Here is a 144,179-nt window from a genome sequence, read left to right as displayed (position 1 = left end):
TGCACATATGGTGTGCATTATAAAACGAAGAAGAAAGACAAGGTGGGGAGAGAGGTGTAGAAGACAGAAAGGGAAAAAGGTAAGAACAGAGGCAGACAGCATATGATTAATGAATTACAGTGCTACCCTAATATTCTCTCAGTTCATCACAATTGCGGTGTCTCCTAACCAGCCTTGGGCCCCCAGTTGGCCCAAAGGTTTTCTTAAGGGCGGGTGAGGAGGCGACGACGGGACTGACTTCCTCTCTCACATAAAAAACCTACCTGCAGACGAGTGACAGATGGATAGAGAGAGAGCATAATTAAGCCTTGTTTTTTTATTCTAACACGGTCAGTCATCATAATCATCAACAGGAGGTGAAATGCAAAACTGACCTTGGATCATTAACTCTGGGACTACTACATCTCTATCTGTATTTCAATGTAAAGCATCTCTTTAATAATACTTCCTGTTGACCCGACCAAGTGACCTCTCACCTATGATCATGCTGTGCCCTCTGTGTCAGCCAGTTCAGATGCGGGAGGGGTTCACCAAAACAGGTGATATAACCTAGAGGATTTAGGGAGAAGGGGGAGGGGGATGAAGTGAAGAAGAGAGACTGTTATTGTGTGTGTGTGGTCTCACCTGGTGTCGACACTAAGTGGTTACAGAGTACTTTATGCTGAAAAACAGACACATGAGCACAAACAGTAGAAGATAATGTCAATAGAAGATACTGTATGTGACGCAGACACCTATCGGAGTGTACCTGAAACATTTAAATATAGAGGGCTATGTGTCTCACCACTTGGTTATTGCAAGGCTAACCCYCAGGGAAATCATGACTTGGCAGCGACAGATAGCAACAGATAGTCCAGTGAAAATGGCTGTGTTTATGTGGTGTAAATCTGAAAATTAGCAGCTGACATTTTTTACAGTTTTWTAATTAATGCATGTGAGACAGGTTCCATGTACAACAAGACAGGCGGAGATGAAGAGAGAAAAAGAAGACAGAACAGTTTAATTACCTCTGGTTATGGACACTTTTGCCAGAAATAAAGCTTTCACAGCGTGTTCCTCGGACGGTGAACATCTGGCAATATCTACATTTTCGACCCCTTGATCAGCTTGCTCTCTGAAAGTAAAGAAAACAGCTTATTTTTTATAGATATGAAAACAATAACTGAGATCGTTCAATCTAAACCAGCCGATGTCATTTTCAGGATAGGTCAATACAGCCCAGTGCTGCTTACGCGAGATGCCATCATCACACAGTCCTTCTTCGTAGGTGTCCGCTATGACCTTCGTGTCGGGAAAAAGTTGCTTTCAGAGCAACTTTCAAACTAGCAATAACTTGCAGTAACAGAGAAAAATGGCTGAGAATTAAATGACGTGCCACAGAATGCTGCGGCAGCACGCAAGGTGTGCCACAGTATGACGCAACTTTGAAAGGAGGAACCACTGTACAGCCTATGCGCCGTGTCCATCTGGTCTGGGTAAACAAATTGGTGACGTTATGTATTCATCATCCATTTGTGTGTCAGGAGATAATGTAAATTATTAACTGGAATGAATCAATCAACATAATAGTGATGACAGATGACAGTTAATGTTTTATTAGGCCAACAGGTGCATAGGCCTGCATGATGCAAACATGCATAAAGCAGGCTCAGCCCTGTGAGTTCTATTGTCTATCAGTTGTTGTCTATGTGTCTTGGTAGAGGAAATCCCCCTCCTAATCTAGTCTAAATATAATTCATATGAACAAGTATAAGGTAGCAGCAGTTTGACAGGGTTTTCATCCCCCCCCCCAGAGCCAGGAGTTTTTTCCGTTTTTTTTTTCAAAACCATGTGACGGGATTTGGAAAAACTGGTCCCATCATACTCCATATGAAACCGTTTCACAACTGATCAATCACTGGGGGGGGGGGTTGCCCCAGCTACGATAGCGCACTTGTAATGGAATGTATACAACTAAGTCCCTTCCTGTTCCCTGATTAAGAGCTGAGGACCACTCCACTACCACTGTCAACTCTCTCCTGACAGGGAAGCCACGTCTCATGTGCCCTCTCATCCACTGGCACATTGAATGTTTCTTCTCCAAGCTCTGCGAGTACCCATATCAATTTTCTCTCATTACTGTATGTAGAGTCAATCAATGATTTTACTCCTTGCTTGAACTAATTCATTCTTAGCTCTTTGGTCTAACTGTGTAATGTATTGTGTTATTGTTTTTTGTCTTCCCAGTCAAATCTTGTCCTGCCCTCAGTGGAAGAGTTGAGCTCTTCTCCATCCCCATCCATCAATGATGCGCCTGTCCTGCACTCAAGCATCTGAACACCTCAACTCATGCCGCATACCCTCATTCAATCACTGCTGTGATCCTTTCCCAAATATGTGTACGTAGCCCTCTCATTCCCCATAATATTGTACAGTCTTTATTAAATGCTTTAGGTTAAAGTAATAATAAGTCATTGACACATTTTTAAACACGCTTTGTCATCTCCGTGCGTTTCCCGCCTATACCCTGGGTCTCCCATCCTCTTAATTTTCACCAGCCTCCACTGGATTCAGACGTATTCACTGCTGAACATAGCTATATAATTGTGTGATCTCGCTCTTCGTAGCCAATGTGAGTAAGACCTTTTAACAGGATAACATTCACATTCACATTCGCTGGATAATGGGCAGGTCTGTGTTACTGTCTGTAGGTTCTGCTGCTACGATTGGATAAAGCGCAATCAGTACAGCTGTTTCTATGTTCATGACAATTCTCTCTCAATTCTTCTCATCCTTAGTCACACTCCTCACACTTATGTATTGTGCCCCAGTGCACATAGTTATTGTAGAAATGTACAATATTTGTATTGCTCTCACCTATGCAGACCTAAAACTCATCAGTATTAACAATCAGATATGTGTTTTCATAGATACAAAGAGCGATTTTGGTGGTTCTTATCAACATTTCAGAAAAAGGCCTATTTAATTAAGTTTAATTCTATGTAGTAGCCTATTAAATTCTACTAGATGTCAGATATGAGCGGTAATTATCCCTGGAGTCTATTTGTACAGTCTATTTGTTGTTATTTCAACTTCAAAGTTTTATTGTCACAAGCACAAGTACAGTGAAATGCTTGACTTGCATGCTCTACCCAACAGTGCAGTAATCAATATCAAAATAACWAATAAAAAAATATATACAGGTCMTTCACAAAGTATTCATTCTTCTTGACTTATTCCACATTTGGTTATGTTACAGCCTTAATTCAAAATGGATTAAATATATTTTTGTTCTCACCCATCTACACACAGTACCTCATGATGACAAATATAAAACATGTTTTTAGATATTTTTGCAAAATTATTGAAAATGGAATACAGAAATAGCTCATTTACATAAGTATTCACACCACAGAGTCAATACATGTTAGAATCACCGTTTACAGTGGTGGGTCGTTCTGGGTAAGTCTGTAAGAGCTTTGCACACCTGGGTTGTACAATATTTGCCCATTATTATTTTCAAAATTCTTTAAGCTCTGTCAAATTGGTTGATGATCATTGCTAGACAACCATTTTCAAGACTTGCCATAGATTTTCAAGCAGATTTAAGTCAAAACTGTAACTTGGCCACTCAGGAACATTCAGACTTACAGTTTTAACTTAAATGTGCATGAAAATCAATGGCAAGACTCTAGAAATGATCAACAACCAATTAAACTCTAGTGTAGATTTGACCTTGTGTTTAAGGTTAGTTTCCCATTAAAAAAGTAAATTCATCTCCCAGTGTCTGGTGGAAAACCAAACTGAACAAGGTTTTCCTCTAGGATTTTGCCTATGCTTAACTCCATTCCATTTATTTTTTATCCTAAAAAACTCCCCAGTCCTTAACGATTATAAGCATACCCATAACATGATGCAGCCACTACTCTGCTTAAAAATATGGAGAGTGGTACTCAGTAATGTGTTGAATTGGATTTTCCCCAAACACAACAATGTGTATTCAAGACGAAAAGTTAATTGCTTTGCAAACATTTTTGCAGTATTACTTTAGTGCCTTGTTGCAAACAAGATGCATGTTTTGGAATATTTTCATTCTCTTCTCTATTTTCATCCGTCCTTACCTTCCTTACCTTGCCTACCCCGCCTGCTCGTGCATCGACTACCGGGGCCTCAACAACATCACATTGAAGAACCGCTACCACTCATCTCCTCGGCCTTCGAGCCGCTCCAGGGGGCCACCGTGTTCTCCAAGCTGGACCTACGGAATGCCTAACACCTGGTGCAGATACAGGAAGGGGACGAGTGGAAGACTGCCTTCAACATGGCCAGCKGTCACTACGAGTATCTGGTCATGCCATTTGGCCTTACCAACGCCCCAGCTGTGTTCCAGGCTCTGGTTAATGATGTTCTCCGTGACCTGTTGAACCAGTTCGTCTTCGTCTACTTCGACGACATCCTCGTCTTCTCCGCCCAAGAACACGTGCTCCACATCTGACAGATTCCCCAAAGCCTCCTGGAGAACCAGCTTTTTGTGAAAGCGGAAAAGTGTGAATTCCATCGCTCCACCATCCCCTTCCTGGGTTACATCATCACTGCATGGAGTGTACAGATGGATCCCGGGAAGGTGAGAGCGGTGGTGGATTGGCCCCAGCCTACGTCCAGGGTGCAGCTTCTCTCATACTGACCAGGATCCAAGAACATCAAGCCGGATGCGCTGTCACGCCGCTATAGCCCCACGGCTACACCCTCGCACCCCGAGACGATCCTTCCCAACTCGTGTCTGGCGACAGAACTTAGCTGGGAAGCAGGTCCGTGGGGTGCAGCATTCCCAACCGATCCCCGGAGRGGACCCAGATAACTGGATGTTTGTGCCTGACTCTGTCCACTCCTCGGTCCTGGAGTGGGCCCACTCCTCCAGGCTTGCCTGCCACCCAGGCTCCCGTYGAACCCTGGTCTTTGTGCGACAACGCTTTTGGTGGCCTACCATGGTCCCGGACGTCTCCGCGTTTGTCGCTGCCTGCACAGTCTCTGCGCAGAACAAGACACCTTGGCAAGCTCCGGCTGGTCTTCTTCAACCACTGCCTGTTCCTCACCGCCCCTGGTCTCACATATCCCTGGACTTCATCACGGTTCTTTCCCTGTCTGATGGCAACACCACCATTCTGACAGTAGTGGACCGGTTTTCCAAAGCCGCCCACTTCATTCCTCTCCCCAAGCTACCCTCTGCCAAAGAGACGGCCCAGCTCATGGTGCAGCATGTCTTCCAGATCCAGTGGACGTGGTCTCCAACCGGGGTCCTCAGTTCTCGTCCCGGTTCTGGAAGGCATTCTGCACRCTCATTGGGTCGTCGGTCAGCCTGTCCTCCGGGTTCCACCCCCAGTTCAATGACCAGTCGGAGTGAGCCAACCAAGAATTGGAAACGACTCTTTGCTGCCAATCCCACCACCTGGAGCCAGCAACTAGTGTGGGTCGAATACCCCCCAAAACACCCTTCCTTGCTCTGCCACGGGTCTCTCGCCCTTTGAGTGTTCCCTGGGCTATCAGCCCCCGCTCTTCCCTGAGCAAGAGGAAGAGGTGGGCATTCCTTCGGCCCAGATGTTTGTCCACCGTTGAGCCATGTTGTCGTAACTGTAAGAGAGCTCAGTCGGCCCTTCTCAAGACCACCTCCAGGTGTCAGATGTAAGCAATATGGCTACAATTCCACCAAGCTTATCAGAGTTTAAAAAAAAAAAAATAATACATTTGCTAAAATGTTAAAAAAAAAACGTTTGCTTTGTCATTAATGGGTATTGTGTGTAGATTGATGAGGGGGGAAATTATTTAATCCATTTTAGAGTAAGGCTGTAATGTAACAAAATGTGGAAAAAGTCAAGGGGTCTGAATACTTTCCGAATGCACTGTAAGTACAGTGGTGGAAAAAGTGCGCAATAATAATCTTTGAGTGAAAGTAAAAAGTAAATTCTATATATAAAATTCCTGATATTAAACAAACCAGACAGCACGATTTTAGACAAGGACACACTCCAACAATCGGACATAATTTACAAATGCATTATTTGATTAGTGAGTCCACCAGATCAGAAGCAGTGGGGAAGCCAATGCGTTGTATTGATCGGTGTGTGAATTGGACCATATTGCTGTCCTGCCTGAGCATTCTACATGTAACGACAACTTTTGGGTGTCATTCTTTAGGAATGTAGTGTTGTAAGTTGTCAACAATAGAAATAGTAAAGTACAGATACCCCCCAAAAAAMTACTGAAGTAGTACTTTAAAGTATTTTTTTATTAAGATCTTTACGCCACTGGCACAAATAGATTCATTAATAGCTATTAATAGATAACTTGATAGGTAATAGAATGAAGTTAGTAGTATGAGCTGTGTTGRCTGTGCATTTGGCCAATGACAGGTAATTCCACATTGAACACCACCCACTTGTGAAAATCGAAATACCAGAAATAATGTATATTTTTGTTTATATGCACAACTCAATAACAAAAAACAAGCCGTTTTCACGTTGCTTATTTTTTCCATTTCACTAGGAAGACAATTGACCAAAAAGTACACTGACCACGGTGGGTCATGTGGTTCATTCATTTTCTGTGTTAAAATGGTGCAATCATCAACGTGAAAACGGACCGCTTTATTTAATATTTATTTAAAGCGTAAAAATGGAAAATGGCTTGATTTTTGTTTTCTTGTTTTGCATATAAACAAAAAACAACTTGATATTTTTATTTTCACATGTGGGTGGGGTTAAATGTGGAATGCCTGTCATTGGAAAAATGCACAGCCATCATTTCCTGTCCCTTCAAGATAGGAGTTCACCCTTTTAACTTAATTCTATGCATCTMTTATCTATTAATTAATCTATTCATATCTATTAATGAATCTATTAATGCCAAGGTAAGGAGGAACAGGTTGGGAGAAACAATGCCTCCTGATAAAAACGTAGTATTCAATATCTGTAAATCTGACTAAATATTAGCACTTTACTCCAAATACTCATATACTTGTGGGCAATCATTTTCAGTCTGGATAACAACACAAAACAATGTATAAGGCTAAAGAAATGTATCGACCAATATTACCAACACAGTCACCACAGAACAAGCATTTTGCTACATTCACATTAACATCTGCTAACCATGTGTACGTGACCAATACAATTTGATTTGATTTGATTTGAACATGTCGGAGTGTAAGCATGGAGAAACAATTCCCAAAAGAAAACGAGACTCCTCGACTGACACAGACGATTTATGCTTTTCCACACCTGGAAGGGTAAGTGTAGAAGCCGACTTGCTAAAGTTGATAAATGATAAATGGGGCATACTTGAACTAGTCAGTAAAGACACAAAGGAGTTGAAGAAATGCCCCGAGATGAGTGACAAAAAAAGCCGTGACAATGGATAAACAAACAAGCTAAAACATACAGTCAAYACTATTGAAATGGACATTAAAGAACTTACAACAGAGAACATGCTTCTGAGAGATGCCTACTTGAAAAACAGACCAGATCTATGCGAGTAAATATGGTACTTACTGGTATTAGAAGAGAATGAGGGTGAAGATCCGGGAGTGTGGTGAAACATTTCCTGGTTAAAGCGCTAGAGATTCCAGTCAGCAAAATCAAACTCGAATGTGTACATCGTTTTGGACAGAAAGGACAGAGATATGAGCACACAATCGTTGCCAAAGGTGCATTCTTTCAGCATACAATAATGTTTCAAAGCCTGGGCCAAAGACTCGATTGGACGAAAATAGGCATGAATGATCAGTTCCCGAAGGAACTTSCAGAACGGAGCAAAGTTCTGTACCCACTCTTCAAAGTGAATAGACTAAAAGACTAAAAAAAAACTAAAACGGAAATGTGTAGCTCTCGTAGTTGATAAACTGTACATTGATAACCAACTGTTCCGAGACACCAAGACTACTTCATGGCTATTCAAAATATTACAAAGTTCCCATAGAGGAGTCGAAAAATGGAACACCCAATACTATCCCAATACTATCCAATACTATCCATCAGGGATTGTAATAAAAAACAGGAAAACGATAAATAAAATACACTATACTCTTCAAGATAGGGAAAGTTGTAAAATAATAAGTATTCAGCTTTCTATTTATAGTATTTATAAATAGATAAAAGACAGCATTAAAAGAAAGTACCTATAAGGAACTGGAACAGATCCGAGACCAGAGACCCACTAAGCAGCACCGCCCGCTCAAGTCTGAGCCTGCCTGGCAGGGTTGGTCCAACAAAGCCAGAGCCCCCGAGTGGGTGAGCATAATATACAAGGAATTTCTCAAAGCTGCTAATGAAAAACTTGACCACCTTATACCTAGCAGGTGGGAATTCTGGTGGAGATCCCCACCCAGGTTGGGGCAGCGCTGTCAACACTAGCTGCAATAACTCAGTGGGGAGGGGATCACACTTGGACAATCAGAGAAGAGGAAAATTATTGTGACCCTGGTGGCACAAAATAATAAAAAGGTCTGACTGCTCAGAGATGTTTGGGAATATGGTCACAACGGGGGACCAACTTGTGTGTGTTTCAACGGAAAGGGGCGAATCTGAGTTCCAGCAGCTAGGAMGTGACACTTGTTACGCAAATGTCCCGATTCCTGCTCAATTTTGATATCATTTTACTGCATCAGTTACTTGATGTGGAATAGAGTTCCATGTAGTCATGGATCTGTGTAGTACTGTGCACCTCCCATAGTCTGTTCTGGACTTGGGGACTGTGAAGAGTCCTCTGGTGGCATGTCTTGTGGGGTATGCGTGGGTGTCCGAGCTCGGTGCATTCAACCTCTCACAATTACAAGTAGTGATGAAGTCAATCTCTCCTCCACTTTGAGCCAGGAGAGATTGACATGCATATTAATMATGTTAGCTCTCTGTGTACATCCAAGGGCCAGCCGTGATGCCCTGTGCTGAGTCAATTGTAATTTTCGAGGTCCCTCTTTGTTGCACCTGACCACAYGACTGAACAGTAGTCCAGGTGTGACAAAACTAGGGCCTGTAGGACCTGCCTCATTTATGGACAGACTTCTCCCCATCGTAGCTACTGTTGTATCAATAGGTTTTGACTATGACAGTTTACAATCCAGGGTTACTCCAAGAAGTTTGGTCTCCTCAACTTGCTTAATTTCCACATTATTCATTACAATATTTAGTTGCTTTTAGTCTTAGAAATATTAAGGACTAACTGATTCCTTGCCACCCACTCTGAAACTAACTGCAGCTCTTTTGTAAGTGTTGCAGTCATTTCAGTCACTGTAGTAGCTGACGTGTATAGTGTTGAGTCACCCGTATACATAGACACTCTGGCTTTCCTCAAAGCCAGTGGCAATTCATGAGTAAAGATTTTGAAAAAAGTAAGGKGCCTAGACAACTGCYTTGGGGAATTAATGATTCTACCTGGATTATGTTGGAGAGGCTTCCATTAAAAAACACCCTCTGTGTTCTGTTAGAAAGGTAACTCTTTATCCACAATATAGCAGGGGGTGTAAAGCCATAACACATAYGTTTTTCCAGCAACAGACTGATCAATAATGTCAAAAGCCAAGCATCAGTCATTTGTGTAAGTGCTGTGCTTGTTGAATGTCCTTCTCTATAAGCATGCTGAAAGTTTGTTGTCAATTTATTCACTGTAAAAAAAAGCATTGTATCTGATCAAACACCATTTTTTCCAGAAGTTTACTAAGGGTTGGTAACAGGCTGATTGGTCGGCTATTTGAGCCAGTAAAGGGGGCTTTACTATTCTTAGGTAGCGGAATGACTTTTGCTTCCCTCCAGGCATGAGGGCACACACTTTCTAGTAGGCTTARATTGAAGATGTGGCAAATAGGAGTGGCAATATCATCTGCTATTATCCTCAGTCATTTTCCATCCAAGTTGTCAGACCCCGGTGCCTTGTCATTGTTGACAGACAACAATCATTTTTTCACCTCTTCCATATTAACTTTACAGAATTTAAAATTACAATGCTTGTCTATCATAATTTGGTCAGATATACTTGGATGTGTAGTGTCAGCATCTGTTGCTGGCCTAAGTTTGCTAATCAGTTGGTTTTGTGGMAATGTCAGTTGGTTTTGTGATGAATGAACCATCTGTTTCACTGAACGATGGAGCTGAGTTTGCCTTTTTTTCCCAGAATTTCATTTCACCCTCCAAACTTTTCACTATCATTATTTATTTCATTTATCTTTGTTTCACGGTGTAGTTTCTTCTTCTTTTTATTCAGTTTAGTCACAGGATTTCTCAATTTGCAGTAAATTTGACAATCGGTTGTGCAGCCAGACTTATTTGCCATGACTTTTGCCTCATCATGCCTCATACTTTTGCTTCAAATCCTCATCAATCCACGGGGATTTAACCATTTTTACTGTCATTTTCTTAAATGGTGCATGCTTATTAGCAATTGGAATAAGCAATTTCATAAATGTGTYAAGTGCAGTGTCTGTTTGCTACTCATTACACACCACGGACCAACAGATATTCTTTGCATCAATAACATAGGAATCACTRCAAAGCTTCTTGTATGACCTCTTATACACTATTTTAGGCCCAGCCTTTGGAACTTTGGTTTTCCTAGAWATGGCTACTATATTKTTATCACTACATCCAATGGACCTGAATACTGCTTTCAAGCTAATTTCTGCAGCATTAGTAAAGATGTGATCAACACTTGGTGGTCTATAGCAGCTTCCTACCAGAATATGCTTTAGGTGAGGTAGATTAATCTGTAACCATATTACTTCAACAGTATTTGACATGAGATCCTCTCTAATCTTTATAGGAATGTGGTTCTGAATAGAAACAGCAACACCTCCACCCTTGGCATTTCTGTCTTTTCTGTAAATGTTATAAACTTGTATTGCTACCACTGTATCATCAAAGGTATTATCTAAGTGAGTGTCAGAGATAGTCAGAACATGAATGTCATCTCTTATTAGCAAATTATTGATTTCATGAACCTTGTTTCTTAAGCTACATATATTAACGTGGGCTATTTTGAGCACTTTTCTTCTGGGATGCTTACTTGCTTTCATTGCTTTACTGGGAAGCTTAGCAGCAGAAGATGTCCTCATGTTCTGAATGCTTTTCCAACAGTCTTGAAGGACTTGCCACATATGATGAGCACTTGTTGGCTGCTTTTCCATCACTCTGCGGTCCAACTCATCCCAAACCATCACAATTGGGTTGAAGTCGGGTGATTGTTGAGGCCAGGTCATCTGATGCAGCACTCCATCACTCTCCTTCTTGTTCAAATAGCACTTACACAACCTGGAGGTGTGTTGGGTCATTGTCTTGTTGAAAACAAATGATAGTCCCACWAAGAGAAACCAGATGGGATGGAATATTGCTGCAGAATGCTGTGATAGCCATGCTGGTTAAGTGTGCCTTGAATYTTAAATAATCACAGACAGTGTCACCAGMAAAGCACCCCCACACAATCACACCTCCTCCTCCATGCTTCATGGTGGGAACCACACATGCAGAGATCATYCGTTCACCTACTCTGCGTCTCACAAAGACATGGMGGTTGGAAACAACAATTTCRAATTTGGGCTCATCAGACCAAAGGACAATTTTCACCTGTCTAATGTCCATTGCTCGTGTTTCTTGGCCCAAGCAAGTCTCTTCTTCTTATTGGTGTTTGCCTTTAGTAGTGTTTCTTTGCAGCAATTCAAAACATGAAGGGCTGATTCACGCAGTCTCCTCTGAACAGTTGATGTTGAAATGTGTCTGTAACTTGAACTCTGTGACGCATTTATTTTGGGCTGGCAATTTCTGAGGCTGTAACACTAATGAACTTATCCTATGTGCAGCAGAGGTAACTCTGGTGTCTCCATCCTTGATGGTTTTTGCAACTGCGCTTGATTGACTGACCTTCATGTCTTAAGGTGAATGGACTGTCGCTTCTCTTTGCTTATTTGAGTTGTTGTTGCCATAATATGGACTTGGTCTTTTACCAAATAGGGCTACTTCTGTATACCCCCCACCTTGTCACAACACACAACTGATTAGCTCAAACGCATTAAGAAGGAAAGAAATTCCACAAATTAACTTCTAACAAGGCACACCTGTTAATTGAAATGCATTCCAGGTGACTACCTCATGAAGTTCGCTGAGAGAATGCCAAGTGTGCAAAACTGTCATCAAGCAAATGTCTATTTTGAAAAAGCTCAATTGTAAATATATATGTGATTTGTTTAACACTTTTTTTTGTTATACATGAATCCATATGTGTTATTTCCTAGTTTGATGTCGTCAATATTATTTTACAATGTAGAAAATAGTCAAAATAAAGAAAAACCCTTGAATGAGAAGGTGTGTCCAAACGTTTGACTGGTACTGTAATATATTTTATTTTTATAATATTTCCTGTTGTTGCTCTGGCTCTATAATAATCACTTTGTTGCTGTACACATGCATCAGAATCCCACAGTTATTACCTTTCTAAGAGTACTAAGAAGGCATTGTAGGACTTGTAGTTTTGAAATCAACATGTATTAACGAAGGTAGTTTACAATTTGTGTCACTGACAAAAATGCCACCAGAGGGTGTTAGAGTTTAAAAGTTAAACCATTTTTTAAGGGAAATCACTATATTTACCTATCACAAGATGATATGATTGGGAGAAAATCTGAGCTGTCGGCCTAAATAGTTTATAGTGAATCCAAGGCTTTGTATCTATATGGTAAATTATGGCTGGTATTGGTTACAACCTGCTGCAATAGCAATGTTTCAGCTATATGAGGGGGGATAGTAGGCCAGGTTGAACAAGGCTATCTTAATGTGCACATTATGGAAGTTACGGTAAATATGAGTTATTTCATGGAGAAAGAACAGTTTCATGTGATTAAAATGACTGTGACTACAACCAGACAAAAATTTGACCAGAGTTCTAGTAGATTGATAATGACGACAACTATGAATCGATGAAATTACTCAAATGGGCTAAACTAAAAGTATTTAGACAAAAGACAATTTTTAAAAATCTGAAATAGCTTCCAAAATTAACATTGTTTAGGACATCACTTCCATTTCTGGAACCACCCAAGACACCCTATCAGGCTGATATTGAAGCACACAGTTCTGGTTCCAGCTCAGAGTATAGTTGTGCATAGCTGGAGACCTGCTGTAAAGTGAAAGGATATACTGTAGTGTAACGCTCGTCGTTGGAATGAGAAAGGAGGACCAAAGCGCAGCGTAGTAAGTGTTCATCATTAATTATTAAACAGAGAAACACGAAACAAAATAACAAAGGCGAACGCAACGAAACAGTTTGTAAGGTGACAGACACATAACAGAAAATAATCACCACAAAACCAAAAAGAAAAACAGGCTACCTAAATATGGCTCCAATCAGAGACAACGACTGACACCTGCCTCTGATTGGGACCATATCGAGCAAAACACGAGAAATGAGACAACCTAGACATACAACATAGAATGCCCACCCACATCACACCCTGACCAAACAAAACATAGAAACATACAAAGCAATCTATGGCCAGGGCGTGCCATGTAGCTTGGGGCATTTTTCTAGTCTAGCAATATATACTGTTGTTTTCGCTGTATACCATCTTTGAATAAGAAAACCAATGGTTAACTAAGTAGATATATCCATTAGCAGCTAACCATTTACAGTAACAGCACTCCCAGAGTCTTAAGGGCCCAGGGCTGGGTTTCTACTAAGCTAACAAATGGAATTGTTTTAAGATGTTCATACCAAGGATCATTTAGGTATTTGATTTGGAATTTTAGGACCACTGTAGGTATAAATATATATATTTTTGTATTATTTAATGCATTTTTGAATTTGACCTTAATGGTATTCGCCCATAGAAACGCACTGAAAAACATATTCATACATAGCAAAACAGATAGTCCAAAAATACATTGAATGGAATTAGGTTTTGAAGTGTCTGTCCTATATCTGAGAGAAATAAGAAAGCTCAGAATGTATTTTAAAAAATAAATATTTACCCATTTTTTACCTATTTTGGGGGGGCACTAAAGTACTACCATTCTTTCAATAATTTTTTTAACTGGTACCGGGTTACCTTCAGGTGAGTCTTGTGGGCGTCACAGAGAAAAACATGTACATGTTCATGAGAGGCTYAGCTTTCGATGGTGGGGGGTAATATTAGTTTGTAGACCAAACCGTTCGGACGATAAAGAAGTTTTCGTGAGAAGACCAATTTTCGGGATGTCTCCTGGTCTGACAAACACTGCTATAGCTCTGCCACATTCCACCCAGATGAGGAAGGCCGACCTTAGCGGACACGRCGGATTGAGATGCAGCGCGTCAATCGACTCTAAGGGGTTTATTAAGGACGCACTCCATACATTTTTGGTAGCTGGGATATACACTATATATACAAAAGTATGTGGACATACCTCACTAATGTTCTTGTGGCTGAATGGAAGCATCTCCCTGCAGCAATGTTCCAACATCTAGTGGAAAGCCTTCCCAGAAGAGTGGAGGCTGTTATAGCAGCAAAGAGGGGACCAACTCCATGTTAATGCCCAGGATTTTGTAATGGGATTTTCAATGAATAGGTGTCTACATACTTTTGGTCATGTAGTGTATCAGTTAGCAGCTAACCATTTACAGTAACAGCAGTTCAGTAATAAGTTAATAAAACCTGCCATTGTTGTAGCTAGCTTACATGACTAACCTTAACTCCAATGTAGAAATGGAGAAATATCACTTCATCTTGGCATTAAAGCAAGAATCCGTAGTTTAAACTATAACAAAGTGTTCACCTTGCCACTGTTTTTCTAAATAGGTGAGAGATAGGCCTGTCACATTCATAGGCAGACCTATGGATGCAAGGTCTGACCGTACATGTTATCAGAATTATAGTTTTAACCATGTTTTGAGTCTATATACAGTGTTGTTGTTTACATTTACAGTGTTTACAAACATTGGAGTAAAACTAAGTTCTGATGGGGTGCGACAGTTGAACTAAGCTCATAAGGCATAAATGTTATTCTTCAGGAATCAATGGGAATATATCATTCATTAGTCAAATTAAGGATTCTAGCATTTGTAGATGAATTAAAAGCTTGAATTGATAGATAATATACAGTTGAAGTCGGAGGTTTACATACACCTTAGCCAAATACATTTAAACTCAGTTTTTCACAATAACCTGACATTTAATCCAAGTAAAAATTCCCTGCCTTAGGTCAGTTAGGATCACCACTTTATTTTAAGAATGTGAAATGTCAGAATAATAGTAGAGAATGATTTATTTCAGCTTTTATTTATTTCATCACATTCCCAGTGGGTCAGAAGTTTGCATACACGCAATTAGTATTTGGTAGCATTGCCTTTAAATTGTTTTACTTGGGTCAAACGTTTTGGGTAGCCTTCCACAAGCTTCCCACAACAAGTTGGGTGAATTTTGGCCCATTCCTCCTAACAGCGCTGGTGTAACTGAGTCAGATTTGTAGGCCTCCTTGCTCGCACATGCTTTCTCAGTTCTGTCCAATCCAATACCTTGACTTTGTTGTCCTTAAGCCATTTTGCCACAACTTTGAAAATATGCTTGGGGTCATTGTTCATTTGGAAGACCCATTTGCGACCAAGCTTTAACTTCCTGACTGATGTCTTGAGATGTGGCTTCAATATATCCACATAGTTTTCCATCCTCATGATGCCATCTATTTTGTGAAGTGCACCAGTCCCTGCAGCAAAGCACCCCCACAACATGATGCTGCCACCCCTGTGCTTCACGGTTGGGATGGTATTCGGTTGGGATGGTATTCTTCTGCTTGCAAGCGTACCCGCTTTTTCCTCCAAACATAACGATGGTCATTATGCGAAACAGTTCTATTTTTGTTTCATCAGACCAGAGGACATTTTCTCCAAAAAGTACGATCTTTGTCCCCATTGTCAGTTGCAAACCGTAGTCTGGCTATTTATGGCGGTTTTTGGGCAGTGGCTTCTTCCTTGCTGAGCAGCCTTTCAGGTTATGTCGATATAGGACTCGTTTTACTGTGGATATAGATACTTTTGTACCTGTTTCCTCAGCAGCTTCACAAGGTCCTTTGCTGTTGTTATGGATTGAGTTGCACTTTTTCACCCCAAAGTACGTTCATTCTCTAGGAGACAGAACGCGTCTCCTTCCTGAGCGGTATGACGGCTGTGTGGTCCCATGGTGTTTCAACTTGCGTACTATTGTTTGTACAGATGAACGTGGTACCTTCAGGCGTTTGGAAATTGCTCCCGATGAATCAGACTTGTGGAGGTCTCCAATTCTTTTTCTGAGTCTTGGCTGGTTTCTTTTGATTTTCCCATGATGTCAAGCAAAGAGGCACTGAGTTTGAAGGTAGGCCTTGAAATATTCAACAAGGTACACCTCCAATTGACTTAAATGTCAATTAGCCTATCAGAAGCTTCTAAAGCCATGACATAATTTTCTGGAATTTTCAAAGCTGTTTAAAGGCACAGTCAACTTAGTATATGTAAACTTCTGACCCACTGGAATTGTGATACAGTGAATTATAAGTGAAATAATCTGTCTGTAAACAATTGTTGGAAAAATTACTTATGTCATGCACAAAGTAGATGTCCTAACTGACTTGCCAAAACTATAGTTTGTTAACAAGAAATGTGTGGAGTGGTTGAAAAAGGACTGTGAATGACTCCAACCTAAGTGTATGTAAACTTCCGACTTCAACTGTATTAATAGAGTGAAGTTAGATGGGTTAGAAGTTAGATGGGTGAACTATTTTAAATGGACAGGTAGTGTTGGCTGTGCATTTGACAAATGAAATGTATTCCGCATTTAACCATATGCAAAAACGAGAGAACAGAAAAAGTAGTTATTTTCTGTTTTTCAGTTTAAAGAAAATACAACAAAAACGTTTTGTTTTCTTGTTACATTTTTTTATAAAACGGTCCGTTTTCATATTGCCAATTGCTCCATTTAATTTGTTTTTGTAATTTAGCAGACGCACTTATCCAGAGCGACTTACAGTTAGTGCATTCTTCTTAAGATAGCTAGGTGGAACAACCACATATCAAGGCATAGTAAGTACACTTTTCCTCAATAAATTATTTATCAGCAAAGTTAGAGCAAAAAAGTGCAAGTGTTGGTTCATTAAAGTTTTTTGGGGGAGGGGGTGGTCGAGTGGAGGGGGGATTATTTAAGATACTCTTTAAAGAGGTAGGGTTTCAGGTGCTTTTGGAAGTTGGGCAGGGACTGTCCTAGCTTCAGGGGGAAGCTTGTTCCACCATTGGGGTGCTAGGACAGAGAAGAGCTTGGACTGGGCTGAGCAGGAGCTGCCCTCACTCCTGTTAGGGTGGGAGGGCCAAAAGACCAGAGATGGCAGAACGGAGTACTCAGGTTAGGGTATAGGGTTTGAGCATAGCCTGAAGTTAGGGAGGGGCAATTCCTCTTGCTGTTCCATAAGCAAGAATCATGGTCTTGTAATGGATGCAAACTTCGACTGGAAGCCAGTGGAACGTGCAGATCAGTGGTGTGACATAGGAGAACTTGGGAAAGTTGAAAACCAGGCAGGCTGCAGCATTCTGGATAAGTTGCAGAGTTTTGATGGCACAAGCAGTGAGTCCAGCCAAAAGCGAATTGCAGTTGTCCAGACGGGAGATGACAAGTGCCTGGATTAGGACCTGCACCGCTTTCTGTGTGAGGTACGGTCATACTCTACGGATGTTGTAGACCATGAATCTGCAGAAGCGAGTCACTGCTTTGATGTTTGCAGAGAACGAAATGGTTTTGTCCAATGTCACGCCAAGGCTCTTTGCGCTCTGGGAGGGCAACGCTGTGGAGTTGTCAATCGTGCTGGAAGAAAGGTCTTTGAGCGGGCAGGCCTTCTCGGTAGGAAGAGCAGTTTGGTCTTGTCAGCAGAGAGATCTAGGAGGATGAGAACAGAGGAGAGAGAGTCAGCTTTGGCAGTGCAGAGAGCCTTCGTGACACAGAGAACGGCAGTCTTGGTTGAGTGACCCTTCTTGAAGCCTGACTGGTTAGGGTCCAGAAGATTGTCCTGAGAAAGATAACGAACGTTGATCAGCGACAGAACGCTCTAGTGTTTTGGAAAGAAAAGAAAGAAGAGATACAGGTCTATAATTTTTGACGTCAGATGAGTCGAATGTTGGTTTCTTAAGTAGGGGAGCGACTTGGGCCATTTTGAAGTCAGAGGGGACACAGCCAGTGGTCAGGAATGAGTTGATGAGGGAAGTGAGAAATGATTAGAAGGTCTCCAGAGATGGTAAAAAAAATCCCCATCAGAATCTGTCAGTTTAAGATTGAGATATCTGCATCCRCCTATGGCGGTCATCCACATCTGCGTGGAAGGTGACCGAGAGGTGTTTCTCAGACCATGAGACATACCGAAAATAGGTCTTCTCACGAAAACGACTTGTCTGAAGTCGGTTTCTGTTGATGTGCCAACTTCTCTTTATAGCGTCCAAACCATTTGAGCTACAAACAAATGTTACCCCACTGTGGAAAGGGGATATTCTCACGAACACAATGTTCTCTTTTTTGCTCTATGACCCCCACAGGTGTCATGGGGCTTGTCTGAATGTAACCGGTACCATTAAAAAATGAATGGAAGTATGGAGGCAGTTTTGTGTTTACCCCAAAAAAGTAAATATGTGTAAAAAAATATATATGTATATTTCCTGAGCGTTCATATATCTCCTATGTATAGGCCAGACACTTCAAAACCTTATTCCTTATTATTTATTTTTTGACTGTCTTTCTTGCCATTTATGAATGTGTTATTGAATGTGTTTCTATGGGCTATTGAAGTAAAGGCCAAATTAAATCTTTGATCAAAATATTTTAAAATGTTTCTTGGGGATACCTAAATGACTTCCGAGGGCACTATCAGACACAACCCCCTTGAATGGCCTACTCCATGAAGTTGGAGTTCTGTCTAAAGAACACTATTTTGCGCAAAACATGTTTGTTTTTTTTACCCAGAAGTGTGTGTACACTGCATTTATACGTGGGAGAATGTTCCTTCAACAGGAAAAGTTCAAAAATAGCTGGAGTGCGTCTTTAATAAACCCACTAGAGTCGATTGACGCACCGCATCTCAGTCCACCGCGTCCACCGATGGCGGCCTTCAGCATCTGCGTTGCAACGTGGCAGAGCTACAGCGTGTTTGTCGGACCAGGAGACATCCCCAAAATCGGTCTTCTTACAAAAATGTCTGTGGTGTCCGAACAGTTTGAACTACAAAACKAATATTATCCCACTATCGAAAGCCGAAACTCTCATGAACATGTACACGTTTTGCTCTACGACGCCCACAAGAMTCATCTGAAGGTAACTTTASTGCCYCCCAAAAAGAGGTTAAATATGTGTATTTAAACAAAGAAATCCTGAGCTTTCTAATATCTCTCAAGATATTGGAAAGACACTTAAAAACCGACATCCTTTTGATACACTTCTTGACTATCTGTCTTGCCATGTATGAATGTGTTATTCAATGCATTTCTATGGGTTAATAGCAGTAAGGCCAAATTCAATGTTATATCAAATAATAATACAATTATAAACATTATACCTACAGGGGTCCTAAMATTTTTATCAAAAAGCTAAATGATCCTTGGTATGACCATCGGAAAACAATTCCAATATGTTAGCTTAGTAGAAACCCAGCCCTGGCCCAGTAGACACTAGGGGGCACTGTTCGTGTAAATAGTTAGCTGCTAACATATATACAGTACAGTGCATTCGGAAAGTTTTCAGACCTCTTGACTTTTTCCACATTTTGTGACGTTACAGCCTTATTCTAAAACGGATTACATAAWTKTTTTYCAGTAATCTACACACAATACCCTATAATCTTCTTGGGTATGACGCTACAAGCTTGGCACACCTGTATTTGSGGAGTTTCTACCATTCTTCTCTGCAGATCCTTTCAAGCTCTGGTTGGATGGGGAGAGTCACTGCACAGCTATTTTCAGGTCTCTCCAGAGATGTTCGATCGGGTTCAAGTCTGGGCTCTGGCTGGGCCACTCAAGGACATTCAGAGTCCTGTCCTGAAAGCCTCTCCTTCATTGTCTTGGCTGTGTGCTTTGGGTCGTTGTYCTGTTGGAAGGTGAACCTTTGCACCACCACCATGCTTTACCATAGGGATGGTATTGACCAGGTGATGAGCGATGCCTGGTTTCCTCCAGATGTGACGCTTGGCATTCAGACCAAWGAGTTCAATCTTGGTTTCATCAGACCAGAGAATCTTGTTTCTCATGGTCTGAGAGTCTTTAGGTGCCTTTTGGCAAACTCMAAGTGGGCTKTCATGTGSCATTTACTGAGRAATGGCTTCYGTCTGGTCAGTCTACCATAAAGGCCTGATTGATGGAGTGCTGCAGAGATGGTTATCTTTCTGGAAGTTTCTCCCATCTCCACAGAGGAACTCTGGAGCTCTGGCAGAGTGACCATCRGGTTCTTGCTCACCTCCCTGACCAAGGCCCTTCTCCCCTGATTGCTCAGTTTGGCCAGGCGGMCARCTCTRGAAAGAGTCTTGATGRTTCCAAACTTCTTCCGTTTAAGAATGATGAAGGCSACKSTGTTCTTGGSRMCYTYMAWKSYKKMRRAAWKKTTTKGKWMCCYTYCCCMRAWYYKKKSCYYSRMWMMAWYCYKKYYYSGRRSYYYWWWARMMAWTYCYTYSRMCYYMWKGSYTKGKTTTTKSYYYKRMMWKKRMYKKYMAMYKKKGGRMCYTWWWWWRRMMWTTKRAWTTWMCMMMRGKKGRMYYMARKTKKWRRAAMMWYYYMARGRWKRWYMAWKGRAAWWRGRWKMMWYYKRRSYYMAWTTYSRRKYYYRWWRSMAARGGKYYKRAWMMYTWWKWWAAWWARGKWWTTYYKKTTTWTKKKRMMAWTTYYYSSMWKGRAWWRSCYTYMWTTYYYMRGAMMARRAWWRRMYKRMMWSKTTYMRRARRAARKTWWTTKKTTYTWRSCMWTTTKRRSCYKTWAWYSRAMCCMMMAAWKSYKRWKCYYCMRRWWMYYMAMYWGKYYWAARRARGACAGTTTTATTGCTTCTTTAATCAGAACAACATTTTTCAGCTGTGCTAACATAAWTGCATGAGKGTTTTCTAATGATCAATTAACCTTTTAAAATGATAACGTGCCATTGGAACACAGGAGTGATGGTTGCTGATAATGGGCCTCTGTACGCCTATGTAGATATTCCATAACAAATCTGCCGTTTCTAGCTACAATAGTCATTTACAACTTTAACAATGTCTACACTGTATTTCTGATCAATTTGATGTTATTTTAATGGACCAAAAAAATGCTTTTCTTTCAAAAACAAGGACATTGCTAAGTGACCCCAAACTTTTGAATGGTASTGTATATAAAGTGTAATATTGGAATGCAAAATGAAGTACATTTCAACTCTATATCTGACATGTTACAGTACAGGAGTCTTCTTTCTTAATTTCTTTGGGCCATAACCATGTTTGTGAGGTGTATACTTTTGTTTCAAAGTAGATTTGTTTTAGACTACTAAGAATCACTCTGTGTGACCCTGATTTAATCAAATAACGGTGACAGTTGTGAGATKATTTATTTATTTGTTCTGATTTAAACACTCGGTTACAGTGGTGATAACATTAACGACATAATCAACATGATGGATTTCATGCCAAATGTATTCTCAAAGAAAACATGGAAAATAGGGAGAGAGAACGGTTGAATATCAATATATAACAGACAAAARCGTCAGATGATTTGCGCAAGGGGAAACGTAATCAGACGAGAGATATAAACTGTGTTCTTGAGATTGTTCAGCTCTCAAATAAAATCACAGGGATTTACTGACTCAGCGACATTGAGTTTGTGATGTTAGGGTCAACGAGGGGCCAAGAATAATGTGACACGTGTCCCCAGAACCATACATCCAGGGTAAGAAAGACAATCCACTCCAGTCGACTAATRTCTCAGTCTCTGCAGTCAGTCAGGCAGGTTGTGCTGGAGAGGTATGTCTGGTGGCTGCTGAGAGCTAGGAGCTCAGCCAACCCTCTCAGTCWGGCGACAGGCCCTGATCCTGAAAAATTGATGAGGTGATTGGCTCTTTGTGGCACTTGTGTMAGTAGAACAGCACCGGGGGCTTATGGTGAACACCTTGGCAAGCAAAGCCCTGCTCTCCATCTCCCTTTGAGCCCGTCACTTCTACATTGCTGAAGGATGATTTGATGGCTGGAAATGGCTCCCCCACCTTTCGTCCAATGAGAATGGCAGTGCGGCGTCCATACAGTCATCCAATAAAAGACAGTCGAGAAAACATAAGTGCTATTTTTTGGCTAACTGCTTTGGTATATCTGGGTTGAATAGTAGTGAGAGTTGTTGTGCAGTTGGGTCTTTCTATAAACTAGGGTACCAGTGAGCATTTCCTACACTGGACAACTTGTTACAGCTGTTGATAAGTCACTGATAATAATCTGCCAGTTTTTTTCATGTCATAAAAATGTTTAACCTTTTATCTTAGTTGGTGTCTTGACGGATTCATCCAAAATCATGACTTTTCTGTCCTTGCATTTATGGCAGTCTTGTCGTTATATCATATATTAAGGATTAATCAGTGAAATTAGACATTGACCTTGAACCCTGTAAGAATCCTGGATCTAGTTATCGGACAGTTTTTTGTATAGAGATTTCAGAAATGCAGTGTAACTACAGTACATAACATTTATGTTACAGGTTGAAAACTGTTTTTATAGGCAGACAAAATACAAAATAATAAATGCAATTGCAAAATCGAATGCTTCGAACCGAAAGAGTCACCTTACCATGACACTTATAAAGCAGCAAAATGTAACTTTTTGAGCTACCCGACCAAATTCACTGATAAATATGTGATAGATATGTTCCCTGTGTTCTATTTCTATGCTTAGTTTTTGCATCTTTTACTTTCAGTTTTGTACTGCTGAAAATACAATCTCTTTGGGTATGGAAAATATTTTGCACAGCGGTTWMGATGGTACAATGATTATTTACGGTATACTTGCTTGTCTTGTCACRTCAACTGMAATGAGGTMAACTATTCAAAYTTGAGCAACCAGGAAATGGCAGAGTGATTTCTGCATAGTGCAYCTTTAAAACCTAAATAGATACGGTYCTTAATGTGGTTCTTCAATAATGATGCATAACACTTGTTGGATGCGTATTTGGTGTTCAGCCGATTATGATACCATGATATGTTCACACATCATCTGATCCGGGAAGGACATTTCCGAGTGACAGCCAAGTGACAAAACAGCTGTTGTGATGCGTGCAATGCAACAACAGCCCCAGTGCTGGAGAAAAGGTGTTTGCGAGGAATGTCCAGAATATTCTGGTGTCTCATTCGTTATGCCAGTGAAGATAGTTGTGCCTGGATCCACGTTGGATCTAATATCCCCTGGCGATTTGATGTTGATCATCTGTTGCTGTCTGCTTGATTTACAGCAGGGTCTCCTTAGATTGAACAGCGAGAACATCAAGGTAATGAGGTCAAGTTTTCATGTGTTTTTGTGCCTCAGATTGGACACTGAATCTACGGTGCGCAATTGTGTAGGATAGACTGTTGCACAATACTCAACGTTCTTCCTTCTAAATATTCTGCATATACTGTAATGACAAATTACATAGATGAGTGGGCCTACTCACAATATGATCTGGTATTGAAATTACATGACAAATACATTTTCTTTTTCATGTTACACCTGCAATTGTAAACAATTCAAGAGGCTTGAAGTAGCCTACTTTAAACTGATTTTGGAACTCAGAAATTCAAGCACTGGAATACCTTGAAAATCAGACATTTGGTCCAACACAACAAAAAAATGCACATCCCTCCCCACTGTAAAATAAATTGAATACTCTCCCCCATCAGAATTAACTCAAAATAATGTTTACGACCACAAATAACAATACCTGTAGCAACCCTGTGTTTATAAACGTGGATTTCTACTTTGCTTTTGTGGTACAGTCGATGCCACACAGGGCTACGTGCTAGAAGGTTGAGGGTTCGCCAACCACCACAGAGGAGCTCACTTAGGGAACTTCCCTAAGAGCCTGTTTCATTACTTTAAGATCAGAGCCAGTTGCAGGGGGAAATCCGATTTTCAACATTTTGATGGCAGAATTATTTAAGTGATTATGCCCGAGAAGCCGGTGTTTAGAGGATATTGGTCTCGGACCGGCAAACCGTGTCAATATATCTTCCAAACCCTGGCTTCGAGGGCATAATCTCCTTTATACAAGGGGTTACCATTAGTCAAATAATGATTGACATACAGTACCAGTCAAAAGTTTGGACACACCTACTCATTCCAGGGTTTTTCTTATTTAAAAAAAAACTATTTTCTACATTGTAGAATAATAGTGAAGACATCAAACTATTAAATAACACATATGGAATCATGTAGTAACCAAAAAAAGTGTTATATTTGAGATTCTTCAAAGTAGCCACCCTTTTCCTTGATGACAGCTTTTCACACTCCATTCATCAAATGTTTAGAATTACATCAAACTTGTGACTCTATAAACTTCTTGGATGCATTTGCTGGTTGTTTTGGTTGTGTTTCGGAAAGTATTCAGATCCCTTGACTTTTTTGTGGTTTTTGTTACGTTACAGCCTTATTCTTAAATGGATTAAATATAAATGTTTTTTTTTATTTTGGCACATTTATTAACAGAAATACCAGAAATACCTTATTTTCATAAGTATTCAGACCCTTTGCTATGAGATTCAAAATTGAGCTCAGGTGCATCCTGTTTCCATTGATCATCCTTGAGATGTTTCTACAACTTGATTGGAGTCCACCTGTGGTAACTTCAATTGATTGGACATGATTTGGAAAGGCACACACCTGTCTATATAAAGTCCCACAGTTGACAGTGCATGTCAGAGCAAAACCAAGCCATGAGGTCAAAGGAATTGTCTGTAGAGCTTCGAGACAGGATTGTATCGAGGGGCAGATCTGGGGAACGGTACCAAAGAAATTCTGGAGCATTGAAGGTCCACAAGAATACAGTGGCCAAACTGAGCAATCGGGGAGAAGGGCCTTGGTCAGGGAGGTGACCAAGAACCCGATGGTCACTCCGACAGAGCTCTAGAGTTCCTCAGTGGAGATGGGAGAACCTTCCAGAAGGACAATCATCTCTGCAGCACTCCACCAATCAGGCCTTTATGGTATACTGGCCAGACGAAAGCCACTCCTCAGTAAAAGGCACATGACAGCCCACTTGGAGTTTGCCAAAAGGCACCTAAAGACTCCCAGACCATGAGAAACAAGATTCTCTGGTCTGATGAAACCAAGATTGAACTCTTTGGCCTGAATGCCAAGCGTCAAGTCTGGAGGAAACCTGGCACCATCCCTATGGTGAAGCATGTTGGTGGCACAATCATGCTGTGGGGATGTTTTTCAGCGGCAGGGACTGGGGGACTAGTCAGGATCAAGGGAAAGATGAACGGAGCAAAGTACAGAGAGATCCTTGATGAAAACCTGCTCCAGAGCTCTCTGGACCTCAGACTGGGGCGAAAGTTCACCTTTCAACAGGACAACGACCCTAAGCACACAGCCAAGACAACGCAGGAGTGGCTTCGGGGCAAGTCTCTGAATGTCCTTGAGTGTCCCTGCCAGAGCCTGGACTTGAACCCGATCGAACATCTCTGGAGAGACCTGAAAATAGCTGTGTGGCAACGCTCCCCATCAACCTGACAGAGTTTGAGAGGATCTGCAGAGAAGAAAGGGAGAAACTCCCCAAATACAGGTGTGCCAAGCTTGTAGCGTCAGACCCAAGAAGATGTGATGCTGTAATCACTGCCAACGGTGCTTCAACAAAGTACTGAGTAAAGGGTCTGAATACTTATGTAAATGTAATATTTCAGTTTTTGGAACCAGGATTCTGTGGTTCCAACTTTGCGGCAACAGTTTTGGGAAGGCCCTTTCCTGTTTCAGCATGACAATGCCCCCGTGCACAAAGCGAGGTACATACAGAAATCGTTTGTCGAGATCAGTGTGGAAGAACTTGACTGGCCTCCACAGAGCCCTGACCTCAACCCCATCGAACACCTTTGGGATGACTTGGAACGCCGACTGCGAGTTAGGCCTAATCGCCCGACATCAATGCCCGACCTCATTAATGTTTCTGTGGCTGAATGGAAGCAAGTCCCCGCAGCAATTAATGAGATGTTTTAGGAGCAGGTGTCCACATACCTTTGGTCATGCAGTGTCGATCTAAAACAGCTATCCCCCATCTCCACCAGGGGCAGTAGCAGCTCTGATGTTTAACAGCAGAAGTGGAGCAGGAAGGATGTTGTTTATTGTGGCTGTGGACCTCCAGCATGGCTTTGGCTGCTCTTAAGGTAGAGGACTGAGCAGCAAGAATATTTACATCAAGTTAAATGACTTACTCTGTATTCTACACAATGATTTAAACAAAGTTGGACAGAGATCTTCCTCATGCACAGGTCTCTATCAATAGTTACTTTCACTTGACATTTCTCAGCACTGATGAAGTGACTACTAAAGTCTTGCACAAACAACTTGTGCAACGGTGGATATAATTGAGCTAGACCGTGTTTGAATAGAATATGAAGTTGAGACCCGAGCTAATCACCTGACACTAGACGGGAGTAATTGAAGACTTCTCAGAGGGCAGATCTTTACACGTTTCCACCGCAGCACCTCGCTCTCTCTCTCTCTCTCTCTCTCTCTCTCTCTCTCTCTCTCTCTCTCTCTCTCTCTCTCTCTCTCGTCCCCTCTCTCTCTCTCTCTCTCTCTCTCTCTCTCTTCTCTCTCTCTCTCTTCTCTCTCTCTCTCTCTCTCTCTCTCTCTCCTCTTCTCATCCTGCTCTCTCTCTCCTCTCTCTCCCTCTCTCTTTCTCTCTGGCATTATCTCCTCTGAATATTTCCCCCCATATTTGAAGTGTATTTTAAATACATCTGTCTATAGTGAACCCGTGCTTTGTGACAGGTTGTGTCTATATCTCCGGTGCAGGGTAGCAGAGCTAATGTCACTGTGACGTGACGTGGCCTACCATCTCCCACTGACAGCTCAGGGCTTCCCTGGAGGGAGAGCCCCTTTGTTCCCGCAGTCATCGTGAGCCACTCCTTTCAGGAAGAGATCATACCAGAAGGTGAGGTCAACTATAAGCAAACTCCAGACAATAGGAGCTGGAACTGGATTTAACGTTCCACAAAGCAGAGCTGTGTTCTTTGAAGATTTTGTTTCCCCTGTGAGGGCTAATTAAACAACAGACAGCTTGGGGGTCAACATCCTTGGCTGGAACAGATGAAAATAAAGACTAAATTCTGGAAACATATGGAGAATTAGCAGCACATGCATCATTATTGTCATATGTTTAGAGCTTGCGAAAAACGAATTTCACTGTACTTGTACACGTGACATTAGAACTTGAAACTCTTGTTGTGGATTAATTTAATATGATAGATTATGGCTATTTCAAAAACAAATAAAAGGCATATGTCCCAAATCCCAAATAATAACTGTCTCAAATAAGATTATCTGCACAACCAATACAAAAMCAGTCAATGAATGAAAATTTGAAAAATATTCAAATCCGCAGAAAGAGGGAGTGTGTCCATTATTTTAACGTGACTTCTTCCATTCTATAAATAAAGATTGAACTGAGAAATGGCATAATGTCCATTCACATAGATTTTCCCTTTTTTCTCTGTAATCTCAAATTTTTGTGTTGTCTGCCCTTCCATGTCTTGTGTTGTTGCTTTCTGGGGCCCTCAGTGGGATGGTTAGTTTGGGAAATGACAGGACATGCCAACAAATTGCATCACTTCTGGCTAAGCGGCCAAGGACAATGCCATGCCATATGCCAATGAGGGGGGTGAATGAATGGGTCTCATTTCCATGGACCCTCCCTCCGTACCCCCCTCACCCTGTCGAGAGCCTGCCGAGAGCCTGCCTGGCCAGTGGTGTGACACAGATGAACGAGCTGACACAGCCATTAGCCAGAATAAAACACCCAGAGATACATTTCAATACACAAACTGGCCTGAGGAATACCACTGCTCCCATAGTAGGCTGTTGTCCTTACCCTCCCTGACTGAAGTCAACTTTGTCACCTGTATAGAGAGCAACCTCCCTCTGTTTTTAGTCCTCTCCATTGTTAGTTACCAGGACAAAATACAGTAAGGTAGAGATTTAGGGAGCATAAAGCAATGCTGTTCTCTTGTCTGTCCTCACCTGACTCCATGATGACAACTTACATCTCTCCTGAGGGTGAGTGTGTGTATGTGTGTGTGTGTGTGTGTGTGTGTGTGTGTGTGTGTGTGTGTGTGTGTGGTGTGTGTGTGGTGTGTGTGTGTGTGTGTGTGTGTGTGTGTGTGTGTGTGTGTGTGTGTGTGTGTGTGTGTGTGTGCGTGTGCGTGTGCGTGTGGTGTGTGTGGCAAGGGAACAACTGAGGAATGATGGGGTGGTGATTAAGCAGCTATCTCTCAGTTGACATGAGATACTAATTAGGCTGATATTAAAGGTCAGGACCTGGATCGGGGCATAATGCACTCTTTGCCCCAACACACACTCCCAGGCACTTACACATGTGTTAGCATTGCTGGTGTCCCCCTATTCAAATGGAGGACTCAGACATCTGTTAACTAAAAAAGGTAAAGGTATTGTTTAAGTGGCTATGTGTTATAGATGTATTATAAATGTATATATTACAATTCAACATAAACTTCCACTTTGTAAAAAAATAATTGTTTTGGCGATAGATAAGGGAGTGTGAATGAAAGTTATGGTAGCTTTAGATGGTGAGATTTCACTTCTATTTCATTCACACTATCAGGTTTGTATATCAAGGTTTTTAACCTTCTGTGGAGGCCATTTTGTGCGATTACTCTAGCCACCTCTTCCTTGGGCCAATGCCAGGTGTTCTTTCAACCTTAGCATGGCGTGGTGTGGGATGGGCCACACAGATGCTTTCAATCAGTCCCTTGTACTTAGTAGCCAGATGCCAACAGTACAACCCCAGGTAATGTTAGGACCAGGATATTGGGGTTGTGGCCAATAACACTGAATGCCACGATACAGGTCATTAGCAGCAAGCTTAATTAGTGACGCTATTAGTTTTTGCATAGCATTAGCATTAGCACAATCACATGTAACAACTGATAAGGCAAAGCAAAATCATCATCCTGCTAATACACACACAGTGTATGCCAGTTTCAAAACATAATCAAACATTTAATCTGTCTTTGATTTTGTATGTGGGACAATGTTTTAACATCTGCTTAGTTGATCATTTTCGACAGAATAGTCTTAAACTACAGATTAAGAAGTGCAACTAGGGATATTCAAATGAAAATCAGCAGGTGTTGATACCCCCTGTTGGGCAAGACAAGATTGGGAGAACTGTTATAGAAGAGCAGAAGAGAAGCAAAACTGTACAGACAGATACATTGGTGATTTAAATTCTGAACACTTCATCTACAGTGCCTTCAGAAAGTATTCATACCCCTTGACKTATTCCACATTTTGTTGTGTTACAGCCTGAATTCAAAATGGATTAAGTAGATTTTTTTCTCACACAACACCCTACACACAATACCCTATAATGACAAGGTAAGAACATGTTTTTAGAAACTTTAGCAAATGTATTGATAATGAAACACAGAAATATCTCATTTACATAAGTAATCACACCCCTTCGCTATGACACTATAAATTGAGCTCAGGTGCATCCAATTTCTGTTGATCATCCTTGAGATGTCACTACAACTTGATTGGAGTCCACCTGTGGCCAATTCAATTGTTTGGACATGATTTAGAAGGACCACACCTGTCTATATAAGGTCCCACAGTTGACAGAAACTATACCATACCAACTATACCATCAGAACAGAAACTATACCATGAAATCCAAAGAACTGTCCCTAGATCTCCAAGATAGAATTATGATGAGGCAGATATCTGGAGTGTTTTGAACGTTTTCAAGAGCACAGTGGTCTCCATCATTGGGAAATGTAAAAAATGTGGCACTGCCCAGACTCTTCTCAGATCTGGCCATCCGACCAAACTGAACAACTGGGCAAGAAGGAGCTTGGTCAGGGAGGTGAMCAAGAACCCAATGACCACTCTGACAGAACTACAGAGTTCACTGGCTGAGATGGGAGAACCTGCCAGAAGGACAACAGTCTCTACAGCACTTCACCAATCTGGGCTTTATGGGAGAGTAACCAGAAGGAAGCCACTCCTGAGAAAGGCACATGACAGCACACCTGGAATTTTCAAAAAGGCATGTGAAAGACAGAGGATAAGGCAACAGATTCTGTGGTCTGATGAGACAAWCATTTCACTCTTTGGCCTGAATGSAAAGCGCTATGTCTGGAGAAAACCAGKCACAGCTCATCACCTGTCTAACTTCATCCCTACYGTGAAGCATGGTGGTGGCAGCATCAGGCTATGGGGATGCTTTTCAGCAGCAAGGACTGGGAAACTGGTAAGGATAGAGCAGGGTTTCCCAAACTCGGTCTTCAGGAAACCCAAAGGGTACATGTTTTGGTTTTTGCCCTAGTACTACACAGCTGATTCAAATAATCAACTAATCATCAAACTTTGATCATTTGAATCAGCTGTGTAGTATTAGGGCAAAAAACAAAATGTGCACACCTTGGGGTCCCGAGAATCGAGTTTGGGAAACGTTGGGATAGAGGGAACAGTGACTGGAGCCAAATACAGGCAAATCCTTGATGAGAAGCTGCTTCAGAGCGCAAACAACCTTAGACTGGGGTGGAGATTTACATTCCAACAGGACAATGACCCCAAGCATACAGCCAAAGCAACGCTGAAATAGCTTCAAAACAAGAATGTGAAAGTCCTTTAGTGGCCCACCCAAAGCCATGACTTGAGTCTTATTGAAAATCTGTGGGAAGACTTGAAGATTGCTGTTCACCACAGCTCCCCATATAACTTAGCAGAGCWTGAGAAAATCTGTATGGAAGAATGGGAGAAAATCCCCAAATCCAGATGTGCATAGCTGACACAGACACCCAAGACAACTCAAAGCTGTAATCGCCGCTAAAGGGGATTCTACAAAGTATTGACTTAGGGGCAAAAATGAGATATTTCTGTATTTCATTTTCAATAAATTTGCAAAAAATTCTAAAAACATATTTTCACTTTGTCATCATGGGGTATTGGGTGTAGATGTGAGATTTAAAAAAAAATATATATATATATATATATATAATTTTGAATTCAGGCCATAAGACAAAATGGAGTAAGTCAATGGGTATGAATACTTTCTGAAGGCACTTTTAAGTTTATCCTCCCACTTTTTGAGCAAACATTTTATTGATATGGTTTCATTTATTAATATGATTTTTGAAGCAGTCCTTCTAAAACTATCTCTTGAGAACTAACTAAATCAGTGTTAGCGCTCTATTAAACTGGTCAGCAACATCCCATGGACCTAAGGTTGAGAACTGAATAAATATTTCATCCTGCTTATTTATAAAAGGAAATGCTTTTCCCTCAATACATTTTTGTACTCATTGTGTCTTTTTTTAGGTGAAACTATAAAACATTTGACTTTCATTGCATGTTGAAATGTGGGAAGGTATCGCAATTAGATATGCAAATGTGTTTATATTTACATATTGTCTTTTTTTCCCGTTTTCTTAACAGACCTTTAAAGAGGGAGGACGTCCTGTGGGTGATTGGCTTCTTTTTTGTCCCCGTACTTTTTTCCCCACTTTATTTTCTCGAAAAAGATTAAATATTTCTGCTTGAGAAAGTCTTTTTAAGTCTGTCCCTGACTGCTGTCCTGGCCCCTCTGTCATTGCTTCTGCACACAGAGCCTCCTCCAAACCCCATAGTTCTCCCTCATTTTGTCATTCCAAAATGTGGTGAAAAAATGTAATCTTCTGACAAAGAATAGAAAAGGACCTATAAAGGAATTTTTTCTGCAAGTGACCTCTTTATTGGGTGGGGGATGGGTGAGGGCCTTAAACCAATGGGTCCTACACAATATCCACACACAATACGGTTCCAATCTGTCAAATAATTAGCCCGTGTGGAGGGACAAAGGTATTATTTGCGTGAATTTCATACATCACTGCTTGAATACTTCATCACTGTATTGTGATAGGTCATGGGAACTTCAACTTTGGGGGGGGCGGGACAGAGAGCTATTCACAAAAGACAGAGAAATTGACAGCTAAGGGAGCATATTTCATTCCTAATTTATACATTTTCATACTTTTTTTGATGGATGCCCAGGCTGTATCAAGGAGACTTGTTGATATCGAAGTCAAGATTTGTTGTGTGTAATGGACTGTATTAAATAAACGCAACTGTCACACCTGTAATAAACAGAGTTTACATTGTATACTTAATATGTGCTTAAATGTTTACATCAGATACAATACTTGTAAATCCAGGCGTATTTTATCTATGTACCACATACTTAACTACTTAATTTATTTTGCSCTTAGCTTCTTTACTAATACATTAAACATACACTGAAAGAGAAGGATAGAGGGGGAGAAAAGAGCATTACCTGAGTGTAATTGAGAACAGTCAATAGTAAAAAAAGATGGATTGCCTTCATTCTCCACCAATCACATAGCCTCATACTGGCTCCATCATTGATTGATGAAGTGTTTAGGTCATCCCGCTCCCATCACCTCTCCAATGGCTGATAAGAACACTTAAATGGCCACTTGGTCAATTCCAGCTTCTTCTGTGGCAACATTTAGAATGCTTTGTTTTAGTACGGTGTTCATTATGAAAAATGTTTTCAAGTTTTCAATACACAACCAAATTATTATCTTTTTTTGTAGTGTTGGTGTCCATTGGCAGGTAGTGAATGAAAATGGCATTAGAAACTGCCGATTTTTTGGTAAAATCACAGAATTCTACAGCCCCTTGAAACAGTAGCAGATATGGTCCAACCATTGTTTTTTCAATCTTAACAGTGAATAAGACATTGTCAATAGTGAGGAGTTAATTTCTCTCTAAAGCTTTCTGAAAACACTCTATTTTTGAAAACTACTTCAATATTATTCATTTGGATTGAAGTCAGATCAGGATTTTTACTCCTACTGCTACACCTTACTGTCTGTGTCTGTCTTTCCCCCTTTCCTACCTTTCACMATTCAATTACTAGGCCAGGGTATCAGACCTCTATATGCCTATTGTTTGGTACCATTGAAGCATTGCACCAGTCTATCAAACACTTATCTTCAGAACTGAATTGATCCAGTAATGATGTTAGAGGGACTTTATTTCTCAGGATTGTTAGTGTCTCCATACTGTATGTAGGCGAGGGTATAGATAGAGGATTACAGGGTCACTTTGTTGGGGGGCAACAGCAACAGGGGAACAGCTCAGCTCTGCTTCCTTAGTCCTTACCGTAGCTGGGCTGAGAGAAGTTGGCTTTGCCCTCAGTCGCAGGCAAACATTTATTACTGCGGAACCAAGGYTGCTGAAAATCAGCTTAGGAAGTGGTGATGTTATCTGTGTTGGTGGTGAGGGAGAGGGTTTTTTCTCGAGATTGGGAGGGGAAAATGGGTCATCTGTGACCACTGACCACAGTCCGGACCTATAGGTTGACTTGTGCTGGCCTGGTAAAGTGATACACTGTAGGCTTCTGGGTCTCACATAACGGGTTGAGGAAGATCACTTTGGCATTTAAAGACATGACTTTGGCGACTACTAAGTATTTTTTCAAATTTGTCARTTCGTACAGTACATGCAGAATCTATGAGCAGAATTACTGTCTTACCTGAATTAGCCATGGAATCCCTAGTTTGAATGTAAGTGTTTTTCTGGAAGCCCTTTTCCCTACATTTTSCCCTACGTGGGCTACCCCCATACAGTAGCAATTTGAGTTCAACCAATGAGCGTCAAGATGCAACTAGCAAGAGGCAGATGATACARCCACATTAGGGCTTCAGAGAGAGAGCAATGATGTGCTGCACATATCTGCATATATGTGACATAGTACAGTATTCATAGTACAGTACACAATTTTAGGGGACCACTTTTGGCTTATGAGCTACTTTCAGAACTACAATGCATTCGGAAAGTATTCAGACCCCTTGATTTTTTCAAMATKTTGTTACGTTACAGCCTCATTCTAAAATTGATTAAATATTTTTTCTCTCATAAATCTACACACAATACCCCATAATAACAAAGTGAAAAACAGTTTTTTAGAAATGTTTGCAAATGAATATATATAAAAAAACTACTGAAATATTACATTTACATAAGTATTCAGACCCTTTAACCAGTACTTTGTTGAAGCACCTTTGGCAGCGATTACAGCCTCGAGTGTTCTTGGGTCTGACGCTACAAGCTTGGCACACCTGTATTTGGGGAGTTTCTCCCTTTCTTCTTTGCAGATCCTCTCAGGTTCTGTCTGGTTGGATGGGGAGAGTTGCTGCACAGCTATTTTCAGGTCTCTCCAGAGATGTTCAATCGGGTTCAAGTCCGGGCTCTGGCTGGGACACTCAAGGACATTCAGAGACTTGCCCGAAGCCACTCCTGCGTTGTCTTGGCTGTGTGCTTAGGGTCGTTGTCCTGTTGAAAGGTGAACTTTCGCCCCAGTCTGAGGTCCAGAGAGCTCTGGAGCAGGTTTTCATCAAGGATCTCTCTGTACTTTGCTCTGTTCATCTTTCCCTCGATCCTGACTAGTCTTCCAGCCTCTGAAAAATATCCCTACAGCATGATGCTGCCACCACCATGCTTCACCATAGGGATGATGCCAGGTTTCCTCCAGATGTGACGCTTGGCATTCAGGCCAAAGAGTTCAATCTTGGTTTCATCAGAACAGAGAATCTTGTTTCTCATGGTCTGAGAGTCCTTTAGGTGCATTTGGCAAACTCCAAGTGGGCTGTCGTGTGCCTTTTACTGAGGAGTGGCTTCCGTCTGGCCACTCTACCATAAAGGCTTGATTGGTGGAGTTCTGCAGAGATGGTTGTCCTTCTGGAAGTTTCTCCCATCTCCACTGAGGAACTCTGGAGCTCTGTCAGAGTGACCATCGGGTTCTTGGTCACCTCCCTGACCAAGGCCCTTCTCCCCAATTGCTCAGTTTGGCCGGGCGGCCAGCTCTTGGAAGAGTCTTGGTGGTTCCAAACTTCTTTCATTTCAGAATGATGGAGGCCACTGTGTTCTTGGGGACCTTCAATGCTCCAGAATTTTTTTGGTACCGTTCCCCAGATCTGTCCCTCGATACAATCCCGTCTCGAAGCTCTACGGACAATTCCTTCGACCTCATGGCTTGGTTTTTGCTCTGACATGCACTATCAACTGTGGGACCTTATATAGACAGGTGTGTGCCTTTCCAAATCATGTCCAATCAATTGAATTTACCACAAGTGGACTGCAATCAAGTTGTAGAAACATCTCAAGGATGATCAATGGAAACAGGATGCACCTGAGCTCAATTTCGAGTCTCATAGCAAAGGGTCTGAATACTTATGAAAATAAGGTATTTATTTATCTAAAAAACTGTTTTTCACTTTGTTATTATGGGGTATTGTGTGTAGATTGATGAGGAGAAAAAATATGTAATCCGTTTTAGAATAAATGCTTCTTCGTAAGAAAATGTGGAAACATTCAAGGGGTCTGAATACTTTCCGAATGCACCGTACTGGTTAAGAACTATACAAAAGTACCAGAGAATCCCTTTAAAAAGAAGCAAAATACTAGGACCATGACTAAATCAAGCTGACCAGAAAAAAAATGATAATTGATATTCAAAAATATCTATAATAGGATGCTAAAGATTTCCTTTCTAAATGTTGCTGTATGTTATAATACCATTTTTAAGAACTAAACGTACACAATATTCTTATTCTGATATCAAGGGAAAGTGACATTCTCAGTTCTCATCTTAGAGAGAGTGTTTTCTTTCTCCCCATTTTGTTCTCAGCCTCTTGATTTATACCCACAACATGTTGCACAAAGGGAGCCTTGTTTGCTAAATGGGATAGCCTTAATGGAGACTTATATTTCCAGGATTATATCTGTATTCAGTTGCAAATTATTTTGGGGGTGTTTAAATTCTCTGCCTCTGTCTCTATGAATAATAGTATCATTTGAATTAAGTGGACACCTGGTGCAGTGGCTAAGACTCTGAGGCGGGCTGTTGACCCGTCACCACTGCCAACTTCCCTTTTTCCCAGCCTGTCCTTATCCATCCCACTGAGCCTCCGATTTCATTCTCCCTCTGCGAAATGCCACACACTTGTAACTTTATTCTCCCTGGGTAAAAACTTGCTCTCTCGTGAAAGACAAGGAAAAGAAAAACTTTTAAGAGAGAAGGAGTGAAGGGGGAGGGAGGAAATTCTTATCAAGCTCCTCTTAGATTTGGGCAAAGTCATTTGGAAGCGGGGTGTAATGTTTCAGGAAAACCTTCCAATTAAATACTGCAAAAAGATAAAATAACAGTAGCCTCGGTACTGCCCAGTGGTCGTATTAAAGCCCTCTTTTGTTGATTTATTGTACATTAACCACTGAGCCATGCAAGGAATGAGCCATTTTAGAGGGGCTTCTATTTGTATGCATCCTGCGTCTACTCCACACACAATAAGGTCTGTATTGCGTTTTGCAAATTTATACCAGGATGTAGGTTTAGAGTGTTTTGCTGAAAAAAAGTTTTTCAAGTGTCTGCTTTCATGAGCACAAGTGATCGAGGCACACAAACAAACCATTGTTTCAAAACTCAGAGATGTACGACCCAAGCCTAGCTTTGTCCTCCGCCCCTGAGAAGTATTCATAGATTTTGTGTTTGAGTACAACACTGAATTGTTCAAAAATACTTTTGGAATGGATGTCCAATATTAACCTAAGCTTTCCCAGGACTATATTTTCCACCCAAGAGGCTCTTTTCAATTTAATAGATCAGATAGAAAGGCAGGAGTCTTTCTCTTGCTCTCAGATTGTTTGTTTTCTTCTTTTAATTGACTTCTTCTAGTCTTGGGTAACTAATAGGACATTAAGGTTTTTAATATAGAACATTTTATTTATTTTATTTTATTTATTAGGATCCCCATTAGCTGACGCCAATGGCGACAGTTAGTCTTACTGGGGTCCAACACATAATAAAAAATACATTACTGACAAAATACTTTACAATTCACATACAGTACGAGTCAAAAGTTTGGATACACCTACTCATTYAAGGGTCTTTCTTTATTTGTACTATTTTCTACATTGTAGAATAATAGTGAAGACATCAAAACTATGAAATAACACATATGGAATTATCTTGTAACCAAAAAAGTGTTAAACAAATCAAATGTATWTTTTATATTTGAGATTCTTCAAAGTAGCCATCCTTTGCCTTGATGGGAGCTTTGCACAATCTTGGCTTTCTCTCAACCAGCTGCATGAGGTAGTCACCTGGAATGCATTTCAATTAACAGGTGTGCCTTGTTAATTTGTGTGTCACGGTTGTTGAAAGATGAGGACCAAGGYGCAGCGTCGTGAGCGTACATTTTCTCTTTATTTTAGAAATTACGCTGACAAAACAATAAACAATACAAAACAAACCGTGAAGCTCAAAGGCTATGTGCYCTAAACAAAGTCAACTTCCCACCAAGACAGGTGGAAAAAAGGGCTACCTAAGTATGGTTCTCAATCAGAGACAACGATAGACAGCTGCCTCTGATTGAGAACCACACCCGGCCAAACACAAAGAAATACACAACATAGAACATAGAATACCCACCCCAACTCACGTCCTGACCAAACCAAAATAGAGACAAAAAAAGGATCTCTAAGGTCAGGGCATGACATTGTGGAATTTCTTTCCTTAATGCATTTGAGCCAATCAGTTAGGTAGGGGTGGTATACAGGAGATAGCCCTATTTGGTAAAAGACCAAGTCCATATTATGGCAAGAACAGCTCAAATAAGCAAAGAGAAATGACAGTCCATCATTTCTTTTAGACATGGTCAGTCAATTGGAAAATTTCAAGAACTTTGAAAGTTTCCTCAAGTGCAGTTACAAAAACCATCAAGCGCTTTGATGAAACTGTCTCTCATGAGGACCACCACAGGAAAGGAAGACACRCAGCATGATGCTGCCACCACCATGCTTCACCATAGGGATGGTCCCAGGTTTCCTCCAGACGTGATGCTTGGCATTCAGGCCAAAGACTTCAATCTTGGTTTCATCAGACCAGAGAATCTTGTTTCTCATGGTCTGAGAGTCCTTTAGGTGCATTTTGCAAACTCCAAGGGGGCTGTCATGTGCCWTTTACTGAGGAGTGGCTTCCGTCTGGCCACTCTAACATAAAGGCCTGATTGGTGGAGTGCCTCAGAGATGGTTGTCCTTCTGGAAGTTTTTCCCATCTCCACAGAGGAACTCTGGAGCTCTGTCAGAGTGACAATCTGGTTCTTGGTCAMCTCCCTGACCAAGGCCCTTCTCCCTTCTCATTTCAGAATGATGGAAACCATTGTGTTCCAGGGGACCTTCAATCCTGCAGAATTTTTTTGATACCGTTCCCCAGGTACCCAAGGCCCTTCCACCCAATTCCTCACTTTGTCCCGGCGGCAACACTCTTGGAATTCTATAAACCAGCTTCACCTGGAATGCTTATCCAACAGTCTTGAAGGAGTTCCCACATATGCTTAGCACTTGTTGGCTGATTTTCCTTCACTCTGCGGTCCAACTCATCCCAAACCATCTGAAATGGGTTGAGGTCGGGTGATTGTGGAGGCCAGGTCATCTGATGCAGCACTCCATCACTCTCCTTCTTGGTTAAATAGCCCTTACACAGCCTGGAGATGTGTTTTGTGTCATTGTCCAGTTGAAAAAGAAATGATAGTCCCACTAAGCTCAAACCACATGGGATGGCGTATCGCTGCAGAATGTTGTGGTAGCCACGCTGGTTAAGTGTGCCTTGAATTCTAAATAAATCACTGACAGTGTCACCAGAAAAGCACCCCACACCATCACACCTCCAAAAATCTCGAATTTGGACTCATCAGACCAAAGGACATAAACTCAGCAAAAAAAGAAACATCCTCTCACTGTCAACTGCGTTTATTTTCTGCAAACTTAACATGTGTCAATATTTRTATGAACATAACAAGATTCAACAACTGAGACATAAACTGAACAAGTTCCACAGACATGTGACTAACAGAAATGGAATAATGTGACCCTGAACAAAGGGCGGGTCAAAATCAAAGGTAACAGTCAGTATCTGGTGTGGCCACCAGCTGCATTAAATACTGCAGTGCATCTCCTCCTCATGGACTGCACCAGATTTGCCAGTTCTTGCTGTGAGATGTTACCCCACTCTTCCACCAAGGCACCTGCAAGTTCYCGGGCATTTCTGGGGGGAATGGCCCTAGTCCTCACCCTCCGATCCAACAGGTCCCAGGCGACCATCACCTCTGKTGAGACAAAACCGCGACTCGTCAGTGAAGAGCACTTTTTGTCAGTTCTGTCTGGTCCAGCGACGTTGGGTTTGTACCCATAGGCGACGTTGTTTCCGGTGATGTCTGGTGAGGACCTGYCTTACAACAGGCCTACAAGCACTCAGTCCAGCCTCTCTCAGCCTATTGTGGACAGTCTGAGCACTGATGGAGGGATTGTGCTTTCCTAGTGTAACTCGGGCAGTTGTTGTTGCCATCCTGTACCTGTCCCGCAGGTGTGATGTTCGGCTGTACCGATCCTGTGCAGGTGTTGTTACACATGGTCTGCCACTGCAAGGACGATCAGCTGTCCTTCCTGTCTCCCTGTAGCGCTGTCTTAGGCGTCTCACAGTACGGACATTGCAATTTATTGCCCTGGCCACATCTGCAGTCCTCATGCCTCCTTGGAGCATGCCTAATGCACGTTCACGCAGATGAGCAGAGACACTGGACATCTTTCTTTTGGTGTTTTTCAGAGTCAGTAGAAAGGCCTCTTTAGTGTCCTAAGTTTTCATAACTGTGACCTTAATTGCCTACCGTCTGTAAGCTGTTAGTGTCTTAACGACCGCTGCATSGGTGCATGTTCCTTAATTGTTTATGGTTCATTGAACAAGGATGGGAAACAGTGTTTAAACCGTTTACAATTAATATCTGTTATTTGGATTTTTACGAATTATCTTTGAAAGACAGGGTCCTGAAAAAGGGACGTTTCTTTTTTTGCTGAGTTTATTTCCACCGGTCCAATGTCCATTGCTCATGTTTCTTGAACCAATGTTTCTTACCCGTTTCTTTTTTTGCTGAGTTTATTTCCACCGGTCTAATGTCCATTGCTCATGTTTCTTGAACCAAGCAGGTCTGTTCTTCTTATTGGTGTCGTTTAGTAATGGAATCTTTGTAGCAATTTGACCATGAAGGCCTGATTCACACATTATCCTCTGAACAGTTGATGTTGAGATGTGTCTGTTACTTGAACTCTGTGAATAATTTATTTGGGMTGCAATCTGAGGTGCAGTTAACTCTAATGAACTTATCCTCTGCAGCAGAGGTAACTGGGTCTTACTTTCCTGTTGTGGTCCTCATCAGAGCCAGTTTCATCATAGTGCTTGATGGTTTTTGCGACTGCACTTGAATAAACTTTCAAAGTTCTTGAAACTTTCCTGATTGACTGACCTTCATGTCTTAAAGTTATGATGGACTGTTRTTTCTCTTTGCTTATTTGAGCTGTTCTTGCCATAATATGGACTCAGTCCTTTACCAAATCAAATGAAATCAAACTTTATTTGTCACATGCGCCGAATATAACAATATAGACCTTACCGTGAAATGCTTACTTACAAGCTCTTAACCAACAGTGCAGTTCAAGAAAGAGTTAATAAAAATGTTACCAAATTAACTAAAGGAAAAATAATAAAAAGTAACACAATAATATAACAATAACGAGGCTATATACAGGGGGTACAGAGTCAATGTGCTGGGGTACAGGCTAGTCGAGGATAGGGCTATCTTAATGCTTTTGAGCCAATCAATCGTGTTGTGACAAGCTAGGGGTGGTATTGTATTAAGAAAGAAAGAAAGAAATTCCACAAATTAACTTTCAACAAGGCGCACCTGTTAATTGAAGTGCATTCCAGATGACTACCTCATGAAGCTGGTTGAGAGAATGCCAAGAGTGTGCAAAGCTGTCATCAAGGCAAAGGGTGGCTAATTTGATTCATCTCAAACATAAAATATATTTTGATTTGTTTAACACTTTTTTGGTTACTATATGAATCCATATGTGTTATTTCATAGTTTTGATGTCTTCACTTTTATTATACAATGTAGAAATAGTMAAAATAAAGAAAAAMCTTGGAATGAGTAGGGGTGTCCAAACTTTTGACTCGTACTGTACTTTCATTTATCAATTGCACATACATGTCAGTACATACTGTACAAACACCAAGTAGGTGACATGGGGGCGGGGCGTTGTGCCGTGAGGTGTTACTTTATTTGTCTCACATATTCAACATAAACATGTAAAACAAATATATGTGTAAGCATAAGATAAGTGAAAATATGAAACAAAAGCCACTGCAATTTTTTTTAAATTTTCATGAATATCTCTTATTATCATCTTCCAGTATGTGCCCTGAACACCATTTGAGCTCTATCTTGATCCAAGTTGTTTTCCTTCTGAATATCTAGCAAAACAACTATGGTAAAACAATTATTGTCACAAAAAGGTGACAAGGTTACAAAAATATATTTTAAAAAAAAAAGATGGCTCTGGTCAAATGTAGTCCACTACATAGGTAGTGTTCCGCTACATTTGGATGTAGCCCTAGTGAATCTGCCAAGCTGACCTGGRTTTGTTAAATTCAGTTGTAAATCTATTAGTGGTAGAAGGTAGTTATGGATTAGCTACTTTTGCCTGAAGTGGATGCAGCTGATTGTGTGATTAAATCAATAATCGCTCCTTGATCCATTCCTGTGTGGTTCTGAGGCTTAGCAATTTGCCTCAGTAAAAAGCAAGGTTGTTGGTATCATTCGCCAAAAAAATTATGCATTTTTGTTGCGTATAACAACAAGCGGTTCTGTCAAAAGTATATGATGAAGTAATGTATGGGAATATAGAAAATATGTTTAAAAACATTACATTTGAGTAAAGTAAGCCGTTGACAAGTGAGCCATGTCAGAACCAGAAAATAAATAAATTACATTCTACATAACATTTTACAAATGGCGTAACCGTTTTTTATGTATTTTTGATTCAGATTGTTCTTTAATTTTCCCTTTTTTACTGTAATTTGCCTGTCAAAGATTTACGGTGCACTCCCACTATACTATGCCTCTACCTCCTTTGTTGTGTCTAGACTACAGGAAATGTGAAATTGCATTTGTTTACAACCATTAGGAAGTCAAAGCGGGTGGCGGTTTAAGTGTAGCACCCAGTGAGGATGGCTCAGAGAGGAGGAGAACACATTGCTGTTTTTCTGAAGGGGGCCGGATATGAGGCGGGTTTGACTGCAGGCAGTCAGTCAGATCCAGTCCAGGATGTGCTGTAAAACTGCTGTAAAATATATTGGACTATTTTACTGTTTACATCACGTAACGTTTTTTTTTTTTTTTTCCCTTCTTTTCTGGTAAATGGCCTCTTTGACACACATGCTGCCATTTTGTGTGTTTGTCAGCCGTGTTTGAAACGAGAGCAAAGGCATATAACCAGGTAACAAGAGATAAAGGAAGTGGTTCTTATCCTTGGGTTTCACAGGAGAATGCATGCGTGCAAGTGTGTGCATGTGGATGTGTGTGGCCGTAGTGATTACATCGGCATTCACGAAGGCAACAGCCCCGTGAAACATGTGTCAAGGTGGTATGATATTACCAAGCAGTCTCTGCTGTCCGGCTGCTTATCCCTGACTTTTTAGATTTTTTAGATTTTTTATTTTACCCCCTTTTTCTCCCCAATTACGTGATATCCAAATGCGATCCAATTACAATTGTCTCGTCGCTGCAACTCCCTAACGGGCTCGGGAGAGGCGACGCTCGAGTCATGCGTCCTCCGAAACATGACCCAACAAACCGCGCTTCTTAACACCAACTCCCTTAACCCGGAAGCCAGCTGCACCAATGTGTCGGAGGAAACACCGTTCAACTGACTGAGTCAGTTTGCAGGCGCTCGGCCCGCCACAAGGAGTCGCTACAGCACGATGAGCCAAGTAAAGCCCCCCCACCGGTCAAACCCTCCCCTAACCCAGACAGAGCTGGGCCAATTGTGCCTATGGGGCTCCTGGGATCATACCCCAGGCTGTAGGGACCCCACAACACTGTGATGCAGTGCCTTAGACAGCTGCGCCACTCGGGAGGCCCCTATCCCTATATTTCTATTGATTACCCTTCACAAAGAGGTCATAAATTACCCATCATCATCTGGGTCAAAATATATTCACAACATCTGACCTGTCACTAGAGGTTAATCAAATAAACCATACTAACTCCATCTACCGTGACTTTGCAATTATCCGTAACTTACAGTGTTTTATTGGATCATCAATGCACGTGTGAGCTAGATAGAGGTCTAAAACCAGTCAAGAAGCAATGTTTTATTTGATCTTTAGGACTAATTTGGCCACGATGAGGTGTTTAATTCCTACATCATGATAGAAGATGACATCGTTTGATGTTAATTCTTTTTTCTAAAAGTCTGTCTTTATATGTTTTGACACATATATGTTTAAACCCAACCCAAGAAAAACTGCGAGTGCCAGAGAAAAAGGCTCACAGGGAGGCTGAACTTCCTGATTTGGCCTTGTTTTTCATTTTGGTCTTTAAGAAATGCAGCGGCCATGACAAGAGTTGTCTTAGGGTGGTGGTTTACTGTGGGTGTCTCTTGTGTATGTGTGTTCATACATGGTAAGTGTACAGTCACTCTGCCAAAACAGTACACAGTTACTCCGCCTTCTAGATAGCTTGAAGCAGTCTAACCAGGTCTCGAAGTAGCCTAGGCTAGCTAGTGCTAGCCAACCTCTTTAAACAATTAGCTTCAGCCCGCTGGTGTGCAACCGTGACATAGTTGGTTTGACATTACATAGCCTAGCTCTGGGGCTAGTTAGAGACCGTCAATAAATTTCACAATGTAAATGGAACAATATTTTCATGTTGCACATCTTTTAGTTACCTCATTAAATTCTTCCGATATGAATTTTTACAATTTATAGTTGGTTTGAGGCTTTTAAGTCATTGAAATTTGGAGCTATTGACCTTTAAAAATATTGTCCCTTATACATACATTGTGTGATTTACTGATGGTCCCAAACTAGCCCCATAGGGATATCGAATCTCAGACCCAATTGACCATGGGCATTACAATCGGGTCGTGTGCAGCTGCTCTCAGAACTGCCAACTGTAGGCATGTGGGCAGGATTGAAATAAACCCAAACCAACCCAAGGAAAACTGTATAGTACCCTTCATCCTGTCACATACACTTTTTTCCTATCATCTTGCAAATCTCAGTTTTGGACAATAATTACTTTATGACACAAAGTTATCCCATTTACACTTTGTAGTCAGTTTTGACATTACAATAAATCATATTGATGCCCCATAGGCCGTTTCAAAACGAGAAGTTGCTTTTTAGGGGCAGTCGCTCTTTACGAATTGTACAATTGCACAACATATGCGAAATCCACAGGTAATAAGAAAGAAAACTCCTACCGAGAAATGATAACCCCAATTTATGAATTTTCCAAAACAAACAAGTTATATATTTTACAGTCGGATTGTAAAAGAAGAACATCTCACTGTAGCAGAGGAAAACCGTCATAAAGTCTATGGATGGAACCTTTACAGTCTCTCCTAATCTCTCCTAATCTAGTCTCCATCTTCTTAGCCCTTTGATGCTGTGGCATTTATTTACAATCTCAATAAGTAGTTGCAGAAACCCATCACTCCAGCATCCTCCCTGATAGATGGAAGATGCTAACTTTAAGGGTGGTGTCATAGAGAGACACTAATATCACAGAAGAGGACAGGAGAGCAAGGGAGAGGAAAAGAGACCCTGGGAAGCTGTCGTGCTGTTTATGTCTCCTGTCCTCCGTCCCCCTCCGTCCTATGATCCCCTGGGTTTGTTTGGACTAGTTAACTTTTTCTCTGAACCGCCGAACATGTCATTATGTGGAACCCTATAAAACAAAGCTTGCATTAATGAGGATATTCAGAAGAACATGCAAAAGATGGCCTAGGACAGACTTATAGAGGCACTGTAAATTTCCATAGTAAAAATGAGGGGATATGGGAAAACATTGCTTTTGAACCTGTTATTGAGTTCTCTTGATCACTAAAACATTAGGTATGACCCTACTTTGTATATGAGACTAATATATTCATGAATCTTGTTCTTGTTTATCTCAAATTTACATGAGAAGGCAGCATTATGATCATATCTTTGGACTTTTGGATTAAAAAAAGATGTCTTCCAGGCACTGAAATGTACAGTAATTTCATACTTACAACCTTATTGGGGCAATCTGTGTTTTGAGGCTGTTCACATTTACTTATTTTATTCCAATGTTTGTAAACAAAGTAAATGTAAACAACCACTCTATAGCCTCAAAACATGGTTCAAACTATACGTTTGATATCATGCATGGTGACTACTTGACTCCATAGCTCTGTCTAGGAATTTGAGAGTGGTCAAAAACATTTGCCAAACAGTGATGGGGAGTAAGCTTTGTTATTATTTCAACTGTTGATTGTCGCTTTAAAAGTGAGCTTTGATTTAACTAGGGCATTTTAGAGGTATAAGACACACTGACCTGTCCCAACTCCCAACACTGCAGAATATATTTGGGACTCAATGTATAGGAGACCAGTAACAAAGCGTAACCATGGGAATGTGTGCCATCTTGCATGATAAATATCTTTGATTGCTTCAGGCTTCAGACTGACTCACAGGAAGTCCCCGTTTCAGACGGTTTACACAGATGGAGACCATTCTTAGTCAACATTCACATAGAAATGGGTCTGAGACTTTTTTCACGCCTCTTTTTCAATGTATGCAGACAGTGACAAAAGTGTTTGTCACTGTCTGTAAAATCCCTATTTGTTTGCCAGCCTTGCTGAACTTCATTAAATTCTATTTATTTTCAAACTGCCCTAGTCGTCTCTTGTTTATAACCTACACTAATTCAACATATTTTTTGGGGCAAGGTAACATTTATTTCAGTGAAGTATAAATGCAATCCTATTCAAATCATTTTTTTTGTCCTCCCAGGTTCGGTGTTGTTTGAAATGTCTGTTTGAGGAGATTTTACAGGCAGAGAGGACTCCAGCTAATCCATAAATTCAGACACATCCTTGCCACCGTCTGTTTGTTGCCGATCGGTAGACAGAGCATTAAAGCTACAAGTGCAAGCATCTGTAGGGGAAACTAGGGGAAGTAGGGGAAACTATTTTCAGACACACCATCTTGTCAAGCCTTTCTAAAACCTATTATATGCATCTGAAACGCACAATGATTTACTTTTGCTGTACTTAAGAAAAGTGTAGATGTACGAATGTAGAATGACATTTCTGTATTTAAAAGTGCAGGAGTAAGTGGTTTCATTCTGGTTAGTTTCGAGTGTTTATGCTATGCCATCTTTGTTCATGAGTCATTCATTTATGTGGGTAATCAGGTGACAGTTGTGTAGGTGAATTATGAGTACTTAAACATGGTTATGTGTTTCTCCCAGCATGCTTTAGGGATGAGTTTCCAAATCGTTATCTTGTCCCCTGTCTCCTACTGAGACTCACATGCTGGATAGAGGCTCCAGAATCTTTACATATGTTGCTTTAACGTGTCAAAGATGCTAGTTAGTGTAGCGTTACAGCTTCAGTAAACGTTTCACAGTTTCCATTTCAATGACATATGCCAATGTCGACATTGAAAACATAGAGAGATTCTTGAGATTCTTGTCCAGCAGGGAACATTAATTGTTAAATTGATTTATTTTTATTTTGCATTATTTGAGATACAAAATAAATGTAGTGGAATTTTATAAAGGAAAATATTTATTTTTGGAATATTCTAAATATTTTCTTGTCACGATCATGTGGAAGAGATTCGGACCAAAACGCAGCATGAGGAAAATAAGCCATCTTCTTTTAATAAAACGACCGAAGATGAACATGAAACGAAAACACTATACAAACAAACAAAAACAACAAATGATCGTGAAGCTAAATAACGCAAGTGCMCAGACAAGCAACAAACGTTAAACAAGACAACTACCCACAAAAGCCTACTGCCTATGGCTACCTTAAATATGGCTCCCAATCAGAGACAAATGAATGACAGCTGTCTCTGATTGAGACCCAATCTAGGCAGCCATAGACATAACTAGACAACCTCACAATTATCTATCCCATACACAATACAACACCCATAGACTAAACAAAACACACACAACATACAATGCCCACCCCAACTCACGCCCTGACCAACTAAACATAATCAAAATAACATAAAAATAGGTCAGGAACGTGACATAACCCCCCCCTCAAGGTGCGTACTCCGAACGCACCACCAAAAGTCTAGGGGAGGGTCTGGGTGGGCATCTGTCCACGGTGGTGGCTCAGGCTGAGGGCGAGGTCCCCACCCCACCATAATCAATCCCCGCTTCTTTATCCCCCTCACAATGCCCACCCTCCAAATAACCCCACCAAAATKAAGGGGCATCAYCRGRATRAGGRGCARCACCGGAATGAGGGGCAACACCGGAATGAGGGGCAACACCAGAATGAGGGGCAACACCAGAATGAGGGGCAACACCAGAATGAGGGGCAACACAGAATGGGGGCAACACCAGAATGACTGGCGGATCCTGGCTGGCTGGCTCTGGACGCTCTTGGCTGGTTGACGGTCTGGACGGTCATGGCTGGCTGACGGCTTGGACGGTCATGGCTCGCTGACGGCTCTGGACGGTCATGGCTCGCTGACGGCTCTGGACGGTCATGGCTCGCTGACGGCTCTGGACGGTCATGGCTCGCTGACGCTCTGGACGGTCATGGTCGCTGACGGCTCTGGACGGTCATGGCTCGCTGACGGCTCTGGACGGTCATGGCTCGCTGACGGCTCTGGACGGTCATGGCTGCTGACGGCTCTGGACGGTCATGGCTGGCTGAGCTGCTGACGGTCTGGCGGAAGGCTCGGCTGATCGGTCTGGAGGCTCTGGCTGATCCGGTGGCGGAAGGCTCTGGCTGATCCGGTCTGGCGGAAGGCTCTGGCTGATCCGGTCTGGCGGAAGGCTCTGCTGATCGTCTGGCATGCTCTGGCGGTCTGGCGGAAGCTCTGGCTGATCCGGTCTGGCGGAAGGCTCTGGCTGATCCGGTCTGGCGGAAGCTCTGGCTGATCGGTCTGGCGGAAGGCTCTGGCTGATCCGTCTGGCGGATCTGGCTGGCAGCGCGCTCTGTGCGAGCGCTCAGCGCTCTGTGCGACGGCTCTAGCGCTCCTGTCTGGCGGACGGCTCTGTAGGCTCATGCAGACGGGCGGCTTTGCAGGCTCATGGCAGACGGGCGGCTTTGCAGGCTCATGGCAGACGGACAGTTCAGACGGCGTATGGCAGACGGGCAGTTCAGGCGCCGCTGGGCAGACGGCAGTTCAGGCGCCGCTGGGCAGACGGGCAGTTCAGCGCCGTGGCAGACGGGCAGTTCAGGCGCCGCTGGGCAGACGGGCAGTTCAGGCGCCGCTGGGCAGACGGGCAGTTCAGGCGCCGCTGGGCAGACGGCAGTTCAGGCGCCGCTGGCAGACGGCAGACTCTGGCCGGCTGAGACGCACTATAGGCCTGGTGCGTGGTACCGGAACTGGAGGTACCGGGCTAAGACACGCCTCAGGCAGTGCGGGAACCCGGCACTGGCTCTGGGCGCACTAGGCCTGGTGCGTGTACCGAACTGGAGGACCGGGTGAGGCACGCACCTCAGGCGAGTGCGGGAGAAGGAACAGTGCGTCAGGGCTCTGGAGACGCACAGGAGGCTTGGTGCGTGGTGCCGGAACTGGAGGCACTGGGCTGGAGACACGCACCATAGGGAGAGTGCGTGGAAGAGGAACAGGGCTCTGGAGATGCACTGGAAGCCTGGTGCGTGGTGTAGGCTGGTGGTACTGGACTGGGGTGGGAAGGTGGCGCCGGATATACCGGACCGTGAAGGAGGACACGTGCTCTTGAGCACCGAGCCTCCCCAACCTTACCAGGTTGAATGGTCCCGTAGCCCTGCCAGTGCGGCGAGGTGGAATAGCCCGCACTGGGCTATGCAGGCGAACCGGGGACACCACCTGTAAGGCTGGTGCCATGTACACCGGCCCGAGGAGACGTACTGGAGCCAGATACGTGGGGCGGTTCATGGCATCCGGCTCGATGCCCAACCTAGCCCTCCCAGTGCGGCAAGGTGGAATGCCCGCACTGGGCTAAGCACGCGTACTGGGGACACCGTGCGCTTTACCGCATAACACGGTGTCTGACCAGTACGACGCCTCTTCTCACGGACCAGCCGGGGAGTTGGCTCAGGTATCCAACCCGGCTTCGCCACACTCCCCTTTAGCCCCCCCCCCAAGAAATTTTTGGGTGAGCCTCTCGGGCTTCCAGCCTCTCCTACGTGCTGCCTCCTCATACCAGCGCTCCTGGGCTGTGGCTGCCTTCTTCTTCCCGCAAGCGGCGATTCACACCACCTTAGCCCAGGGTCCTTCTCCATTGAAAATTTGCTCCCAACTCCATTCCTCTTCTCTCCATTGTTTTAGTTCCTTTTCTCCTTCCTCAACCGCTTGGTCTGTTGTGGTGGGTAGTTCTGTCACGATCTGTGGAAGAGATTCGGACCAAAACGCAGCATGAGGAAAATAAGCCATCTTCTTTTAATAAAAGACGAAGATGAACATGAAACGAAAACACTATACAAACAAACAAAAACAACAAATGATCGTGAAGCTAAATAACGCAAGTGCACAGACAAGCAACAAACGTTAAACAAGACAACTACCCACAAAAGCCTACTGCCTATGGCTACCTTAAATATGGCTCCCAATCAGAGACAAATGAATGACAGCTGTCTCTGATTGAGACCCAATCTAGGCAGCCATAGACATAACTAGACAACCTCACAATTATCTATCCCATACACAATACAACACCCATAGACTAAAACAAACACACACAACATACAATGCCCACCCCAACTCACGCCCTGACCAACTAAACATAATCAAAATAACATAAAAATAGGTCAGGAACGTGACATTTCTATATTATTCATTTCCATGTCGACTCTATGCCCAGAAATGCCCTTCTCTGGAGCAAAGGATCACAGTTTTAAACTCTCCAGAAAAGCAATAATTAATATTAACTGAAAAGAGATCTTATGTAGTTTCTTGCAATAGCCCTTTCTGACTTTGTAGCCCTCTCTAAAAAGTTTGTCTGGACATATTGACAGCTAAATTACAGCTGGATTGGTTTCTTGCTAAAGCTAGAAATCAACAAAGGGATATCAGTAGGTACACTATTAGAAAAAAGGGTTCCAAAAGGGTTCTTCAGCTGTCCCCATAGGAGAACCCTTTTTGGTTCCACATAGAACCCTTTTTGGTTCCATGTAGAACCCTTTTTGGTTGCATGTAGAACCCTCTCTAGAAAGGTTTCTACATGGAACCAAAAAGGGTTCTTCAAAGGGTGCTCCTATGGGGCCAGCCGAAGAACCCTTTAAGGTTCTAGATAGCACCTTTTTTTCCAAGAGTGTTGGATGCTTTTTGAGGAAGGCTATGAAAGGACTCCTTGGTTGTCCTTTTATCTGAAAAACATTAACGGGACATCCTCAAACAACACAAAAGACATCCTACTGGTACATCCAAGAATATATTCCCCTTTTTTTCAAGAAAACAGCTATGATAGAGGTCCACAATAATCGAATTTGTACTATTCAAAATAGTTACAACGACCTTATATATCCTGTAACTTTTTGAGAGGCTGGTCTCACATGGTATTAATATAGGGTGCTACTAAATAACCTTTGCCACATTAGGACACACTGAGATCAACACATAAACGATTTGATACCTTCCCATACTTTAACCATTCGCTGTAATAACAGGGTCTTTTCTAGTTCAAGTCTTAAATGTGTCTGAATTATATTGTGCATCTCCTTAAATCCACCATTTTGTTTCAGATGGGGTTGTTATGCAAGCTTAAATGTCAACAAAGCTCCCAACCCTATCATTAAAAGTGACCTACTTGTTTGAGGATGTCAGTCCAAGAGGTGTTATAATGCAATGTTTATCCAGTCTGTTACTAGATGTGTTAAATTAGAGAATTAGCTAAACACCTTGTCTCTGGTGTAACTACAAAATGAGTAAATCCACTCACTCAATAAGGAGAAAATTGTTGTATATTTCTGAGGTAATCACACCTGTACGTTAAATAAACCACAATGTTGGTTATAAGTAATTTGCATAGTCATAATTGGAACTGGGCATTTGATTGATACATTGACAAATACATGACGTCATGACCATATGCTGTGAATTAAAATAACAATGTCCCGGGACAGTTCTACTCATAGAGTCGGAGCAAATATTTACAACAGTCATGTCCCATGCAGAGGTAGAACGTAGATTTAGGTGTAAAGAGTTGTTTTGTTGTCGTTTCTATCTAAGCTCCTCTCATCATCTCTATCCCAGGCCAGTGGTATCGTCATCCAGCTTGTTTATTTCTGGAAGGCAATCCTGACACACTGGACATCATGTGAAACCATGAACGACAGGAGGCAATACGGTGGAGACGAGCAGCAATCTGGAGGAAAGCTCTCCATTCACTCTGGCTCCCTCAGCGCTCTGTCCTGTTATCCAGCATTAAAGATAAAAAATAAAAAATCAATACTGTAACACAGTGCCAGATAAAAGCAGTGGGTGAGAGAGAGAGAGAAAGAGAGAGGCTCCCTGGTCGGATATGGTGAATTAAAGCGGTCAGAAATGTCTAGTCCACTCAGCCCCGCTCTACATAACCTAAAGCTGTCTATCACTCTCTGTTCATTCCCTTCTTTGTTCACTTGTGATTTATTTTTGAGCAAGTGATGAGGTACAGTACCTGCAGCCATTTAGTTTCAATGGCAGATTAGTTAAGGTTTGGTATATTAGCTTGCCTTTCTGAGCTGTGTTATCAACTTAACAATATTATATTGGGGTCATGAAAATCATATGTAGTTCTCCTTTTTGTTCATCCCTTGTTGTAGCATAAAACAACATTACAGTTCCATTCAAAGAAGTCATGTCGATAGGGGGCACAAGGGCCCGTGTCCCCTCAGATCTGTCCCGTTTAAAAAAAGATTCACATGTTAAATGAACTTCTAGACTTAATTTTTAAGCCCACGATCATAATTATTTATACAAATATTTGTCGGTGGTATTTTGCGGAGGGGGCACACTAGCTGGACCGGACAAAAAGTACCCTCCCCTATTCTCCCTAGTAAGTGGTTCCTTCCAAGGTGCACCACGGAGCAAAGACATGTTTGGCAGGACGCTAGATACTCTAGTGCGTGCAGACAGTATCGTCAGTGGAGGAGAAAGAGTGTAGAGTGACACACACTGCGTTTGATTTGATTTTAGCTGCTGGTGATGTACAGGACTCGCAGGAGGTATGTTTGTAAATTAATTTGTAGCCTATTGATTCCTTCTTGATGAATAAATAAAACAAAAATGTTTTGTTATTTCTCTGTAATACTAGCCACCTAGCAATTTTATGAAGTTGGCTTTAGCTAGCCAGCTAGATAGGTTCCCAATCTCCCAACCTCATAACTACACTCTTAGAAAAAATGGGTTATTTGTAAGGCAAAGGGTTCTACCCAGAACCTTTAACATCCAAAGAACTGATTTTGAAAGAAAGGGTTCTTTGATGATTATTTAGAAGGCAAGAATACTTTTTTGGAAGGCGAGAAGGGTTCTACATTTAGCCATATTTCCCAGTATGCTCTATTGTGTTTTTACATGTGCATTGATTGGTTGATTAATTTAATGCTACACAAAGATAAAAAAAAGAAATAAAATCTAAACGAATCCAATCTGTTAGTAATTATACCACTTATTACACCTGGTACTGGGATGGTTGTTCCAGTTTATATGATTGAGTTAGTCTAAGTATACAATCTTTCCTACCCTGGCAGTCATTTTGAATGCAAGTTGTAAGTGATAAAAAATTCCACTTGTTGGATATCCTAACTCTGGCTGGATTCCAATAGGAATTATACATCACTTTGCAAGCCAGCATAATGTGACTTGCAGGCCTAATGTGGCCTGTAAACCGGGAGTTTCCTAATCAATCAATCAAATGTATTTGTAAAGCCCTTTTTACATCAGCTGATGTCACAAAGTGCGGCAGGGTAGCCTAGTGGTTAGAGCGTTGGGTAACTGAAAGTAAGTAACGTTAGTAACTGAAAGGTTGCAAGTTCATATCCCCGAGCTGAAAAGATACAAATCTGTCGTTCTGCCCCTAAACAAGGCAGTTAACCCACTGTTCCTAGGCTGTCATTGAAAATAAGAATTTGTTCTTAACTGACTTGCCTAGTTAAATAATGGTAAAATATATATATATTTTTTAAACAAACAGCAAGCAATGCAGAAGCACGGTGGCTAGGAAAAGCTCCCTAGAAAGGCAGGAGCCTAGGAAGAAACCTAGAGAGGAACCAGGCTCTGAGGGGTTGCCAGTCCTCTTCTGGCTGTGCCTGGTTGATATTATAACAGTACATGGCCAAGATGTTCAAATGTTCATAGATGACAGGGTCAAATAATAATAATAATCACAGTGGCTGTAGAGGGTGCAACAGGAGAGCACCTCAGGAGTAAATGTCAGTTGGCTTTTCATAGCCGAGCATTCAGTCAGAGACAGCAGGTGCGGTAGAGAGATAGAGTCGAAAACAGCAGGTACGGGACAAGGTAGCACGTCCGGTGAACAGGTCAGGGTTACATAGCCGCATGCAGAACAGTGTGTTAGGGTAGAACTAGGTCCTCAAAGAAAAGCTTTTTGTACTTATTGTCATAAAGAATTGTATTTTAAAGGCTAATAAGGCTGGTGGAACCATCCATAGACAATTCTAGAAAGAACCCTCCAAAGATAAAAGGGTTCTCGGTAGAACCCTTCATAGAGAGTTCTATGCAGAACCCTTCATATAGGGTTATAGGTAGAACCATTTGCAAAAGGTTCTACCTAACACCAAAAAGGTTTCTCCTATGGGRACAAACCGAAGAACCCTATATGGTTCTATTAGTGTAGCTATCAAGCCAATTCAGGCTATCAATCAAGTAGCTTGTGTAACTATCTTAGCTGGCATGCCTGCTGGAAAGGTTGCTAGACTTTAGAAAAGCAAGCAATTACTAAATGTACTGAATAAGACTCACATTCCTTTTAATCTTTTCCCCAGATTTTAGCAGAGATGCAGAGAAGCCTATTTTGTTTCTTTAAAAAAAGAACCACCAATCAGGAGGATACAGACAGCTCAAGAGGTATGCTTAGATATGCAGAAAAATCCTTGGTTGAAATGTAATCTGGCACGTTATGATAATATCACATTTGTGTATTAATTATATGATGCCATGTTATATGCCTGTATTGATGGCATATGTTGTGATCCTATGTACTGTGTTGAAATTTGGATGTAATATCCTAGGCATTAGTGCAGTATATTGAGATGTGGGATTTACAACGGTCAGAATGACACCCTCATTAAAATGATAATTGAACAGGTGAAGAGGTATACTTAGAGAACGTATGCAGAAAAATATATATAAAATATTTTTTTATGATTATGGCTCTAGAATGTTGTGCCCCCTCTAAAATAATGGTTTCATTACTGGGGGAAATATATATTATACTTTTTTTGCGGCGCCCTATGGGTCTCCCAATCACGGCCGGTTGTGATACAGCCTGGAATTGAACCAGGGTCTGTAGTGACGCATCTAGCACTGAGATGCAGTGCCTTAGATCGCTGCGCCACAGACCCCCATATTCATGTCAAGGGATGTGTGGACAAAAACAAAACCCTTCTTTCCCGCGCACATGCTGTAATGTATAGAAGGCAGAGCTGAAGAAGCACAGGCTCGCGTGCACACACACACACACACACACACACACTATACCGACTCTTGTTTCACAAACTCTTTACACCTATAAGTTCTTGATCCCAACTACATCTGATTAACAGTTACAGATATCAAGAACATCTTTGGTGCACTAAAGGGACAGAGCTTAGATCATAATATTTCATGATATAAGGTCTGACTCACTGTCATGTATTAATTAAAATCCAAATACCCAGTATTGATTGTGTTATCAGGCCATTGCAGCCAGGCCCCACTGTATTGATCCAGGCTGTGATTTATGATCATTTTCAAGAAAAATCTCTTTGTGTGATTATACGAGGAAACAGACCCTTAGTGTGTGTGTAATTATTTTTTATCTGTTTTGTAACGGTGTAGCGTGCAGGCAGACTGCACTGAAGGTTGCCAAACATGGTGCTCCTCTGAGAACCCTTTAGTGGAATGATATTTTCAAATAAGTAATACCAAGTGATAACTATAGAAGCTTACTATCAATAGTACCATGCTGATATGTAACATGCTTATGTAATGTTGCTACAATAGTAATTACAGCGTTACTACACAGGTGCAAGTTAATGTAAGGTGTTCCGTATGTGGTAAATAGTAAAACACCTGCAATGTTGCTCAATGTCAGAGAAATGGTGTTGTCTCTCCAAATAGATTTGAATTGTTCTTCCTTGTACAGCCCTCACCAGGCCCTTCTGGTGTCAGTCATCTGTTGTCTAACYCATGATGCAAAGCATAGCATTTTGCTGTTGCTGTCTTGCTGATCAGTGTCTTTGAGCACGGACAGGGTCAGGGGTCACAGGATGTCATATCTTGATCGTAGGTCACCAAACCCACGTAGTACACACATTCCTCAGCTGACAGATCCTGACCGAAATGGGGGTCAAATCTGCTCATCCAGTTGGCCAGTATTAAATCACACCCGACTGTAATCAATGCACACAAAAGCATGCCACAGGAAGCACTTCAACGTGTACACTTGAGCCCTGGCCTCCAAGACGCTGTTCACCTTGAAACGAGCTTCTTGTTCCGTTGAGACTTTAGTGTCACAGACAAAATGCAGTAAACATGTTTTTTTTTATACACACATACTTTACCACGATTGTTTACCATCTATAACAATGTATTTTGGAAAATATATTTTTTCTGCATGCACATATCAGGATTGAGAAAGTCTAATTGTGCCCCACGGTGAAAACGATCTGATACCGTAAAAAAAAAAAAATCTAAATAATCAGATGTTTGAACGAACAGAACACAAATCTCACTGGTCCCTGGGAAAGAAACACTTCCCTAAACCCCTCCCTCTACTGGAGCTCATGCACTTTTTTCTCTCTCGCTATAGCATGCATGTGATGTACTATCCTATTGGGTTAAATCATTTACTCATGATAAGTAGGTTCACACATTCAGTTTAAGTAGGCTGACCTGTGTCTGTACTGTAAGCTATTGCGCTTCTCTTTGGTAAAAGTACGGTRCTGAAATGAAATCACACAAACCGGTGACAAAATGCGATTTTCTTTGCAGAAGCAGGAAATCAGTGTTCCGGCATTATAGTTGTACATGATAGTGGTCAAGTAGGTAGTTTGTGTGCCGAGCTAGTTGTACAGAATCAATATTATATCAAGGAGGGTTAAGTTCCAGAGATAAGGGAGCTCTCAACCACTCTCGCTACTCATCATAAGTCTGTAGAAAGCTGATAGGTCAAAATAAATTCTATTCCTCAAGGAGTGGGTCTTCTTACCGCTCTATACCAAGGGAATGGGAGACAAGGCGATCAATACAAGGCTGTTGTGTAGTAGTCCTACATGCAGTTATTAACAGCTGATTCTGCCCTCTCCAGGCAGGCCACATATTKTAATACCATAATTACAGACTTTTGAACAATAGCTGATGAGAGGGCCACAACTAAAACACCCACTTTGATACATTTCATTTAAAACATCATGTTATCTCAGAAAGGGAATGATTAGTGAATTATATCCACACAACTCTTACAACAGTGTATTCTCAGTAAGACATCAAACCTCAAAAAGGACATTTGTAATTTAATTATCTATAGGCTAATGTTAGTTACACTCAGTTTGATTGTTTGCGAAAACAACTTATCAACCCAGTAAAATGGCTCCATAAGCCAACTGAAACATCCGCTGTGGGAGGTCGCTGAAACTGAAGTAACGCTTCCAACACCTTCTGTGGCATCCTAGCGGTCGCCTATCACATTCGGCTACAGGGCTTCTCATAATGGACTAGAGGCGGAGGCTTCTAAAGAATAGCAGCTGCGGGCAAGGAAGACCAAGAACCCGCTCCTCGGAACGACCATCGCAATGAGATTCGCCGTCGGTCTGGGAATAGGAACATTACTTTTACGCATATTCGATCACGGCTCCGTGACATCTTTTGGGGCACCTGAACCGGACTTTTGCTATCTTCATTTTTTTTGTTTTACTTTCCCCCTCCGCTCAGCTTAATGAGAAATAGAAGACGAGGAGGATAAAGGCACTGGGCAACACTTTTCCAGCCAGGACTTTCTTATCCATGTGTAGATCTCCAAAATAAAGTGCAATAGTCAAAGCGTGGAAGAAACAGAAATGGAAGTGGAGTAAATGAAAAGAAAGGACTTGTGATAACAATGGGACTCCTTAAACTTAAAGACGCGTTGGGTAGAAAAGGTAGGCTACAATAAAAACTAATGGCACAAATACATTTACAAAAGTGTGGCGGGTAACAACAGAACAAAACCAACCAGAAGGGAGAGAACTGTTCTAGACTTAGTAATGTCCATCACTGTTGTACGGTGGACCGTGCGGAAAGACAGGTGGATAGGAAGTAAAGTATAGTGTAATTATCAAATCCATCCCTCATTTCCATATCTAGTGTGGGTCAGCTGGACCTTAGCCAATCCCCCATCGAAAGCCACCAAGAGTCATCAAGCATTATCCTCCATCATAATTACACTGACATGCGCAATCTGCACATGGGTAAGTAACACCAGCTAATAGGTTATCCCTTATTTCACAGACCCGACTCTCTCTGACGGGTTTTATTTGTTAGATGCTGATGTATCCGCCAAAGGCAACAAGAGCAACTAGCAGAGAACTGACAACATGTCCCGCCGCAAGCAAGCGAAGCCACAACATCTCAAATTGGACGAAGAAGCGTTGCAAACTGACGTCGCCACAGAACATGGTACGTGAGATTCACACACACTTTTATGCAACAAAAAAAAGCATTAAAATAAGTTCTCAAAGGCATATTTGATTGCCAGACTATAATAGGCTACAGTAGGCCTATTTAGCTTGAATAGTATTTAATTAATATATTATTATAATCCTTCCTAACCATTCATATATTATTATAACCCTTTACCTTATTTAAAAATTTTTTTTATTAGGGTCAAGGACTTAAAAAAAAGATTTTAGTATTTCCTTTACTTCCCAAGTTGTTACAAATATAAGGACTACGGTGAATGGGAGCAGATTTTCAACGTTCTTTATCCTGCACCTCAGTGTGATATTTCTTATTCAATCTAAGAAAGTGTTATAAATAAATGGTAGTTTACAGCCTAGATAAATCATATAAATTAGCATAAATACATAAAATTGCCCTCGGATATGATGAGATAACTCTGGATAGATTATTGTCTGATCGATATCAAAGCACACTTTCATGAGCTATCCGTGCAATTTTGCCCATAGGAAATGGTAGAAATGTGTCCTGAGAGATGTGTAGGATATCTATAGGCTATATCCTTTCGATGTGAAGGAATATGGAAGCAGTTAGGCCCTACATGAACATAATTATTTTTTATTGTTATTCCATTTGTCATTAAATATCTGACATTATTTTGACCCATTAATAAAAAGGAAATAGTTTCACAGAGGATCCACATCAGCTCCCTATCTGTGTATATTATACTTTAGTGTAACTGTATAATGTTAATGAAAAACTATATCATAAAAATGTTTCTTTGTCACACATATGGTAGGCAACTATGGTACAATTGACATATGATTTACACAATGAGCTATAAGTCTAGAATGAGAGATCCGTTTTGGATTATGGAAGTGTACAAGATAATTAGGGCAGGTCTACTAGCCTACTTCGTTTTTTTGAAAGAGATAGGCTATTTTTTTTTTTTAATTAGACTATATTGATCCTCGGGTATGGAAAAGAAAACGTATATGTCATATAATTTTTCATATTCTACTGCAATTGAAAGTTTGCACAAACTGGTTAAATCAACGTTGTTTCAAGTTATTTTGTCAACATATAGTGACGTAAAATCTACATGGAAAATACATTGTATTTGAAAAAAAAGCATAAAAGTAAACTGTTGTTTTGAGGGTGAAATTTAAACCACGGGATTATGTCATCATGGTAACCAAATATTAACATAGACAAACCTAGTATAAAATATGTTGAATTTGTACCTTTAAAACAATGTCAGATCTTCAACATTATTTCCACTATCAGAAAAAAAACAATAGGCTGGGCAGCACCTCCTACTGGAGAATTGATCTATCTACAGCTACCTCTTGGTCTTCCACCAAATGTTTTAACCAATCCCTGCTTAGCTATGATATTATGACCAATGTGCTATCGAGAGAATGGTTGTTGAGAGATCTCCACTTAAAAATGAAATAGATTTTCTGTTGCTATGGAAGACATTCCAAAGGGTTGGTTTAATAGACCAAATGAAATGTGACCATACTTTATCAATCATCAATGATGCTATTTAGGCCTATATATAATTTGCAAAATCATCAACAGCTATTGTTTCAATTCAACCCAGGATTCAACAAAAACAATCAACAATACAATTGGCCTAGGGTTTCAAGCTCTGGTTGATTTCAAATGTAATGATATTTAGTGATGTTGAATTGTGTTTGGTTGTCAATGCAACATTTGAAGGCAATGTATGTTCTGATTAGATAGTTCTGTGCCACTGACTTCATTCCTGTTTGTCTACAAATTAATCATTTATATGTTGGATTCACGTCTCCATCTCAACCAAAAATCCAGGTTTAACAATAGGACTGTGATTTTAAATAGTTGAAAACGTATTGATAGACATTTGGGTGGCAACAAACCCAAAAATCATACATTGTTTTTCCAATGGAATTTGGTTGTGCTTTTAGATGGTTGAAAGTATATCGATAACACAACGGAAATTCAACTAACTTTTGGCTGTCTTTTTGAGTGGAGGAATATAGGTTGTGATCTCATTGATCAATATCTCAAACAAATATGACCAAATTATCAATGTTGAAATGACGTGGTGTGCCCAGTGGGAGGCTATTGGTCTGAAAATGTTTCCCTGATTAGATTCATATTTTACAGATACAGTAGCCTATATGTATAAAATATGAACATCAACAACAATATAGTATTTATCCCGTTAATCTATTCAATCCATTCAAGACAAGAAAGGACATTGTTTAAATATTTATCTGAGCCACTCAAACATGACTATTTTAATTGAGTTCTATTTTTAGACAAYGTATTTTATGCTTTCTACACATTTCCCAAATAGTCTTAAAGTATTTTTTCCATTTTCCATAGACACAAATTCTAGATGACAGTTTTTGTTTTGTTTAAGATATTCGTCATTTGTACCAATGCTATTCCCCCCCTCCAAATCAAAGGCTAAATGTTCTTAAAGTTTTCAGGACAGCACATACGTGTAGGCCTATATTGTTCTCATATGGCTGATGGATATATCAACTTAAATAAATATATTTTACAGTAATAGCACATTTATCCTTATGACAATATATTATATATTTCATGGTAACATTCATTTGTGATAAAAATATATATTTTTTTWAAATACTCACAGGTGTAGTTAAATCATCTAGTTTTGATGTGTTTTAGACGTGTTATGGTGTTAAAGGGGTTGTAATAGGGTTTGGCACAATGATTGAATCAGAATCATCAGAATCTTGCTCAGAGGTCCTTAAACTCAAAATGATTCATTACTATCAGGTTTATTATATTATCTGCATGGTATCTATTTTAGTCATTCTTTTAGAATATTTCCCCCCCCGCCTCTGTCAAAGATTATGTAGGATTTACCAGTTATTCAATGTTAGGCAACTCATCAGGCCATTTTTTTCTAGGGTCTTCATGCTTGGCCTGTATTGTTGACAAATGTGGCAGATTAGTACTATGAAAAGGTGGGATCRCATTGAGTGCCAACAAGGCCCTTCTTTGTCCCTTCCCCCACCAGGCAGGGGGTGTGTTCTGAGATGAGCTTTGATTGAGCCTGCTGATTTAACCTTTGTCCACCTCACCCTACAAGGGGCAAGTGCTGTATGTCAGGATCATAATGCAATTAGTACATCTGTGCCATTGACCTCTGAAGCATGTATGCCACACTGTCGAGCGGGAACCATTGCTCTGTAAACTGATTCCTCACTCGGATCTGTTTGTTTCCATTTCAAAATCTCAATTGCTGTGAATGATTTTGCTCTCCGCAAGTAAATGAACGATACAAATATATTTTGGCCGTCCTTTGTTCCCGTGTTTGGATTGTGCATTGTGTCATTTATGTCTCGTACGAGCCATAATATATCCACCTAGATTGTGAAACGTTTTCTTGTTTTTGTTGTTGAGGTAGCTTTCTGATACAGCAACAACTTTCCCTATATTAACTATGAAGAATGATAGTATTTGAATTATCAATTAGAAAAATATTTTTGATCTGTTTAGAGAATCCAACTCTAGCTAATCATGGCATCATGGTCTTACTTCTGTTTGCTAAGTGACTTAACATTGGTGATCTTGAGGCCACCCACTTAGATGAGCCAATGACACTGATTCTCTGCTCAAATGTTTTGTATGCTGTTTAGGTTATTAAATCAAAACAAATAATATTGTATTTGTCACATGCGCCGAATCCAAGAGGTGTAGACCTTACCGTGAAATGCTTACTTACAAGCCCTTAACCAATAATGCAGTTAAGAAAAATATTTACAGATGAACTAAATAAAAAAATAAAAGAGCAACAATAAAATAAGAATAACGAGGCTATATACATGGTGTACCGGTAACGAGGTAATATGTACATGTAAGTAGGGGTAAGTCAAGGTAATATGTACATGTAAGTAGGGGTAAAGTGATAGATAATAGATAATATTTTTTTTAAAGGGGTGTGGTCAATGCAAATAGTCCGGGTAGCCATTTGATTAGCTGTTCAGCAGTCATATGACTTGGGGGTAGAAGCTGTTAAGAAGCCTTTTGGATCTAGACATGGCGCTCCGGTACAGCTTGCCGTCAGTCTATGACTAGGGTGGCTGGAGTCTGGCAATTTTTAGGGCCTTCCTCTAACTCTGCCTGGTATAGAGATCCTGGATGGCAGGAAGCTTGGACTATGATAGTTTGTTGATGATGTGGACACCAAGGAACTTGAAGCTCTCAACCTGCTCCACTACAGCCCCGTCGATGAGAATGGGGGTGTGCTCGGCCCTCCTTTTCCTGTAGTCCACGATCAATTACTTTTGAACTTGGTGTAACAATTAATTAGTGCAGAAATGTCTGTTATTTTCTAGGTTTTAAACAACTAATTGACCAACCATCGGTTCAATTATTTTTATTCGCCTTCGTTTAGTTTTTTTCTGTGAGCTCAATGCTCACATTAGAGAAACTGCCAAAGATAAATCAGATCAAGCCTGAACTGTGTCATGTAGTAGGGAGTTGTAGTTTTCAACAGGCCAATATTCTACATAGTTTAGAGTTGGAAACAAGGTTAACTAACTACAATGACCATAATCCATTGCGCGCCTACTTGTCCAGTCTGTGTGTTTCTTTTATGCCTGGCACGTTAGGTTAGTGTGGTCCAGACACTGACAGTGAGAGAAGAATTGTGGGATCAAGAGGGATAGAGAGTAGTTGTTTCGCAAGGTATCTCTACCTGAAAATACATGATATGATTGTTAGTTGGTTTTCAGCAGCCATAAAAGTATGCCTTATTTACGTTGAAGAACTACTGAAATTGTGATTTTATCGAACAGCATAGGCAGCAGCTCTATAGAGATGAGATGATGACTTGGAATGAAATAATAAAGTCTTCAAATAAAACAAATGTAATAAACACAACAACTGAAATATTTTATGAAAGTCAAGAAATGTGAACAAATGATGGTTAATAAGTGATAAGCGGTAACCACCATCATGGGACTTTTATTAATTATTTTATTATGTGTTGTTGCAGCATTGCACTCTCATGATGCATAGTGCATTTAATGTAAAAAAAAAACAACAATCAGAACTGAAATTGAAAAGCGTTTAAAAAAAAGAATCAAACTGAAACCGAACTGACTCATAAAAAGCACTCATCACTAATCCCTCAGAACTACAATTTATTTACCACACAGTATGCCAGACATTGTTGGACACACGCATACAAACACACACATACACACACACACACACACACACACACAGAAATACAGGCGCACACACTAGACAGAGACACACTATACAGACAGACACACACACACATTATCAAAGCTGCTTTGTGTATGTGCTGTCACAACGGCCCTGTTTTCAACCAGTGCCAGGAAGGCACTCAAAAAGAGTAAGAAACTAGGTTTTAAGCACCCCCCCAGAAAATGTTTTTCAACCAGTGCCAGGAAGGCACTGAAAAAGAGTAAGAAACTAGGTTTTAAGCACCCCCCCAGAAAATGTTTTTCAACCAGTGCCAGGAAGGCACTGAAAAGGAGTAAGAAACAAGGTTTTAAGCACCCCCCCCCCCCGAAAATGTTTTTGCTACAATGTTTAGTTTTTTAACAAACAGTGATCAAAAAAACATTTCAATTTTATTTATTTGATGTACTGAATTGACAAACCCTTGGATAGATCACAGCACTCATGTTTCGATGATAAGTTTAAGCCATATTTCCATTCTATCTTATTCTACAGAAGGGTAAAACATGCACAGTTATCCCTTTTTTTCAGATTTTATAGACTTTATAGACTGAATTTATTCATTCCACAATGCCCATTGAAAAGTTGTTTCAATGCCCATTGAAAAGCAACTTGGGTGTATGTGCAATAAAAGAAAGGTTGAAAATGGAACCCTATGGGAAGTGGTCAAAAGTGCACTATATAGGAAATAGGATGTCATTTTGGATGCACATAAAGTATTGTTTCGCTGGAACTTCCCAGCATTACCCAGCTGGCATGCTCATCTGCCTCCTAACAACACACAGCTTTTAACAGATGCCATGGCGATTTCCCTGTCAACTGCATTGATTTGAGGGCATTTAGGAGACGCTTAATGCCTAAAAGAATTAAGCTCTCTATACTTTTTACAGTTACTGCAGCTGCCAGAATATCACTCAGGATACTGAACAAGAGGACATGAGATTGTATGAAAGTCTGTTTATTCCTTATAGAATTTACATCAACATAGCAGTAGCTATTGCATGTCCAAGATCTAGATAAATGTCATGTTAAAATATAATTTTCTGTGTGTGCGAGGGAGGTATTTGCAGCCAGGAATAAAAAAAATGGTTTGCCATGTGTTTATAGCTGGATTATGTAGCTAAGTATTAGTGAAGTTATTTAATATCAACATCAGACCAATAAATACATATTTTAATGATCTAAATTGATAACATGTTCAACTAGTTATTGCTTACAAATAGAAGCAGCATTATAGACTACTCATTTAAAAGGTTACTATAGAATTGATTAAATGAAGATCAATTATTGGGTTTTTCCCTGTTCTGTTCTTTAAATGACTACAATCTAAATATAATCTCATATGAATTCACAGAATGTAGTAATTCGAATTAGCTATGAAATATTATTTGGAAATATTGCTGTTGTATGAACTTGCTTTCAGCTTGTTTACAGAAGGCCATTTTGTAAACAATTTCACAAAGATAACGGTGCATTTTTCCCAGGCATGCTCTAATAGACAATGATTTGTTTGTTTGACAGAGCCAAGTGTTGTAGAATAGCATTTGAAATTCCTGCTGCGGAAATGAGAGTGGTTGATTGCAATAGGGAATGAGCCATTCAAAGACCCAATTTGTACTCAACGGACATGCCACTTTAACTGTATGAATGCATTGGAAATCAATAATCAATCAATTTCATTAAGTTGCAGTATGCACAATTGGTAGGTCACATAATTTGATTGATTAACCAAATCAAATTAACAGCTGCATACAAGGAGATTGAATTTAGTAGAAACTGGGTCTAATATGACGCAATTAATCGATACATTTAGAATGAAAACTATAGATTTAGTTTATCATTGAAAATGTTTACTCTTACTGTAATTGTAGGGTTATAGTCTGTCMTCCTAGGTATATTAACTAACAATTATTTTTCTTCTCCCCCTGTTTTMCATGCAGCTCTATTGGAGGGAATGGATGASGAGGAGCGCCGCCGTGGCATTGAGGAAGCGCACGTGCGTAAACAAATTGCTGAGTACTTCACCTGGGCCGAACTGTATGAGCACCAGAGAAGCTGCACAGAGGACCTACCTCAGGTCCTCATTGTGAAGGAAGATGAGGGGATCCCTGAACCTGAGGGGTCCCCAGCTGGATCCTCTCCAACCCTCAGCCTGGCCATTCTTAACCTGGCCCACAGTGACTCAGCAGACATGGRGTCAGTGGACGGGGGCCTCGAACTGGTGGAGCCTATGAATTATAATGATAATGACAGCACAGATATGTTAGAGGAGATGAACATGGGGGAGAAGGAGGATGAATCCATGGAGGTGGAGCAGCAGCACCACGACAAATATAAGTCATCTAGCCCCCAGAATCCCCCAGACATAACTGAGTTGGCCATCCCTTCATCTCAGTCGTCCTCTGTGACCAGCAGCATGCCCAGTACGAACGTAACGCTGGAGATCCTCCACAGTACCCGGGTGGCTGTTGCCCAGTTCTCCCAGAGCCTCCACAGTAGTGGGGCAGGAGGGAAGGCGGCCACAGCGGCCATCCCAGTGATCCTAGAGCACCTGCTGGCTTTGCAGCAGCAACAGGTCCACCAGTTGCAGCTTATTGAGCAGATCCGTAGCCAGGTGGCCTTCATGAACAGACAGCCCACACAAACAGCACTAAACCCAGTCTCCAGGGCCCTTTCACTGGCACCAAACCCTTTCCCCTCCCAAGGCCTCATCGCTCCCCCTGTCCTACCACTGTCTGGGACCATACCCTCTGCTGTCAATGGACAAGCGTCTGTGTCTTCGGCATCTGTGCTTGAAAGATCCCACACACTCTCCAAACAAACTTCATATGGACAGGCCCACATGAGAGATGCTAGATGTACCTCAGCTCCCTCGGACAACTCTGCCCCTCCCCCTACTAGCTGCAACAATATTTCCTCATTACATCCTCCCTACATGGGTTCATACTCACACACAAGCAGTAGCTGTACTCAGACCCTGACCTCGTCCAGCCCACTCTCCATGCAGGATCAGAGCAACAGTCTCCTCAGCTCACCATCCAGCCTGCCGTTTCTACCTCAGAGCCCCCCCAGCAGTGTCATCTTCCCCAACCCCCTGGCCAGCATCGCAGCCACGACTAATGCCCTCGACCCCCTTTCCGCCCTGATGAAGCACCACCGGAATGGCAAGCTGCCCAGTGTGTCCATGTTCGACACCAAGCCCAGCCCTGAGGAGCCCTTTTTCAAACATAAGTGCAGGTTCTGCGCCAAAGTGTTTGGCAGCGACAGCGCGCTGCAGATCCACCTGCGCTCTCACACCGGGGAGAGGCCCTTCAAGTGCAACCTCTGCGGCAATCGCTTCTCCACTAAAGGGAACCTGAAAGTCCACTTCCAGAGACACAAAGAAAAGTATCCCCATGTTCAGATGAACCCTTATCCAGTGCCGGAATATTTAGACAATGTGCCAACGAGCTCTGGTATTCCCTATGGCATGTCATTCCCTCCTGAAAAAACAGGAGCCACTTGGCTGGATAGCAAGCCTGTTTCAGCGACGGTACCCACCTCTATGGGCATTCAGCTTCCCTTCACTCTCACTACTATGGGAAGCTCAAGTGGATCTCTAAGTGTCACACCACCCATCAAATCTCCTTTTGGGCCCTCCCCAGCCTTAAGTGAATGTGTGTCTTTGTCGCTGAACACTACAGGCAATGAAACCAGTGTTCCCACAGCTTTAGAGTCTCCACAGTCTAATCAGGAGGGGGAATCCTCCCATGTCTTGAAAGCAGAGGAAATCCATCTGCCCCAAAACTGGATGACTAGACCCAGGGTGAGTCCATTTACTGTGGCAACAAGTAAAGCCATGACTATTACCACATCCACACCCGAGCCCAGTGCTTTGACTTCCAACTTTCTACCACTTTCCCTGGCCTCTGACCCGTTCAAAGCAAAGTTTCCATTCGGTGGCCTCCTGGACTCTATGCAAACGTCAGAGACCTCAAAGCTCCAGCAGCTGGTGGAGAACATAGACAAGAAGATAACAGACCCCAACCAGTGTGTCCTTTGTCACCGCGTGCTCAGCTGCCAAAGCGCGCTGAAGATGCACTACCGTATCCACACTGGGGAGAGGCCCTTTAGATGTAAGGTGTGTGGCAGGGCTTTCACCACCAAAGGAAACCTGAATACACACATTGGTGTCCACAGAGCAAACCCTCCTCTCCGGGTTCAACATTCATGCCCCATCTGCCAGAGGAAGTTCACCAACGCTGTAGTGCTACAGCAGCACATCCGCATGCACATGGGGGGTCAGATCTCAAACTCGCCCTTGATGGACGGCCTACAGGACCTCGACACTGATCTCTCCTTCCACGAGAAGAACTTTGACAGCCTGAAAAACTATGACAATGACCTCATGTTTGACAACTCCATGGGGGAGGAAGAGGAKGATGAAGAAGAAGAAGAGGTAGACAATATGGAGGGGGGTGTAGATACCCTTAAACCCCTGAGCTCTGTCTTTAGTTCTCCTCCCAACTCTGATGCTGTTGTCTTCAGCATAGCTGCACTGGAGAACCAAATGAAAATGATAGACTCCACCATAAACCTAAACCACTCCTTTGGGCTAAAGTCAATGATGAATGGTTTTATGGACAGTGAACGCCGCGTTGCTATCCACTCCTCTATAGTGGGAGAAGGACAGAATCACAATGCAGCCAGCAGCCCAACCGTGTCTGAATCGTCCACGTGTATGCATGTACCAGTGTCACCTGCGCAAAGCAATTCGGAGGTCCACCTCTGCAATTCCCCATCTGGGAAGCACAGTGGAGAGTCCCAAGAGATCAAAGCCTCAGTGAAGAGTGAGGAATTTGATTCGCCCACCTCAACTCCGGTACTGGAAAATGGAGTGACTTTGGATCTGAGAGGGATGCAACCTAACAGGCAGTGTGTGAAACAGGAGAGTCCTTACAGTACGCTGTTCCTGAGTAAAGAACGTGGTAAGATAACAATATCAACTGATAATACCTGTTGTATAGAGTAGGTGTTATAACAATGTAAAAAGGTGTTCCATTTTTAAATGCTCTATATCACTACAATTGTTGAAAATGTTGTTTTCCCCCTTCACTATCTAGCAAATGTAGATCTTATTCAGTTATCCCCACAACATATTAAAACTCTAAACATCCCTTTATCTAATTGTTTTAGGTTCCAGCCAAAGCATTCCTAGCCTGATTACCAGCATTGCGCCAAGGATGATCAAATCTGAAATGAATGGGCACCATCGACCAACGAACTTCAACGAGGGGCTGCATCATCCATTCGGCCTCCAGGTCCCTGCTGCTCCTCCATCTCTGGTGAGCCCAGGAATCACCTCTCTGCTTAGGCCACCTCACCTTCGACGGACCCCGAAGCAACACAACTGCCATGCATGTGGGAAGAACTTCTCCTCAGCCAGCGCTCTACAGATCCATGAGCGGACCCACACAGGGGAGAAACCTTTCGGTTGCTCCATCTGTGGCAGGGCATTCACAACTAAAGGAAACCTGAAGGTACTACACATTTTAATGGGATTGTAATTACTGTATTTTCTCCCAAAACACTCTTAAGTCTCAGTACCTGTTGTTCAAACTATTTCAGAATATTTTTAGCTTAGCTTATAGCTTAGCTAATAGCTATGACTAATGTTAATGTATTTGGGCTTTATGTCCTTCATCCCCTCTCCCTATTCCTCTTTAGGTACACATGGGCACTCATATGTGGAACAACGCACCAGCCAGAAGAGGCAGGCGTCTGTCGGTGGAGAACCCCATGGCCTTGCTGGGTGGGGAAGCTGCCATGAAGTTCGGAGAGATGTTTCAGAAGGACCTGACGGAACGGGCCATGAACGTGGACCCAGGGTTCTGGAACCGCTACGCATCAGCTATAACCAACGGCCTAGCCATGAAGAAGAATGAGATCTCAGTGATCCAGAATGGGGGGATTCTACAGCTTTATCCCATGACGGCAGGCATGGACAGAGTCAGCACTGGGGGTAGCCCACCAATGACCAGTCTTGGAAAGACAGCCATGGACCTTGGAATTAACAGACCCGACACTTTTCTATGTTAATTGATGACAGTAAAGAGATTGGGATCAAKTTAAATAAATTGAATGGCAGATTAATAAAAGAAATAGATTATACAAACAATGTAGAGAATAAATGATTGATTTATTTGTAAAAACAAGTTGACTATGTATTATAWAGAGATAAAACATGTTTTATTAATTCACAGACCTACAGTATTTCATTCTTGTTTTATGGAATTGTCCATTTGCAAATGTTGGTTTTGCCCACACAAACAGGTTGTTTCACTTCGTCCATGGTGCTTACTATAGACACATACTCTATTACTCTAAAAAGGGAAAATGTGACATGGAAAATGTGATATAGACATGCAAAGAGATGAATCTGTCGGTTGCTCTCTGCTGCTAGTTGGTGCAAAGCACAAATGTCTTTATAACGAGGCCTCACGTGTAGGCCTGCAGCATTTCAAATTGTTAGAATTTGTGCAAGTAATTGAGCAACCCTAAGGTTGGACAATCATTTATTGAATTTACTTCAGCTTAAATTGCATGTCCCATTTCTTCACTGGACTTTACTCTTGACTTTATGCAGTCTATCAGCATTTATTTCAGCTTCCTCATTTAGGTTATTTTCTCTGCATCCAAAATGTATATTAGATAAAAATGTGAAAACAATCAATTGGCTTACAGATGCATACATAAACAGAATGTAAGCTATATGGTTTAGTCAAAAAGTTGCATTTTTTTGTTTATCTTGTTGTTAGAGATTTCAGCGTTTTATCTCCTCCACTGAGAACAGTTTTTTAGATTTATAAATTTGATGTACAGAAGAGGCATCACAGATACAAACCAGAGACATTTGCCTCTTTTACATTTACATTACATTTACATTTAAGTCATTTAGCAGACGCTCTTATTTTCTGCATGAAGGCTACAGACAACAACAAAAAATTAGTGTGCATATGGTAGGATGGCCAAAAAGCAATGGATGTGGACCCTCTCAATCTCAGCAAATATTTTTACAAGCAAAATTTGCTGGGGCGACAGACATCTACTGAAAGAAAATAATTTATTTGTCTAGATTACAATATTTCATGCTACTTTAAATAAATATCTACAATTTGAGAAGTGTGATTTTTCCWACTTTTACTGTGTTAAGCATTACTGCTTAACAGGTAGCGACATTAATTCATAATTGTAGACTACAAAACGAACTAAACTAATAAAATCCCACATTCGCATCTGTCAATCCAGTCARACCGAATAATGGTGCATTCGMRGRAACTGGGAACTCGGRAAAATACTAGGTGAAATCACRACGTCAAGTCGGAAAGTCGGAGCTCGAGAAAGAGGCCCGCGTTCCCGAGTTGGAATTCCGAGTTGGATGACCGTTCAAAAGATTTTTCCGAGTCGGAGCTCGTTTTTTTCGAGTTCCCAGTTGTCGGTAACGCACTGAAGTCGGAGGTCGGAGATTTCCGAGTTCCCAGATACGTTGAACACAGCATACTGTAAGAAAAGCATTTTCCGGTACTGGCAGTGACGTCAARATGTGTATAGTCCAGCCAAGATGGCTGACAGCATCCCGCTAAACCCGATGCGGAAGGGCTYGGGAAAAATTGCTTATTACAACACTGCAAGACATTCTAGGTATGGGACACGTTTTTTTGTTCAACCGGTGGAGACATCGTTATAAGTATTTAATTWGCATTTCAGTAGTTTGGGGACGTTGAAATAGTAGTTGTTCCGTGACTAGCCGCGTGAGCTAGTAAGYAATTCTTACCTCTGGCCTCAACAAACGGAGCAGGGTTCTTTGCTAGCTAATGTTAGCTGTATGATAACTGCTAATCTCTCTTGACYAGGAAAAGTAGACAAGACCTATTGCTATTTTAGGAATGACTAGGACTCAGGAGCCCTTTATTTGCCAAGCACCGCCAGACAACAGAACAGCTTTGCTGACACGCCAAGCGTCACATGACGTTTGTCTACAACTCACCCCTTCTTTGTCGTCTGGTTATTTATCTAGGTTGGCTATATACATTTTTTACATTTAACCTTTATTCAACCAGATAAGTCATAAGAACAAATTCTTATTTATTGGCAAACAGTGCTTATAATTCCACATTTCCAAGTAAACTCATGATTTACTTAATGAAACTAGGTAATACAGTGCGACCCCATCTGCTGGTCCGGATTGGCTCAGAGTAGGAACAGAATTGGAGGCAGAGTGCGTGACTAGCTCACTGATCAATAACCTGCTGCTGAGGATATGTCCTTGCTAATGGACCCCGAATGTGGCCATTATAAAGACATTCACTGCTGAGTCTKTTAGTGCATTTTTAAGAAAGCAATGCCAGTTAACGTGCTTCTCCTTACACCATCACAATCCTATTTTCATATGGCTCTTTGAATCGCTGTAGGTGGTTTATATTGAAAAGGTGTTGTCCCTTACTTTCACTCCTCTTCATCTAGCTATAGACATTCAGCATGGTCTGAGTTTATGAAAACGTCACACTTCATTTTTTCTATATATTATTATATGTGCCTAGCTTAGAACTAATCATGTTTGTTTTCCAATTAATCAAATCCTCAACCATGCTGTCAGCAGTGCAGTTTCTTTTGGAATGACTTCCAACTAGGCTAACTCTCTCCACCACAGCCCCTCCACATCATATGTCTGACAGAAACTCTTACATTTCTGATCAGCAGGAACATTAGTAGGGAATCTCCCTGGTTTACCAGCTCATAGAATCGTCTGCCTTGGCGTATTGCACTGCTCGGTAGAGTTTAAATGGATCAAGTGTTACTGTATGGGATGGGTTGGCCCTGAGATTGTACTAAAGCCCTCCATCTGCGCTTCATGTATATCTTTTACAAGTACAACAACACCACATTTTCATCATCAATTGTTGCCTTTGTCCATTTTTGTGTAATTGTTAGTGGAATTAAACGATTAATCAACAAATGCTTGGCCAGGTTAATATGCAAGGCCTAGTGTTTGTCTTGGGCATGGCTCCCCACTCCTCCATTCGAATGTAGGGGAACCATTGTTTCAGTGTTGCATTATGTAGGCCTTGGCTATGCATTGGAATTGATACAGTGCAGGTATCATATTTTGCAGGTTTTCATGATGAGGCTRTGCATTGGAATTGATACAGTGCASGTATCATATTTTGCAGGTTKTCATGATGAGGCTATGCATTGGAATTGATACAGTGCAGGTATCATRTTTTGCAGGTTTTCATGATRAGACTGTGCATTGTTGAAAATAWATGCTAGACAATGTAGGCTGACCCAAATTAAATGGGTCCTTTGCACTTGCTAGCAACTTTCCATTATTTATCCATTATCCCTTTGATATTTTGAAAGGGCCAATTATTACTCAAGCAAAGTGGTTTGTAAATATTTTTTTTTTTACAAAGGATCAATTGAAGAAATGGAATAGCTTATACCTACTTATAGCATAATATGAACACAGAAAGGAAAATAGCCAGGGGTTTACAGTAACCAGGGGAGAAGCTCTTCTAATCACCAGTATAGCCTAGTGTTAGTGAATCTGATGCCCTCATGGGACTAAACCAGTTGCRTTGTAGCTTATCTATCAAAATGTGTCTGTGTTGCACTGGAGAGTTGTGGACCCATTCAATGACTGAGGCAAGATGAACAGAATCTACAGTATGTTGTGTAGTTAGTCCAGCTCCATTGAGAGGCCCTCCTTTACCTGGTATTGTAGTAGATCTGCTCCTAAGTCCTTATGCATAAGACATTATGTCCCCAAGAGACTTTCCTTTGTGCTCCTAGTGTTCATGTGAATTGTGTGCTACTCCAGGACATAGGAACCAAGCCTACCTGGCTTAATTATATTTGTCAGTAGTCTTTCATTCCTACATCAGCGATTATTAAAGCTTTAAAATGCAGTAGAGATTAGTTTACATGCATCAAGACTGTTAGGGTCCATACATGTTTGGATCTGGATGCTWGGATCCTATTTGTTAAGTGACAAATGTGGCCCAGTTGAATCGATGTAATGCAATAAAGTAGGAGGAATGTGTCAGCAAATGAATGAATTGAACCTTTTCTTTATCAGAGCGGTAGTGAATCAGTGAAACCAACTGACAAATGTTCAAGTTCCCCTGCTTTAAGGTTGCAATCAATACAGATCCTCACCCTGATAGGCCTTTGTTGTTGTCTGGGTAAACAACTGTCTAGAATTTTCTGCCCTCGTCTTCATTATTGTTAGTTCCCAAGTTCTCACTTTTACCATGAGTTCCTTCCTGTTTTTGTAAATATTTTGCTGTAACAACAAGCCCAGTGATCAAACGTCTGTATTTTGTAGGCATACATGCGTTTGCTGTAAGGTCTCTTCTGTCAATATGTTCACTGCAGGTTTGTTAGGATCTGTGCCTGCTTGAAATGAACTTGTATATAGCTGTATTATTATTTACAGTAAAGCTTATTGTTTTTCCTTTCCAGGTATTCTTTAGAAGATGAACCCTCTAACTTGGACGAGATGCCCCTGATGATGTCTGAGGAAGGTTTTGAGAATGATGAGAGTGACTACCACACCCTGCCTCGGGCCAGGGCCAACCAGAGACAGAGAGGCCTGGGGTGGCTCCTCATGGGAGGCTGGAAGATCCTCTGTGGCAGGTAGGCGGGAAGTGGAACCACTAACTGTTGGGCTGCATCCCGATTAGCCTGACTAACAGGTGTCTGTATATAGCCTTGCTACTCTTTTTTTCAAATGTCTTTTTACTGTTGTTTTATTTCTTTACTTACCTACACACACACACCCGCATACCTTTTTTCCCCGCACCATTGGTTAGAGCCTGTAAGTAAGCATTTCACTTTAAGGTGAATACCTGTTGTATTCGGCGCACTTGACAAATAAACTTTGATWTGATTCTCCACCCTTCTCCTGACTTGCACACTCCCTGTCAAAGATTTAACAATGTTGGAAACTTCCTCTAGCTAATGCTTGCACAAATCCAATGCTTTTAAATCCATGTCCTGAATGTGTAAGTGCACACTTTGGGAGGAGGGTGCAGAATTGGGATTCAGCCTTGGTCATCCATGGGCTCTCGAAAGGTTTTAGTTTTTTCATCAAGCTTTATTGTGGCTTTATTGAAAGATGAGTTATACTATATATTTTTTAAATTGTTTATTTAATAAATAAAAAAAATGTAACAAGGCAAGCCAGTTAAGAACAAATTCTTATATACAATTACGGCCTACCCCAGCCAAAGCCGGATGACCACTGCACCACTCGGGAGCCCTATATGATAATGTAATTTTAAGGACTTCAGTTCAAATCACAAAAATATTGGCATTCCCTGCCCCAAAGTGTGTGTGTTGGGGAAGAGGGGAGGGGGCATTATTGGTATATTTGTATTGTATGCCAGAGAAGCTCAGTTTGGATTTCCAACGCACTGGTAGCTGTGCATGAAGTGAGCAGAGGGGATGTTTTTGGTTGAGTTCCTCGATACGCACTACCAGTCCCAAAATACTTTGAGGTCAAACAATACAATGCGGCTTATCCAGCTAATGATTTATTTGACGGGTTTTGTCCTCTACTAAAATRCAATTTACAATGTGTTAGAGTGAAATATTTATCAGCACTAACACCAATAAAATGTAATAAGGTTTGTCAACAAATGGAAGAGGGATATTTTAATGCTAAACAAATMACTTTTAGCAATGTTTATGCAGGAATTTGATAGAATATTACGTTTTCAGTGTCGTTTGGTTATCAGTGGTGCATCTCCAGCCCAAAACTGCGTATTGATCTTTTCCCTAATGAACAAATCGGATTTTTCACAGCTGACCAGTTTGRTGCTTTCCAGTAATTTTATGTATGCTTAGCCGAGGATTATAAAACACAAATAATTCACGCAGAATAACCCCTGCWTATTCAAATGTCCTATTATTTAAATAGTATTCATTTGAGCAAATAATCTCACTTATGAATCTGGACGGTGGCATGTAGAGAGGGGTTACATRGAAGCCAACACAAACACATCTTTTTTTTCAAAGTTGATTTATGTTGTTTTGTGTTTTGCCAATGTGCTTAAAGAGTGTAAATGCCAAGGCAATCAGCATGACGGTGTACACCATGAGGCCAGACTTTCTCTTCTCTCTAGTGCCAGAGTTTAGGGCAGAGGCCTAGTCAGATGCATCTGAATATAGACCCATATGTGTTAGCTATCCCTACCACTAGCTAGTTGTCTAAAGGCAAGCAGTTGTATCACACACAGTCCACATCACTCAGCCATTATGAAGTAGCCATTATGCATGTCAAATGTGTTTGCAGAGACTGTACTGAAACTGATATTCTGGCCTCTTTGCAACCTCTTGTAGACTCAGATGCATGGGAAATGGCTAATCTCTGGATGTTACCAGTGCCACTCAGCCACCCCGGGCAAAACTCACAAAGAACCTATGGAGTAGACAATATATGCAATTATTACATAATGTCCTAAAAAGCATTTATTCCATATGTCTGGCTCTTGAGTGGGACTTGACTTGTCTCTTCAGCTGGCCATGAAGTCTGGCTGCCGTAACATTCACATGGGAAATCCGCCCTGGAGTGCTCCTAACCTTTCCAGTTCATTTAAAGTGCTAAAAGTGCTTTGTTATAAATTGTGTCAAAGCAATCCAGTAGATCTAATTAACAGTGACATGGCTTAGGATTTAATTAGCAGGCTGGACCGCCACATTGTTTCTCCTCAGCGATGCTATGAACGATGAGAGACCTAGCCTGCTCTGGGAGAATGTGAATGTGTACTGAAGAATCTGTACTAGTCTCTACTTTGCAGTATCCAGGCTGAACCCCAGTAATACAGTACACATCCCATGATAATTGTGTAAAGTAACCGTTCCATAGCTAGAGGTTTCTTTACATTTGTCAAATCTACCTGTAAACATTACGCAACTTCCTTTGGTAGCTCACCTGACCTATTTCCATAGCAGTGATGCCACACTTCAGACCTTTACAAAGGCCGTCCATGAGGAAGGCCGTCTGAACAAAACGTGTTTAGTGTTAGGCTATTTATTTAGGTTTTTGTGTTTAATTGAAGATAACCGTGAGAGCAAAAACCTTGTTTGGGACGTATGTAGTTATACTCCAATTATGTTTTCTTAAGATGTCATTCTTTCTCCTTTTCTTTTGTTTGGATTACCTGGCTGGAACACCTTTTTTGTTTCTTCTGTTCTTGGACTACTACTCACTGGAAATAAGGGATTCCCGTGACGTCGTCACCCGTGGCTTGTTTCTCACAGCACGTTTCTTAGTGACGGCGATGACGTTCTTCATTCTGTCCCTCAGCTGCTGTGACTGCTTGGCTCGTATGTGTCGGAGGACGAAGGAGCTGAAAGCCCGGACAGTGTGGCTGGGCCACCCGGAGAAGTGTGAGGAGAAGTACCCCAAGAATGCCATTAAAAACCAGAAGTACAACTTCTTCACCTTTGTGCCTGGGGTGAGTTTACACACAGTGCTGAATGTTAGCTTATCTATCAGGATGCTCTTTAGACATATTTGAAATGTGTCGTTCTAAAGGACAAAATAAAAACCTATTACAAACTTCTATTAGATGTGTCATGTACCAATTTTATAATAGTTCAGGGTGCATACAATTCCGGCATATATTTAGAAAAATGTATACAACAACAAATTGCTGTCACGAACTGAGGTGTAATGTTAGGTTTCCAACATATTTTGACTCTGAAGAAAAAGCTTAAGATCAACAAAAGCTCAGTTTTATTTACCAAATGGCTTCATGATGAAGAGACTGGCCTTCAGCCAGAGTCATAAAATGTCAACTGTCTCTCAGAAACGTACATATTCTCATCCATATTGAGCCAAACCCTCTGCTTTTCTCCTACACTTTGAATTATTAAATGGTTCAGCAGTATGCTTTATCCTAAAGGTCAAGGAGTTCATTTACTATAGAGCGTCATTCATTGATCCCATTGGCTCTAATACTCTGGGACTGGAAGCAAGCGCTCATCATTGTGATCATTACAAAAAAAAAAAAAATGGCTATCTGTGGGACTAGTGGGAGTCTAACTCCCACATATGGGAGACTAGTGGGAGTCATATGGCAACCTTTTTGAAAGCACATCTTTCCTGCATCTCTGATCTGAACTCGCTCTGCTAAAGAAGTTCAGACTCCCCACAGAAGTATCACGCATAAGTTGACAGTGTCTGTAAAGTGTGGTCCATTCACCACACCCGGGAGGGGACTCTTGTGTGACACTTGGCACACACGACACAACACACACCTGGGACATCTGACACATCTACTCGTGCACTTTCCCCTGGAAATATCTTCCACTTGAAACAAAGGCTGATTTTAGACAAACACAATACAGTACTATCAAGACAATGAGCGCCTTACTTAGGCCCAGTTATTGAACCTGTTGCTCTGCTTCATAGATTATTCTGTCAGACTCAGGACGTGCCCGTCGCTGCCATTGGGAACACTCTGTGACTCTGCAAAGTGAAATCGCAATGTAATTAACGAGAGAACATAAAAATACACTGTTTCCTTCCATCCCTACACAGGCTAATGTGTAACAAGTAAGAGCAGAGCTGTTGTATCTTTTTCCACTTCAATGTGAAAATGGCGCCGTAGCAGATGGCTGCCGTTTAACGGGCTCCGAACCAACTGTGCTATTTTATGAGTTTTCTTTTGTGTTTGTAACTTATTTTGTACGTAATGTTGCTGCTACCGTCTCTTATGATCGAAAAGAGCTTCTGGACATCAGAACAGCGATTACTCACCTCGAACTAGACAAATATTGTTTTCTTTAACGAATCCGACGAGGAGGATATACTGGTTTCTCGGGAACGGGCCCAACTCTCAGTCATTCTGAGAAATCGTAGGCGAGTGAGTAAACTCCCACTGCCACCTGTTCTATTGGTCTACATGCAATCATTGGAAAACCAAATGGATGAAATACGATCAAGACTATCCTACCAATGGGACATAAAAAATTGTAATAGCATATGTTTCACCGAGTCGTGGCTGAACTCTAGACCACCTTTACTCCACACACAGACACATACAAACCTCTCCCTCACCCTCCATTTGGCAAATCTGACCATAMTTCTATCCTCTTGATTCCTGCTTACAAGCAAAAACTAAAGCAGGCAGGACCAATGACTCGCTCAATACGGAAGTGATCAGATGACGCGGATGCTACGCTACAGGACTGTTTTGCTAGCACAAACTGGAATATGTTCCAGGATTCATCCAATGGCATTGAGGAGTATACCACCTCAGTCATTGGCTTCATCAATAAGTGCATCGACGATGTCGCCCCCATTGTGACCGTACATACATATCCCAAACAGAAGCCATGGATTACAGGCAACATCCGCATAGTGATAAAGGCTAGAGCTACCGCTTTCAAGGAGYGGGATACTAATCCGGGCGCTGATAAGAAATCCCTCTGCCCTCAGACGAACTATCAAACAGGAAAAGCGTCAATACAGGATTAAGATGGAATACTACTACACCGGCTTTGACACTCGTTGGATGCGGCAGGGCTCGAAAACTATTACCGACTACAAAGGGAAATCCAGCCACAGGCTGCCCAGTGACGCGAGCCTACCAAACGAGCTAAATGCCTTTTTATGCTCGCTTCGAGGYAAGCAACACTGAAGCATGCATGAGAGCACCAGCTGTTCCGGATGACTGTGACAACACTCGGTAGCCGATGTGAGCAAGACCTTTAAACATATCAACATTCACAAAGCCGCGGGGCCAGATGGATTACCAGGACGTGTACTCAAAGCATACGCGGACAAACTGGCAAGTGTCTTCGGTGATATTTTCAWCCTCTCCCTGATCGAGTCTTTAATACCTACATGTATCAAGCAGACCACCATAGTCTCTGTGCCCAAAGAAGCTGGGGCCAAGCTTCCTGCCATCCATGACCTATATACTAGGCGGTGTCAGAGGAAAGCCCCAAAAATTGTCAGACTCCAGTCACCCAAGTCATAGACTGTTCTCTCTGCTACCGCACGGCAAGCGGTACTGGAGCGCCAAGTCTAGGACCTGTGTATATAGCCTCGTTATTGTTATTTTATTGTTACTTTTTTATAATTTTCTACTTTAGTTTATTAAGTAAATATTATCTTAACTCTTTCTTGWACTGCATTGTTGGTTAAGGGCTKCTAAGTAAGCATTTCAMGGTAAGGTCTACACCTGTTTTATTAGGCGCACGTGACAATGACTGTTGTCTGCGTTCTTTCTTCAGTGCAGATATTCACTCATCATTTTCTTATTCTTCTCAGGTTCTCTACCAGCAGTTCAAGTTCTTCCTGAACCTGTACTTTCTAGTGGTGGCCTGCTCCCAGTTCGTGCCAGACCTAAAAATAGGGTACTTGTACACCTACTGGGCACCTCTGGTAAATGTGTTTTTCACTTTTCAGGATTAGTGTGAATGCTTTGTATAGGCTAACCTTTGTGTTTTTGAACACAAAAACTGACGCTGTCCCAGTCCTAAATATGAACACACTTGAATTACATCCTGTCAGTACTTGTTATGTGTGTTAAAGGTCAACTGTGTGTTTTTATTTCTGCCRCCCAGGGCTTTGTGATGGCTGTTACAATGGTGCGTGAGGCCGTGGACGAGGTCCGACGGTACCAGAGGGACAAGGAGATGAACTCCCAGCTCTACAGCAAGCTCACAGTGCGAGGTTCATAACAAAACATTTTTCCCTCCTCCTCTGTATGGATGAAGATACTACTGTAACTGTTGTGGAAATGGCTACTCCTCTGCTCACAATTGATTGGTCACATGATGCTGAGTGATATTGTAGTTGTACTTAAGCTTGCCCCATGCAATTAAGGAACAACACTCACAGGGTTCTGCATTCTAACGAAAGTCATTCTACTTGCTTTAATTGCATTGATTTCTTTCCAAGACTGCAAACAGTTGTGTGTGTGTGTGAGAAAATCCTCTAGTGTGATATCCATGACACTGGAGAAGGATGTCAGTTTCACACAGAGAATATGTGTGTGTCTAGTGCAGGGATGGGCAACWTGGGTGGGGGCCACAAAAAAAACGGAACTCAGGGTCTCGTGGGTCTGCGTACACACATCCCCCCCCACCATGCGGGCAAAACATTTTAGCGGCCGCCCTCGTGACAGCAATGATAACAAAATGTAAGTTTCCTGAAATTCTGCACATTTTGCCATGGGGTGTAGAGAAAATGTTTGTTTTTTTAAAGCAAGTTCGCTGCAATTCTACACATTTTGCCATAGGATGGAAGCAAATATTTTCTGTTTTTAATATGATAACTGATGATCAGTGGGCCCCACCCCAGTCGGTAGTTCGACCATGCTTACTACACGATTAGATAGCTGGCCACTATACTAACTTACCAATCTAACAAATATTAGCTGACATGGGCAAATTGAGTGACTGCTGGTTGTGCATCAAATTTTGAAATTGCACGTGTATTCTATTATTCTAACTCTCAAGAGCCCCCCCCCCCCCCCAAAATCCCCCCCAAATAAATTAATAGATGTTTTGTTTGTTGTAATTGGTTCGCGGCCCACAAAAGGAATGCGGGTCGACAGTTTCCCACACCTGGTCTATTGTGTGTGTGTGTCTCTCTGTCTGTCTGTCTGTCTGTCTGTCTAGTGTGTGTCTGTGTCGGAAAGAGGGTATTGAATGGATATAATTGAGAGTGACCTGGTGTGCCCATGTTTTTGTCTATGCCTCAGACCGGGGATCAAAACAGAAGGGTATTACATTTGCATGGGCAAGGTAATCGATCTCTTCAAAGTTGAGGGAGTGAGAAGAAGAGTGATAGAAAAAAATCAGGGTTGTGGTTTTAAGAGTCAGCATCATTTTCAACGACCAACGATCAATACATGCATTTTATTTCACCTCTGTTTAAACATTCATAGTGTGTCTTATGAGGTAGTCAATCTACAGTCAATGTGTCTGTAAAGGAGCCACTTTAGAGATTGCTTTCTGTGTTTCTGTCTATTTACAGACATTTGTGATCTTGGTTCTCTTTATTTTTCCCTCAGGTAAAGTTCAAGTGAAGAGTTCTGACATACAAGTTGGAGACCTCATCATAGTTGAAAAGGTGGGTCTCTTATAGCTCTTGTGAGCAATGTTGCAATCCTGTAAATTCACTTTGTGTTCGAGTATCATATGGCCCCAAGTGATTCATATGACTGGATCACTGTAACTGCCTGGTCAAGGAAGTGACCTTGTTCAATTATTCAGGAATATCCCAGGACTACTGTTACTGCGCTCGCTAACATTTTGACAACCATACGAAGCTCACTTAGTGGCCTTAGTTGACTAGCTAATTCTCACCTCATCTTTTTCTGTTTTTATCTCATTATAATGTTTTGTTGCAGAACCAAAGGATCCCTGCAGATATGATATTTCTAAGGACATCAGAGAAGACTGGTGGGTTGTAGGGTCTCAAAGTGTCTGTAACATGGAATAAACACAGCATTCCCAAAGCACAACAAATACCATCAGTGTAATTATACTGAACAAAAAATATAAACTCAACATATGACAAGTTCAATGATTTTACTGAGTTACAGTTCATATAAGGAAATCAGTCAATTGATATAAATAAATTAGGCTCGAATCAATTGATTTCACTTGACTGGGCAAGGGAGTGGAGCTAGGCCCAGCCAATCAGAATGAGTTTTTGGAGGCAATTTATGGTAGAGAAATGAACATTAAATTCTCTGGCAACAGCTCTGGTGGACATTCCTGCAGTCAGCATGCCAATTGCACACTCCCTCAACTTGAGACAGCTGTGACATTGTGTTGTGACAAAACTGCACATTTTGGTGGCCTTTTATTGTCCCCAGCACAAGGTGCACCTGTGTAATGAACATGCTGTTTAATCAGCTTCTTGATATCCCACACCTGTCAGGTGGATGGATTATCTTGGCTAAGGAGAAATGCTCACTAATAGGGATGTGAACAAATTTGTGCACAACATTTTAGAGAAATAAGCTTTTTGTGCATGAAGAATTTCTGTGATTTAAATGTATTTTTTATTTCAGCTCATGAAACACAGGACCAACACTTTACATTGTGCATTTATAGTGTAGATAATAAAGTTTGACATTAACAGACCACTACAAAGTTATGTAGTCCATATAAATGATTAGGGGAAGCGATTGTTCAATTATAGTAGTGTTATTACATTATCCAGTCAGTAACTTTATGCTTTCCCCTGTCATGTTTATCTTGACTAATATTTACGGGCAATTTCGGTTATACAATAGAGCAGAGAAAGTAAAGTAATGAGAGTTCAAATATCCCACCTTGTCTTTCTATCTAATTCAGCTGTAGCTCACTGAAACAAACCTTTCTGGAAAAGTAAAGTTGAGTTTCGTATAACTTTTACTAGAAAAAAGTACTGTAGAATGAATTAAGAGTTGAACATTCAGATATCGGTTTTGGGAATGATAAACACCCGAACAAATTCTTTACAGTTATGATAGTGATAAAATGTATTTGATATAAACACGTTCCAATTCCCAAAGCATTAGATATTCAAATACAGGTCTGCCAAAGCCTGTCCTCACAGAATTAAATAATCCTCTCTTGTCACATTATAGTAAAGTAGCAGGATTTACCCTAGATCTGGCTCTCTGTCCAGAAAAACACCGATTATGATTTATCGTAGATTTAGGGACTGTCCTGTGACCTATATGTGTAATGAAAAACTCTGCCCACGAAAGTACAGTATTAATCAAAATCTTAACTATTTTTGCATTTACAAGCAATAAAACAAGCATGTCCACCTTTTTGACTAGAAGTAATGAAATAAACTCAACATCAATCCATGATTTTACTATAGATACAGTACTACAGAATGTAATGCATGAGTGAAATGAGCCTTTGACTGACGATAAGGGACAGTATTGAGCTCCGTGTGGTATTACTGACTCGTCTCATCAGAGGCCTCTGTGTTCTCTACCATCAGCTGATTGGCTGGGGAATGGAAACCATATCCCAGACTCCTCCAGTGACTGATGATTTAAATATCAATGAATCAATGGTCCCATCAGGTCTCGGGCTCCTCTCTGAGAGGTATCAGGAGAAATAAAGGCGCTGGACATAATTTCCATCGATCTCATATGTGCCAATATGCCCTCGCAGGGAGCACTGATGTCTTTATGCCCTCACAACATCTCAGTGGTGCTGTGTGAGCAGAGTCACCATAGCAGCCGGGGGGTAAGGAGACATGAATCATCCTCAGCGATATGTTTTCCATCATGCTTAACCCCCTGGGCCCATTTAAAGCTGCCCTTTAACCTCTCTGTCAAATAGCCGTCCTCGTCCATCAGTTTCATATGGAATATTACCTCAGATCCATACAGTTCATGACCTCTAAGCATTTGTTAGGCTCTTGTGGACGGCTAAGTGGCTTTCTCATGGCTCTATATCGTGCAGTGCACACATGTTGAAAGCAGGCATACTGTAATGGTTTGACCATTAGTACATTCATACTTTCAGACTAAGAACTGATATTTATGATATGTATACATTTTCTTTCACTGTACTGCATATCTTTCATATTTGAGGTACTGACTAAACCCAAACGTCTCTGATTACACACATTTTTTTTTTTAATGAGGGATTAAAAGCATACCTACTGTAAACCTTTTTGTTTTTCTAGGTTCATGTTTCATCAGGACGGACCAATTAGACGGAGAGACAGACTGGAAGTTGAAAGTTGCTGTTGTTTGCACACACAGACTACCTGCTCTGGGGGTATGTACATGACCTGTTCTCAGTATGTGACTAATATAACTGACAAATGTCATGTTATATTCAGTGATTTATATTATGTTAACAATTTTGTGTTATTAAAAACATTATTGTCAGTATTAGGTTGTTTTTAATGTGGCATGGAAACCTTATCCTCATGACAGCCAGAATACCCTAGAACACAGTACCTTCTTTCTCTACGATGAGATGATACTAAACACTTCAGATTTATGTTTGTGTTTCTGTCACTACTTAATGTGACCACAGAATTCAAGTTTCAGCAAGTCAACTGGATGATTTCATTACCATATAAGGTTTCCAGTCGATGGGGGACGGCAATCATTGTAGTATTACTTTTTGCCCCAATTAAACCCATCCTCCCTACTTATTGTAACAGGATGATTTTTAGAAGGCTGTGGGGTCATTTTAACGTTCAGTGAATTGTGACAAGTGTTTCAAAAGATCCATACAGTTGTTAACCAAATCATATTCTGTCAGTTTGATGAGGTCTATTGAGCTGCTTGGTTCTATTTTATTAGTTATATGTCCCATGTGTTATGATTGAATGATCTTTATACAGGGATAACCTTTCACCCAATAACACTTGAGAGTGAATTGAATTTATGTTGGACAGAGGGGAAAAACAACATAATTCAGTATCGCTATTTGACCAGATTACTAATCGAGGTTACAAATTCTAACTTCAGATACACTTTTCTCATAAAACTCTCTTGTCCACGTAAGCCCATTATTTATTTGAACGTTTGATTCGGAACCCCATTCATTTCCTTTTTCGTTTCCTATCTTGATGAGACATTTAGTCTATGTGGGAAGACACTTGCTGCAACTGTGTCTCAGAAAGTGACATAATTCTGCCTCTATTGTGTCTGGCTCTAGAGAGTCTGTATTTCATCAGTAGGAGGCATCTACTGGCAACAGCTCTGCGCTGGGGCTGAGTAAGATAATCTGTCCCTCCCTGCCATGTTCTCACCCTGAGAGCACTATGTGAGCATAACTGAGGGTACCTGGTGCATAGAGGCAGCCTGTCTGAATAATTTAATGTTTACAATCAATTCTGTTCCACAAGGGGAGTGGTCTGCAGTAAGATCGGCGACAGGTCACACAACTGAAATGGCGCTTTTTAACCTTTTATTTACTAGGCAAGTCAGTTAAGGAAAAATTCTTATTTACAATAAATGGCTTCCCCGGCCAACCCTAACGACACTGGGCCAATTGTGCGCCGCCCTATGGGACTCCCAGTCACGGCCGGTTGTGATACAGGCTGGAATTGAACCAGGGTCTGTAGTGACGCATCTAGCACTGAGATGCAGTGCCTTAGACCGCTGCGCCACTCGGGAGCCCCCAGCTTGATACAGTTAAGGGGGTTGGGATAATAGAAGAGCGTAAGGGAGTGCATGTACTGTATGTGTGTTTGCAGTTACATATTTTTTATAGTTTTGGGTTGTTTTTACTGTGACACACACACACACACACACACACACACACACACACACTTCTTTTCGCTGACATGATAATCCCATCCTTTTATAGCAGGTGTTATCTTTGGCAAACCTCACAGGTTTCTTCAACACCTGACCTGACCCTTTGATACTCTCTCTCTGGGAGAGTTAGGAAGGCTTTGTAATGAAGTGAAAGATTTACTTGATTACTTTATTCAGGTAATTTCTACCCCTCTCTCAGGACCTCTTTTCCATCAATGCTTATGTCTATGCCCAGAAGCCTCAGCTGGACATCCACAGTTTTGAGGGAAACTTCACAAGGGTAAGTGGCTCACTGACGTCACACTGTCAAACAAATGTGAAAGGTACATGACATGAACACAAAAATAGGATCAACATCACAAAGGGATATACCACGTTGACAAATGGCAACAATAAAGAATAGTGTGAGCAGCAGCAGTATCTCCAGGAGGCATGGTGCTGAGTGCTGACATCACAGGAAGGTCCTCCCTGCTCTCCTCCATCCGTCCCCTCACTTATTTTATTTTATTAATAGCAGATTAGTGCAGCCCCCAGAGAGAGTAGAGCCCCAACACAGAGGGGCTTTGTGTATCGCCTTCACTCTTGGCCACACACCAGGCTTAGTGAGCGAGCACTTCCTCTGCTCATTCATCCTCCGCTCTGCTCCGCGGCCTTCCTTTGCATAACGTGTACTTTTAGTCCCGGCCATTCCCACTGGCCCCCTTCAACTAAACGTACCTATTTATGAGGCTTTCCTTTCCTTCCTCAAGACGGATATGAAGCTTTGTTTCTTTCTGTGTTCCCTACTTCTACATTCAGTGGTCGGACTGAGAACGATGTGGGAAATGATGTCAATGTCAGAGCGGGCGAGCGTTCAGCCAACCTGCCATTTTATTTTTCATGCACCTTTTCCCCTGTTTTAATGAATTGACCGGATGTGGGCGCTTGGGTATCATAGTTATCATATCAGGCATGCGATTTGAGCTGAAATCGGAGCCTCGGCCTCGGGCACTCATTCTGACTCGAGCTGTTCGTACGTCTTTATTTAAGAGCGTCGGGGGTGGGGGTACTACTCTGAAACGAGGCCCTCTGGGGGCTTATGTATCACTGAAATCTCATCTGCAACCCCCCCAGGACTCTTTTTAAAGGAGCCTTTCCCCACTATCGCCACATCTAGTGAAAGTATCGATAAGGGAGTATGTAGCTACAGTATGTAGCTCAGACCCATGGTAGCAGGTGCTTATGGAAATGAATGGTACTGAATGGCAGTCTGGTATTCTGACTGCACCGTCTAAGGATGGGTGGTTAGGTATCACCCTATAAAGTAACATTTTACTACTTGAATGTTGAGCAAAGATTAACATATTTTAGAATTTTCCCCTCTAGGAAGACGGTGACCCACAAATCCATGAGAGTTTGAGCATTGACCACACCCTTTGGGCCAGCACTATTGTGGCATCTGGTAAGTAAAATAAAATCTCAACTGTGTGGTTTATGATATGTTTACTGTCAAAGGCCAAGATAGGTAAACTCTTAATTTTCATTTTGCATCCAAAGTTTGCAATTAAGCTTTATCTAGACATTTCTGATGTGTAGTTGTTTATGACTTGGAATCACATTTTCCATCCAACCCAATGACTTTTTGTAGTGAGATACAATGTTGTGGAAATGGGAGATGTAAATACATTTCAATTAAATGTGTGAGCTTAGTGTGTAACTTTCTCCTACCTCAGCCTGCTGAGCTTAATTCCCCACACCACAGTTGTCTCAGTAGAAAGTGTTTGACGCTTTCTCTGTCATCTTCTCCACACCATTGATCTGCGGTGTCCCTCTCTCCCTTGGCCTGACCTTGAACACAAAAACACACATCCTTTATTGCCCCCAACCCACCTTTACTTACACACACCTAACTTAGACCTCTGACATCATTCTTGTAAGGCTTTGTCATTGTCCACCACATAACTCTCCTTGGCTTTCATCAGAAGGACACTCGATAGACTCAGGTCTTTGTCTGGGACTGGTAAAGCACTCCTCAGATGATCACGGTTTTGCTCTATTAGGTGTGAGAAGTCAAGTTGTGAGAAGTTATTCACATATTTAAATGAAAACTCGTCTGTGCCAAAACCATGTGTCACATTTTTGCCCTTTTATCTTCAGTCAAGGTGATTCATTACATTTGATTTGTTTGTTCACTGAATGTTCTCTCCTCCTCACCTAATCTTTCACAGTTTTTCCCTTTTTCTCACCCAGTCGTGTCCTACCTCTCTCTCTCCCTCTTAGCCTTTTTAGTTGGGGGATTGCATGGGCTGTATTTGTTTATTAGTGGTCTTGCTCTCCCATTTAAGCTCATTTAATATTAATGGCACATTCGTCTTCTGTAATAAGGGTGCCTTAATGAATCTGCAAATAAAGATGGTGGAGTATCGATTGGCTTTTAAGAGCTGCTTCCATGGGAAGAGTCCGGCCAGGGACCAGGTGCCTAGCACATTAAACCTCTGTCTGTGTCTGTGGGGCTACAAGCCTAGAGCATAGCCGCTCTCTGCACTTTGCATAATTTTTTCACACCTTTATTTAACTAGGTAAGTCAGTTAAGAACAAATTCTTATTTTCAATGAYGGCCTAGGAACAGTGGGTTAACTGCCTTGTTCAGGGGTAGCTCGGGGATTCGATTGTCAGCTCGGGGATTCGATCTTGCAACCTTTCGGTTACTAGTCCAACGCTCCAACCACTAGGCTACCTGCCGCCCGCTGACTTGACAAAGATGAGTCTGAAATGTGTGTGTGTGTGTTCCAGTTAATGAGCAGCATTGCTCTCCTGTCTCTCTGTTTGACAGGCACAGTGATAGGGGTGGTGATCTACACAGGAAAAGAGACCAGGAGTGTACTGAACACGTCCTCGCCCAAGAATAAGGTAAATGTTTTTTTGTGTACAGGCAGAAAGAAGTTGGAGATATGTGCTTTTGTGTAAGAGACTTGTATGAACAGATAACCCATAACGTTACACCAAATATAACCTCTCTATTTTATATATAGGGATTCTTTGGGGTTTTGGCAATGAGGCCCTTTAACTGCTTCCCCAGAGTGAGATGAATTCATCGATACCATTTTTATGTCTCTGCATGTTGTTTGAAGGAAGTTGCTAACTATCGTTAGCGCAATTGCTAACTATCGTTAGCGCAATTGTTAACTAGCGTTAGCGCAATGACTGGAAGTCTATGGGTGTCTGCTAGCATGCTAGTACATACCCATTGCTAACTAGCATTAGCGCAATGACTGGAAGTCTATGGGTGTCTGCTAGCATGCTAGTAGATACCCGTAGACTTCCAGTCATTGCGCTAACGCTCGTTAGCACTGGCTCTTGAAACTACCTCGAACTTCCTTCATACTAGACACGGAGACATAAAAATGGTATCCACGAGTTCATCTGCCTCTGAGGAAGTAGATAAAGGGCCTCATTGCCAAAATCCCGAAGTATCCCTTTAAGGCTCCCTTTATTAAAGATGTACAGTAAGCAGCTACAAAAAAACTGAAATGTTGTCAATACCATTTATAAAATTTCAGTGGTGACAGATTTGTAAGATTATAAGCCTCAAAAGTTTCAAGGCCCGTACAGCATTGAGAACCACAAAACTCTCTCTCCGTTCCGCTGCCTTTCTCTAATCAGTAATCAATCACTGATGACCTGTCAATTCTAAAGGTCACCCCCATGCTAATTAACCTGGAGGGAAATGAACCAACCCAGGATTTAAATTACATTTTCAGCACAAAGTTAATCCTGCAGAATCCCCATTGAGCGTTTATTCTCCCCAGAACGAGGAGATTAATGGAAACGCGTTTCTAAATATAAGATTTCAAACCCAAGATCTTCAGATTAGATGGACGCGGGTCAGCTGATAGAGGGCTATCGATTAGATCCCGCTGTCTGGCACTGTTTTGGCAACAGTAGAAGGAAGAATATCTCTGGCATGCACTGATATGTATATAGAGTTCTTACCTAAAGATCTTTGCCACAACCACACTCTTCTGTGTTAACCTTTTTGTTGGGAGACACACTCCTCACTATGGACATTTTTTGACACAAGTTCCTTTTAATAAGATCCCTGATGTTGCCGGTCGAACAGCAAGGGCCAGTGTTTTGTGTAAGCTCCGCGGCTGAGAGGAATTCAATATTTCAAGGAGATGTCAGAAGTGCCAATATGGAGACTGAGATTGGGGAGAAAGTCAATACAGTGTGGCTAAAGTCACAAGAAGGTTTTTGCTTCATAATCTATTGTGACACAAGCCAGCACAATGCACTTGATCTGAGTGACAGGACATCAGGTGTAGCTTCACTCCTTTTTATTTGGATGTTGTTTGAACAGAACATCAACATTCTGTGATGTGAGACATTCCCCAACGTCTGTTCCTCATCGAACCCTGTTTATGCAAGATCTTCTGAACTTATTATTTCCACTGGTGCCTCACAGAGCACATTGGCAGTTACTGGAATGTTTAACATGATATACCAAAAGATCTGAAATACTTTCTCTGTTTTGTCTTTTTCCCTTTTCTGTTAAGCACAATCATGTGGAATGTTACTGAATATACTACCTGCTTGTTATTTTTGCCATGGTCTTAGTGTTAGGATTCTTTGGCTTTTGCTCAATGAATATGCATGTCTCAGGGCTGTAATTCATCATCAAATTTCACACAAACACAGCCGTGCAGCCAGATTAAACAATTCCTTTCACTTTTAATGGGTTTGGGATGAATGGAGTAAAATATGCACTTTTATTCATTGATAGCATCTTTAGGTTGAGGTAATTGAGTCCTTTCCCCCCCTGACTGAATGAATAGTGACTTCATCTGATCCTCAGCGAGCCTCAGAAAATGAAGGTTGGTCCATTGTTCAGGCAAAAGGGTATCCTTTGCTTTTCAGCCATTAAACTGCGTCCTCTGTCTTAAATTTTTCTTAATTTTAATCTACCAAACCCCCTATTTTTCTCAATAGCTCAAGCATGAACCATGTAGTGAGGCACTGGGGTGGGGAGGATATTTCTACCCCCCTCTACAGCGGGGGTTTAACTACAGCAGATAAGTCAGTCACTGCTCTCTCAGTGTTCTCAGTTCTCTGGGGAATGGGGCTGGTAGGGGCTTAGCAGCACTGGAATTCACCTGCTTTATATACACCCCCCCCCCCCCCCATCCTCCTCCTCCCCCCTTTTCAATCCAAGTTCCTTTATTTAGGGGGAGATGTTATGGTTTGCTGTTTTTGTTTGCATGGTGCGGAGATGAAAGACCTCTGTGTTCGGTGCTTTGCTGCGAGCCCTGCCAGAGAGGGGAAGGGCACCTCTTTTTTTGACATCATTTTCCCACATGCTCCATTGGCTGAGCGATGCACTTGAGAAATAAAAGAAAACTTGGGACCTTTTGAAGGGAAAAGCCATTTCAATATGGGAACTTTCTCTTTTTTTGGCTCCTTTTTGTGGTATTCAAGGAGGTTTGTGACAATGCAGTTTATGGTTTACCAGGAAGTGCCACCAAGAAACTCATCTCTGCCCAACAACACGGTTTGCATGATAAAAGACTGCGGTGGAGACTTTCGCCTGATTATTCCCGTGTTTTTCACCCTTGACGTAATAAGGTTGAGGAACTCATTATGCTAGGAGGGGATAAAAAAGAAAAAAGTCCTCTCTTGAAAGTGAGACTTAAGAAATGGCTTAAGCATTATTTGCCTATCAGTACCTAGCTTTATAAGTTCATACACTAGGGAGCCAGCTGTCTCTATATGAAGGAATACTTCTATATGAATGCCTCTGTCAATCCTACAGCTATTGTCAGCAGTAATCATGCGCCTATGAACCTGAGCACTGAGGTGGTTTTCCCTCGTAGGAAGTCCACTGTGTACACCTCACCCTGCACTATCAGCTAAACACAACCATCACGGTCATGGCTCTCTCTGATGAGCCTAGCAGTTTAGCAATAAAAACAATCAATAATCCCAGAAAAGTGCAAAAAAATTGCCCACATCAACATATGTATCCTAAGAAACAAGGTAAATGAAATCGATAACTTGCTAGTAACCAGGTTTGGGTAGGTTACTTTCTAAATGTAATTTGTTAGTTACTGGATACCTGTCCAAAATGGTAATCGGTAAATTTTGGTATACCCAAACTCAGTAACGTAATCTGATAACGTTCCATTACTTTTAGATTACTTTCCCCTTAAGAGGCGTTAGAAGAGACACATGTATGTTACCAATTGAACGACATCTATTGCAGGATAAATCAATGTTAAAGTTTACATAGCTGGCCATATATGGTTGTTAAATTTTACTTTATGGGTTGGTTATGTAGGCTTCGTCTAACGCATCACTTTCTACTACGTTCAGTTGAAGTTGGAAGTTTACATACACTTAGGTTGGAGTCATTAAAACTAGTTTTTCAACCACTCCACAAATTTCTTGTTAATACACAGATTGGGCAAGATAGATTTGGCAAGTCGGTCAGGACATCTACTTTGTGCATGACACAAGTAATTTTTCCAGCAATTGTTTACAGACAGATTATTTCACTTAAAATTCACTGTATCACAATTCCAGTGGGTCAGAATTTTACATACACTAAGTTGACTTTGCCTTTTAAACAATTTTAAAATGTTCAGAAAATTATATCATGGTTTTAGAAGTTTCTGATAGGCTACTTGACATCATTTGAATCATTTTGAGGTGTACCTGTGGATGTATTTCAAGGCCTACCTTCAAACTCGGTGCCTCTTTGCTTGACATCATGGGAAAATCAACAGAAATCAGCCAAGACCTCAGAAAAAAAATGGTAGACCTCCACAAGTCTGGTTCATCTTTGGGAGCAATTTCCAAGGTACCTGAAGGTACCACGTTCATCTGTACAAACAATAGTACGCAAGTATAAACACCATGGGACCACGCAGCCGTCATACCGCTCAGGAAGGAGAAGGATTCTGTATACTAGAGATGAACGTACTTTGGTGTGAAAAGTGCAAATCAATCCCAGAACAACAGCAATGGACCCTGTGAAGATGCTGGAGGTAACGGGTACAAAAGTATCTATATCCACAGTAAAACAAGTCCTATATCGACATAACCTGAAAGGCCGCTCAGCAAGGAAGAAGCCACTACTCCAAAAACCGCCATTAAAAAAACCTGACTCAGTTACACCAGCTCTGTCAGGAGGAATGGGCCAAAATTCACCCAACTTATTGTGGAAAGCTTGTGGAATGCTTACTGAAACATTTGACCCAAGTTAAACAATTTAAAGGCAATGCTCCCAAATACTAATTGAGTGTATGTAATCTTCTGACCCACTGGGAATGTGATGAAAGAAATATAAGCTGAAATAAATCATTCTCTCTCCTATTATTCTGTCATTTCACATTCCTAAAATAAAGTGGTGATCCTAACTGACCTAAGACAGGGAATTTTTACGAGGATTAAATGTCAGGAATTGTGAAACTGAGTTTAAATATATTTGGCTAAGGTGTATGTAAACTTCCGACCCACCACTGCGACCTGTATGCTCTCGTCGCCTGGACCTCACTACATATTCGTCGCCAGATCCACTGGCAGGTCATTTATAAGTCTTTGCTGGGTAAAACTCCGCCTTATCTCAGCTCATTGGTCACCATAACAACACCCACCCTTAGCACGTGCTCCAGCAGGTATATCTCACTGGTCATCCCCAAAGCCAACACCTCCTTTGGCCGCCTTTCCCTCTTGTTCTCTGCTGCCAATGACTGGAACGAATTGCAAAAATCGCTGAAGTTGGAGACTTATATCTCCCTCACTAACTTTAAGCATCAGCTCTCTGAGCAGCTTACCGATCGCTGCAGCTGTACACAGCCCATCTGTAAATAGCCCATCCAACTACCTCATCCCCATATTGTTTTTATTTACTTTTTTGTACTTTGTACTTTTTTACACCAGTATTTCTACTTGCACATCATGATCTGCACATCTATCACTCTGGTGTWAATTTGCTCAATTTTAATTTCTTTGCTACTATGGCCTATTTATTGCCTTACCTCCTTATGCCATTTGCACACACTAGCCTACAAAAAGCCTATTCCTGCGCTTTTCCTGCGATCCATCAAACACATTTTGTGTGTCATCATGGGGATCTCTGACTTGTGGTCAGACTCGCTCAGGTGGAACAAACTTCAACTTGCGCCTTTTTTCAATGCTGATTTGAGAGTCATTGAGAAAAATCTTTGGCACTTCTGTTTTTTTCGCAAGCATCCTTTCTGAATTTAAAAGTAATCCAAGAAGTAATCATCTAGTTTTCAAAAGTATCTGATTACAATATTGTAGCTGGTAATGGATTACAGTTATCGTTTTTTCTATTTGAAATTTTTTCATATGTAATCCGTTACTCCACAATCCTGCTAGTCACAGATAGTCAGTATACAAATGTTATCTCTGAAACTCGCTTAGATCATACATTTTGATGCAGCGGTATCAATACATGGTTTCAACATCTTCAGAAGAGACAGGAATGCCAATGGTGGAGGTGTTGCTCTGACTCTGCTCTGACTCTGACTCATGTTCAGAGTCATATTCCTGTAAAGCTTAGAGAGGATCTCATGTCAAATGCTGTTGAAGTAATATGGCTACAGGCTCAYCTGCCACACCTAAATCCCATTATTGTGGGAAGCTGCTGTAGACCACCAAGTTCTAACAGTCAGTATCTGGTTATTAATATGTGGGAAGCTAAGAGGGCACCGACAGATGGCGCTTCGCCCCGAGCCCCTATTGAACATTGCAAGTTTTTACTTTGTGTTTCAAATTTTTTTTTTTTAAGTGTTTTTCTCAAATGTTCTTACTCAATTTGTTTCATGCATTACTGCATACACCTGGGCAGAACTATTGGAATATGAATTGTTGGGTACTCAATGTTCTCCTGACCTTACCGGAGACGCTGGAACAATGAGCAAGCCTTTTTGGTGAGACCTCGGCGTACCTGAGAGTCCTACCGTAGAGTAGAAAGCAGAGACGCCTGATGGAGAGGCAGACGTGGCGGGGTCTTACTGAGACTAAGATGCCGGGCGACTCGTCCTCCATTACCGAGCATACTACTCGCCAATGTTCAATCATTAATGAATAAACTTGGCAAACTCAGAGCGAGGATCTCCTTCGAGGGACATCAGATTCTGCAACATACTCTGTTTTTCTTAGACTTGGCTCTCCCCCGACATCCAAATCGATTATATACAACCGGAGGGTTTTACAGTTTTTCGAGGCGATAGGGAGCGGGTGGGCTCTGTTTTATGACCAACAACATATGGAATGCTTGGTTATCAAATCTCACCCTTTTTCTCAGGGATTATTGCCATAGCTGTGTGCATCCTGCCCCAAGCGGACACCAAAAAATGCTCTCAAAGATCTTCAGCCAACACCTACTTTGGCTGCCTTTCCTTCCATTTATCTACTGCCAATGACTGGAACGAATTGCAAAAATCATTGAAGTTGGAGACTTACAGTGGGGCAAAAAAGTATTTAGTCAGCCACCAATTGTGCAAGTTCTCCCACTTAAAAAGATGAGAGAGGCCTGTAATGTTCATCATAGGTACACTTCAACTATGACAGACAAAATGAGGGAAAAAAAATCCAGAAAATCACATTGTACGATTTTTTTATGAATTTATTTGCAAATTATGGTGGAAAATAAGTATTTGGTCACCTACAAACAAGCAAGATTTCTGGCTCTCACAGACCTGTAACTTCTTCTTTAAGAGGCTCCTCTGTCCTCCACTCGTTACCTGTMTTAATGGCACCTGTTTGAACTTGTTATCAGTATAAAAGACACCTGTCCACAACCTCAAACAGTCACACTCCAAACTCCACTATGGCCAAGACCAAAGAGCTGTCAAAGGACACCAGAAACAAAATTGTAGACYTGCACCAGGCTACGAAGACTGAATCTGCAATAGGTAAGCAGCTTGGTTTGAAGAAATCAACTGTGGGAGCAATTATTAGGAAATGGAAGACATACAAGACCACTCGTTACTCGGTAACGAGTGGAGGACAGAGGAGCCTCTTAAAGAAGAAGTTACAGGTACTTATTTTCCACCATAATTTGCAAATAAATTAAAAATCCTACAATGTGATTTTCTGGAGAGAAAAAAATCTAATTTTGTCTGTCATAGTTGAAGTGTACCTATGATGAAAATTACAGGCCTCTCGTCTTAAGTGGGAGAACTTGCACAATTGGTGGCTGACTAAATACTTTTTTGCCCCACTGTAGGAGAAAGGGTGAGATTGGTTAATCTGAAAGAGGGGAGTGAGGCTAGCGGTAGATACATTTTGTGTATGCAGAAAATCATCGCAGAAAGATTAGGATTTGACTAAAGGCACAAATTCGAAATTTAATGAACCCATCGCAGCTTAACCATGCCTGGCGAGAAGAGCGCCCCCGAGAACGGTTCTCATCCGCTTCCTACGATGTACTTTTAGGTCAAGGTACTTTTAGTGGGAATTCGGTCAGCTGTCTTTTTTCCCGGACCGGTCCAAGGAACTGGCAATGAAGAGGAAGAAGTTTGCAACGGCAAAGAAATGTTACTGCTACTTGCTATCTACATCCCTGCTGTTTGAAAAACCTCAATCTTCCCTGTGACCTGCCTTATGTGGAACTGCGAGGAGTAACAGTGTCATGATGTGACTATCATTAATCTGATGACTGTTATTTATCGAATCAAACTAATTATGTTTAATTGTTACTCGATTTTAAATTAATCATTTAACAATTAACTCATTAGGAATTTGGGGCACCACGGGAAGAGTTGTTTAACGAGTTACTATCTCCCGACTTAAACTCTAAAGATATACAGATATCTCTTACATCAATAAGTCAATTATTCATTATTACCTCATCAGTCTCATTCTGAACATTGCATAATCGTTTTGAATATTCAGTACCACACACACAAATTGATTTAATCATTTATTTATTAACTAACGAAGTAATAACACAGAATACCCATACACACTTAAATGACAAGTCCCTAGTGTATTGACACGATATGATGGTTTGTTACACAATGGAAAGGGGGTGGGGAAAGATGGAGAGACAGAGGGTCAACCTATCGTACATACATTTGGAAATTACGCTCACAGTAACCAGAGTACTTAGCACCCTAACCACCGCTCATTTGGATTAGAAATGCAATATATATTTACGCGTAGATGTCTTTCTCTCTTGTCTCTCTGTTGAAACCAATCGATCTGTCTCTGTGTAGTGGCTCATTGGCAAAGTGAGCAAACTTAGGCAGGAAATGCCAACAACGAACAGTGATGCATTCATGCATTAAAAAATGAAAGGAAAGCATTGCAAGTTTGAATTGTGTAAAGTTAGTGTGGGAGAGGTGGAAAAATTGTTGTCGATCAAAAAACCTCCTGGCATTGACAACTTAGATGGAAAGCTACTGAGGATGGTAGGTAGCTGACTCTATAGCCACTCCTATCTATCATATCTTTAATCTGAGCCTAGAGGAAAGTCTTTGTCCTCAGGCCTGGAGGAAAGACAACGTTATTCCGCTACCCAGGAGTGGTAAAGCGGCCTTTCCTGGTTCTAACAGCAGACCTATAAGCTTGCTGCCAGCTCTTAGCAACCTGTTGGAAAAAATAGTGTTTGACCAAATACAATGTTATTTCTCTGTAAACAAATGAACAACAGACTTTCAGCTCGCTTATAGAGTTGGGCACTCAACATGTACTGCACTGACACAAATGACTGATGATTGGTTGAAAGAAATTGCTAATAAGAACATTGTGGGAGCTGTGTTGTTAGCTTTCAGTGTAGCTTTTGATATTATTGACCATAACCTAGAGTTGAGAGAATACCAAGAGTGTGCAAAGCTGTCAGCAAGGCAAAGGGTGGCTACTTTAAATAATCTAAATTATAAAATATATTTTGATTTAACACACTTTTTTGTTACTACATGATTCCATATGTGTTATTTCATAATTTTGATGTCTTCACTATTATTCTACAATGTAGAAAATAGTAAAAATAAAGAAAAACCCTTGAATGAGTAGGTGTGTCCAAACGTTTGACTGGTACTGTAGCTCCAGAGTTCTTTGTGGAGATGGGAGAACCTTCCAGAAAGACATCCATCTCTGCAGCACTCCACCAATCAGGCCTTTATGGAAGAGTGACCAGACGGAAGCCACTCCTCAGTAAAAGGCACATGACAGCCCGCTTGGAGTTTGCCAAAAGGCACCTAAAGGACTCTCAGACCATGAGAAACAAGATTCTCTGGTCTGATGAATCCAACTCTGGCCTGAATGCCAAGCGTCACATCTGGAGGAAACCTGACACCATCCCTATGGTGAAGCATTGTGGTGGCAGCATCATGCTGTGGGGATGTTTTTCAGCAGCAGGGACTGTCAGACTAGTCAGGATCGAGGGAAAGATGAACAGAGCAATTTACAGAGAGATCCTGCTTCGGAGATCTCAGGACCTCAAACTGGGGCGAATGTTCACCGTCCAACAGGACAATGACCCTAAGCACACAGCCAAGACAGCACAGGAGTGGCTTTGGGACAAATCTGTGAATGTCCTTGAGTGGCCCAGCCAGAGCCCGGACTTGAACCCGATCGAACATCTCTGGAGAGACCTGCAAATAGCTGTGCAGCAACGCTCCCCATCCAATCTGACAGAGCTTGAGGGGATCTGCAGAGAAAGAATGGGAGAAACTCCCAAAATACAGGTGTGCCAAGCTTGTAGCGTCATACCCAAGAAGATGTGAGGCTGTAATCGCTGCCAAAGGTGCTTCAACAAAGTACTAAGTAAAGAGTCTAAATACTAATATAATGTGGTATAAGTTTTATTTTTAATTCATTTGCAACAATTTCAAAAAAATCATTATGGGGTATTGTGTGTAGATTGAGGGGGGAAAACGATGTAATTTTCAAATAAGTCTAACGTAACAAAATTTGGAAAAAGTCAAGGGGTCTGAATAATTTCTGAATGCAGTGTAGGTTTTATTGGACTCCAACTAAGACTTAAGATGGGGCTGATCAACAATTTTCTGTGTTGGAAATGCCAAAAAGACACTTGGACATTTTTACATGCAATATGGAATGTACTACCTTTCTGGAAGGATGTTTTGAAATATCTGGAGGAAAGGTCGTGGTTAACAATTCCCGTTTCACTGATATGTCTCTTGGGCGATAGAACAGAGTTGCTTAATGTAATGAATTTGCACTGATCATTGTCGGTATCGTTACAGCAGCTAGAGTAATCCTCAGAATTTGGAAGGGTCATGCCACTCTTACTCTGAAACAGTGGATAGAATTGTTGTTTCAACATGTACGGCACTTACACAAATGACTGAGGATTGGCTGAGAGAAATTGGTGATAAAAAGAGGGGAGCTGGGAGCTGTTTTGCTGCACAGTGCGTCTTTTGACATCCATCATAGTCTACTGCTGGAAGAATTTGTTGTGGCTTTACACTCCCTGCTATATTGTGGATAAAGCTTTACCTGTCTAACAGAACACAGAGGATGTTCTTTAATGGAGGCTTGTCCAACATAATCCAGGTTAGAATCAGGAATTCCCCAGGGCAGCTGTCTAGGCCCCTTTTACTTTTTTCAATCTTTGCAAATGACATGCCACTGGTTTTGAGTATGCGGATGACTCGACACTATACACGTCAGTCAATACAGCAATACACTTAACAAAGAGCTGCAGTCAGTTTTAGAATGGGTGGCAAGAAATATATTAGGTGGCAATATAATATGTTAGTCCTAAATATTTCAAAAACAAATCCTTCACTAAACCCTAACCCTCAACTAAATGTTGTAATGAATAATGTGTGAATTGAGCAAATTGAGATGACGAAACTGCTTGGAGTAACACTGGATTGTAAACTGTCATGGTCAAAACATATTGATGGAGCAGTAGCTAAGATGGGGAGAAGTCTCTCCATAATAAAGCGCTGCTCTGCCTTCTTAACAATGCTATCAGCAAGGCAGGCCTTAGTTTTGTCGCACATGGACTACTGTCCAGTCGTGTGGTCAGGTGCCATAAAGAGGGACTTACAAATTACAATTAGCCCAGAACAGGGCAACACGGCAGGCCCTTAAATGTACATGGGGAGCTAAGGTCAATCTCTCCTGGCTCAAAGTAGAGGAGAAATTGACTTCATCACTACTTGTATTTGTGGGAAGTATTTACATGTTGAATGCACCGAGGGGTCTGTTTTAACCTCTCTGGGATTTGTGGGACGGTAGTGTCCCACCTGGCCAACATCCAGTGAAAATGCAGAGCGCCAAATTCAAATAAATTACTATAAAAATTAAACTTTCATGAAATCACACATTCAATATACCAAATTAAAGCTACACTTGTTGTGAATCCAGCCAACGTGTCAGATTTCAAAAATGCTTTACGGCGAAAGCAAATAATGCTATTATCTGAGGATAGCACCCCAGCTAACAATCACAGACCATCATATTTCAACCCTCCCGGTGCGACACAAAACGCAGAAATAAAGATATAATTCATGCCTTACCTTTGATGAGCTTCTTCTGTTGGCACTCCAATATGTCCTATAAACATCACAAATGGTCCTTTTGTTCGATTAATTCCGTYGATATATATCCAAAATGTCCATTTATTTGGCGCGTTTGATCCAGAAAAACACCGGTTCCAACTTGCACAACGTGACTACAAAATATCTCAAAAGTTACCTGTAAGCTTTGTCCAAACATTTCAAACTACTTTTGTAATACAACTTTAGGTATTTTTTAACATAAATAATTGATCAAATTGAAGACGGGATGATCTGTGTTCAATACCGGAGGAAAACAATGTGTAGCATGCTTTCTGGTCACGCGCCTCTAACAAACAGTACACTTCACTGGAGCCTCATTCTGAACATGGCTACTTCTTCATTTCTTAAAGGAAAAATCTCAACCAATTTCTAAAGACTGTTGACATCCAGTGGAAGCGATAGGAACTGCAGGAAGGTCCCTTAGAAATCTGGATTCCCAATGAAAACCCATTGAAAAGAGAGTGACCTCAAAACAAAATCTGAATGGTTTGTCCTCGGGGTTTTGCCTGCCAAATAAGTTCTGTTATAGTCACAGACATGATTCAAACAGTTTTAGAAACTTCAGAGTGTTTTCTATCCAATACTACTAATAATATGCATATATTAGCATCTGGGACTGAGTAGGAGGCAGTTTACTCTGGGCACGCTTTTCATCCAAACGTGAAAATGCTGCCCCCTATCCATAGGAAGTTAATATGGCAGGACCCAAGGAACAGTAGCTGCTGCCAATGGGGATCCATAATAAATACAAGCATGCATAAAGAGTCAATGAAGCCAAGCATATCTAGTCCCAGTGGAGGATTTGTCTGTCTTTTTAACCCGTGGCTCTGACCCTGACCTTTAACATCTGAACCCTGACCTCTTTCACCTCTACAGGTGGGTCTGCTGGACCTGGAGCTGAACCGCCTTACCAAGGCTCTGTTCCTGGCTCAGGTGGTCCTGTCTATTGTCATGGTAGCGGTGCAGGGCTTTGTGGGCCCCTGGTTTCGCAACCTGTTCCGCTTCATCGTGCTATTCTCCTACATCATCCCCATCAGGTACAGCACATAGAGGTAGACACAGTATAGACTCTTGTTGGGTAACATTATTTATAATTATTTTTTATTTTTTATTAACCCCTCTTCGGAGGACATTTCTTAGTTTTTTTTGCAGCTTTTTTGCTACATACATACATTTTACATATACATTTGACATACATGGTACTTTTATATAAAGCAGTCACATAACAATAATACATTACCAAACATAAGCTCTTTAATCCTGCCCCTCATACACTCAGCCCAACCCACCTATCACCATGTGCCATATATTTTTTAATTGTGCTGTAATGTTTTACATTTTTTAACCTTTCTAATCGTATATTATTGGGTGAAGTTGTTTGAGTAGAATCATGGTAGTTGGATTTAATTTTGCTTGCTTAAAACATATTTTGCTTAACACATATTTGACTTGACCTCTGTTTTATTTGTATCTGCAGCCTGCGTGTCAATCTAGACATGGGGAAGTCGGCCTACGGTTGGATGATCATGAAAGATGAAAACATCCCTGGTACCGTGGTACGGACCAGTACCATTCCTGAGGAGCTGGGCCGTCTGGTGTACCTACTGACTGACAAAACAGGTGACAGGACACACAGCCACTGTAGTATGACCAAATGTTACCATCAGGGATGCAAGCCTGTCGCTTTTTGGCGATATTCGCTGTTTTGATCTCAAAATAGGACATCCACATGAATCGTGTAGATCTGTGTAGTTTCTCATATCGAAATCATTGACTGTGTGCAGAATGCATCCCAACGCATCCTACAAAAAGAATGTCAAAGAAAGAGTTAGATATGTGATGTCAGCTATGTCATATCAGAGTGAGTGCTTCGTGGGTAGGCTCTGTCATCTCTCCACGCCACAAACTGGGGGGCTGTGGCACTGTGAGTGTGGTGCTGAAATAAAACAAATTGGGAAGCACATAGGCATAGTTGGTCGGATTTTCCAAAAGGACTACTGAAGTGTGACTTTGTCATAGTGTTTCTTGGCTATATACATAGTTTTGTTCACATGCTAGGTTATTTTTCAATGTTAGTTTGCGATTGATGCAACTGCTAACTTAGCCAAGAGATTCTTGACAGTTACCATTGCAACCTACCGTCCTTATTAAAGGGGCAGCTGAACATTTTTGTCTCACCAAAGACACTCATATTTTAGGGTACAATGTGCTTGATTGAGCATGGAACACTCTAAAAACCTTTTTATTCATGAACTTTCATTCATGTCTTATCATTAGAACCCTGAAAATACTTCAAATAAAATTGTATTGGTAGCATACACATATTTAGCAGATGTTATTGCGGGTGTACCGAAATAGTTATGTCCCTAGCGCCAACAGTGCAGTAATATCTAACAATTCACAACAATACACATCTAAAAAGTAAATGGAATTAAGAAATATAGGATGAGCAATGTCAGAGTCCTGAATATATGTACAGTTGAAGTCGGAAGTTTACATCTTTTTCACAATTCCTGACATTTAACAATTCCCTTTCTTAGGTCAGTTAATATCACCACTTTATTTTAAGAATGTGAAATGTCAGAATAATAGTAGAGAGAATGATTTATTTCAGCTTTTATGTCTTTCATCACATTCCCAGTGGTTCAGAAGTTTACATACACTCAATTAGTATTTGGTAGCATTGCCTTTAAATTGTTTAACTTGGGTCAAACGTTTTGGGTAGCCTTCCACAAGCTTCCCACAATAAGTTGGGGGACTTTTGGACCATTCCTCCTGACAGAGCTGGTGTAACTGAGTCATGTTTGTAGGCCTCCTTGCTCGTACAAGCTTTTTCAGTTCTGCCCACATATTTTCTATAGGATTGAGGTCAGGGCTTTGTGATGGCCACTCCAATACCTTGACTTTGTTGTCCTTAAGCCATTTTGCCACAACTTTGAACGTATGCTTGGGGTCATTGTCCATTTGGAAGACCCATTTGCGACCAAGCTTTAACTTCCTGACTGATGTCTTGAGATGTTCCTTCAATATATCCACATAATTTTCCATCCTCATGATGTCATCTACTTTGTGAAGTGCACCAGTCCCTCCTGCAGCAAAGCACCCACACAACATGATGCTACCACCCCCGTGCTTCACGGTATGGTGTTCTTCGGCTTGCAAGCCTCCCCCTTTTTCCTCCAAACATAACGATGGTCATTCTGGCCAAATATAACTATTTTTGTTTCATCAGACCAAAGGACATTTCTCCAAAAAGTACAATCTTTGTCCCCATGTGCAGTTGCAAACCATAGTCCGGCTTTTTTATGGCAGTTTTGGAGCTGTGGCTTCTTCCTTGCTGAGCGGCCTTTCAGGTTATGTCGATTATAGGACTCGTTTTACTGTGGATATAGATACTTTTGTACCCGTTTCCTCCAGCATCTTCACAAGGTCCTTTGCTGTTGTTTTGGGATTGATTTGCACTTTTCGCACCAAAGTAGGTTCATCTCTAGGAGACAGAACGCGTCTCCTTCCTGAGCGGTATGACGGCTGCCTGGTCCCATGGTGTTTATACATGCATACTATTGTTTGTACAGATGAACGTGGTACCTTCAGGCATTTGGAAATTGCTCCCAAAGATGAACCAGACTTGTGGAGGTCAACAATTCTTTTTACTGTGGTCTTGGCTGATTTCTTTCATTTTKTCCGTGATGTCAAGCAAAGAGGCACTGAGTTTGAAGGTAGGCCTTCAATACATCCACAGGTACACCTCCAATTGACTCAAATTATGTCAATTAACCTATCAGAAGCTTCTAAAGCCATGACATCAATTGCTGGAATTTTCCAAGCTGTTTAAAGGCACAGTCAACTTAGTGTATGTAAACTTCTGACCCATGGAATTGTGACACAGTGAATTTTAAGTGAAATAATCTGTCTGTAAACAATTGTTGGAAAAATTACTTGTGTCATGCACAAAGTAGATGTCCTAACTGACTTGCCAAAACTATAGATTGTTAACATGAAATTTGTGGAGTGGTTGAAAAACAAGTTTTATGACTCCAACATAAGTGTATGTAATCTTCCGACTTCAACTGTATGTGTGTATATACAGTGGGGAGATCCCAAGATCCCCCTATGTATATTATATGCCTTGATGACAGCTTTGCACACTCTTTGCATGCTCTCAACCAGCTTCACTTGGAATGCTTTTCCAACAGTTTTGAAGAATGCCAAGTGTGCAAAGCTGTCATCACGGCAAAGGCTGGCTACTTTGAAGAATCTCAAATCTCAAATATATTTTGATTTGTTTAACATTTTGGGTTCCTGCATGATTCCATGTGTGTTATTTCATAGTTTTGATATCTTCACTATTGTTCTACAATGTAGAAAATAGTCAAATATAAAGAAAAACCCTTGAATGCGTGTGTGTCCAAACTTTTGACTGGTACTATATATGGGATGTATAGACAATATCGACAGTATATGGATAGAACATGTAGTATATCTGAAGAAAAGTATATGTACAGCGTTAGTTATATAGGATATGCCTTGACTAGAATACAGTATACATATGAAGTGGGTTAAACAGTATGTAAACATTATTAAAATGACCTGTGCTCCATGACTATGTACATAGGGCAGCAGCCTTTAAGTACTTTCATTGTGCTAATGTCCTCCTCCTTTATGCACCTCTATAGAACAACTTGTCAGATGCAGCTGCATTGAAGACTGATGCATTATTGTCTGACATGTTATGATGAACGCAGACCAAAGAGCCCTACTCCCCCTTACACCAGGACACTATTTTCATATCTGTATTCTGGACTTGTTATTCTCAAAAAATAACCAAATGTTCTTGCACTTCACATGGATTTTCACTCATTTCCGTGCCCCAAAAAATGTGGTCACCTTTTGGGGCCCTCACCTGTTTGCGTCCCTGAAAATATAGAATTCACATGAGATTGTTTGTTAGTTAATTTCTCTTTTGTTTATTCTACATGTATTCTTTCTCTGACTCTTTTAGAACAAATGAGTGTCCTTTCCAAGAACCAAACCTTATATCAAAGTGATCAACTCTGGGGGTGGTCACGACATGCTTCTTTGTCTTACCAGGCAGAGTAGGAATAGATTAGCCAGCCTCCTTACCTATTTATCCCAGTTGATAGTTAAATCACATGGAAAGAAAGCAAAAACGATCAATCCATTAGAATTGGATAACCTTGTGAGCCCGTGATGTTATTGGAAGGTAGTTGCCCCCTAATCAGATTTACGCTGTATCAATACACATTCTGGCAAGCAGCATCCATTAAACGAGAGCCGCTGCCTCCATTTTCAGTCGTTTTTACTCGGAACACTCAGTGTCTCTTGTATGCTGTGTTGGGTTGGTCGGAGAGGACAGGGAGTCCATACGGGTAATGAGATGCATGATGGTACGTGGTCATTAGGCATTCTTCTGAGGACAAATGTCCACCCCCCACTAAACTCTGCCACCAATGCTGAAAGAAATCCTAGGGGTAACACTGTACCTATAAGAATGCCTACATGACCCACTCAAAAATGACTCCATGAGCAGCAGTATGTGAATGATGTGCTGGTATAGAGACTCGCTCATTAACCTGTTGTTTGCCTCTAATACGAATCTGACTTCATTCTGCTTTGTGAATTGAAGGTACTCTGACGCAGAACGAGATGATCTTCAAGCGGCTGCACCTGGGGACAGTATCCTATGGGACGGACACCATGGACGAGATACAGAGCCATATAGGGCGGTCATACGCACAGGTGATCATACTCTACCATTTAGGGTCACATTCTCAGTATTGTCCTTAAATGGTTCACTGAATTTGAGAAACCTTAGTAAACGTGCAAACATCACCTGTCATTTAGGGGAATAAACAGGAGAAAGATTAGCTATTGATCTCTTTGTTTTATTCACTTTCATTGGTACCAGGAGAGRTCATGGCTCACGACTCCTCATAAAGAGACACTTAGTCAAACCTGTCTTTCCACTACTTCTCATCTTGGCCCTTTTCATTGTTCATTCAAGCTCAGTCTCTGAGCGTTACACCGACGTACAGTAAAAACCAACGTTCCCTCTAGGTGGTTGATCTCTAGACGAAGGCATGACAGAATGATATTGTTCACACTCAGGCAGGCCCCTAACAGCTGTGCTGAGGATGGAACCATCTGCCTGCACTCTGTTTAAGCTTGGCTAATGAAAGATGAGTCTTTCTAGCACACTACTCAATAGCAGCTAGCGCTTCAGCCCCATTGATTTGTCGTGCTGGTGTTTTTCATGTTCCCTTTATTACTGAGATGACAGCGAGGGTCAGAGGTTGATTGTAGCGCTACGTGGAAATCTATCATAACCTCATCATAGGTCCCTGCGGGTAATGGTTTGTGACGAACGAAGGGCATATAGATATCAATGTGTGAAATTGAATTATGCAGGCATCTGTAAACATTATGTAATTCATAGGAATAAATCAATTTAATATCATGTGCAAAGCTACGGTGATGCCATTGTTACATCGCAGTTGATCTGCCAACTCGGAAGTAATCTATTAACTACAGATGTCAAGGTAGACATAGAGGAATCAAATAGAGGTTTAACCCTTTAATCAGACATTTTTTTACCCACCCCGGTGTAAGTGATTAAAACCGAGAGATAGTGAAGGGTATTCTGAAAAGAGAGGGATGAAATGAAACATGATGTTAATGGCAGCTGGCAATAAAAGGAGCTCTCATAACTTGACTGACTACCTCTCCCATTCTTCATAGTGAAGTGAGCACTCCATTGTAGTAGGCTTGCTGAAGTGTTTCCATTTTGCGTCTTTGTAGGAGTCTCTCTTTCGAGCAGCAATAAGTGTTAATAAGGCGAAACCATCCGCTTCAGTGGAACACATCAACTCTGTCAAACCTGGCTGGCACAGCGGGCTGCCCGTGAAACGCCACTGAGTTGAATTGATGGGAGTTGTCAGAGAACACGTTTTGGAACRTTCAGATATAAATATGCTATGTAGAACAAACATGCTAATCCAACATGTAGAACAAGGAGTCATGTYGACTCTAGTCATGGCATTTCTATCTGCAACATTCGAGAACGTTTGGCAACTGAATGTGGCCCAGTGCTATGCGGACTTCCCTATAGGGAATGTCTGTTTTTCATGTCATCATAGTCCACTCCCTGTATGCAGAATAATAACAAATGTGGTGTACTTTGTCTCCACAGCCGAGCTCCCAGACCCAGCAGTCCAACAGCAGCACCAGCTCCACCCCATCCAGGAAGCCCCAGCCAGCCCAGGCCCCCAAGGCGGCGGCCCCCAAGGTCCGCAGGAGCGTCAGCAGCCGTATCCACGAGGCGGTGAAGGCCATCGCGCTGTGCCACAACGTCACGCCCGTCTACGAGTCCCCCGCCAGCGTCAACGGGGAGACGGAGTCCACTGCCGCCGAGGCCGACCAGGACTTCAGCGACGACAACCGCACCTATCAGGCTTCCAGCCCTGACGAGGTCAGCTCTAACTCCACCGAGTTGTATTCATTACGCACACCGACGCAAAATGTTTTGCAACGGAAAACCGACACAAGCGTTTCTTATTGGACAAGTACATGTAGCCCCTCCCTGTTTCAGTCCATTGTTTCCGTTTAGTGGCTACTGAATACAACCCCGGTTTCTCTCTGATGTCCGTCTTCAACACTAAATGATCTTTGTAGTTTGTCATAACCTGGGCCTCAATGGAATGGCCATTAACTCAGAGGCCATAAAGTTGTCAGAGGTTAAGCTATTTTAATCAGCGGCGTTTGTGTCCTTTAGAATTTATAGCTCTAATTAAGGAAGAATCTGGCCTGATAAAGACCCCAACGGCAGTCCTTTGGCGTCACCTTCCTCTGCGTGTCTGTCTGTGTAATCCTAGTGTAGTGCCGTTTATGAGTACCAGGCGCTGCTTACCCAATTATTTACTGCCCATTCTGATGGAAATATGGTTGCTATTTTTTTTTGCTAAATCCAAGAAAGTCCTGGATGAATATTGAATACATACAGGACACAAGGACAGATTGCTGGATGAGGAGGACTCTTCGCCATGTAACTTTGTCATAAATATTCAATACATATCAAAGGATCGCTAGTCCCACCATATAGTACAGTGTTCAGGGCCATTGAAGTGTTTCTCACCCATGACCCAATGAGTTTGTGAAGCCTTTGTGACACTTACCTTGACTTGCACTGGGCTCGAGCTCAACATAGCAGTCAAAACGAAGATAAAACGGTTACAAAAGATGTATCTCGGTTTCCCTTTTTGTCTGCTCTGGAATTGCCTGCCTGCCCGTCCGTCCTGTCCCACCTTCATGTGTATATTTATTTATTTCCTTTTACACTCGGCTCTATCTCCCTCTATTGTCTGGCACTGCTTGGATTGATCAATATTTAATTTTCTCTGAGAGACGATGAGAAGGGTCTGTGGTTGTTCAGTTCCCCCTCACCCCTATCTGTGTCTCTTTTCCTCTCCATCTCTGCTCACATCTCTCCTCACATCTCTCTCTCTCCTCCTCGCTCTCTCCTCCTCGCTCTCTTTGTTCTTTCTCTCTCCCCTTAGCTCTCCTTTCCCTCTCTCTCTAACCTCAGCCTCATTGACAACAGTGGCAGAGCCCGGTCAGCGCAGCGCTATGAGGCCCATATTTAATTAGCCGACTCTCTCTAATGTAATGAGCCGTCATTAAGGAGATGAAGTAGGCCGACCCGAGGTCAGGGGTCAGTTGACCTTCTGGTCAACCATGCTGTGAACAGGGCCCTGCTCTAACCTCTGACCCTGTGATGTCAGAGGAGGGGTTGCCTCTCAAATGGCACCCTATTCCCTATGTAGTCCGCTACTTTGGAACAGGGCCTATAGTGAATAGGGTGCCATTCGGAACTGGCCCGAGAATGTTTGACCGTGGCATTTAATGACCGTGGAGTCTCGTGAAGTAGGAGTTTATCATCTCCAATAGGAGGTAATAGGATATCCGATGGAAAAAAAGGGGACCCAAATGGGAGTACCAGGCAAAGGAGCAATTCATTGGTTTGGCTGGTTGCGTATTGTCACTTGCATATGCAAGTCCCTGATTGACCTTTTCAGTAGGTGACCAAATCAAACTGCAAATCTGGACATTTATCTACAGAGTCAGCATGTATGAATGTTTTACATAAATGCACAAGATTTAATGTGATAGCGACAGTGCCACAAGCTAGTATTTTGAATGTTGACCACCCTAAATCAATTAAGAGAATGATATTTAGTGAGTGCTGTTGAAATCCTAGTTCTGATTTGGTAATGACACGGTGGGAAGAATTGAGCTATTACAGATCCATTTTCATCATGAAATGCTTAGGCTGCTGCTCCTTTTAAATGCAGCTCTGCCATGTTGATATACATGCTCACTAGAACTTTGGGAATGCTATTGAAATGATTGATTGGGTACTTTAAACCGGTCTGCCATTGTCGTCAAGTAGTCACGGGTAGTCTCTTACATTACTTGTGTAACACATGATTTACATACAGTTTGTATCAAAGTTGACATGGCTTTAAACAGTTCCCATGGAGCTGATAAACTTGATTGAGGAGGTAGATATTAAATCCTGACTCTGTACGCATTTGTACACACATATGTGCCGCACGTACGCCCATGCGATTATGATTCACAGATGTGTGTTAAGTAAATATAGCCAGCTCTAGCACGGACCTCAAAGGGGAACCAGAAAGAAATGATGGGGTATTAGCAGGAAGTTCCAATTTGTAGGTCAGGAGTATAATAACAACCTTTGAGTGAGCAAATAGAAAATGAACCCGTGGAGAATTGAGTCGTGTGCAGCTGAACACTCACTTGGGGGGCAGGAGTTCCTGCTGAGGAGAGGGAGGGAAATTACAAACAGAAAAACACTCCTCTGTTTGTGAATGGACTCCACTCCAGAGATAAGGCACCTAGAGCATTGTATACAGAGTATTTGTAAGGCAACAAACTATCAATATTACAACTGTGGATGCTTGAGGGTTTTGGGTTATATCCAGTAAAGTGCTGTACTGCGTCACAATAGTGTACTGGACTCTATTTTGAAATACAGAGCATGTTCTTGTATTTCAATGGTGTGTAATACAACCAGTTGTTAAACCACAGAAAATATATATTTTGGCACACTGAGCATGGATGTGTAGGTTGCTTACATGAAGCTGCGGTTGAGCATATGCCCCATTATTGGGGAAGGGACACGCTCACAAAGATCCCTGTTCATTATGCTAACTAAGTAGAGGCCAGTTTTAGTGCTTGCCTTTCTGTTTCAATTATTGGCCATGTTACCTTTTATACTTTTTGACTGCAAAGTGATACTTAAGATAATTGGACTAACAAATTATCCAAATGTGCATATTCTTTTGTTTATCAACCATTATAATGGTCCTGGATAACACATTTGTCCCTTCCCCATATGTCTTAATCTCTAAAGCATAGCATATGACTTCAGGATTATTCGCCATTCTTGTATTGTGTAATAATTGGACACTGAATTATAGTTTAATAGTCCTTCTGTTACTATGAGGCCAACAGCCTCCTTCTGTGTCTCATTGTATTCCCTCTCAGCTGTGAATGATACTTAACAATGAACCAGTTACTTTCCTGTGTGTTTCCTTTGATTCAAGGCGATCAGGAAGTTGACCCTGTGAGCATACACAGAGCCCCTAAACTTGACCTCTGAACCCTCTATGTGGAAACGTAGCTAGACCCTAGTGAGAGGCACAGAGGGCCTGGGTCTGTGCAGGTGTGTTCCTGACCATTGACCTTATTGTGTGTGTGCACGTTGCTCCTCTTCAGGTGGCGCTGGTGCGGTGGACGGAGAGCGTAGGGCTGACTCTGGTGAACAGGGACCTGACCTCCCTGCAGCTGAAGACCCCAGCAGGACAGGTCCTAACCTACTACATCCTGCAGATCTTCCCCTTCACCTCAGAGAGCAAGAGGATGGGCATCATCATCAGGGTATGGACGTGGTTACCACCCATGTAATGGTCAACAAAACTACAGTACCAGTAAAAAGTTTAGACACACCTACTCATTCCAGGGTTTTTCTTTATTTTTACTATTTTCTACATTGTAGAATAATAGTGAAGACATCAAAACTATGAAATAACACATATGGAATCATGTAGTAACCAAAAACATTTTAAACAAATCAAAATATATTTGAGATTCTTCAAAGTAGCCACCTTTTGCCTTGATGACAGCTTTGCACACTCTTGGCATTCTCTCAACCAGCTTCACCTGGAATGCTTTTCCAACAGTCTTGAGGGAGTTCCCACATATGCTGACCACTTGTTGGCCCGCTTTTCCTTCACTCTGCGGTCCAACTCATCCCAAACCATCTCAATTGGGTCGAGGTCGGGTGATTGTGGAGGCCAGGGTCATCTGATGCAGCACTCCATCACTCTCCTTGGTCAAATAGCCCTTACACAGCCTGGAGGTGTGTTGGGTCGTTGTTCTGTTGAAAAATAAATGATAGTCCCACTAAGCAAAAACCAGATGGGATGGCGAATCGCTGCAGAATGCTGTGGTAGCCATGCTGGTTAAGAGTGCCTTGAATTCAACATAAATAACATACAGTGTCACCAGCAAAGCACCATTACACCTCCTCCTCCATGCTTCACAGTGGGAACCACAAATGAGGAGCTCATCAGTTCACCTACTCTGCGTCTCACAAAAACACGGTGGTTGGAACCAAAAATCTCAAATATGCACTCATCAGACCAAAGGACATATTTTCACAGGTCTAATTTCTTGGCCCAAGCAAGTCTCTTCTTCTTATTGGTGTCCTTTAGTAGTGGATTCTTTGCAGCAATTTGACCATGAAGGCCTGATTCACGCGGTCTCCTCTGAACAGTTGATGTTGAGATGTGTCTGTTACTTGAACTCTGTGAAGCATTTGTTTGGGCTGCAATTTCTGAGGCTACTAACGTTAATGAACTTATCCTCTGCAGCAGAGGTAACTTTGTCTTAATTTCCTGTGGCGGTCCTCATGAGAGCCAGTTTCATCATAGCGCTTAATGGTTTTTGTGACTGCACTTGAAGAAACTGTCAAAGTTCTTGAAATTTTCTTCATTGACTGACCTTCATGTCTTAAAGTAATGATAGACTGTCATTTTCTTTGCTTATTTGAGCTGTTCTTGCCATAATATGGACTTTGTCTTTTACCAAATAGGGCTATTTTCTGTATACCACCCCTACCTTGTCACAACACAACTGATTGGCTCAAATGCATTAAGAAGGAAAGAAATTCCACAAATTAACTTTTAACAAGGCACACCTGTTAATTGAAATGCATTCCAGGTGATTACCTCATGAAGCTGGTTGAGAGAATGCCAAGCGTGTGCAAAGCTGTCATTAAGGCAAAGGGTGGCTACTTTGAAGAATCTCAAATATCAAATATACAGTTGAAGTCGAAAGTTTACATACACCTTAGCCAAATAAATTTAAACTCAGTTTTTCACAATTCCTGACATTTAATCCTCGTAAAAATTCCCTGTCCTAGGTCAGTTAGGATCACCACTTTATTTTAAGAATGTGAAATGTCAGTATAATAGTAGAGAGAATAATTTATTTCAGCTTTTATTTCTTTCGTCACATTCTCAGTGGGTCAAAAGTTTACATACACTCAATTAGTATTTGGTAGCATTGCCTTTAAATTGTTTAACTTGGGTCAAACGCTTCGGGTAGCCTTCCAGAAGCTTCCCACAATAAGTTGGGTGAATTTTGGCCCATTCCTCCTGTCAGAGTTGGTGTAACTGAGTCAGGTTTGTAGGCCTGACTCAGGTAGGTTTGCACACGCTTTTTCAGTTCTGCCCACACATTTTCTATAGGACTGAGGTCAGGGCTTTGTGATGGCCACTCCAATACCTTGACTTTGTTGTCCTTAAGCCATTTTGCCACAACTTTGGAAGTATGCTTGAGGTCATTGTCCATTTGGAAGACCCATTTGCGACCAAGCTTTAACTTCCTGACTGATGTCTTGAGATGTTGCTTCAATATATCCGCATAATTGTCCATCCTCATGATGCCATCTATTTTGTGAAGTGCACCAGTCCCTCCTGCAGCAAAGCACCCACACAACAGGATGCTGCCACCCCCGTGCTTCACGGTTGGGATGGTGTTCTTCAGCTTGCAAGCTTCCCCCTTTTTCCTCCAAACATAACGATGGTCATTATGGCCAAACAGTTCTATTTTTGTTTCATCAGAACAGAGGACATTTCTCCAAAAAGTACAATCTTTGTCCCCATGTGCAGTTCCAAACCGTAGTCTGGCTTTTTTGTGGCAGTTTTGGAGCAGTGGCTTCTTCCTTGCTGAGCGGCCTTCCAGGTTATGTCGATGTAGGACTCGTTTTACTGTGGATATAGATACTTTTGTACCTGTTACCGCCAGCATCTTCACAATGTCCTTTGCTGTTTGCTGTTGTTCTGGAATTGATTTGCACTTTTYRCACCAAAGTACGTTCATCTCTAGGAGRCAGAACRCRTCTCCTTCYTGAGYRSTATGACGGCTGCGTGGTCCCATGGTGTTTATACTTGCGTACTATTGTTTGTACATATGAACGTGGTACCTTCAGGCATTTGGAAATTGCTCCCAAGGATGAACCAGACTTGTGGAGGTCTACCTTTTTTCTGAGGTCTTGGCTGATTTCTTTTGATTTTCCCATGATGTCAAGCAAAGAGGCACTGAGTTTGAAGGTAGGCTTGAAATACAGGTACACCTCCAATTGACTCAAATTATGTCAATTAGCTTCTAAAGCCATGACATCATTTTCTGGAATTTTCCAAGCTGTTTAAAGGCACAGTCAACTTAGTGTATTTAAACTTCTGACCCACTGGAATTGTGACACAGTGAATTTTAAGTTAAATAATCTGTCTTTAAACAATTGCCAAAACTATAGTTTGTTAACAAGAAATTTGTGGAGTGGTTGAAAATTTTGTTTTAATGACTCCAACCTAAATGTATGTAAACTTCCGACTTCAACTGTATTTGGACTTTTTTGGTTGCTACATGATTCCATATGTATTATTTCATAGTTCTGATGTCATCACTATTATTATACAATGTAGAACATTCTAAAAATAAATAAAAACCCTTGAATGAGTAGGTGTGTCCACACTTTTGCCTAGTTGTGTGTGTGGTGTGTTAGTCAGTCCTGGGTTTAAATACTATTTGAAATCATTTCAAATACTTACGCTGTGCTTGGTTGAGCTTTCCTGCTCTAATGGAACCAGGAGAAAAGTCAGGATGGTGTAACGCCCATCTAGACATTAACAAAAAATGATATTTGAATTCAGGTCTGGTGTTTATATTATATGGCACTGGAATACTTTTCATATGATTATACATCTACATTTTCTCTCATATTTTGCTCTAGGAGGAGACCACAGGTGACATCACGTTTTATATGAAGGGTGCTGATGTTGCCATGGCGAGTATCGTGCAGTACAATGATTGGCTGGAGGAGGAGGTAAGGCTTCCATCCAGACTGTTGTACGTATGAACAAAATGTATCGAACACATGCAGGGTAATTACCTCTGTTGTTAACCAGGACATTCATTCATCACAAGATCAACAGGCCCACCCATGACTGGGTGTGCAATACTGTATGTTCATAATTGTATTGGCAATATTGAGTCATTTAGGACCAGGGGCTGTTTTTGATTTAATTAGTGACCAACATGAAGTGGATTCCTTTCCTAGGAGGCATTAATGCATGCGTCCCAAATTGCACCCTATTTAGTGCACTATTTTTGACCAGGGCGTTGGTTTAATATAATGCACTATATAGGGAATAAGGTGCCATTTGGGACGCATCCAGTATGTCATATTCCTAACAATGGTGTTAATGATGTTCCATTGAGTGTAATATCCCGTAGACTGTCCAAGCAGTGGTGCTATATGGGTACCATGTCAATAAGCAATCAGCGCGTCACTTTCAGCTCATTGGCGTTTCATATGAAACAATAAAATGTGGGTTTTGTGTCCTCCTGAACTTTCTCCCGAGGCGACGTTATTCCCCATTGATTTCTGTCTTTGTTGGTTGACTGTACGTGCCGTTCTGATGCAGCTGACTGTATACTGTATGCTATTCAGCGGATGTTACACCTACTGTATGCCATATGAAATTTGTTGAAACATATTGTTTGTTTCATAAATACGTGTCTGACTGGACTATAGAGAGTACGTGTGTCTCTACAAATGTTCAGTCATTTCTGGTTTTATCATATTACATCACTCTTTCCTAACTATCCCCTCTTTTGTTCTCAGTGTGGGAACATGGCCAGGGAAGGGCTTCGGACCCTGGTGGTGGCTAAGAAATCTCTGTCTGAAGAGCAGTATACAGACTTTGAGGTGCAAAACATAATGTCCCTTAATGTCCTACTGAATTGAAAATAATCTTCAAACTGAATGAGCTGCCTACTTGCCCTCATTCCACCAATTTCCTTTCCTCTTTTGCCCGATGCGCTACACACTTTTGCAATGGTTATTTATTTCTCTCAGATTTTTCTCCCTTATGACTTGATTTCTACCTCCCTATCTCTTTCGTTATCACTTCCTTTCTCGTCTCTGCCTCCCTCACTGACTATCTTTCCCTCTGTGTTGGTGTAGAACCGTTACAACCAGGCCAAGCTGAGTATCCATGACCGGGCTCTGAAGGTGTCAGCAGTGGTAGAGAGTCTGGAGAGGGAGATGGAGCTTCTGTGTTTGACTGGGGTTGAGGACCAACTACAGGCTGACGTCAGGCCGACCCTGGAGCTCCTCAGAAACGCTGGGATCAAGGTGTGAGACCACACTATCCTTCTGTGTTTTACTACAACTGTGAACTTGTTATATGTTGGCTGCATTTATATTGCGCTGTCCTTTCCATATACAGTATAATGTTAGCTGTGGAAAAGAGACATTCCGTGTCATACCAGAATCTGACTAGTCCGTGTATAATATGAAATATTATAAAATTGTGCTTTTAATGCTGTCACTGATTCCCTGTCATGGTTTTGTTTTCTGTTCAGATATGGATGCTTACTGGGGATAAGCTGGAGACAGCTACTTGTATCGCTAAAAGCTCCCATTTGGTGTCCAGAAGCCAAGATATTCATGTCTTCAGATCGGTACGCTTCTCTTTCTTTTTCATCTTAAGATAATAATCTGTCACTTGATGAGTGTTAAAGGGATGAGGAAATGGTCCTGTATCTGTCCTTCCACTAATTGTATTGCCTGGCTCTCGAGCAGGTCTCCAACAGAGGAGAGGCCCATCTGGAGCTCAATGCCTTCAGAAGGAAACACGACTGTGCTCTGGTCATCTCTGGAGACTCCTTGGAGGTACTACAGCACAAACACTTCTCACAGACCTCTCAAAGCAGATTGTAATGTAGATGCAGCCAAAAAAACATCAACTGAGTGGTTTGAGCCCTGAATGCTGATTGGCTAACAGCCGTGGTATATCAGACCGTATACCACGGGTATGACAAAATATTTATTTGAGCTGCTCTAATTACATTGGTAACCAGTTTATAATAGCAATAAGGCATCTCTGGGATTTGTGGTATATGTGCCAATATACCACACCCCCTCTGGCGTTGTTGCTTAATTATAACACCATTGATTGACAGGGCGGCAGGTAGCCTAGTGGTTAGAGTGTTGGACTGGTGACCGAAAGGTTGCTGGATATAATCCCTGAGCTGACAAGGTAAAAATCCGTCGTTCTGCCCCTGAACAAGGCAGTTAACCCACTGTTCCTAGGCCGTCATTGACAATAAGAATTTGTTCTTAACTGACTTGCCTCGTTAAATAAAGGTATAAAAAAATAAGAGAATGGATCTGAAGAGATGGTACAGTAAATACTTCATGATTTAAATGTGCTTGTGTGGGTCCGGATGCGTTTGCATTTTCCAAATCAAATGAGTTTGTGGAGCTGGCGTGTCAGTATGTTTCTCTTCCCACAGGTGTGTCTGCGGTACTATGAGCATGAGTTTGTGGAGCTGGCGTGTCAGTGTCCAGCGGTAGTCTGCTGTCGCTGCTCCCCCACTCAGAAAGCCCAGATCGTCCACCTGCTCAAGCAGCACACAGCCAACAGAACCTGTGCCATAGGTGAGCCCCTTTGCACCCTGGGCAAGACCCAGATGCATAACAACTAACCACTCTCATCCTTTGTATCAGACACGACTGCTACAATGATCGGTGTACAATGAATGCCAAATGATTAAATAAGTCAATTGTAGAAAATTCCTACCAGTAATATACCTCACTATTGACTACTTTTTTGAAAAAGAAGAAACTAATCCCAGTACGAGAAGGTACACACCTATTATGTCCACAAGATGGCAATCAAACAGCACAAGCATCATTGTTAACATTGTTCTGTCATCATCCTGGGGCGTAAGCCTTATTTCCATATGGCTCTTTTCCATGTTATTATTGAGCCTGTGGCTGACGTGTGGCTCTCTTGTCTCTCCCAGGTGATGGAGGTAATGATGTCAGTATGATCCAGGCAGCAGACTGTGGTATCGGCATTGAAGGAAAGGTAAACAACCCATATCACTCCTCCTCTTATCCCATCCACATATTATAACGTTTAATAGTCAATTAAAATAAAAAATTAAAATGCAAAACCTGTTATGGGTGCCGTATTTAGTGGGATATGGGGTGTGTCCTTCCGTAGAATAACATTACGCACTTATGCTCTCCCCGTGCAGGAGGGGAAGCAGGCATCCCTGGCGGCAGATTTCTCCATCACTCAGTTTAAGCACATCGGCCGGCTGCTCATGGTCCACGGCAGGAACAGCTACAAGCGCTCAGCAGCCCTGGGCCAGTTTGTCATGCACCGAGGCATGATCATATCAACCATGCAGGTAACAGACCTGAACATGTTTATGTTACTACTCCTGAATATGGAAGGACTTGAATGAAACGTGTCATCTCTCTCCCTCTTTGCAGGCAGTGTTTTCCTCCATTTTCTACTTTGCATCAGTCCCTTTGTACCAGGGTTTTCTCATGGTTGGGTATGTGGTTGTCTATATTTCTACGGCAATTGTTTCCATTTGTGCGTACAGTATGTGCATGCGTCTAAACATGAGAAGGTGTGACCCTTTCTATTGATGCACTGGCACAGTGTTCTGTATTAACTCGGTCCTGTGTTCTCCCCTTCTGTGCAGGTATTCTACCATCTACACTATGTTCCCTGTATTTTCCCTGGTGCTGGACCAGGACGTGAAGCCAGAGATGGCCCTGCTGTACCCTGAGCTTTACAAAGACCTCACCAAGGTAAAATGACAACCTCTCCTATATAATACAGGCTGGACGGGGAATGGATGGTCAATTTACACGGACTCTATTTTCATTCAGGGTTTAACAGGTTAAAGTGAATTCCAAAGTTGTGTTTTGACAGGAATTAGATTATGATGTCTGCAATTCTGTATTTTTCTCTTCTTTTAGGGTCGTTCCTTGTCTTTCAAGACTTTTCTCATTTGGGTGTTAATCAGTATTTACCAAGGTAAGAGAATTGACAGGATACTCCTGTAGCTTTCTGAGTTAGATTTCCTTAACACAGTTCTAATGATGAATACTAACACAGGGGAGGGTGCTTCTAAACATTATGGATATTCTGAAGATGGCGGCCAGGTGCACAACTCTTATATCCAAATGATCCATCCGCACAGTAAGGCAGCTTTTCTGAAAGCAACCTGAACGAAGCGCAGCGTACTGGCTTAAACACCTTTTATTACTGACCGTTCATCCAGGCACCACACTTATATTTCATCATTTTTACTATGTGCGATACCGTCAGTCCCCTGGCCCCCTGACTCTCAGACAGTCCTGTTTCTCAGTAGCTTAGGTTTCCAAGCGTCATCTGCAGTTACACGCAGGCTTTTGTCTGTCCAGTAAATCGATATTTCTGTAATCGCTAAGCCATGCAGCGTGTTGAGAAAGATCTATGTTCTTACTGAAGCGTCACTTCCTGACAGCTCTCGTTTTTTAATTAAAGGTCTATTACCAAAGTCCAATGAAAAACAGGGAGATATGAGGGGGGAGAAAAAATATCAGGCCACGATCGTCGGTTTTAATTTATTACAGAGTTTAACTCCCAGGAATGCACTGTATGTAGACTGTATGGAAAAGGCAATTATGTGATCAGTAATAGGCTATTAAGCTCAATTTGCGGTGTGTTATAATTAAATGAAAGGCTATCAAAATACAGTAGGCACCACCATAGAATAGATGAATGAGTGTCATGCTACAGTACTCAGTGGTCTACCTGGTTGGTTTTTGGATACACTTGGACACATTGTCTGTTTGCCCTCATAAATACTGTAATTGAGTCAGATCCTGTGTCTTAAGACTTGCTTGAATCCTAATACATATTATGAATAACAGACTTTCAGTGAGCATTGGGGATCAAAGTAACTTAAGAAATAATCAAAAACAAAGGCCTAATGTACTTGTCATATTTGGTTCCCTAAAAGAATAAGCCGGTACATTTTATGTTAGGTCTTATTGTTATTAACTAGAAACAAATTCATTCTAGTTGATCATTCTCTAGTTTCTTTCTCATGCTGGTTAAACAGTTACTCAACCAGTACTACGTCACTAACACTTCTTTGTGGCGCCCCCAGGCGGCATCCTGATGTACGGCGCACTGGTGTTGTTTGAGTCTGAGTTTGTGCACGTGGTGGCCATCTCCTTCACTGCGCTGATCCTCACCGAGCTGCTCATGGTGGCGCTCAACATCCGAACCTGGCACTGGCTCATGGTGCTAGCAGAGTTCCTCAGTCTGGGCTGCTACATAGCCTCGCTTGCCTTCCTCAATGAGTACTTCGGTAAGCAAATGTTGTTCACCTGAGGGGAAAAAACAACTCAATTAAATGTTATTTATCCCTTTAGGGCCAAAGTAAAAAAACAAAAAAAGTAAAAAAGTATGCTGTTTGCTTTTGTGCTGATAAGTGTTGAGGGGAAATTATTTGATGTTGCTCTTTGCTTTTTTGTTATGTGGAGGGCAGTTTTTTTACAAACACTTTAATCTTGTCGTGGAACAGTCTCACCCTTTGCACCACACTGCACTGCAGCTTGTGTGTTTTAGTTTGATGCACTTATGTTTCAGTTACCCCAATTCAACCTTGGAGGTCTGTGCTTTGTTCGTGTCTGCCATCTTCTCTCTGCCTCTCCCCTTCTCCCTCGCTCGCTCCCGTATCTCTTTCCCTGTTTTTCTCTCTCTCATGCTAGCACTCATTTGGTCTCTCTCTCTCTCTCTCTCTCTCTCTCTCTGCTGCTCATCCTCTCTTTTGCTACTGTATGTGTCCTTGGGACAGGCGTAGGCAGGGTGTCCTTTGGAGCATTTCTGGGTAGGTGTGCAGCACTGTGGAAACGCTACCTCTTCTCTTCCACTTCCTATTCACACTTTCCTCTCGTCACTGTTTTTGACCGTGCTGTGACTGCTCAGCCCTGTTTGTGTTCCTTCTGTGACCAAACTCTGACCATGTCTTTTTCAGCCATATTTGATGTGACGTATTGAGCATATTTTCCTGCTACTTATATTGTTTTACCATTCCACTCAGTGATGTCTCATTCCAGGCATGTGTGCAAAAGCTCTTTTTAAAGAGAAAACATGGATCCATAATTATCAACTAAATCTTTTGAATAAATTGAAAATATAGTGATAATAAATTAATGCATATCAACATGTCAGTGCCTTGCACATATTGTATGTGCGGTTATTTGGACAGATTTCTAACCTGTGTTGTTTTTTTATACCAGACCTGGGCTTCATCACGACACCAGCCTTCCTTTGGAAGGTGTCAGTGATCACCGTCGTCAGCTGTCTCCCTCTCTATATCATCAAATACCTGAAGCGCAAGTTCTCCCCACCCAGCTACTCCAAGCTGTCCTCATGAGCCATTTTAAGCTCTATCCTGCTTACACAACTCCCCTAATCATCTTTCTTACGCTCTCTATGATCCAACCTTTCTTTTCAGGGCTTTTTTTACTGATCCACAGTGATTGACAGACAGGGAATCTAAAGAGGTCACTAGAAGCAAAAACACGAATAGAGTATTGTATGGATTTATCTCACTGGAATGTGGTAATGCTTGTAAAGACAGCGCCACACAAATGCTAAAAAGGGACTGGACGGGAAGGCTCGGGTCAATTTGCCTTCTGTTTAAATGCACTTCCAACCGAATCGCTTCAAGTGTCTTTTTTAAATTTTTATAACTCGATGACTATGGTTTCCGCGTTTAACTTTTTGTATATGTAGTTCTGCATAAAAATAAAAGAAAAAAAGTGATTTATTCAACTTTATTAATCTCTGTACTGAGTAGAGATAACAGTATGATGGTTTAATTTGTGATTTACAACTTTGATTCCTAAGCACTGTCAATACGAATTTAACGCGTGCAGCATTTTACTACTGTACCCTGACGCTTAACTGTACTTACAATACCGGTCAAAGGTTTTAGAACACCAACTCATTCAAGGATTTGTACTATTTACTATATTGTAGAATAATAGTGAAGACATCAAAACTATGAAATAACACATATGGAATCATGTAGTAACCAAAAAAGTGTTAAATACAAATATATTTGATATTCTTCAAATAGCCACCCTTTGCCTTGATGACAGATTTGCACACTTTTGGCATTCTCTCAACCAGCTTCACCTGGAATGCTGTTCCAACAGTCTTGGAGTTCCCACATATGCTGAGCACTTGTTGGCTGCTTTACCTTCACTCTGCGGTCCGACTCATCCCAAGCCATCTTAATTTGGTTGAGGTCGGGGGATTGCCAGGTGATCTGATGCAGCACTCCATCACTCTCCTTCTTGGCAAAATAGTGCTTACACAGCCTTGGAAGTGTGTTGGGTCATTGTCCTGTTGAAAAACAAATGATAGTCCCACTAAGCTCAAACCAGATAAAATGGCGTATTGCTGCAGAATGCTAAGGTAGCCATGCTGGTTAAGTGTGCCTTGAATTCTAAATAAATCACAGACAGTATCACCAGCAAAGCACCCCCACACCATCACACCTCCTCCTCCATGCGTCACGGTGGGAAATACACATGCAGAGATCATCCGTTCACCCACACCGCGTCTCACAAAGACATGGTGGTTGGAACCAATAATCTCAAATTTGGACCTCAGACCAAAGGACACATCTCCACCGCTCTGTCCATTGCGCCTGTTTCTTGGCCCAAGCAAGTCTCTTCTTCTTATTGGTGTCCTTTACTAGTGATTTCTTTGCAGCAATTCAACCATGAAGGCCTGATTCACACAGTCTCCTCTGACCAGTTGATGTTGAGATGTCTGTTACTTGAACTCTGTGAAGCTTTTATTTGGGCTGCAGTTTCTGAGACTGGTGACTATAAGGAACTTATCCTCTGCAGCAGAGGTAACTCTGAAATGTTCCGCGTTGACAGACCTTCATGTCTTAAAGTAATGATGGACTGTATTTTCTCTAGGTGTTTTTGAGCTGTTCTTGCCATCATATGGACTTTTGCCAAATAGGGCTGTCTTCTGTAAACCCCCCCTCTACCTTGTCACAGCACAACTGATTGGCTCAAACGCATTAAGAAGGAAAGAATTCAACAAATTTACTTTTAACAAGGCACACCTGTTTGAAATGCATTCCAGGTGACTACCTCATGAAGCTGTTTGAGAGAATGCTAAGAATCTCATATATAAAATATATTTTGATTTGTTTAACACTTTTTTGGTTACTAGATGATTCCTAATGTGTTATTTCATAGTTTTGATGTCTTCACTATTATTCTACAATGTAGAAAATAGTCAAAATGAAGAACAACCGTTGAATGAGTAGGTGTTCTAAAACTTTTGACCGGTAGTGTACTTTGGGAAAACATACATTAAGCTACATTTTGCAAATAAAAGTGCAAATTATTTGTTCTGGGAACAACACCCAACTGGCTTTGGATGTTTTCTCTTTGTACAATAAGTCCTTTACTTTTCCAGATGCTGAATATCATATCAAATATCTTCATGAATTCCTGAGAGTAGAAACCAGCACTCCATAGTTAATTTGATTTAGGCAATTGTATTCCTTGCATCCTGGCCTTGAACACAGTGCATTACGCTATAGGGATGTGTATTTGTCATTGGCTGCCAGCCCTGGTTGCTGGACATGCCAGTTTGCGTTTGTGCCTCATTGTTTGATTGTTGCGTTTGGAAATCGGCTCTCGTAGCTCCGATTTGTCAATCACAGGATTAGCTAGACTAGCTAGAGTATTCTTATTTGAAAGATCTCCTGGGTCAGCAGCATGACCACAAGGGATATATATATATATATATATACCTTGCTGTAACCACTCACTTCTGACAATATTTCACAATGACTACTGTTCTTTCTCAATCTCAAACAACCACAGAATATTAAGGCCGTAGTTTTGTAGGCATCCTCTGACAATTACTAATTTGACAGTATCTTTATTAACATCTTATGTCTTCTGGGCTTGAGACGAAACTGACTTTCACCCTGCTATGGATGCAAAGACGAAACTTGACAGCGGGTTTGGCGGAATGAGTTTTATCATTCTTGCCATGTGAGTGTGTGTGTTTAGTTAGATATAAATGCCTAGTCCAAACACAATTGAATACATGTATCATGACGCTCACACGGATCTATTTTCCTGATTGTCTTTGTCTGTACTGTAAGTGTTGTATATTTCTCTGTGGAAGAGGTTGCCATGTTTTTGTATCCCATTTGAGTTGAACTCAGGTAAATCATTCCTGTATGTCCTGAATAGAATTGGCAACCATACTGTACACGGCAACGCTGTATGAGGCAGACTGGGCTGTTATGTTTATTTATGAGTGACGTATGGACATGGCTGTCATTTTAATACAAATATATATTTTTTAAGTTAACTTGATCCCAATTGTCTAACGATGTGTTTTCTGTTGATACTTGTGCTCTGTTTGTATGGTGTTATACAGGTTTAATCTGTTGAGGACTTGCATTCCATGTCATAGACTGCAATTTATGGTATTGCTATTGATTTAATGAGCAATGAGCAATAAATTGACATTTTAACAAATAATTGCTTCATATGGTGTGATTGCTTAACAACCTTAAAGGTATAAAATATTTTATTTGATATAATATTGAATTTGTCCTTTACTACTTTAGCCCATAGAAACGCATTGAATAACACATTCATAAATGGCTAAAAAGACAGACGGAAAGTAGATCAGAATCAGTGGCGACCATCATTCAGGGTCCCACCTGTTTTGAGCCCCACATTTTTAGCAGCAAAATAAATGATCTATATATATTTTTTGGGGGTGGGGGGCTTGCCAATTTTGCATGTTATTTTGGCATTAATACGATGTCACACATTAAGTTTGCAAACAATGTAAAAAAAAAAATATATCATTGAGTTAATAAAGCTGCATACAAACATGGTCTCTTTTTTGTGTTCTTGAGTAAGACAGCTCCAAAATGCAGGTGTTTCAGCCTAGCTCAGTGCTTTCTGTGGTGGAGCAAGCCAGCAGAAAATAGGAGCATTGCGCTGTGATTGGCTCAGTGTTCTGTCACTTATGGGGACACTACGTCACAGGCCAAGTCTAAGTCCTTAGTAAGGGTAGACATCGAACATTTAAGCCCTTTGGGTCCTGCCATAGATTAACATCCAAAATCATCTTGGCTCCTGGACTCTGTCCACGCATGGCTGCGATGAAACAATGACTTATCAATGACCCAAGACCAGCTCAGTTAATCCCTACCATTGTGACAATGAGTCGTCATAATGCTGCATCAAATGTACAGTTGAAGTCGGAAGTTTACATACACCTTAGACAAATACATTTAAACTCAGGTTTTCACAATTCCTTACTTTTAATCCCAGTAAAAATTCCTCCAAACATATCGATGGTCATTATGGCCAAACTGTTCTATTTTTGTTTCATCAGACCAGAGGACATTTCTCCAAAAAGTACAATCTTTGTCCCCATGTGCAGTTGCAAACCGTAGTCCGGCTTTTTTATGGCAGTTTTGGAGCTGTGGCTTCTTCCTTCCTGAGCGGCCTTTCAGGTTATGTCGATATAGGACTCGTTTTTACTGTGGATACAGATACTTTTGTACCGGTTTCCTCCAGCACCTTCACAAGGTCCTTTGCTGTTGTTCTGGGATTGATTTGCACTTTTCGCACCAAAGTACGTTCATCTTTAGGAGACAGAACACATCTCCTTCCTGAGCGCTATGACGGCTGCGTGGTCCCATGGTGTTTATACTTGCGTACTATTGTTTGTACAGATGAACGTGGTACCTTCAGACGTTTGGAAATTGCTCCCAAGGATGAACCAGACTTGTGGAGGTCTACAATTTTTTTTCTGGGGTCTTGGCTGATTTATTTTGATTTTTCCCATGATGTCAAGCAAAGAGGCACTGCGTTTGAAGGTAGGCCTTGAAATACATCCACAGGTAGACCTCCAATTAACACAAATGATGTCAATAAGCCTATCAGAAGCTTCTAAATCCATTATATCATTTTCTGGAATTTTCCAAGCTATTTAAAGGCACAGTCAACTTAGTGTATGTAACTTCTGTCCCACTGGAATTGTGATACAGTGAATTTTAAGTGAAATAATCTGTCTGTAAACAATTGTTGGAAAAATGACTTGTGTCATGCACAAAGTAGATGTCCTAACCAACTTGCCAAAACTATACTTTGTTAACAAGAAATTTGTGGAGCGGTTGAAAAATTAGTTTTAATCAAATCAAATGTATTTATATAGCCCTTCTTACATCAGCTGATATCTCAAAGTGCTGTACAGAAACCCAGCCTAAAACCCCAAACAGCAAGCAATGCAGGTGTAGAAGCATGGTGGCTAGGAAAAACTCCCTAGAAGGCCAAAACCTAGGAAGGAACCTAGAGAGGAACCAGGCTATGAGGGGTGGCCAGTCCTCTTCTGGCTGTGCCGGGTGGAGATTATAACAGAACATGGCCAAGATGTTCATAAATGACCAGCATGGTCAAATAATAATAATCACAGTAGTTGCAGCAAGTCAGCACCTCAGGAGTAAATGTCAGTTGGCTTTTCATAGTCGATCATTAAGAGTATCTCTACCGCTCCTGCTGTCTCTAGAGAGTTGAAAACAGCAGCTCTGGGACAGGTAGAACGTCCGGTGAACAGGTCAGGGTTCCATAGCCACAGGCAGAACAGTTGAAACTGGAGCAGCAGCACGGCCAGGTGGACTGGGGACAGCAAGGAGTCATCATGCCAGGTAATCCTGAGGCATGGTCCTAGGGCTCAGGTCCTCCGAGAGAGAGAGAGAAAGAAAGAGAATTAGAGAGAGCATACTTAAATTCACACAGGACACCGGATAAGACAGGAGAAGTACTCCAGATATAACAAACTGACCCTAGCCCCCCGACACAAACTACTGCAGCATAAATACTGGAGGCTGAGACAGGAGGGGACAGGAGACACTGGCCCCATCCGATGATACCCCTGGACAGGGCCAAACAGGAAGGATATAACCCCACCCCTTTGCCAAAGCACAGCCCCCACACCACTAGAGGGATATCCTCAACCACCAACTTACTATCCTGATACAAGGCAGAGTATAGCCCACAAAGATCTCCCACACGGCACGAACCAGAGGGGGGGCTCCAACCCGGACAGGAAGATCACGTCAGTGACTCAACCCACTCAAGTGACGCACCCCTCCTAGGGACGGCATGGAAGAGCACCAGTAAGCCAATGACTCAACCCCCGTAATAGGGATTGAGACAGAAAATCCCAGTGGAGAGAGGGGAACCGGCCAGGCAGAGACAGCAAACTCCATATTAATGCCCATTATTTTGGAATTAGACATTTGACGCGCATGTAGTGTATCTCTAGCTTAATCTGACAGATTTTGATGGGGTTTTGTATTATGTTACTTAGATTGGCACACCTTAAAAACAATTCCCTAATGTCATCATGCTCAAGGAACTAAGTGGATATTTTATATCTCGTTAAAAACTCTTCTGGTTGAACTTTTTCTGATTTGAGTGGTAACTGTTGTATCAGAGAGTTTTTAAAACCTAGCTACTGTACTGGCTTTGGTTATAATACTGGTAACCCTCAGTATTGTATTCATGCTGATGGAGAATAATTTTTGACCACAAGATGGTGGCAAAGACCAGACACTGGAAAGATATGACAATTAATCTAAAAAGGTCGTTTAGGAATCAAGTACATTTGAAGACTGTCGAAGTGTTTGCTTCGTCCCTCAACGAGCCATTCTAAACAATGGCTCGTTGAGGTCGAAGCAACTGAAATGTATGCAGGACTATGCTCTTAAAATGTGTGGTGTAGTATACGTTTCTGCAACGGTCTCTGTGGTATCCATCCCTCATGGGCCCATCAGGTTGCCTCATGTTAGTCTGTGGGCTAATCTATTACTGTAAAAACAGTATTCAGGTTTGAGCTGCTCACTAAGCAGAAAACAATGTGTTATCAATTTCCCCCCTCGAGAGTACTAGGAAACACTGTGGATGGTGGGTGACCCAGCGATGAATATGATGGTCTGATGGCTCATGTTAGGAAACCTTCACTTTCATCTCCCCCTTGTTTTCACACACAGCTACACATTCACAAAGAGGAAAAGGTACTGTAAGTAGAAAGAATAGCCTATTCTATGTGTTTTTTGGGGAAAATGGCAATACCGCTGGTTTACTTGACATTGCCGTATACTAAAGAGAGGATGCTGAGATAAATACAGAGTTTCAAGCACTGCAAATCAGCGTGTTTATTTTGTGACCTTTTTTGCTTAATAACACAACTAGTTAATGTGTTCTATGACTCCCTGGTTTAGATGTTTTCTTTGTTAGTCAACAGGTTTGGCAGTCAAATCAGATTCTGTACGCGTGGTGTGGAAAGTCTACACAGGTGAGTGCACAATGTCAAAGCTACTGTAAGCCCATTACTCCCAATAATATAGTTACCTTCATTAGAATGAAATATAATCTGGGCCTCCCGAGTGGCGCGGCGGTCTAAGGCACTGCATCAAGGTGTTGCGATGTCACTACAGAGTGGGATTTGATCCCAGGCTGTGTCACAACCGGCTGTGACCGGGAGTCCCACAGCATCGTCCATGGTTAGGGGAGGGTTTGGCCTGGGGGGGGGGGTGCTTTACTTGGCTCATCGTGCTCTAGCGACTCCTTGTGGCGGACCGGGCGCCTGCAGGCTGACTTCGGTCATCAGTTGAACGGTGTTTCCTCGGACACATTGGTACAGCTGACTTCCGGGTGAGTCGAGCGGGTGTTAAGAAGCGCAGATTGACAGGTCATGTTTCGGAGAACGCATGACTCGACCTTCGCCTCTCCCGAGCCCATTGGGGAGTTGCAGCGATGAGACAAGATCGTAATCACGAAATTGGGGAGAAAAAGAGGGTGAAAATTACACACAAAGAATAATGAAAGAGAAGATACTAGGGAGTATTAGTCAATGATCAGCACAAACTAAGGGCTCACTGGAGCAAATTATCAAAGAGCTGTAATAAGTGTCCAAATTAGATTTTACAGTAAACAGATAATTCATATTATCAATAATTTGTAAGATGGTTGTGAGAGAATTTTAAATGCTGCAGGATGATGCATCTATTTGACATTTCTTGACAACATGATGATAGCCATTCCCTGGGTGTAACACTAAAACATTGCAGAAATGTTAGATGTGTGGAGGAACATTTTGTCAAATGTGTATTTTCGATGACATTTTCAGCTTTTTATACGCTGGAAAGACCTACCATTATGCTATTATGCTACTGTATCTTGTTACTAAATGGCCAAATGCCTTATTCCATTTGACTGGGTTTGTTCTAGAATTCCAATGCAACCTGTTTGAATTAAGTAGGCATGACCAACACAAATCAAATGAAATGTTATTTGTCACATGCTTCGAATACAACACCTTACCGTGAAATGCTTACTTACAAGCCCTTAACCAGCAATGTAGTTCAAGAAATAAACTGCTCAAAAAAATAAAGGGAACACTAAAATAACACATCCTAGATCTGAATGAATGAAATATTCTTATGAAATACTTTTTTCTTTACATAGTTGAATGTGCTGACAACAAAATCACACAAAAATGATCAATGTAAATCAAATTTATCAACCCATGGAGGTCTGGATTTGGAGTCACACTCAAAATTAAAGTGGAAAACCACACTACAGGCTGATCCAACTTTGATGTAATGTCCTTAAAACAAGTCAAAATGAGGCTCAGTAGTGTGTGTGGCCTCCACGTGCYTGTATGACCTCCCTACAACGCCTGGGCATGCTCCTGATGAGGTGGCGGATGGTCTCCTGAGGGATCTCCTCCCAGACCTGGACTAAAGCATCCGCCAACTCCTGGACAGTCTGTGGTGCAACGTGGCGTTGGTGGATGGAGCGAGACATGATGTCCCAGATGTGCTCAATTGGATTCAGGTCTGGGGAACGGGCGGGCCAGTCCATAGCATCAATGCCTTCCTCTTGCAGGAACTGCTGACACACTCCAGCCACATGAGGTCTAGCATTGTCTTGCATTAGGAGGAACCGAGGGCCAACCGCACCAGCATATGGTCTCACGAGGGGTCTGAGGATCTCATCTCGGTACCTAATGGCAGTCAGGCTACCTCTGGCGAGCACATGGAGGGCTGTGCGGCCCCCCAAAGAAATGCCACCCCACACCATGACTGACCCACCGCCAAACCGGTCATGCTGGAGGATGTTGCAGGCAGCAGAACGTTCTCCACGGCGTCTCCAGACTCTGTCACGTCTGTCACATGTGCTCAGTGTGAACCTGCTTTCATCTGTGAAGAGCACAGGGCGCCAGTGGCGAATTTGCCAATCTTGGTGTTCTCTGGCAAATGCCAAACGTCCTGCACGGTGTTGGGCTGTAAGCACAACCCCCACCTGTGGACGTCGGGCCCTCATACCACCCTCATGGAATCTGTTTCTGACCGTTTGAGCAGACACATGCACATTTGTGGCCTGCTGGAGGTCATTTTGCAGAGCTCTGGCAGTGCTCCACCTGCTCCTCCTTGCACAAAGGCGGAGGTAGCGGTCCTGCTGCTGGGTTGTTGCCCTCCTACGGCCTCCTCCACGTCTCCTGATGTACTGGCCTGTCTCCTGGTAGCGCCTCCATGCTCTGGACACTACGCTGACAGACACAGCAAACCTTCTTGCCACAGCTCACATTGATGGGCCGTCCTGGATGAGCTGCACTACCTGAGCCACTTGTGTGGGTTGTAGACTCCGTCTCATGCTACCACTAGAGTGAAAGCACCGCCAGCATTCAAAAGTGACCAAAACATCAGCCAGGAAGCATAGGAACTGAGAAGTGGTCTGTGGTCACCACCTGCAGAACCACTCCTTTATTGGGGGTGTCTTGCTAATTGCCTATAATTTCCACCTTTTGTCTATTCCATTTGCACAACAGCATGTGAAATTTATTGTCAATCAGTGTTGCTTCCTAAGTGGACAGTTTGATTTCACAGAAGTGTGATTGACTTGGAGTTACATTGTGTTGTTTAAGTGTTCCCTTTATTTTTTTGAGCAGTGTAGTTAAGAAAATATTTACTAAATAAAATAAAGTAAAAAATAAAATAAAAGTAACAAAATAAAATAACAATAACGGGACTATGTATAGGGGGTATTGATACCGAGTCAATGTGCGGGGGTACAGGTTAGTCGATGTAATTTGTACATGTAAGTAGGGGTAAAGTGACTATGCATAGATAATAAACAGTGAGTAGCATCAGTGTAAAACTAAAGGGGGGTATCAATGTAAATTGACCATTGTTAATGTAAATTGGCCAATATCAAATGGGTGGCCATTTGATATTGTTCAGTAGTCTTATGGGTTGGGGGTAGAAGCTGTTAAGGAGCCTTTTCGACATAGACTTGTCACTCCGGTACCACTTGCTGTGCGGTAGCAGAGAGAACAGTCTATGACTTCTGTCTTCTGGGCTTTCCTCTGACATCGCCTAGTATGTAGGTCCTGGATGGCAGGAAGCTTGGCCCTGGTGATGTACTGGGCCATACACACTACCCTCTGTAGCGCCTTACGGTTGGATGCCGAGTAGTTGCCATACCAGGCGGTGATGCAACCGGTCTCGATGCTGCAGCTGTCGAACATTTTGAGCATCTGGGGACCCATGCCGAATCTTTTCAGTCTCCTGAGGGGGAAAAGGTTTTGTCATGCCCTCTTCACGACTGCCTTGGTGTGTTTGGACCATGATAGTTCGTTGGTGATGTGGTCTCCAAGGAACTTGAAACTCTCGACCCGCTCCACAACAGCTCCGCCAATGTTAATGGGGGCCTGTTCGGCCCAGCCTTTTTCTGTAGTCCACAATCAGCTCCTTTGTCTTGATTGTGTTGAGGGAGAGGTTGTTGTCCTAGCACCACACTGCCAGGTCTCTGACCTCCTCCCCATAGGCTCATCGTTGTCGGTGATCAGGCCTACCAATGTTGTGGCGTCAGCAACCTTAATGATGGTGTTGGAGTCGTGCTTGTCCACACAGTCGTAGGTGAACAGGGAGCACAGGAGGGGACTAATCCCTCAGCCCTGAGGGACCCCCGTGTTGAGGATCAGACTGGCAGATGTGTTGTTGGGCAGCCCGTCCAGGATCCAGGTGCAGAGGGAGGTGTTTAGACCCAGGGTCCTTAGCTTAGGGATGAGCTTTCTGGGCACAATGGTGTTGAACGCTGAGCTGTAGTCAATGAACAGCATTTTCACATAGGTGTTCCTTTTGACCAGGTGGGAAAGGGCAGTGTGGAGTGCGATTGAGATTCCGTCATCTGTGGATCTGTTGGGGGCGGTATGCGAATTGGAGTGGGTCTAGGGTTTCTGGGATGATAGTGTTGATGTGAGTCATGACCAGCCTTTTAAAGCACTTCATGACTACCGACATGAGTGCTATGGGGCGGAAGTCATTTAGGCAGGTTACCTTTGCTTTCTTGGGCACAGGGACTATGGTGGTCTGCTTGAAACATGTTTGTATTACAGACTCGGTCAGGAAGAGGTTGAAAATGTCAGTGAAAACTCTTGCCAGTTGGTCCGCGCATGCTCTGAGTACACATCCTGGTAATCCGTCTGGCCCCGTGTCCTTGTGAATGTTGACCTATTTAAAGGTCTTGCTCATATTGGCTATGGAGAGTGTGATCACACAGTCGTCCGGAACGGATGGTGCTCTCATGCATGCTTCAGTGTTGCTTGCCTCGAAGCGAGCATAAAAGGCATTTTGCTCGTCTGGTGGCACACGTCACTTGGCCGCTTGTGGCTGGGTTTCCCTTTGTAGTCTGTAATAGTTTGCAAGCCCTGCCACATCTGACGAGTGTCAGAGCAGTTGTAGTAGGATTCAATCTTAGTCCTCTATTGACCCTTTGCCTTATTGATGGTTTATCTGAGGGCATAGCTGGATGTTTCGTAAGCTTCCGGATTAGTGTCCCACTCCTTGAAAGCAGCAGCTCTAGTGTTTAGCTCGGTGCGGATGTTGCCTGTAATCCATAGCTTCTGGTTGGGGTATGTATGCACGGTCACTGTGGGGACAACTTCGGCGACGCACTTATTGATGAAGCTGCTGACTGAGGTGGTATGCTCGTCATTGCTCATTGGATGAATCCCGGAAACATATTCTAGTCTGTGCTAACAAAACAGTCCTGTAGCGTAGCATCCGCATCATCTGACCACTTCCGTATTGAGCGAGTCACTGGTACTTCCTGCTTTAGTTTGTGCTTGTAAGCAGGAATCAGGAGGATAGAATTACGGTCAGATTTGCCAAATGGTGTGCTAGTGAGAGCTTTGTATGTATCTCTGTGTGTGGAGTAAAGGTGGTCTAGAGTTTTTTTTCCTCTGGTTGCACATGTGACATGCTGGTAGAAATGAGGTAAACCGGATTTAAGATTGCCTGCATTAAAGTCCCCGGCCACTAGGAATGCCACTTCTGGATGAGCGTTGTCTTGTTTGCTTATACAGCTCATTGAGTGCGGTCTTAGTGCCAGCATTGGTTTGTGGTAGTAAATAGACAGCTACGAATAATATAGATGAAAAGTCTCTTGGTAGATAGTGTGGTCTACAGCTTATCATGAGGTACTATACCTCAGGTGAGCAATACCTGCGAGACTTCTTTAATATTAGACATAGTGCACCAGCTGTTATTGACAAATTGACACACCCCCACCCCTCGTCTTACCAGACGTAGCTGTTCTGTCCTGCCGATGCACGGAAAAACCAGCCAGCTCTATATTATCCGTGTCGTCGGTGAAACATAAGAGAATTGAATGTCCCGATGGTAGGATAAACGGAAATCATCCAGTTTATTTTCCAATGATTGCACGTTGGCCAATAGAACGGATGGTAAAGGTAGGCTGCCCACTCGCTGATGAATTCTCACAAGGCACCCCGATCTCCGCCCCCTGTATTTCCATCTTTTCTTTATGCGAATGACAGGGATTTGGGCCTGGTCTCTGGGAAGAAGTATACGCTTCCCGTCGGACTCATTAAAGAAGAAATCTTCATCCAGTTCGAGGTGAGTAGTCGCTGTTCTGATATCCAGAAGCTCTTTTCGGTCATAAGAGATGGTAGCAGCAACATTATGTACAAAATAAGTAAAATGACCAGATATAATGTCCAGGCTTCTGGCAGGAGTTCAGTTTAAAGAAGATATCTCAGTATAGTAGTCTGACATTGCCAGTATTTACACTATACTCTGTAAGATAGGGAAATTCTCTGTGCTCAAGGAAAGGAAGATCTCAAAACACCTATTAAAATGCTGAAGCATACTGTGTGTTTAGTGGAGGTTGTGTTTAGTGCAGTATTAGGGAGCTGTGAGTTCTCTCTCAGCCTTGGGGGAATCGCTGCTTCGGAAAACTCCCTCTCCCCTGGATGCCTGCCATTGTTACCTGGCAACCACCCTACACAACAGGAAATGGACTGGGGGATTCCGTCACAGCGCCAGAGAAAAATGGAGCACATTGATGGGAGACAGGAAGGCTGAGTGGGAGGGAGGTCGGAGGGTGGGCAGTGCACCCTCCAGCCCCTCCATCCATCTACCAGCCTTTCCAATCCACTCCTAACCCACACCCCCTCCCCATCCAGATGACAAAATCACATGTCGTTTTACGCTATTTTTAGGGTCATTGGGCTGTAGCCATTTGAACTTTCCTACAGTACTTATAAGTGGAAAGATCATTTAAAATGTTTATGATATTGAATCAAGAAACACATCATAAAATTCCAGTCATGATGAATTTATTGCTAGTTATGGAAAGAAAACCTCTCTGCACACAACCACAGAATCAGGGATATTCAATTTCCTACCAAATCATATTTCCAAAGCAAACAGGTGATTCAGCATCATGGCCAACATTTGTGTTGATCATAGCTCTGTTTGGAAATCTGTTCAATGTTGACATTTTCTACCATGTTTTTGTCCATAGACAAATAAAGCCGTGCACTGGATTTAGGGCAAGCGTTATGGAAAGAAATGCGAGTCAAGGTCTTTTCCACTATGCGCCGGCCAACCCACGTCATACCAGGGATGTTAACCCACCAAACGGTTGAGGCCAGATATGGAACAGCAGGTAAGGTGATTAGGATTGTGACATCAGATACCTCCCTCAAAGGGCCCTACTCTGTCCAGGCTGAAGGGCTGTCAGGGAGAGAGGGGTGGGTAAGGGGAGGTTTTGGGGTTGTGAACATGGCACTGTTTATCTGTAATAATCACTTGTAGGGTTCAGCCAAAATATTCTCCATAAACCATACTGAACTGTAGTGTGTAGTAGTTTTGGGGAAGAAACCTCTCAGATGTGAGGGTCCTGGTCCTTTTGAAGGAAGAAATCTCTCAGATGTGAGGGTCCCAGTCCTTTTGAAGGAAGAAATCTCACAGATGTGAGGGTCCCAGTCCTTTTGAAGGAAGAAATCTCACAGATGTGAGGGTCCCAGTCCTTTTGAAGGAAGAAATATCCAGATGTGAGGGTCCCAGTCCTTTGAAGGAAGAAATCCTCTCAGATGTGAAGGTCCCAGTCCTTTTGAGGAAGAAATATCACAGATGTGAGGGTCCCAGTCCTTTTGAAGGAAGAAATCTCACAGATGTGAGGGTCCCAGTCCTTTTGAAGGAAGAAATCTAACAGATGTGAGGGTCCTGGTCCTTTTGAACTTTTGAGGAATGCACTTGACTTGATCTGCAAAATCCACATGAATTATTGAAATATAAGTAATGAATGTATCAAGCCCATAAGACACAGCTAATGAAAGTGAACTTTGATAATGTAGTGGTGGGTCTGCTGGGGTAGACCTACTACTACATCAGAATGTTTATAAAATATTGGGTCTTGTCTTAGTGGCGTAGTCGGCACAAGACACTTGCGTTGTTACCCATTACTGCTGAACAATTAATCAAATGCCCACCCGGACTATTTGCATCCCCCCCATGCGTAGTCACTTTACCCCTACCTACATGTACAAATTACCTCGACTAACTTGTATCCCCGCACATTGACCTGGTACCGGTACCCCTGTTTATAGCTTTGTTATTTTAATTTTATTGTGTTACTTTTTTATTTTTTACTTTAGTTTATTTAGCAAATATTTTCTTAAAACTGCATTGTTGGTTAAGGGCTTGTAAGTAAGAATTTCACAGTAGGGTCTACACCTATTGTATTCGGCACATGTAACAAATAAAATGTGCTTTGATTTTGATGATCTGTTCTTAGTTACAGTATCCTGCTTTCAGGGATGGTCCTGACCAGAGTGCCTGCTAACCAGGAGCAGGCATGGGTGGGAAAATCACAGTGATCCGACGCTGCCCTGACGTAGTTGGAGCTGCGCGTCAATCAGAAACAGTGGTGCTATTTATTATCTGCAGATGGGGAAGTGTTTACTGCAGCACATGTTTCAGTGACACATAGCTTGAGAGCAGGGGGAGCAATGATACCCTCTGCCACAATTAGGCCCCATGCTTTGGGAGAGAGATTTCCATGAGGTCAAAGAAATAAGGGGGGGTTCTTTAAATGAATGGGGAAGTGCACTGAGCCAATGACCCCATGATGAAATAGACAGCAACCATTTCATGGCTGGCTGGCCTGGGCTGGCTGGCTGGCTGCAACCTGGTCTCAGAGCATTTTGTATTATTCTGTACATAAATCCATGCCAGTCCATTTAGTGTTACGTTTCATATGGTTTGTATTAATTTGTGTCCATCACCCATTTTGTATGATATGTTACAAATTACAATTACATTTTCCAAAAAGTAATATATGTTACGAATTATAGTTATCTGGATAACGTTATCTAGGTTAGAGTTTAGGGTTAGCTTAAAGGGTTAAAGTTAGGGTTAGGGGAAGAGTTAGCTAACATGCTAAGTAGTTGCAAAGTAGCTAAAAAGTAGTAAGTAGTTGGAAAGTTGCTAATTAGCTAAAATGCTTAAATTGTCCATAATGAGATTCAAACTCGCAACCTTTGGGTTGCTAGATGTTCAACTTATACACCCACCCATCCCCTTGGTTTTTGCCTTAATTAACCATCTGTCTTATGTAACCATACCAAACATAACATATTATACTCATTTGAGATCCTGGATTTATATTTACTATGTTACGTCTACTCTATTAGACCAGGCTGCAACACAAGGGTTGTCGTTCATAAGGATACTCTAATATACTCAATTGAAATGGGATCCCCTCCCCATGGGTGAGAGGAAATATTACACACAAAAAAAAAGACTGGGTTGTTTGGATGACCCATTTTTTACACGAGTAGTTTTACTTTGAATAAACCATTTGCTTGGTTGCAGGCATTGGGTAACGCAGTTGGGTTGCTTTCTTTAAACAGAGCAAGGTTGGGTGCTTGGGTTCATTGGAGGCTGGTGGGAGGAGCTATAGGAAAACAGGCACATTGTAATGGCTGGAATGGAATAAATGGAATGGTATCAAACATATGGAAACCACATTTGACACCTTCCATTGATTCCCTTCCAGCCATTACAATGAGCCCGTCCTCCGATAGCTCCTACCACCAGCCTCCTCTGGTTGGGTTGTTAATGCTGGGTTATTGATGGTGGGTTATTGAGATACGACCCAGTCAGTGGGTTAATTACATCCTGAAAATGTAATTTATCTGGCAAGCTCCTAAATGAGGATTGGTTGTAGCTGTAGCTGTAGCAAGTCTACCATAGTTCAGCAGTTGCTGACTGGGATTTATTTTCGACTGACAAATGGGCAAGGCATTGTGGCTGACCAAAAGGCTAACTATCATTACAAATGATCCATTCAGGTTTAATAAACCTAGTTATTAAATTATGTATTATCTCTGTCATTGACAATTTTAGATAATGTTAGCTAGCAAACGAACCCATGCATGATAGCTCAACATTTTTGCCAACTTTGCTAGCTAGCTATTTTCCTGTGTTGCGTGTGGTAGCAACATGTTTTGTTGAATTTTAGCTAGGTAGCTATTTCAGTGCCTGTAGAAAGCTTGTCTTCTGTTAGCCTAATGTTAACGTTACTGTGTGGTGCATTGTTTCACGTCGGGTAGCTAGCTAGATAATTGTTCATCAAAGTTTAGGCTATCAGTTTTTGACTCTCCACTTGAACTATGTTAACTTTGTCTGCATAAAAGACCAAAATTGGTTAAAGAAAATTGTGATAAATAAAATATATACCAGTTTCATTTTTGAAAAACAGATGCCTCACAAGTCTTCAACTGGCAGCTACATTAAATAGTACCCGCAAAACACTAGTCTCAATGTCAACAGTGAAGCGGCGACTCCGGGATACTTGCCTTCTAGGCAGAGCTGCAAAGAAAAAGCCATAGAACGCCAGCATCCCGGAGCCGTCTCTTCACTGTTGACGTTGAGACTGGTGTTTTGTGGGTAGTATTTAATGAAGCTGCCAGTTGAAGACCTTGACCTTACACAGCTAGTTAAAGGGCCCACCAGGGTGACTTGTTGCTCTAAAACACAGATTGATTTGGTGTTCAGTAATAAACCAGAGAGAGTGACTAAATCATTCAATATGGTTACTGGGCTATCTGATCATAATCTGACACTTATAGCCAGAAAGCTGTCTAAGAGCAGGTTTAACCTCTCTACTGTTAGAAAGCCGGATCAACTAAGAATACCTAAGAGTGAAATAAACTATTTTGAAAACGCAATTAAGGGAATTAACTGGAATGATCTCTTGTCCTATACAGACGTGGAAGCTGATAGTCAGGTTTTTCTATCCACAATCCAGACTACAATAAATGGTTTCCTAAAGAAAATCAAATCCAAACCTGGCCAAAAGAGCACTCTTCCTTGGCTAAATGGAGAAATCTGGAAATTGATGAAAGAACGAGATTATGCTCTAAAAATAGCCCTAAGATCCAAATTAGAGCATGACAGACGTAGGTTTACCATGTTGAGAAATAAGGTGATGAAAGAAATCAGACAGGCCAAGGCAAACTTTTTTATTAACATAATTGTTGAAGCAAAGGGAAATTCTAAATTGATCTGGGAGAATCTAAAAAAGGGAAAGACCATAGTAACACTGCAAAAAGACTAGAAATCATGGGGAATAACAATCTAACACAGGATGCAGTCGAAATAGCAATAGCCTTCAATTCCTACTTTATTGACTCTGTCAGGGTACTGACATAGAACCCCTCCACTGGTTTCTTGGGCTCAGTGCTAGTAAATGACACTCAACCTGTCTTCATCATAAGGGAGGTTTCTGAGTCAAAGGTGAACAAGGTGATTAGCTCACTAAAGAACTCTAAAGGCAAAGATGTGTTTGGGCTGGACTCTACCTTCCTTAAAAACTACAAAGAGTCACTCATTGGCTCCATTACTAAGGTCACCAACACATCTATTGGTCTCAGGGGGGTTTCCAAGGGTATGGAAGTCGGCCATAATAACGGCCATCTTTAAATCGGGCAACCCTGCTGACGTGAGTAACTACAGGCCCATTAGTATACTACCTGTGGTGTCAAAGGTTGTTGAAAAGTGTGTAGCAGAACAACTGATTGCCCACCTGAACAACAGCCCCTTCACATTACATTCCATTCAGTTTGGCTTCAGAGCGAAACACTCCACAGAAACGGCCAACTGCTTTCTTCTGGAAAATGTGAAGTCCAAGATGGACAAAGGGGGTGCTGTTGGGGCTGTGTTTCTGGACCTAAGGAAGGCTTTTGATACTGTTAACCATGAGATTCTCATCACAAAATTGTCCAAGTTCAACTTTTCCCCCAATGCCTTGAGATGAATGAAATCATACCTTGAAGGCAGAACTCAGTGTGTCAGAGTGAGCAATGAGCTGTCTTAGCTATGATGTGGGCGTGCCCCAAGAGTCAATACTGGGGCCCCTCCTGTTCAGCCTGTACATTAATGATCTGCCTTCAGTCTGTACTGGGTCTGAAGTTCAAATGTATGCAGATGATACAGTGATATATGTGCATACAAAGAGCAAACAACAAGCTGCACAAGAACTCACTACTGTAATGGTCCAGGTTACAAAGTGGCTCAGTGACTCGTGTTTGCATCTCAATGTGAAAAAAAACTTTTGCATGTTCTTCACAAAGAGGGCAACAGATGCTACTGAGCCAGATGTCTATGTGTCAGGGGAGAAGCTCCAGGTGGTATCTGATTTTAAGTACATTGGCATCATACTTGATTCCAACCTCTCTTTTAAAAAGCATGTGAAAAAGGTAATTCAGATAACCAAATTCAACCTAGCTAATTTCCGATTTATACGAAATTGTTTGACAACAGAGGTAGCAAAACTGTACTTCAAATCTATGATACTCTCCCACTTAACATACTGCTTGACTAGTTGGGCCCAAGCTTGCTGTACAACATTAAAACCTATTCAGTCTGTCTACAAACAGGCTCTCAAAGTGCTTGATAGGAAGCCCRATAGCCATCATCACTGTTACATCCTCAGAAAGCATGAGCTCCTGAGTTGGGAAAATCTTGTGCAATACACCGACGCATGTCTTGTATTCAAGATCCTAAATGGCTTGGCTCCCCCTCCACTCAGTATTTTTGTTAAACAGAAAACCCAAACATATGGCAGGAGATCCACAAGGTCTGCCATGAGAGGTGACTGTATAGTTCCCTTAAGGTAAAGCACCTTTAGTAAATTCGCTTTCTCTGTGAGAGCTTCCCATGTCTGGAATACACTGCCATCAGACACACATAACTGCACCACATATCACACTTTCACAAAATGCATGAAAACATGGCTAAAGGTTAATCAGATTTGTGAACATAATCCCTAGCTGTGTATTGCCGCTTTCCATGTTGTCTGTTGTCTGTAGCTTGTGAGGTGTGGAAACACTTTGTTGCTTTTATGAATTTTGTCTTGCTGCTTTTTGTTCTATGTTGCTCTGTCTGTATGCTATGTCTTGCTTGTCCTATGTTGCTCTGCGTGTGCTCACTGTTTAATTATTGTCTATATTGTAATTGTTTTTAATAACCTGCCCAGGGACTGCGGTTGAAAATTAGCCGGCTGGCTAAAACCGGTACTTTTACTGAAACGTTGATTGATGTGCACTGTCCCTGTAAAAATCAAATAAACTCAACTCAACTCAAGACTTGTGAGGCATCTGTTTCTCAAACTAGACACTCTAATGTACTTGTCCTCTTGCTCAGTTGTGCACCAGGGCCTCACACTCCTCTTTCTGTTCTGGTTAGGGCCAGTTTGCACTGTTCTGTGAAGACAGTAGTACACAGCGTTGTATGAGATCTTCAGTTTCTTGGCAATTTCTCGCATGAAATAGCCTTCATTTCTCAGAACAAGAATAGACTGATGAGCTACAAGAGAAAGTTATTTGTTTCTGGCCATTTTGAGCCTGTAATCGAACCCACAAATGCTGATGCTCCAGATACTCAACTAGTCTAAAGAAAGCCAGTTTTATTGCTTCTTTAATCAAAACAACAGTTTTCAGCTGTGCTAACATAATTGCAAAGGGTTTTCTAATTAATTAAAATGATCCAATTAATTAAAATGATGAACTTGGATTAGCTAACACAACGTGCCGTTGGAACACAGGAGTGATGGTTGCTGATAATGGGCCTCTGTACGCCTATGTAGATATTCCATATAAAATATGCCATTTCCAGCTACAATAGTCATTTACAACATTAACAATGTCTACACTGCATTTCAAATCAAATTTTATTGGACACATACACATGGTTAACAGATGTTAATGCGAGTGTAGCAAAATGCTTGTGCTTCTAGTTCCGACTATGCAGTAAAATCTAACAAGTAATCTAACAAATTCACAACAACTACCTTATACACACAAATGCACACACATGTGAAGGGATGAATAAGAATATGTACATATAAATATATGGATGAGTGATTGCATGCGGCATAGGCAAGATGCAGTAGATGGTGTAGAATACAGTATGTACATATGAGATGAGTAATGTAGGATATGTAGACATTATTAAATTGCCGTTATTTAAAGTGACTAGTGATACCTTTATTAAGTGAGTTTATTTAAGTGGCCAGAAATTTGAGTCTGTATGTTGGCAGCAACATCTCTATGTTAAATATGGGCTGTTTAACAGTCTAATGGCCTTGAGATAGAAGCAGTTTTTCAGCCTCTCGGCCCCATCTTTGATGCACCTGTACTGACCTCTCCTTCTGGATGATAGCGGGGTGAACAGACAGTGGCTCGGTTGGTTTTTGTCCTTGATGATCTTTTTGGCCTTCCTGTGACATTGGGTGCTGTAGGTGTCCTGGAGTGCAGGTAGTTTGCCCCCAGTGATGCGTTGTGCAGACCGCACTACCCTCTGGAGAGCCTTGCGGTTGAGGGCGGTACAATTGCCGTACCAGGTGGTGATACAGCCCGACAGGATGCTCTCGATTGAGCGTCTAAAAGTTTGTGAGTGTTTTAGGTGACAAGCCAAATTTCTTCAGCCTCCTGAGGTTGAGGAGCCGCTGTTGCACCTTCTTCACCACACTGTCTGTGTGGGTGGACCATTTCAGTTTGTCCGTGATGTGTATGCCGAGGAACTTTCCACCTTCTCCACTACAAAACTTTCCACCTTCTCCACTACTGTCCCGTCAATAGGAAGGGGGGGGGGGGGGGTGCTCCCTCTGCTGTTTCATCTCCTTTGTTTTGTTGACGTTGAGTGAGAGGTTGTTTTCCTGACACCACACTGCGAGGGCGCTCACCTCCTCCCTGTAGACTGTGTCGTCGTTGTTGGTAATCAAGCCTACCACTGTTGTGTCGTCTGCAAACTTGATGATTGAGTTGGAGGCGTGCATGGCCACGCAGTCATGGGTGAACAGGGAGTACAGGAGAGGGCTGAAAACGCACCCTTGTGGAGCCCCAGTGTTGAGGATCAGCGAGGTGGAGATGTTGTTTCCTACCTTCACCACTTGTGGGCGGCCCGTCAGAGAGTCCAGGACCCAATTGCACAGGGCGGGGTCGAGACCCAGGGTCTCGAGCTTAATGACGAGTTTGGAGGGTACTATGGTGTTAAATGCTGAGCTGTAGTCGATGAACAGCATTCTTACATAGGTATTCCTCTTGTCCGCATTGTTTGTGGTCGGCTTCTGGAATAAGATCGCATGTGGAGGTTCGAACAAAGGATCCGCTTCGGGAAAGGCGTATTCCTGGTCGTAATGATGGTAATTTAGTAGCTTTTCCAAGCACTTGTACTTTGTTGAGTCTTTTTCAAAGTCAGTCATTTTACTTCTACTTGAGTAAGATTTTTCAGTACTCTTTCCACCACTGATTGTAATTTCTTTGAATGTTTAATATATTTTCAAATGTTAATAGTATATTTTGGACAAATCCTTTGTTTTTTATACTGTACATACAGATAGTGTCACGTTCCTGACCTTATTTCCTTTATTTTGTCTTTGTTTAGTATGGTCAGGGCGTGAGTTGGGGTGGGCATTCTATGTTATGTGTTTCTATGTTGGGTTCAATGTATTAGCCTGATATGGTTCTCAATTAGGGGCAGGTGTTTTACGTTTCCTCTGATTGAGAACCATATTAAGGTAGGCTGTTCTCACTGTTTGTTTGTGGGTGATTGTTTGCTGTGACTGTGTTTGTTCACCTCACGGTACTGTTTCGTTTCGTTCGTTCGTTCGTTTGTTCCTGTTCGTGCGTTCATTGTTTTATGTGTTCTCATGTTCAGGTCTGTTAACGTCGTTTATTATTTTGTAGTTTGTTCAAGTGTATTTTCGTCTTCGTTATTATTATAAAAATTATGATGGATTCAACCTACGCTGCATATTGGTCCGATCCTTGCTCCTCCTCAGACGAGGAGAAAGACGAGCGTTACAGATAGATGTCTTATTGCAACTCATAAAATAAATGAACCTAGTTCCTAATGTACATTAATTTCCTCTCCCTTTTTCAATTTAATGCATGAAAAAGACCACGTGTAACAACATTCAGGTAACCCTAGTGAAATTTGCTAATTGTCAAGGTCAATGTTTTTATTTTAATTTAAAAAAACTTCTAATAGAGTACATTTTCATTGAAGTAACAGTACTTCTACTTGAGTAGGATATTTCATTACTCTTCCCACCCCTGCTGTAAACTACACACAAAGTGGCTGGACTCAACTCAATGCATATCAACATCCTGCACACAACAATAGACTGTATAGGAGTATAACATGTTCTGAGCAATAGGAAATGCTTCAATTTGTGTGTGTGCACGAGTGTGATGAGTGTCTTGATTATTGTTCAACATTTGAGTCATTCTCTAATCCTCAGGTTGGAACCAATATGGCTGAATATCTCTGCCAGGCGACCAAAAGAACAAGAGACCCAAACCCTTCGTTCTGACTCTCGGGGACAATCGCCTCTAATCCCTGGCATTCACCGTCAGGCTCTGGAGCAGACGACATTGTTTCAGCATTTATTTATTTTTTAAACATAATTTCCTATTGACAATGTATACCTGGTAGG

The 144,179-nt window shown here is 41.8% G+C and overlaps 2 protein-coding genes across 2 annotated transcripts; both read left to right on the top strand.

The window, feature by feature from the left end:
* Positions 1-57,047: 57,047 nt before the first annotated feature.
* sall3b (spalt-like transcription factor 3b) lies at positions 57,048-69,577 on the top strand. The gene is made up of 5 exons (XM_023976678.2): positions 57,048-57,950; positions 58,024-58,158; positions 65,340-68,366; positions 68,575-68,918; positions 69,106-69,577. The coding sequence occupies exons 2-5, from the start codon at positions 58,077-58,079 to the stop codon at positions 69,475-69,477; spliced, it is 3,825 nt and encodes a 1,274-aa protein (XP_023832446.1). The 5' UTR covers positions 57,048-57,950; positions 58,024-58,076; the 3' UTR covers positions 69,478-69,577.
* A 1,380-nt stretch (positions 69,578-70,957) lies between these two features.
* Positions 70,958-124,679, top strand: atp9b (ATPase phospholipid transporting 9B). The gene is made up of 29 exons (XM_023976183.2): positions 70,958-71,079; positions 73,903-74,076; positions 76,751-76,901; positions 79,727-79,840; positions 80,023-80,131; positions 81,477-81,535; positions 81,816-81,867; positions 84,110-84,204; positions 85,903-85,983; positions 87,069-87,144; positions 88,516-88,592; positions 101,126-101,286; positions 101,727-101,869; positions 105,897-106,009; positions 107,460-107,738; positions 111,068-111,229; positions 114,648-114,740; positions 115,542-115,625; positions 115,884-116,054; positions 116,285-116,383; positions 116,505-116,594; positions 117,218-117,362; positions 117,731-117,795; positions 117,968-118,123; positions 118,209-118,273; positions 118,427-118,535; positions 118,707-118,764; positions 119,885-120,088; positions 121,023-124,679. Exons 1-29 carry the CDS (start codon positions 71,000-71,002, stop codon positions 121,157-121,159), a joined length of 3,402 nt encoding a protein of 1,133 aa, XP_023831951.1. The 5' UTR covers positions 70,958-70,999; the 3' UTR covers positions 121,160-124,679.
* The last annotated feature ends 19,500 nt before the right edge of the window (positions 124,680-144,179 follow it).

This window comes from Salvelinus sp. IW2-2015, linkage group LG31, assembly GCF_002910315.2.
Source record: "Salvelinus sp. IW2-2015 linkage group LG31, ASM291031v2, whole genome shotgun sequence".
NCBI classification, from domain to species: domain Eukaryota; kingdom Metazoa; phylum Chordata; class Actinopteri; order Salmoniformes; family Salmonidae; genus Salvelinus; species Salvelinus sp. IW2-2015.
The sequence above is the reverse complement of the archived record's forward strand: the minus strand, read 5'-3'. Positions and strand labels throughout refer to the sequence as shown.